The following is a 144179-nucleotide window of genomic DNA, read 5'->3' on the forward strand; positions in this document are numbered from 1 at the left end:
TTTTACACTTTCTGCATGCTTCAATAGTCTCCATAGGAGACTAGAAGCAGCAGTTGTCTGATAGCTTCTACTACATACAGGCGATAAGCAGATCGCTTGTATGCAGCAGAAATGCTCACTTGCTATGAGCGCCGACCACTAGGTGGCGCTCATAGCAATTGAGACATGACAACCACAGGGGTCTGCTGCAGACCCTGGGTTGTCATGCCCACCCATTGGTGACCCGCGATCACGTGACGGGGTCACCGATGGGCGGGGCTTAAGACGCACTTCCCGGAAGCGCGAGTTAAATGCCGCTGTCAGAGATTGACAGCGGCATTTGACTGGTTAACAGCCGCGGGTGGATCGCGATTCGACCCGTGGCTGTTGCGGGCACATGTCAGCTGTACAAATCAGCTGACATGTGCCCGGTTCAGTGCGGGCCCAGCGCCGGAGCCCCCGCTGAACCGGCCTTTCCGAGCTGGTGCATAATATTACTGACCAGGTCGGAAATGGGTTAAAATATGAAAAAATGAATAAAAAAAGCATAAAAGTTGGAATCACCTCCTTTATCCCCCAGTGAATAATAAAGAAAATAAAAATATACATCTGTGGTATCGCTACATCCATAAGTGTCCAGTCAAAGCATAAAAATAATTAACCCGTTTGGAAACATCATAAACAGAAAAAAATTCAAAATGATAAAAAATGTGTTTTTTTGTGTGCAGCAACACTGTAAAAAAATGTTGTAAGTAATAAAAATGTCATATCTGTCAATAAATTATATTGATAAAAACTTTGTCTCACCCCGCAAAAAATAAGTCCTCACACAGCTCTATAGTCCCAAAAATGAAAACATTATTAGTTTTGGGAAATGGAGACACAATCCCCCCCAATTATTTTTTTTTCAAAAATCTGTTTTTGTTTTCACCACTAAAATAATGAAAAAACTACTAGTTTGGTATCGCCGTAATCATACTGATGAGGAGAATCACATTGGCAGGTCATTTCTTACCACACAATGTTTGCCATAAATATAATTCCCAATATACAGTACAGACCAAAAGTTTGGACACACCTTCTCATTTAAAGATTTTTCTGTATTTTCATGACTGTGAAAATTGTACATTCACACTGAAGGCATCAAAACTATGAATTAACACATGTGGAATTATATACTTAACAAAAAAGTGTGAAACAACTGAAAATATGTCTTATATTCTAGGTTCTTCAAAGTAGCCACCTTTTGCTTTGATGACTGCTTTGCACACTCTTGGCATTCTCTTGATGGGCTTCAAGAGGTAGTCACCGGAAATGGTTTTCACTTCACAGGTGTGCCCTGTCAGGTTTAATAAGTAGGATTTCTTGCCTTATAAATAGGGTTGGGACCATCAGTTGTGTTGTGCAGAAGTCAGGTGGATACACAGCTGATAGTCCTACTGAATAGACTGTTAGAATTTGTATTATGGCAAGAAAAAAGCAGCTAAGTAAAGAAAAACCAATGGCCATCATTACTTTAAGAAATGAAGGTCAGTCAGTGCGAAAAATTGGGAAAGTGTCCCCAAGTGCAGTTGCAAAAACCATCAAGCGCTTCAAAGAAACTGGCTCACATGAGGACCGCCCCAGGAAATGAAGACCAAGAGTCACCTCTGCTTCTGAGGATAAGTTTATCCGAGTCACCAGCCCCAGAAATCGCAGGTTAACAGCAGCTCAGATTAGAGACCAGGTCAATGCCACACAGAGTTCTAGCAGCAGACACATCTCTACAACAAGTATTAAGAGGAGACTTTGTGCAGCAGGCCTTCATGGTAAAATAGCTGCTAGGAAACCACTGCTAAGGACAGGCAACAAGCAAAAGAGACTTGTTTGGGCTAAAGAACATAAGAAATGGACATTAGACCAGTGGAAATCTGTGCTTTGGTCTGATGAGTCCAAATTTGAGATCTTTGGTTCCAACCACCGTGTCTTTGTGCGACGCAGAAAAGGTGAACGGATGGACTCTACGTGCCTGGTTCCCACCGTGAAGCATGGAGGAGGAGATGTGATGGTGTGGGGGTGCTTTGCTGGTGACACTGTTGGGGATTTATTCAAAATTGAAGGCATACTGAACCAGCATGGCTACCACAGCGTCTTGCAGCGGCATGCTATTCCATCTGGTTTGCCTTTAGTTGGACCATCATTTATTTTTCAACAGGACAATGACCCCAAACACACCTCCAGGCTGTGTAAGGGCTATTTGACCAAGAAGGAGAGTGATGGGGTGCTACGCCAGATGACCTGGCCTCCACAGTCACCAGACCTGAACCCAATCGAGATGGTTTGGGGTGAGCTGGACCGCAAAGTGAAGGCAAAAGGGCCAACAAGTGCTAAGCATCTCTGGGAACTCCTTCAAGATTGTTGGAAGACCATTTCCGGTGACAACCTCTTGATTCTCATCAAGAGAATGACAAGAGTGTGCAAAGCAGTCATCAAAGCAAAAGGAGGCTACTTTGAAGAACCTAGAATATAAGACATATTTTCAGCTGTTTCACACTTTTTTGTTAAGTATATAATTCCACATGTGTTAATTCATAGTTTTGATGCCTTCAGTGTGAATGTACAATTTTCGTAGACATGAAAATACAGAAAAATCTTTAAATGAGAAGGTGTGTCCAAACTTTTAGTCTGTACTGTAAGTTAGAATTGCTTTTTTTATGCTAAGTAAAGTACACACATGGCTATACTGGGGCTGTGACACTGATTAAAACGATACCTGTGGTGCAGAAATCTGTTTTGTGGATTTTGTGTTTGAAGCGGTGGAAGTTTTTTTCTAATCATAGCTTTGTGCGTCGGGGCGGGACAGTGAGATGGAACTGTGGGTAGGGTCTTCGGCTCTGCCACAGCCCCTCCGCTGCTCTTGTTGTCTTTATCGTCCTCCTGGTTTAGACTTCGCGTCGGTGCTGTCCTAGCCACAAGTGGTGCTGGTGCACATTGATCTCTTTGCAGTTTTTAGGAAAATGGCGCTGGTGGTATCACATGCGCAAAATTGACCTCCCGGTGGTCTTCAGTAAAATGGCGCCAGTGGTGGCACATGCGCAGATTAAGATCTTGGCTAGTCATTGAGCCGAGATCTAAATCTGCCAGTGAGCCACCACCGGGACCATTTCCCTGAAGACTGGCAGGAGATCAATGTGCACAAGTGACGCTCGCGGCTAGGACAGCACTGGCGCAAAGTCTAAACCAAAAGGACAATAAAGACAACAGGAGCAGCGGAGGGGCCGTGGCAGAGCCGAAGACCCTACTCCCAGTCCTGCCCCGATGCACAAAAAAAACTTCAAACCCTTTATGCGGAAAATCCACAAAACTGATTTCTTCACCACAGGTATCGTTTCAATCAGTATCACAGCGCCAATATGGCCATGTGTGTATTTTATTTAGCAAAATCCTGCTGACAGGTTCTTTTTAAGAGTATGTTCATACTGAGTCTTTTTCCTCAGTCCTTGGAGGGGAAACAGCAGAAATTCCTAGTTTTTGAGGAGTTGTGAATTTTTGAAGAGGATTTTGAAATTTCTGTTCCAAAAACTCAGTAAAAAAAAATCAATGTGAACACTCCCTAAAGCTAAACATTGGTTACATCACGGAGAGTATGTGCTCATAAATATTTTTTTAGGTTTTTTTTTTCAAGCAGATCTCCAAAATTCACCTCAAAAATTATTCCAGAAACTCTTGGAAAACAATTCCAGTTCATTTCTATGGAAAATCCACTTTGAACGCTTCAGGAAAAAAACCTCTTCCAAAACCTCTTAAAAATCAGGTATATAAGATGTGCAGTCAGAAATATACAGTAGTAAAGAATCATCTATATCATTATGTCATCATTTGCTCAGTAAATCTCTGCTCTTACATGATCAGGGTGGTGGTCTTCTCCTGATCATCATTTTCGGTGATCTCATATCTACAGTACATAAAACATCTCATGTAAATGTGCAGGTAACGGTGCGGATTAGGGTCAATATTCACAGTGAAAATATACCAATAAAATCATACTTTATAAGATATGCACTAAAAAGAGCAATACTTAAAACCAACACAGTACTCAAACAAGAAATGCTCCAGGGGCCGGGTGGTGATCCCTAATGGAAAACTACAAGTGTAACATCTGACGATGTGGGGTCCCAAACTGACCCTATTATATATCCTACCTAACCACGGGGATTGGCACCCTAGAAAACGCAAATGGCGCTCCTGCTCAAAGACTGGCCCCAATAATCCCTAATGGCCCAAAGGGGAACAGGTCACAGTTGTTAAGTCAAAATACAGAAGGGTGATATCAGGATACAGGTATATTACCCACACAGGCAGACAGATATGCTGATAGCTGCAAACTAACATGGAGTCACATCCTCATTAAATATAAAGGTGAACTAGATTGATTTGTGCAAATCCAAACAGAATAGAGCAAGTTCTCATATATGGCATTAAAAATTATTGTAGCCTAAATGACAAAGCCCCAATCAGCACTAAACATATTGTAACCAAATCACTCAACGCGTTTCCCCTCCAGCATCAGAGGATCTTCAGGAGAGAACACAGAAACAGATCTGCAGCAAAAATAGGTAGAGATATAAAGGCCAAAGGACTTCACTTATTTCAATGGATTTCAGTAACCACAGGTCCAATGGAGAGTGGGCTCCTCATAGAAGCACATATCAAAGAATATATCCTCCGAAGGTGAATGGCCCCATAGGAAGTGTGTGCCACAACTGTGGAGCTCTGTTCCTTAAGTGTGTCCAGGACCGGATGTGGTGAGCCCCCCCCTTACCCTGGAGAAGGGGGTCTCTCCCTCATATCTCATAGAGGGAGACTGGATACCATACAACAGGGGTCTCAAACACGTGGCCCGCGGGCTGCATGCTGCCCCTCCGGCTGCTTCTTGTGGCCCGCAGGCACAGACTCCGTAACTATCGCGGCTCTCTCCAGCTGCCGCCGACATCAGCGCTGTAATGCAGTGTATTGCCGCTCAGAGTCCGGCTCTCTGCACAGCAATACCAGTGCCAGCCATATTGCAGACATGGTCCCCCATCCAGATCCCCCATATTGCAGACATGGTCCCCCATCCAGGTCCCCCATATTGCAGACATGGTCCCCCATCCAGGTCCCCCATATTGCAGACATGGTCCCCAATCCAGGTCCCCCATATTTCAGACATGGTCCCCCATCCAGGTCCCCCATATTGCAGACATGGTCAGTTGTCTGTTCTCCTTTACTACACATAGGCGATCATCAGATCAACTGTGTGTAGCAGAATTGCTCACTGGCTATGAGCGCCGACTGCTGGGTGGCACTCATAGCAATCTGGCAATGACAACCGCAGGGGTCTCCTGCAGACCCCGGTTTGTCATGCCAAACCATCGGCGACCCGCAGTCATGTGATGGGATCACCGATGGGCGGAGCCAACCTTGCGTTTCCGATAAGTGCGAGTTAACAGGTAAACAGCCGCGGGTGGATCGAGATTCCACCCGTGGCTGTTGCGGGCATATGTCAGCTGTATAGATCAGCTGACATGTGCCCGGAAAGGTGCGGGCTCAGCACCAGAGCCCGCGCTAAACAGGGGGTTGTGATGTGTGTTGTACTATTACGGCAGACGTCATAAAGGGGTTAAACCCGTACAGCACACTGATGGTACACTAACTCCATCCATGAGCTGTACGTGTTTATCACGGACCCATAGACTTGTATTGGCCATTGTCATCCGTGCTGCCAGAAAAAACAGACCTGTCTCCATGTGTTTTGCAAGGACACCCGGTTAGGTTATAACGGGTACCGCATTTACTCTTCCGGGGTGGTGCCGTGTATACACCAATTGTCTCTGTTGATACATTTTGTAATATCACAAGGTAGTTTTCTGTCCACAGCATGGATGTCTATACCTGAGGGACTGTCGGGGCCTATTCCCTCACACATACTACCAGGACGATCCTTTTCAAAAACAAGAACAACCATGTAATGAAAGAGAGTAGTAATTATACTGAGGATTCATTCCAAGCCTGTGTTTTATGGTCGGGGTACATAATGCATTTTCCGGACTGGCTGCGAGTCTCCTCACCCGAACCCAACAGCTTCATATGTGCCTGAGGATGTGGAGTGTGGGGTCCGGAGATTCACAGTCGGACTGGAAATCACGGTCCATATAGCCTTAGGGCCGTTTCACACTGCGTTCTTCACCACGTTCACTCGGGGCTTGAGTCCGAACCCCCCGCAAAACAGGATTCGTGTGTAGCACCCTGAGGATTCGGCTGCTACAGGGGTATTGCACCTCAACCCAGAGGTGTGGTATTCCACTCCCGGGTAAGGATGGAGTGTGGAACTGAGCTCAGAAAGCTGCATGCACTACACACATCCCATTTCCGAGGAACAGACCAACGGTACTCCCACTTAGAAATGTGCAGGTACGACCGAGTCTGTTCCTGGCTGGAGTGGGAGGGGGGTGGTACATCCCAGTAGTGTAGGGGCAGATAGGGGGAGCAGCCTGGGTAAAGTTAGGAGCTCATTGGGTGCTGGTCACCTGAGCTCACACATAGAGGGAGTATATAAGGTGGACACCAACTAAGATCAGGGTCAGTCTGTCAGAGTGTAACCTGAAGGGAGCAGAAGAGCAGAGCAGCCCCAGCCCAAGAGTGAGAGAGGAGAGAAAGAAAGACCCAGAGGGGGAGACAGAAGGGACTCTGAGAACCCAAATACAATCACAGGGTGAAGAGTTGGCAACAGGGTACCGGATCCCAAACTGGTGGGGGCTAAAGCATACCTCAGCCAGAGACCGGAGGCCGTGGGCAGGATCTGCCACGGCCACTCACCATATCCACCCTGAAGGCAAACCACGTGTAGGGTCAGGGAACCCAAGGCCAAGGGTCTCCCAACAGAAGGCCCGAGGGAGCTGGACCTAGGTGGATCCCTGGTGGGGACGGCCAGAAGAAAGGACAAGAAGGAGGGCTCAGGGACACGCTCCGGACTTGCTTGGGGGTTGGCTGAATCCAGGACCTGGTGGACGCAGCACGGCTCGGGTGGTCACTCAAGGCCGGAGTGACCGGAATATCTGCAGTAAGTAAACACCCTGAACTGCACAACCCGACTCTGTCTTTAATTATCATCTACGCTGCACCACCACAACCCCCATCCTCTGCACCTGACCCCCCTGAGGCCATACCCCTCCCGTTGGGGGTTATACTATCTAAAGCTGCACCAACACCATCAGCCTCAGCGGACCCTGCTGCAGCGGCGGCCGTAGTGACCGCAATCCAACGGGTGGCGTAGTCGACATAACGAACTTTGTAACATCTGTAGGACTGCCACATACTCTGAGCTTGACACCCTGGGCACGGACCGGGTCACAGCCACTCGGAGACTACAACCCCCATCTGATCCGGCTCCGGGTATTCCCCTAAAGAATATGGCCCAGGGGGCGCGTCAACTTTGGCGTAGTCGGCAGGATTACGTGCCCGCAACACCCGGGTACTGCGTGCCTGAAGAAAAGAACAAGTTTACCTCAAAAAGAAGTCTCCCGCCGGTTCCGGAGGGTCCCCGCCATCGGACTCCATCACAGATCGATTCCCGCCGGTTGTCCGCCATTAACAGCTTTTTCCCGCCATCTGCAGAGTTTCCCGCCACTGGGAGACGATTCCCGCCATTTCCAAAGGTTTCCCGCCTTGTCAGAGCGGACGCCATTATGGGCGTGCCAGAGGATGGCAAGAGGCCGCCTCCCATCGTGGGCCAGGACCGAAAATGGCGCCAAAAGTGGAAACCGCCCCCACCAACGGAGACTGTGATGCTAGAGGTGTCTGTCAGCGTGAAAGAACTGCCTCTGGAGCTGACAATCACCAAGTGGCCCCGGGACCGCCCTCGGAGTGGGAGGACTGAGAAGAAGAGAGCAAAGATGGGTGTCGCCTGGAGCAGTCTGGAGAGAGCGCACCCGGAGACAAGAAGCCTAGAGCTGAGTCCAGAAGAAGCTTACCCGGAGATGGAAGAAGAGCAGAGCAGCACCGGCCCGCTGGCCAGGAGCCTGCTGGAGACAACGGAAGGAGAGCAGAGCAGCACCGACCCGTTGGTCAGGAGCCTGCTGGAAGCAACGACCCCACTAGGCTTAGTGGAGGTCCTGGCACAGCTCCCCCGAGATCGGGAGTGTGCACAGACTGCGCTGGAGGGCCTCGCACGGAGGATGGCCCGGGTGCAGCGAGAGACGTTAGCGGAGTGGAGCCGAGAGATGGCCCAGCAGACAAGAACTAGTCAGCGGAGCACGCCACCCGAGACGAGGAGACAGACCGCCTCTGAGGATGGCGCAGGAGGACTGAAGGCCGGAGACGGCGCCGAGAAGGGAGCCGAACGAAAGGAGGCAGGTAAAGGGGACGTCTCTACCCCAAACCGGGAAACCGCGTACCTGCCCCAGCTCCCCGTCGCAGAGCCCGAAGTACCCCCTGCCGTGCCCGTAACCGCAACGTCACCGCCACAGACTAGGCCTCAACCGGAAGCCGCGGCCGCGACCCCTGTGACGTCACACGCCTCGACCCCGAGCGTGACCAAGCAGGAAGTACCACCAGCCTGGTCGCAAGGCCTAGTACCCCCGGGCGCCGCAATACCAACAGCGCCCCCTACCTCCGCGGAGCCACCGGCCTGGTCGCAGGGCCAAGTAGCCCAGGGCGCCGCCGTCCTTACGGTGCCCTTCACTTTCCAGGTGCCCCAGGCCTGGCCGCAAGGCCTGGGCAACCCGGGCGCCACCACCACCGCGCCCATAAAACCAAAAGTGCCGCATCTGGGAGAAGATCTGTTCGCCCAACATACGTGCCCGGATGGGCAGCCCTTTATATGGCCACCGGAGTTTCACCATCCCCGACTCCGGAAAGAGAGACCCCTAGACGAACCCCTGATTCCGGCTCCGAAGCCCGTAAAAAGGATCTCGCCCCCGCTAGAAGAGACCCAGTTTGAGTGGGACCCCACCGGAGAAGATCTCATGGGGTTCACTCAGGAGACTCGGGCAGCCGCAGCGGAGCGTGCAGAGTGCTGCCGGCAACAGCTCGAGGTCTTTGAGAGGGAGCGGAGAGAGAGGCGGGTCCGGGAACAACAAGCCCAAATAAAGAGCGTGGAGCAGAAGAGCCGGGCCAGGAGGAATCCCCGTGCAGCTCATGGTCCCCCTTCCACCGGGACTGTGATCAAGTTCAATCTGCAGCATGGGTGGGGCTTCATCCGAGATCACCGCACCCCAGGCGACGTCTTCGTGACAAGAAGAGACGTTGAGTCCCACCTACCGGAGGGACACAGAGGTCGTGACCTTTATATAGGGGACGAGGTCACCTTCACCCGGCACAAGTGTGCCAAAGGACCCTACGCCCTCCATGTGCATCGCCTGACGGAGGAGGAGCTGCGGTGTGAGGAGGAGCAAGAGGACCCGGACGGGTCTGAAGCTAAAGTGAATCACAAAGAAAGAGCAGGAGGACGTCGTCGTTGAGTACAGCAAAGTAGAAGCTGTATATAGTTGCCCGTCGGGGCACAGTGAACCGTTGCTGCTATTATAGTCCCCGTTGGGACCAGAGAATTGAACTGTTACCCGTATTTCACTTAATCCCTCTGACCGAGGACTGAGAGCGGTCATCCCTTTCCTAAATACCTGGCCGAGGACTGAGAGCGGCCATATCCCCTTGTATATAGTTGCGCTTCCTAAAGCGCCCCCTACCGGTTTTATAGGAAAACCATTTTTCTAGAGAAACTGTTGCACTTTTCCCGGGCACACGTTGCACAGTGTCCGGAGGAGGAGCTAGAAGCAAGAGAAGTCTACGAGAATGTTATTTATGAAAAAAAGTTTTATTGCTGATATATATGTTTTATATGTTTTTATTATGTTGTTTATGCAAAAATTGTATGTTTTGGTGTTTTTATATCTTACAGCCCGAGGACGTGCTGTGATTTACCAGGGGGGAATGTAGCACCCTGAGGATTCGGCTGCTACAGGGGTATTGCACCTCAACCCAGAGGTGTGGTATTCCACTCCCGGGTAAGGATGGAGTGTGGAACGGAGCTCAGAAAGCTGCATGCACTACACACATCCCATTTCCGAGGAACAGACCAACGGTACTCCCACTTAGAAATGTGCAGGTACGACCGAGTCTGTTCCTGGCTGGAGTGGGAGGGGGGTGGTACATCCCAGTAGTGTAGGGGCAGATAGGGGGAGCAGCCTGGGTAAAGTTAGGAGCTCATTGGGTGCTGGTCACCTGAGCTCACACATAGAGGGAGTATATAAGGTGGGCACCAACTAAGATCAGGGTCAGTCTGTCAGAGTGTAACCTGAAGGGAGCAGAAGAGCAGAGCAGCCCCAGCCCAAGAGTGAGAGAGGAGAGAAAGAAAGACCCAGAGGGGGAGACAGAAAGGACTCTGAGAACCCAAATACAATCACAGGGTGAAGAGTTGGCAACAGGGTACCGGATCCCAAACTGGTGGGGGCTAAAGCATACCTCAGCCAGAGACCGGAGGCCGTGGGCAGGATCTGCCACGGCCACTCACCACATCCACCCTGAAGGCAAACCACGTGTAGGGTCAGGGAACCCAAGGCCAAGGGTCTCCCAACAGAAGGCCCGAGGGAGCTGGACCTAGGTGGATCCCTGGTGGGGACGGCCAGAAGAAAGGACAAGAAGGAGGGCTCAGGGACACGCTCCGGACTTGCTTGGGGGTTGGCTGAATCCAGGACCTGGTGGACGCAGCACGGCTCGGGTGGTCACTCAAGGCCGGAGTGACCGGAATATCTGCAGTAAGTAAACACCCTGAACTGCACAACCCGACTCTGTCTTTAATTATCATCTACGCTGCACCACCACAACCCCCATCCTCTGCACCTGACCCCCCTGAGGCCATACCCCTCCCGTTGGGGGTTATACTATCTAAAGCTGCACCAACACCATCAGCCTCAGCGGACCCTGCTGCAGCGGCGGCCGTAGTGACCGCAATCCAACGGGTGGCGTAGTCGACATAACGAACTTTGTAACATCTGTAGGACTGCCAAATACTCTGAGCTTGACACCCTGGGCACGGACCGGGTCACAGCCACTCGGAGACTACAACCCCCATCTGATCCGGCTCCGGGTATTCCCCTAAAGAATATGGCCCAGGGGGCGCGTCACGTGCATATGCGCCGACAGGGCCATTTACTATAATGGTGCAGATAGGACCATTGACTCTACCTTCACCATTATAGTCAATGTCACTGTCAGCGCATAAGACCCAATCCTGCTTTGAATTTATTAAGCCTGTGAATTAATATTCAACAGATGGGAGAAAAGCAGCACGAGCCTATAATACTGTGCGGATGGGGCCACGGTGGGATTTGAACCCACAACCCAGAGCCGCGCCCGTCACTAAGCTCTGAGCCACCAAACCTGTAGGAAAAAATTGTGCTTTGGCTGAGACCACTTCATGTCTTGGAGTCCCTGGCAATGTCCTGCCAGCTGCATATGTGGTGGGCAAGCCACATAGGAGAACTCTCCGATCTGCCGCCTATCTATCCTATCTATCTTCTGATAGATATCTGGCTCGCTGGCAGATGCTTTCTTTATAACACTACCATGATCTCTGCACTGCACCTGATTATACAGGTAAACCTCAGCTCTATTTATGTGCCCGTGATGGCAGAAACTTTTAACTTAGGGAGACTTAAAAAAAAATATATCTAAAGTGACCTGCTGACAGTGACCCCGCCCCTGCTGACAGTGACCCCGCCCCTGCCGGCAAAATGTCCCGCCCCTGCTGAATATTTAGGGCAAATTTGTTGAAAAGTTGTTGGTTTTGCCACCAGCTCATTTGCATATGTTGGTGAGCGAGCGCTCTGATTGGCTGGCTGTGGAATGCTGCATCTGCAGCCATGTGATAGACCGGAACATCACCCTGACAGGACAGGTCGCTGCACGAGGGATACGGGGTCACAGATTAAGGAAATGGGGCGTAACACAAGGCTGTATTTACCCCATGGCACCTTAGAGCGGGTGTCTAGGTTGGCAGACTGCAGGGGGCGACGTCAGCATGACTGAATAAACAAACATGTATTTCCGCTGCTTCACCGCTGGACCGAGCGTCAGTATTGCCGATGATATTTGGTGGGGATATCAATCCATCATCTACCACATCCTATACATAATCTAGGGCAGGGGTCTCAAACACACGGCCCCCTCCGGCTGCTTCTTGCGGCCCGCAGGCACATAGACCCCGTAACTATCGCGGCTCTCTCCAGCAGCCACCGACATCAGCGCTGTAATGCAGTGTATTGCCGCGTAGAGACCATCTCTCTGCACAGCAATACCAGTGCCAGCCGCCGGCCTATCAGAGGCCAGCAGCTGACATTGGCGTCCCAGCACAGCGGAGTATGACGTCACTGCCATGCGCAGATGTCAGCGGCTGGCCTCTGATAGGCCGGCGGCTGGCACTGCTATTGCTGTGCAGAGAGATGGTCTCTGCGCGGCAATACACTACATTACAGCGCTGATGTCGGCGGCTGCTGGAGAAAGCCAAGATCGTTATGGGGTCTGTGCCTGCGGGCCACAGGTGAAGAAAGGACGCTGAGGGAACGGAGGACAGGTGAGAATCTTTTTTTTTTTTTTCTCTGTCGTGTGAAATACACCACAGGGGACCTGTGCTCAGTATGGGGGGGGACACTGTGCGCAGTATGGGGGGGGACACTGTGCGCAGTATGGGGGGACAGGGACCCTGAGCGCAGTATGGGGGGACGGGGACCCTGAGGGCAGTATGGGGGGACGAGGACCCTGAGCGCAGTATGGTGGGGGACGGACCCTGAGCGCAGTATGGGGGGACGAGGACCCTGAGCGCAGTATGGGGGGACAGGGACCCTGAGCGCTGTATGGTGGGACGGGGACCCTGAGCTCAGTATGGGGGGACGAGGACCCTGAGCGCAGTATGGGGGGCGACGGACCCTGAGCGCAGTATGGGGGGGGGCGGGGACCCTGAGCGCAGTATGGTGGGGGACGGGCACCCTGAGCGCAGTATGGGGGGGCGATGGGGACCCTGAGCGCAGTATGGGGGGGCGACGGGGACCCTGAGCGCAGTATGGGGGGGCGACGGGGACCCTGAGCGCAGTATGGGGGGGCGACGGGGACCCTGAGCGCAGTATGGGGGGGCGATGGGGACCCTGAGTTCAGTATGCTGGGGACGGGAGACCCTGAGCGCAGTATGGGGGGGGACGGGCACCCTGAGCGCAGTATGGTGGGGGACGGGCACCCTGACCGCAGTGGGGGGGGGCGGGGACCCTGTGCGCAGTAGGGGGGGCAGCCCTGTGTGCACTATGGGGGGAGGGGGACCTAGATGGGGGACATGTCTGCAACATGGGGACCTGGATGGGGGACATGTCTGTGATATAAGGATCAGGATGGGGGACCATGTCTGCAATATGGGGGACCTGGATGGGGGACCATGTCTGCAATATGGGGGACCTGGATGGGGGACCATGTCTGCAATATGGGGGACCTGGATGGGGGACAATGTCTGCTATATGGGGGATCTGGATGGGGGACCATGTCTGCAATATGGGGGACCTGGATGGGGGACCATGTCTGCAATATGGGGGACCTGGATGGGAGACCATGTCTGCAATATTGGGGACCTGGATGGGAGACCATGTCTGCAATATGGGGGACCTGGATGGGAGACCATGTCTGCAATATTAGGGACCTGGATGGGAGACCATGTCTGCAATATTAGGGACCTGGATGGGAGACCATGTCTGCAATATGGGGGACCAGGATGGGAGACCATGTCTGCAATATGGGGGACCTGGAGGGGAGACCATGTCTGCAAGATGAAGGACCTGGAGGGGAGACCATGCCTGCAAGATGGGGGACCTAGAGGGGAGATCATGTCTACAAGATGGGGGGCCTGGAGGGGAGACCATGTCTGCAAGATGGGGGACCTGAAGGGGAGACCATGTCTGCAAGATGGGGGCCTGGAGGGGAGACAATGTCTGCAAGATGGGGGGCCTGGAGGGGAGACCATGTCTGCAATATTGGGGACATGGATGGGAGAGCATGTCTGCAATATGGGGGACCTGGATGGGAGACCATGTCTGCAATATGGGGGACCTGGATGGGAGACCATGTCTGCAATATTGGGGACCTGGATGGGAGACCATGTCTGCAATATGGGGGACCAGGATGGGAGACCATGTCTGCAATATGGGGGACCTGGAGGGGAGACCATGTCTGCAAGATGAAGGACCTGGAGGGGAGACCATGCCTGCAAGATGGGGGACCTGGAGGGAAGACCATGTCTGCAAGATGGGGGGCCTGGAGGGGAGACCATGTCTTCAAAATGGGGGACCTGGAGGGGAAACCATGTCTGCAAAATGGGGGCCTGGAGGGGAGACAATGTCTGCAAGATGACCAGTTCAAAAGGCGTATAGAAAATAAAATGGTATCACTAAAAATGTCACTTTGTCATGCAAATAATGCGGCCCCCCAAATTAAATGTTTTTCCGTGTGACCAGCTGAGTGTGAGACCCCTGATCTAGGGTATATAATATACACAGGGGCAGACATATCATTGGTGATCACAGGGGCCACTTCCACCGATAAAAGCACAGGGGCCCGTGTGTGTATAGACTTCTCGAATGGCACCAGTCCCGTTAATTCACGTCCGTGTTTAAACTCTGATGTGTGAAGGAGGCCTTAGGCAATAATATATATATATATATATATATATATATATATATATATATATTGGCGCTAGACCCCCTTCACACATCAGTGTTTAAATACGTACGTGAAATAACTGGACTGGTGCCATCCGTGTTATTCATCCGTGTCTCCGTTTTTACCATCATTGTAGTCATCAGTGTTTTTCCAGTATGGATAAAGAAATGACAAAGCTTCTCCTATACTTCACAATGTTATCCCCTTACTGACCGGGCCATTTTCCGATTTCGCGTTTTTTCGTTCCCCTTCTTCCCAGAGCCAAACTTATTTTGTTTTTTTGGTCAATATGGCCGTATGAGGGCTTATTTTTTGAGGGACGAGTTGTACTTTTGAATGACACCATTGGTTTTACCATATCGTGTACTTTAAAACGGGAAAAAAATTCCAAGTGCGGTGAAATTGCAAAAAAAGTGCAATTCCACAGTTGTTTTTTTGGGTTATTTTTTCCATGTTCACTAAATGCTAAAACTGACCTGCCATTATAATTCTCCAGGTCATTAGTTCGTAGACACCAAACATATATAGGTTATTTTTTATGTAATTGGTGAAAAAAAATCCAAAGTTTGTTAACAGAAAAATGGCGCCATTTTCCGAGACGCGTAGCGTCTCCATTTTTCAGGATCTGGGGCAGAGTGAGCTTAGTTTTTTCCCACCGAGCTGACGTTTTTATTGATACTATTTTGGGGTAGATCCGATGTTTTGATCGCCCGTTATTGCATTTCATTTAAATGTTGCGGTGACCAAAAAAACTTAATTCTGGGGTTTTTAATTTTTTTCTTGTTACGCCGTTTACCGATCGGATTAATTCTTTTTTACATTGATAGATCGGGCAGTTCTGAACGCGACAATAACAAATATGTGTATATGTAGCACCCCGAGGGCTCGGCTGCTACAGGGGTATTGCACCTCAAACCAGAGGTGTGATATTCCACTCCCGGGTAAGGATGGAGTGTGGACCAGGGCTCAGTTAGCTGCATGCACCACACACACCCCATTTCCGCGGGACAGCTCAACGGTGCTCCCACAGAAGTGCAGGCACGACAGCATCTGTCCCTGGCTGGAGTGGGGAGGGGAAAGTACACCCAGTGATGTAGGAGCAGATAGGGGTTGGGTCTCTGGGCATAGGTAGGAGCCCATTGGTTGCTAGACACCTGGGCTCACACATAGAGGGAAGTATATAAGGTGGGCACCATCTTAGAACGGAGTTCTGTTCAGACAGACAGTCAGAGGAGAGAAGGAGTTCAGCCAGAGAGGGCTGACAGGGAGCTGTGGATCAGTCTGGGCCCAGCTCCACGAGGCAGGCCTAGGGTGAAGGCCGGAGCCAGAGAGAGAGAGAACGGGAACAGAAAGGAACAGAAAGGAAAGAAGAAAAGGAACTTTAAGAGAGGCCCAGAGACACGAGAGAAGAAGGAACCCCATAGGCCCAGGAGATTGCGGGTGACGGGTTGGCAGAACAGGGTACCGGAACCCAAATTGGTGGAGGCAATAAATTCCTCAGCCAAAGACCGGAGGTTGTGACCACAACTTGGTGCGACCCCTCACTACATCTGACGCACCCCTGGGCCTGTGTCGCGCAGCGTTGCGCACGCGGGAGCTTACCCGGAGCCGGATCTGTTGAGGGTTGTAGTCTCGTGGCGGTGACCCGGTCCGTGCCCAGGGAGTCAGACTAAGTGGCGCTGTATTAGCGGTAGATGTTGGACGACTACGCCACCCGTTGAATGCAGCTATGGAGCTGCCGCTGCAGGGCAGACCGCTGAGGCCGGTGGAAGGATGGTGCAGCGTGGATGGTATAACCCCCAACGGGAGGGGTATGGCCTCAGGGCAGCCCACGTGGATGATGGGGGTAGCAGGAACCACTCAGAGACGATGCGGTGTTGTTCAGGGTCTTTACTGGTGACAAAGATAGACCCTCCCGGAGTACTGGCTAGCGGTTGGGGCCTGGTCAGTCCTTGAGCAGATGGGATCTCCCCTGGCCAGGCGGAGTTGTAGGCCTCCCAAACTAACGATACTCTTCTGGCTACCTTGCTAGAAGCGAGTATAAGTAGCCCACGTCCCTGAGTGTACCGTGTGGTGCTCACCCGTATGGCCGGTGACTCGGGGCCTTCTAGTAGCTTCCGCTCCACGACGGCGGTGCTGGTCCCATGCGTGTGACCGTGCCTTCGGGTTTCTTGGCCAGAGGACCTGAAATCCCCTGCCTGACGGATTCTGCTGCTGGGTAGGAGTTAGTCCCCACAGCCTCGGACTCCGGGTCCGGTAAGAAATCTTCTCAGTCAGGGCGAGCTCTGCAGCTGCCAGCCCCTGACTCTTTGTAACACTGCTCCCACAGAGCTCCTGTTGTTTCTTCCTATATCTGCTTCTCTTCTCTACTCCTGGCATGGCCCAGGAGCTGGGCCCAGCCGGAGCCACAGCTCCCTGTCAGCCCTCCTGGCTGAACTCTCCCTCTGAACTCTCTAACCCTGCCTCAGCCCCAGGTTTATACAGGGGAAGTTCTTCCCCTCCCAGGACTGGGCAGGAGGTGTGGCATGCATAGGATTCCTGACCAAGAGACCTCCCACCTGCTCTCAGACATAACATTGCTGTTACTGTGGAAACCAGACCCCTGGGGTGCCACACATCCACCATGAAAGCATACCACATAGGGTCAGGGAAACCGGAGATAAGTTTTGCCAAGAGAAGGCCCGAGGAAGCTGGACAAAGGTGAGTCACTGGTGGGGATGGCCAGAGAAAGGAAGAGAAGGGAGCCCTGTGCCATGCTCTGGAATTGCCTGGGAGTTGGTCGAGCCCCTTGCCTGGTGGACGCAGCACGGCTTGGGCAGTCACCGCCGGTACCGAGGTGACTAGGACCAGTAAAGAACTGTGAGTAAAGCATTGGAAACTGCAACCACACGTCTTTGTGTTTCATCGCCGCACCAGCACCATCAGTACTGGGACGCTCACACCATCACTCTCATCATCCACACTAGCTGCCCTGAGGCAATACTTCTCCCGTGGGGAGTCATCCCATACTTGGCTGCGCATACAGCATCAGCCTCAGCGGTCTGCAGCGCAGCGGCGGTCCCCACTGACCGCCATCCACGGGTGGCGTAGTCGGACACTTGTTATTACACTAAGACTGCCACTGAATTGACCACCCTGGGCACGGACCGGGTCAGCGCCACGGAGACTACAACCCCCAGCGATCCGGCTCCGGGTATTCCCTGCACAACACAGGCCCAGGGGGGCGCGTCATATATTTGTTTTTTTTATTGTTTTATTTTGAATGGGGTGAAATTCAAAATTTAAACTTTTATACTTTTTTTTCAATAACATTTTTTTTTACCTTTTGCATGATTCAATGTCTCCATGGGAGACTAGAAGCTGCAGTTGTCTGTTCTCCTTTACTACACACAGGCGATCATCAGATCAACTGTGTGTAGCAGAATTGCTCACTGGCTATGAGCGCCGACTGCTGGGTGGCACTCATAGCAATCTGGCAATGACAACCGCAGGGGTCTCCTGCAGACCCCGGTTTGTCATGCCAAACCATCGGAGATCCGCAGTCATGTGATGAGGTCACCGATGGGCGGAGCCAACGTTTCGTTTCCAATAAGTGCGAGTTAAATCCGCTGTCAGAGATTGACAGCGGCATTTAACAAGTTAACAGCCGCGGGTGGATCGAGATTCAACCGGGGCTGTTGCGGGCATATGTCAGCTGTATAGATCAGCTGACATGTGCCCAGAAAGGTGCGGGCTCAGCACCAGAGCCCGCGCTAAACAGGGGGTTGTGATGTGTGTTGTACTATTACGGCAGACGTCATAAAGGGGTTAAACCCGTACAGCACACTGATGGTACACTAACTCCATCCATGAGCTGTACGTGTTTATCACGGACCCATAGACTTGTATTGGCCATTGTCATCCGTGCTGCCAGAAAAAACAGACCTGTCTCCATGTGTTTTGCAAGGACACCCGGTTAGGTTATAACGGGTACCGCATTTACTCTTCCGGGGTGGTGCCGTGTATACACCAATTGTCTCTGTTGATACATTTTGTAATATCACAAGGTAGTTTTCTGTCCACAGCATGGATGTCTATACCTGAGGGACTGTCGGGGCCTATTCCCTCACACATACTACCAGGACGATCCTTTTCAAAAACAAGAACAACCATGTAATGAAAGAGAGTAGTAATTATACTGAGGATTCATTCCAAGCCTGTGTTTTATGGTCGGGGTACATAATGCATTTTCCGGACTGGCTGCGAGTCTCCTCACCCGAACCCAACAGCTTCATATGTGCCTGAGGATGTGGAGTGTGGGGTCCGGAGATTCACAGTCGGACTGGAAATCACGGTCCATATAGCCTTAGGGCCGTTTCACACTGCGTTCTTCACCACGTTCACTCGGGGCTTGAGTCCGAACCCCCCGCAAAACAGGATTCGTGCATATGCGCCGACAGGGCCATTTACTATAATGGTGCAGATAGGACCATTGACTCTACCTTCACCATTATAGTCAATGTCACTGTCAGCGCATATGACCGAATCCTGCTTTGAATTTATTAAGCCTGTGAATTAATATTCAACAGATGGGAGAAAAGCAGCACGAGCCTATAATACTGTGTGGATGGGGCCACGGTGGGATTTGAACCCACAACCCAGAGCTGCGCCGTCACTAAGCTCTGAGCCACCAAACCTGTAGGAAAAAATTGTGCTTTGGCTGAGACCACTTCATGTCTTGGAGTCCCTGGCAATGTCCTGCCAGCTACATATGTGGTGGGCAAGCCACATAGGAGAGCTCTCCGATCTGCTGCCTATCTATCCTATCTATCTTCTGACAGATATCTGGCTCGCTGGCAGATGCTTTCTTTATGACACTACCATGATCTCTGCACTGCACCCGATTATACAGGTAAACCTCAGCTCTATTTATGTGCCCGTGATGGCAGAAACTTTTAACTTAGGGAGACTTAAAAAAATATATATCTAAAGTGACCTGCTGACAGTGACCCCGCCCCTGCTGACAGTGACCCCGCCCCTGCCGGCAAAATGTCCCGCCCCTGCTGAATATTTAGGGCAAATTTGTTGAAAAGTTGTTGGTTTTGCCACCAGCTCATTTGCATATGTTGGTGAGCGAGCGCTCTGATTGGCTGGCTGTGGAATGCTGCATCTGCAGCCATGTGATAGACCGGAACATCATCCTGACAGGACAGGTCGCTGCACGAGGGATACGGGGTCACAGATTAAGGAAATGGGGCGTAACACAAGGCTGTATTTACCCCATGGCGCCTTAGAGCGGGTGTCTAGGTCGGCAGACTGCAGGGGGCGACGTCAGCATGATTGAATAAACAAACATGTATTTCCGCTGCTTCACCGCTGGACCGAGCGTCAGTATTGCCGATGATATTTGGTGGGATATCAATCCATCATCTACCACATCCTATACATAATCTAGGGCAGGGGTCTCAAACACACGGCCCCCTCCGGCTGCTTCTTGCGGCCCGCAGGCACAGACCCCGTAACTATCGCGGCTCTCTCCAGCAGCCACCGACATCAGCGCTGTAATGCAGTGTATTGCCGCGCAGAGACCATCTCTCTGCACAGCAATACCAGTGCCAGCCGCCGGCCTATCAGAGGCCAGCAGCTGACATTGGCGTCCCAGCACAGCGGCGTATGACATCACTGCCATGCGCAGATGTCAGCTGCTGGCCTCTGATAGGCCGGCGGCTGGCACTGCTATTGCTGTGCAGAGACCCGGTCTCTGCGCGGCAATACACTACATTACAGCGCTGATGTCGGCGGCTGCTGGAGAAAGCCAAGATCATTATGGGGTCTGTGCCTGCGGGCCACAGGTGAAGAAAGGACGCCGAGGGAACGGAGGACAGGTGAGAATCTTTTTTTTTTTTTCTCTGTCGTGTGAAATACACCACAGGGGACCTGTGCTCAGTATGGGGGGGGACACTGTGCGCAGTATGGGGGGGACGGACCCTGAGCGCAGTATGGGGGGACGAGCACCCTGAGCGCAGTATGGGGGGGACGGACCCTGAGCGCAGTATGGGGGGGGACGGGGACCCTGAGCGCAGTATGGGGGGGGGACACTGAGCGCAGTATGGGGGGGGACGGGGACCCTGAGCGCAGTATGGGGGACTGGACGGGGACCCTGAGCGCAGTATGGGGGGGGGCGGGGACCCTGAGCGCAGTATGGGGGGGGGGTCGGGGACCCTGAGCGCAGTATGGGGGGGACGGGGACCCTGAGCGCAGTATGGGGGGGACGGGGACCCTGAGCACAGTATGGGGGGGCGGGGACCCTGAACGCAGTATGGGGGAGATGAGGACCCTGAGCGCAGTATGGGGGGGGGGCGGGGACCCTGAGCGCAGTATGGGGGGGCGACGGGGACCCTGAGCGCAGTATGGGGGGGCGACGGGGACCCTGAGCGCAGTATGGGGGGGCGACGGGGACCCTGAGCGCAGTATGGGGGGGCGACGGGGACCCTGAGCGCAGTATGGGGGGGCGATGGGGACCCTGAGCGCAGTATGGGGAGGACTGGAGACCCTGAGCGCAGTATGGTGGGGGATGGGCACCCTGAGCGCAGTATGGGGGCGGGGGGACCCTGTGCGCAGTATGGGGGGGGACGGGGACCCTGTGCGCAGTATGGGGGGGGACGGGGACCCTGTGTGCAGTAGGGGGGGCAGCCCTGTGCGCACTATGGGGGGGACCTAGATGGGGGACATGTCTGCAACATGAGGACCTGGATGGGGGACATGTCTGTGAGATAAGGATCAGGATGGGGGACCATGTCTGCAATATGGGGGACCTGGATGGGGGACCATGTCTGCAATATGGGGGACCTGGATGGGAGACCATGTCTGCAATATTGGGGACCTGGATGGGAGACCATGTCTGCAATATGGGGGACCTGGATGGGAGACCATGTCTGCAATATGGGGGACCTGGATGGGAGACCATGTCTGCAATATTGGGGACCTGGATGGGAGACCATGTCTGCAAGATGAAGGACCTGGAGGGGAGACCATGCCTGCAAGATGAAGGACCTGGAGGGGAGACCATGCCTGCAAGATGGGGGACCTGGAGGGGAGACCATGTCTGCAAGATGAAGGACCTGGAGGGGAGACCATGCCTGCAAGATGGGGGACCTGGAGGGGAGACCATGTCTGCAAGATGGGGGGCCTGGAAGGGAGACCATGTCTGCAAGATGGGGGACCTGGAGGGGAGACCATGTCTGCAAGATTGGGGCCTGGAGGGGAGACAATGTCTGCAAGATGACCAGTTCAAAAGGCGTATAGAAAATAAAATGGTATCACTAAAAATGTCACTTTGTCATGCAAATAATGCGGCCCCCCAAATTAAATGTTTTTCCGTGTGACCAGCTGAGTTTGAGACCCCTGATCTAGGGTATATAATATACACAGGGGCAGACATATCATTGGTGATCACAGGGGCCACTTCCACCGATAAAAGCACAGGGGCCCGTGTGTGTATAGACTTCTCGAATGACACCAGTCCCGTTAATTCACGTCCGTGTTTAAACTCTGATGTGTGAAGGAGGCCTTAGGCAATAATAATATATTTATATATATATATATATATATATATATATATATTGGCGCTAGACCCCCTTCACACATCAGTGTTTAAACACGTACGTGAAATAACTGGACTGGTGCCATCCGTGTTATTCATCCGTGTCTCCGTTTTTACCATCATTGTAGTCATCAGTGTTTTTCCAGTATGGATAAAGAAATGACAAAGCTTCTCCTATACTTCACAATGTTATCCCCTTACTGACCAGGCCATTTTCCGATTTCGCATTTTTTCGTTTTTTTGCTCCCCTTCTTCCCAGAGCCAAACTTATTTTGTTTTTCGGTCAATATGGCCGTATGAGGGCTTATTTTTTGAGGGACTAGTTGTACTTTTGAATGACACCATTGGTTTTACCATATCGTGTACTTTAAAACGGGAAAAAATTCCAAGTGCAGTGAAATTGCAAAAAAAAGTGGAATTCCACAGTTGTTTTTTTGGGTTATTTTTTCCATGTTCACTAAATGCTAAAACTGACCTGCCATTATAATTCTCCAGGTCATTAGTTCGTAGACACCAAACATATATAGGTTATTTTTTATGTAAGTGGTGAAAAAAAATCCAAAGTTTGTTAACAGAAAAATGGCGCCATTTTCCGAGACGCGTAGCGTCTCCATTTTTCAGGATCTGGGGCAGAGTGAGCTTAGTTTTTTCCCACCGAGCTGAAGTTTTTATTGATACTATTTTGGGGTAGATCCGATGTTTTGATCGCCCGTTATTGCATTTCATTTAAATGTTGCGGTGACCAAAAAAACCTTAATTCTGGGGTTTTTAATTTTTTTCTTGTTACGCCGTTTACCGATCGGATTAATTCTTTTTTTACATTGATAGATCGGGCGGTTCTGAACGCGGCAATAACAAATATGTGTATATGTAGCACCCCGAGGGCTCGGCTGCTACAGGGGTATTGCACCTCAAACCAGAGGTGTGATATTCCACTCCCGGGTAAGGATGGAGTGTGGACCAGGACTCGGTAGGCTGCATGCACCACACACACCCCATTTCCGAGGGACAGCTCAACGGTGCTCCCACAGAAGTGCAGGCACGACAGCATCTGTCCCTGGCTGGAGTGGGGAGGGGAAAGTACACCCAGTGATGTAGGAGCAGATAGGGGTTGGGTCTCTGGGCATAGGTAGGAGCCCATTGGTTGCTAGTCACCTGGGCTCACACATAGAGGGAAGTATATAAGGTGGGCACCATCTTAGAACGGGGTTCTGTTCAGACAGACAGTCAGAGGAGAGAAGGAGTTCAGCCAGAGAGGGCTGACAGGGAGCTGTGGCTCAGTCTGGGCCCAGCTCCACGAGGCAGGCCTAGGGTGAAGGCCGGAGCCAGAGAGAGAGAGAACGGGAACAGAAAGGAACAGAAAGGAAAGAAGAAAAGGAACTTTAAGAGAGGCCCAGAGACACGAGAGAAGAAGGAACCCCATAGGCCCAGGAGATTGCGGGTGACGGGTTGGCAGAACAGGGTACCGGAACCCAAATTGGTGGAGGCAATAAATTACTCAGCCAAAGACCGGAGGTTGTGACCACAACTTGGTGCGACCCCTCACTACATCCACCAGGAAAGCATACCACATAGGGTCAGGGAAACCGGAGATAAGTTTTGCCAAGAGAAGGCCCGAGGAAGCTGGACAAAGGTGGGTCACTGGTGGGGATGGCCAGAGAAAGGAAGAGAAGGGAGCCCTGTGCCACGCTCTGGAATTGCCTGGGAGTTGGTCGAGCCCCTTGCCTGGTGGACGCAGCACGGCTTGGGCAGTCACCGCCGATACCGAGGTGACTAGGACCAGTAAAGAACTGTGAGTAAAGCATTGGAAACTGCAACCACACGTCTTTGTGTTTCATCGCCGCACCAGCACCATCAGTACTGGGTCGCTCACACCATCACTCTCATCATCCACACTAGCTGCCCTGAGGCAATACTTCTCCCGTGGGGAGTCATCCCATACTTGGCTGCGCATACAGCATCAGCCTCAGCGGTCTGCAGCGCAGCGGCGGTCCCCACTGACCGCCATCCACGGGTGGCGTAGTCGGACACTTGTTATTACACTAAGACTGCCACTGAATTGACCACCCTGGGCACGGACCGGGTCAGCGCCACGGAGACTACAACCCCCAGCGATCCGGCTCCGGGTACTCCCTGCACAACACAGGCCCAGGGGGGCGCGTCATATATTTGTTTTTTTTATTGTTTTATTTTGAATGGGGTGAAATTCAAAATTTAAACTTTTATACTTTTTTTTCAATAACATTTTTTTTTACCTTTTGCATGATTCAATGTCTCCATGGGAGACTAGAAGCTGCAGTTGTCTGTTCTCCTTTACTACACACAGGCGATCATCAGATCAACTGTGTGCAGCAGAATTGCTCACTGGCTATGAGCGCCGACTGCTGGGTGGCACTCATAGCATTCTGGCAATGACAACCGCAGGGGTCTCCTGCAGACCCCGGTTTGTCATGCCAAACCATCGGCGATCCGCAGTCATGTGATGGGGTCACCGATGGGCGGAGCCAACGTTGCGTTTCCAATAAGTGCGAGTTAAATCCGTTGTCAGAGATTGACAGCGGCATTTAACAAGTTAACAGCCGCGGGTGGATCGAGATTCAACCGGGGCCGTTGCGGGCATATGTCAGCTGTATAGATCAGCTAACATGTGCCCGGAAAGGTGCGGGCTCAGCACCAGAGCCCGCGCTAAACAGGGGGTTGTGATGTGTGTTGTACTATTACGGCAGACGTCATAAAGGGGTTAAACCCGTACAGCACACTGATGGTACACTAACTCCATCCATGAGCTGTACGTGTTTATCACGGACCCATAGACTTGTATTGGCCATTGTCATCCTTGCTGCCAGAAAAAACAGACCTGTCTCCATGTGTTTTGCAAGGACACCCGGTTAGGTTATAACGGGTACCGCATTTACTCTTCCGGGGTGGTGCCGTGTATACACCAATTGTCTCTGTTGATACATTTTGTAATATCACAAGGTAGTTTTCTGTCCACAGCATGGATGTCTATACCTGAGGGACTGTCGGGGCCTATTCCCTCACACATACTACCAGGACAATCCTTTTCAAAAACAAGAACAACCATGTAATGAAAGAGAGTAGTAATTATACTGAGGATTCATTCCAAGCCTGTGTTTTATGGTCGGGGTACATAATGCATTTTCCGGACTGGCTGCGAGTCTCCTCACCCGAACCCAACAGCTTCATATGTGCCTGAGGATGTGGAGTGTGGGGTCCGGAGATTCACAGTCGGACTGGAAATCACGGTCCATATAGCCTTAGGGCCGTTTCACACTGCGTTCTTCACCACGTTCACTCGGGGCTTGAGTCCGAACCCCCCGCAAAACAGGATTCGTGCATATGCGCCGACAGGGCCATTTACTATAATGGTGCAGATAGGACCATTGACTCTACCTTCACCATTATAGTCAATGTCACTGTCAGCGCATATGACCGAATCCTGCTTTGAATTTATTAAGCCTGTGAATTAATATTCAACAGATGAGAGAAAAGCAGCACGAGCCTATAATACTGTGTGGATGGGGCCACGGTGGGATTTGAACCCACAACCCAGAGCTGCGCTGTCACTAAGCTCTGAGCCACCAAACCTGTAGGAAAAAATTGTGCTTTGGCCGAGACCACTTCATGCCACATAGGAGAGCTCTCCGATCTGCCGCCTATCTATCCTATCTATCTTCTGATAGATATCTGGCTTGCTGGCAGATGCTTTCTTTATGACACTACCATGATCTCTGCACTGCACCCGATTATACAGGTAAACCTCAGCTCTATTTATGTGCCCGTGATGGCAGAAACTTTTAACTTAGGGAGACTTAAAAAAAAATATATCTAAAGTGACCTGCTGACAGTGACCCCGCCCCTGCTGACAGTGACCCCGCCCCTGCCGGCAAAATGTCCCGCCCCTGCTGAATATTTAGGGCAAATTTGTTGAAAAGTTGTTGGTTTTGCCACCAGCTCATTTGCATATGTCGGTGAGCGAGCGCTCTGATTGGCTGGCTGTGGAATGCTGCATCTGCAGCCATGTGATAGACCGGAACATCATCCTGACAGGACAGGTCGCTGCACGAGGGATACGGGGTCACAGATTAAGGAAATGGGGCGTAACACAAGGCTGTATTTACCCCATGGCACCTTAGAGCGGGTGTCTAGGTCGGCAGACTGCAGGGGGCGACGTCAGCATGATTGAATAAACAAACATGTATTTCCGCTGCTTCACCGCTGGACCGAGCGTCAGTATTGCCGATGATATTTGGTGGGATATCAATCCATCATCTACCACATCCTATACATAATCTAGGGCAGGGGTCTCAAACACACGGCCCCCTCCGGCTGCTTCTTGCGGCCCGCAGGCACATAGACCCCGTAACTATCGCGGCTCTCTCCAGCAGCCACCGACATCAGCGCTATAATGTAGTGTATTGCCGCGCAGAGACCATCTCTCTGCACAGCAATACCAGTGCCAGCCGCCGGCCTATCAGAGGCCAGCAGCTGACATTGGCGTCCCAGCACAGCGGCGTATGACGTCACTGCCATGCGCAGATGTCAGCTGCTGGCCTCTGATAGGCCGGCGGCTGGCACTGCTATTGCTGTGCAGAGAGATGGTCTCTGCGCGGCAATACACTGCATTACAGCGCTGATGTCGGCGGCTGCTGGAGAAATCCAAGATCGTTATGGGGTCTGTGCCTGCAGGCCACAGGTGAAGAAAGGACGCTGAGGGAACGGAGGACAGGTGAGAATCTTTTTTTTTTTCTCTCTGTCGTGTGAAATACACCACAGGGGACCTGTGCTCAGTATGGGGCACTGTGCGCAGTATGGGGGGACAGGGACCCTGAGCGCAGTATGGGGGGACGAGCACCCTGAGCGCAGTATGGGGGGGACGGACCCTGAGCGCAGTATGGGGGGGGACGGGGACCCTGAGCGCAGTATGGGGGGGGGACACTGAGCGCAGTATGGGGGGGGACGGGGACCCTGAGCGCAGTATGGGGGACTGGACGGGGACCCTGAGCGCAGTATGGGGGACTGGACGGGGACCCTGAGCGCAGTATGGGGGAGGACGGGGACCCTGAGCGCAGTATGGGGGGGGACGGGGACCCTGAGCGCAGTATGGGGCGGGGTCGGGGACCCTGAGCGCAGTATGGGGGGGACGGGGACCCTGAGCACAGTATGGGGGGGACGGGGACCCTGAGCGCAGTATGGGGGAGATGAGGACCCTGAGCGCAGTATGGGGGGGGACGGGGACCCTGAGCGCAGTATAGGGGGGCGACGGGGACCCTGAGCGCAGTATGGGGGGGCGACGGGGACCCTGAGCGCAGTATGGGGGGGCGACGGGGACCCTGAGCGCAGTATGGGGGGGCGACGGGGACCCTGAGCGCAGTATGGGGGGGCGATGGGGACCCTGAGCGCAGTATGGGGAGGACGGGAGACCCTGAGCGCAGTATGGTGGGGGATGGGCACCCTGAGCGCAGTATGGGGGGGGGGACGGGGACCCTGTGCGCAGTATGGGGGGGGACGGGGACCCTGTGCGCAGTAGGGGGGGCAGCCCTGTGCGCACTATGGGGGGGGACCTAGATGGGGGACATGTCTGCAACATGAGGACCTGGATGGGGGACATGTCTGTGAGATAAGGATCAGGATGGGGGACCATGTCTGCAATATGGGGGACCTGGATGGGGGACCATGTCTGCAATATGGGGGACCTGGATGAGGGACCATGTCTGCAATATGGGGGACCTGGATGGGGGACCATGTCAGCAATATGGGGGATCTGGATGGGGGACCATGTCTGCAATATGGGGGACCTGGATGGGAGACCATGTCTGCAATATGGGGGACCTGGATGGGAGACCATGTCTGCAATATTGGGGACCTGGATGGGAGACCATGTCTGCAATATGGGGGACCTGGATGGGAGACCATGTCTGCAATATTGGGGACCTGGATGGGAGACCATGTCTGCAATATGGAGGACCAGGATGGGAGACCATGTCTGCAATATGGGGGACCTGGAGGGGAGGCCATGTCTGCAATATCGGGGACCTGGAGGGGAGACCATTTCTGCAATATGGGGGACCTGGATGAGGGACCATGTCTGCAATATGGGGGACCTGGATGGGGGACCATGTCTGCAATATGGGGGACCTGGAGGGGAGACCATGTCTGCAAGATGAGGACCAGTTCAAAAGGTGTATAGAAAATAAAATGGTATCACTAAAAATGTCAGTTTGTCATGCAAATTAAATGTTTTTCCGTGTGCGGCCCATATGCCCAGCTGAGTTTGAGACCCCTGCCATACAAAATACTATTTCATGCTCACTGCGCCTTAGAGTGACGTAATATAAGATGGCTACGCAGTCCACTCGGGAATGCATCTGGTTACTGCACTTGCGCAACCGGAAGTGATGTCATCAATATGACCCTCCACAACAGTGAACGGTCTCTCATGTGGACCCTCGGGGAATGTAACTGTCCACCCCTGGGATAAAGGAATCTAAACGATTGATGTAGAAGAGTATATATCCCATGTGAATGCCATATCCAGGTATCTCTACCCACAGCTGGAAGTGTTTTTTACAATGCAGGCCCTTTAATATAAATCCTGAGAAAGCAGGTATGCTATTATTAAGATGAGACACTAGTCAGCCAGGTGGATCGCCTGTGGTGGTAAAACAACTACTGGATAACTAGGGAGTAATAGAAAGCACTGGACCAGCGGGTGCGAGAAATAGATAGCAGGATCACTACAAGTACTGTACTCCACCAGGGGGTCAAGCGGAAACGCAACCTTGTATAATATATCAGACTGGTCATATAGTATATTTTCAGAAATAATATACGTACGGGATGTTTTCAAGAGATGAATTCTCCATACTATATTCGTATGCAGACGTCCTGATCAGTCTTGCATTTGCGATTTTGTGGAACTTTCTGTTGTAAAAGAAAAGTAATGACAAAGATTTAACAGCAGCAAATGTATGACAGCGACCTCAGAGCCACAATGATCCGACAAAGGTGACATATCGGAGAGATCGCACCACTCAGGGTGTAGTGTGACTGCAGGGGGCGCCACTATCTAACAGCAGCTTCCTTTCCCTACAGCTTCTTTCATCAGCTCAGGATGATGGGGGGTTAAGTAATGTGTTTTTTTACTGGACCCTTTAATTTTTTATAGTCTAAGACCCGAATTTATCCAAGTAATTTAACCAGAATTCTGGGATAAATTGCTAAATTTTAGCACAACTTGGAGTTGCACAAATATTTTTCAGCACTTTGAAAGACAGAAAAGGTGATGTGTTATGAGGGCACTTAGTCTTCTATGACAGTAGAATACCCCCGTATATGCCCCACAGTATAAAACCTTCACAGTATGACACCCCCACGATGCCCCTCCATATAGTATGATAGCCCAGAGATGTATTCCCACCCATAGGATAATACCCCTAACACACACATTACTATGCACCTACACATAATGCCCCAAAAAGTTGCACCACCACACAGTATGTTGCCCCAAGGCATCCCCCTCGCTCTATGATGCCCCCACAGTATAATGCCCCAAGGTGCTCCTTCACACTCAGTACAATGTCTCAAAATGCCCTCCCCAGTGCCCACCCCACGGCACGCAGAATAGTGCAATGGCTAAAAAACCCTCACAAAGTCTTGTTCCCATGATAAGTATGAATCTACAGGCTTGCTCTATTCTATGTCGTGTGGCTGGACGCTGCAGACATGATCTAGTGACATCATTATGTCTTCTGCACCAAACCTTATACAGTGCGGAGAGCATAGACTGTGTGGTGGTGCAGGGAGCTGACGGCTCCCTGCTCCACTACTATATACAACCATATCTATGAGGATACAGACTGGACATGTGCCGACCTCCTGAGACAGCTTCCCCAATCCAACACCCTAGACAGGAGGTATGCTATAGAAAGTATACATACTTCTAATTATTACTCGTGTCTTTCTAAAGGAGCCATAGAAAAATGCTGGGTCATGAATAGAATAGAACTATAAGCGTAGACAGATATATATAATATGTGTCGACAGGTTTTATATAATTTCTACCTGAAAAAAAAAAGTACTTACAAAGTTTTCTCCATTGTCTTCATCTCTTCCTCTTCTTTTTCCAATCTCTCTTGTAAGATTTGTTTGATTTCTTTCCTGTTGTAGATGGAACATATATCATCATCTCATATGTAAATGTATAAATATCAGCAATTTGAAGATGAGTAGTGAACACATTCCACCCCTTGGCCTCCATCCCAAATACATTCCCAACATTTTCCATCTACATTACACAAATGATACAATTTTGTCTACATGGAGCGATCACTAGAGGGCGCTCACTGTGTAGGGACGGAAGAAACCTAGAAGGCTGGCGGCATAAAAAGACCTCATGGTTGTTATATACTTTTGATATATGTCTATCCCAGACTTATTTAAAGCTTTAATAACTGGGAAAATTTCCATTTTGGAATCTTCATTTGCACCGTTTGCCTTCTATAGCTTCTGTGTTGCAATATCTATTGCTGGCTGCATGACGAGTTAACCGAAAATCTGTCAGTGAACTTGTTCTAATGGTCCAATGATAGAGTTTGTAACTTTATCTGTCTTTTTTAGTTCCTCTCAGCCAATTTATAATCACAGACCACATCAAAGTTGAATGTGGAGGGAAACAAAGCGCCTGTGAAAGGCAAATGGTGCAAAATTTGTAATGAAATCAAAATGCTAAAATGTTTTGTCACCTACTGTATCTACTGGAATAATCCATTATCGCCTGTATTTTATACCATATTTTATCCAGGATGGAATAAATGTTAAATCTTATGGGATCTGCTTTGCTGGACTGAAATTTTGGATTGAAAAGTCTGTGTCTCCTGGCAGATGTTACTGTGATCTGGGAGTCCTCAACACTCCAGCGGTGAGATGACTTTATCTATAGGTTTAACATCTATAATATCTGATATATTTCTACAGAAGCCATATCAAGATATTGCCTCATTTTTCTTTTCTTCTCACAATTCAAGTAACAATTCCACTAATATTTGTATCCCATAAAAAACACTGCCATCTTTCTACAATAAAATATGAGAAATGAGCCACACCCAGTAAATGGCAACTACTGTATCTGTGTATCAGGCTTATCCCCAGGAAGAAGCACATCACGAAACGCGCGTCGGGGCTAGTGATTCATCTCTCAGGTCATATACGCTACTCCTATTTATTTATCTCTCACTACCAGCACTTTATGCTTATCTACCTCTTAACCCTTTATACCTGCCTACTTGATCTGCATATTTTCTGCGTGTTTGCACTATTTTAAGCACTTTCTGCTACTATGTGATCCTAATTCTATCTAATATACACCTACACTATGTTAGGCCTTTTGGCCACTACGTGATTTGGATTTTCTATGATTTGAATTGGTAATATAATCACTTTGAGGTGGACTGCTACATGTTTTAATTATCATCTTCATATCTGACTTTAACACCGGAGTTAGACCTGTGAGGGGTATATTTTTCTTCCTCTTTGTACCTATTAAGCACAAGTTCACTTTACTTGCTTGACCTAGATACAAATTATTTTTGTCATTAATTGTCTTTCAAACATCTAAAGGCCCTTCATGGGGATGTAGACCTTGTGGGTCATGTGTGGCCTGCCCAAATATCTGCTCAAAGAAGACATTTACTAATGCGGAAAAATCTAGGGAGTATACCATCACGCATACCATCACGTGTACAACAATAGGGGTTATCTATAGTGCCAGATGCCCCTGTGATAAGATGTACATTGGCATGACTACCAGGGAGCTTCGTCGACGAACAAGGGAACATGTTTTGGACATTATAGCAGCCAAAGAATCTACTAATCTAGATGAATTGAAAACCTTACCCCGCCATTTTAAAAAATATCATGAGTGTGATGCCTCCCTTCTCAAGGTTAGTGGAATAGATCGGGTTTACGTGGGGATTCGAGGCGGGAATTGGAAAAAGGCCTTGGCCCAAAAAGAAGTGAAATGGATTTTTACTCTTAATACCATGGTACCCCAAGGCCTTAACGAATCTAATAGCTTTGTCCCCTTTCTCTAAATCATTTTCTCTTTCTCTCTTTTTTTGTTGCTGTCTCTTGGTAACATTTTTTCTGCTCATCACCTATTTTATTGGTCACTGAACATATATATTTTTAGTGTTTTTATGATGTTTTTATTGCCTGTTTTTTATTCATTGTTCTTTTTTCTGCTTCTTAGTTCTTTCGCCCACCTATGTATTTCTTGAGGTGTTTCCTTCTGACCATGAGTTGACGAGAGGATCATAGACCATGATGCTGTACCTCGAATTACGCTTTGGGACGGACTGAATATGTGTCACGATATGGATATAAAGCATTTACCATGGACACTTTCACCAATATATATATTTTTTCTTCACTATATTTATTTCCGAGACTTTCTTTACAGACTTGAGTATCATCACAATTTCATTTTGTGGGTGTACACTTCACCATATGTTTTTTGTTCATTTATTTATTTATGTATTTATTTCCTTGTATTATTGGTATACGTATTTACGTGCACATTTGCACATTTCTTCTATCACTCATTATTACCACATCTTTTTGAGTTTTTTATTTTTTATTTTTTTTATTTTATTTTATTTTATTTTTATTTTTCACTATTCTATTTCTTTTCTTACTTTCGTTATTCACCTTTTCTGTTTTGTCCACGTTCTTTTCCTTTCTCTATACACATTCTTTCTTTTTTACTTACCTGTTTCACTGTTTCCTTGCGTTCCATGGTGGCACGCATGAGTTTTCTGTAGTTACTCCCTCCTCCCCCTTTTTGTCATCACCATCTCGGAGATTCTCATTACCCCGCTTCCGGTTTTGCGTTCCATATGCACTCCGGATGTATCGCTTACGTCATTTCCGGGCGCCTTTGCGTTCCAACGTGACACGCACGCCAGCACCGATGCTGTGGATAGCCTGCGCTCTCACGAGACGCGGCCTTCCAACAGATCGCTGCTTGGCGTTCTTCCCGCATAGCGCTATGCCTATATTTTTAGAGCTGTCTCCTCATTGGTCTACTGCCCTATATATACCTCCCCCTTATCCTCTTTCCCTCCATCCTGGTAAAAGCCTACGGCGAAACGCGCGTCGGACCTGTGTGGACTCTGAGGGACGTTCAGGTAGTCTATTGGACTCATTCATGTTATTTCTCCAGTACCTCTGACCTTTACAGCTGCCTTCTTATCTTTTGACTCACTTATCTTTTTTTCAGCAGTCTTAGCATTTACCCATTTGGGACATTATCGTTGCACTTTTTGCACTTTACTTGAATGACTGTTTTAATATATGTCCTTACTTAGGCTGTTTTTGGTCATTGTGTGCTTTTTGTACATGATTTTATATGTCCGTCTACGTTCCTACCTACCCTCAGTTGCCCATTTTTTCTGATTACATTTTTCTTCTTTTGTATTATTATTCCCTATGTGTTTTTATGAATTTCTTCAATAAATGTCTATTTTATATCGACCATGATTCACATTTATAGGTTCTTTTCCTATTAAGCACAAGTTCACTTTACTTGCTTGACCTAGATACAAATTATTTTTGTCATTAATTGTCTTTCAAACTTGCTGAATTTGATATATCATGATGAGAGTTTACATCTATCACTATGAAATGGAGTGTGAGCTCCCTCTTGTGGAGGAACCTGGTATGACCACTGAATGAATTTATTTCTGCTAGTATTTTTCACCATTTTTTACTTGCTTTTAAAGAAATAATTTTTGACAATAAAGATTGATGTTTTTCTGGTATGATTGCTTTGACTTCCCATTCTTTGTAGGTGGTTATTATTTATATGGAAGTGCCATAGGATCTATTTGGCTATATTTAGGTTGACTTTACTGTATCTGTGTAGTAGATATACGGTGTATCATGTGCAGACAGGTTTTATATCATCTGTACCTGGAGACAATGAGTCACACATTCGAGATAAGGAAACATCTATATCATTGGGATCTATAAGGTTTGCTTCTATTACATCAGTAATTCTCTGCACTTACATAGTAATGATCCTCTTCTTGATCAATTTTATTTTCTTCTTTCCCTCTTTCTTAGGGGTGTCCTTACTATTGTACAAGGAAGATCCATCAATTTATGTTAAATGGTCACAAACCCAATAGTACGAGCAAATGTAAGAAGCTTTGTAATATAGGTTATCAGAGAAATATGCTTCCTTCCCCACTTATGAGCCACTTCTACTCCCACCAGCGTCTTGAACTCACCATCCAAAAAAATAATTAAAAAAACAGTTTAAGGTGAACCTGTCAGGTCCTATAATGCTGTTACCTGCAGATATTGGGTTAATCTGCAGGTTACTAGCGTTATGAAGGTGCCGGGCGGCTGCACTGAAAGTGCCGCACCTGGGAGAAAATGTCATTTCTTCTGGGAGCTGCCGGCTTTCAATCGTTCAGGCGTGCCCGGAGGAATTACAGTCACGGCTCACAGCACTGAGAGCGGCGGATGTAACCACACCCCGACACTGACTGACAAGGAGCTCAGAAGTGCATCAGTGCAGAGCCGGCTGTCAGTCAGTGGCGGGGTCCGGTTACAGCCGCCCTAACTGTGTACTGAGTGGTGACTGAAGCTGTGCCGGACACTCCTCTATGACTGAAAGCTGGTGGCTGCTCAATTGCCGGCATTTGCAATAATCACACTGCACTTGGATGACATCCGAGTGCAGTCCGATGTTTTGCACCCATAGACTTGTATGGGTGATTGGAATCCGATTCCCGAATGCATTCACAGCTTGCTGCTGTTATTTTCTCATGCTGAATCGGCACGAGATTTTAATCTGCGCATTTGCCGCCTCTAGCGGCCATTTTCCCCAAACTCATCGCAGTGAAAAGGATGGATAGTGCAGGGACTCTGCCGATATTTTAGGAACGCCCCGTGCTCGCAGCAAACCCTCACACCAGCGAAAGCTCCCTCCTCCCAACCCGGGGCCCACAGCATCGCCCCACTCCTGACACCGCAGCCAGCTTCCTGCAGCAGCGACCCTGCTTCTTCTAGGACCCTGCTCCACTGTAAGATATATTCAGATTAAAAGGCACACCCCCATTTTCCCCCCGAAATATAGGGGGAAAAAAGTGCGTTGTATAATCTGAAAAATTCGGTACGTATTTGATGGCTCGGCACCAGCAAAGCCATCTCTTATTCAGGACTGTAACAGAAAACAGTTTTCATCCATGAGGCCTCGTATCACGACTCATTCATTATACACTAGATTACAATACATACATCTGATGTAAAGGGAAACTGTCACCAGGTTTTTTACTCTAAATCCAGTGATGTGTCACTTACTGGGCTGCTTGCTGTTTTATCAGCAGTAGATTATCAGTAGAGGATTAGTAATCCTGCTGCCATTTAGTCCTCCATACTCATAATCTCTGTATAATCCCACCCCCACTACTGATCGGCAGCTTTCTGCCTATGCACAGTGTACACAGAAAACTGCCAGTGGTGGGGACAGGGTTATTCTGAGCTCAGTATTCAGAGAATTGGTAGATCTGCAGCAGATAAAACAGTGACTTTATCAAAACTGCTGCAAATAACCCAGTAAGTGATACATCTCAGGAATCAGGATCTCTGCCCCTACATTTGCTGCTCTGAGATGGGGCAGCTATAACCTGGTGGCAGATTCACTTTTAATGTGTTTACATCTAGGCATTCACCAGTCCTGTGTGTGTCTTATAACCACCTTATAACTGGGTAATATTAATATTCATTATTATATAATTTTACTCTAGGACCAAATCTGGGGACGTCTCCGCTTTCTAACCTGGTGGGGGTCCGACTACCAGTGCTACAGATCCTGAGAGTGAAGGGTCTGCAGTGCTGGTTAGTGCCGCGTCCCCTCTGTTATTCCATGTACCGCTGTGCTCTCAGCCATGTCTGTATTAGGTGCAGCGCTGCCCCCATCACCTCCATAGAGCTGTGCTGTGGCTCCTGCATAGTAGGTGGATTTTCATTGAATCTTGCTGGTAACTATTGTGTCACCCGGTCACATTCTCATAGTTTCCATGTAACTTAGTGTGGTGCTTAGTTAAACTTTACACTAAGTTACAGTGTGGGGGGGTAGAGGAAAACCTGTAAGGCTATGTTCACACGTTCTGTTTTTGCTGTGTTTTTACACGAATTTATGCAAAATGTAAGCTGTGTTTTACAGTACCAGCAAAAGCTATGAGATTTCAGAAATCTCATGTACACACATTGTTTTTTTTCCTGACTGAATTGGAAAACTGCAGCATGTCACTTCTTTCAGCGTTTTTTCACCCATAGAAAGCAATGAGTGAGTGCAAAAATGCAGCAAAACGCAGGTATCAGGTTTTGCTGCATTTTTGTGAAAAAAGCAGGTACAGCAGGATGTGAAACCCATCTATTTTTGTGATTTTTCCCAAGTTTAAACCATAATATCTTGGTCACGGGGGTTGGACACGATGACCCTGGAGGTCCCTTCAAACGCTAAGATTCTATGATTCATCACCTGATAATGCCAGTTTAGGATTAGTGCAGTTTAATTAAATTAGTGATATGTAGAAAGTAAAAATTGGCTGACCAAGGTGTGAAATTGAACAATACTTGGTCAACTCAAAGGCTGAGCAAAGTGTGAACGTAAACAATATCCTACAAACTCAACAATCTGCCAATGTCTTAGGTAAACTATTCCCGACCAATTCACCCCACTGTTACATTTGTAATTGTGTAATTTTTCATTAACTTCTTTCTTCAGAATAGTCACTATTTTTTGAGGCATAAAAATCTTTTTCCACTAAATATTTTGATCAAATTGCCCTTTTTCCCAAAAATGGTTTTATGGTTTCACCTATGTCTTGAATTGGTGACCTGTGTTAATGCTTCTTTGGTGGAAACAAAGCTGAACTTTGGGATCCTGAAAAACGCAGCAAAACCTGCTATTTGTAAGCAGCTTCTTTACTGCCAAGAGAGCAGGTTTGGCTGCAGAGAAAAAAACGCAGCAAAAATGCAACATGTGAACATAGCCTTAGAATATAAATCATTATGTTATTTATAACGTTAGATTTTATTATCTCAATAAATCTCAGCACTTACAGAGTCAGGCTAATGTTCTTCAGGGCCATGTTCTCTTCTTCAATTTTCATTTCTAGAAGCTGTATGCTCCTCTTCCTATTGTACATGGAAAATATATCTCATATTGAAATATACAAATGCCATTATTTATTACGATATACACTAGTGACCAGGTACTTTCATTGCCAACATTTTACACTGACTACATTCCACAGTTAAAGGGAATCCGTCAGCAGGTTTTTACTATTTAATCTGAGAACAGCATGATGTAGGGGCGGACACCTTGATTCCATCAAGATGTCAATTACTGGGCTGCTTGCTGTAGGTTCAATAAAATCGGTGATTTATCAGCAGGAGATGATCACTAGAGGACTAGTTCTCTCCTGCTCTGTATAACCTCGTCCCCACCACTGATCAGCAGCTTTCTGTCAATGTACAATTTCCCCAATCAGTGGTGTGGGCGGTCAGGGCTAGATTTAGCGCTCATGCTGCTCTAGGCACTGTGATTTTTAATGCACTCTAGTTTTTTTTTACATCTCTGTTATCCAGGTAAGCAAGACAAAAAAAATCTCCAAGCTTCTCTTACCCAGTGAACAAAAAAAAAAAAAAAAAAGGATCTGGGGGCGGGGTGTCCAGGGGGCGGAGTGTCCAGGGGGCGGAGTGTCCAGGGGGCGGAGTGTCCAGGGGGCGGAGTGTCCAGGGGGCGGAGTAACAGACCTGCTCATCCCTGAACCGATGTACTTACACTGTCCTGATGCAGGATGATCTGATGGCGCAGCCGGGGATCAGTCTTCCCTATGCACAGTGTCCTTGGATGTAATCTGTCTTCTGATTGGTGGAGCATCGCACAGCAGCCCCTGCTGACTTCCGTTCCACCAATCAGCACTGAGCGTTCTATTTTTCACTACATTATTCTGCTGCTTTCTGTCTGCCCTCGTCTCCGCAAAAAAACACACCCCTTCCCTCCCCCCTCAGAAAAACACCAAAATAACTTACAAGTCTGGAAGGAGAAAAAGGGGAGTGGGGAAAAAATCACCACTAGGTGGCACCACCCCCTACAATATGCCGCCCTAGGCACCAGCCCTCCAGTGCCTAATGATAATTATGGCCCTATGAGTGGTGCTATACAGAGCTCAGCATTCAGAGCTCAGCTAGATCTACAGCAGAGAAAACAGTGATTTTATTAAACTACAGCAAGCAGCCCAGTAAGTGACACATTGCTGGAATCGGTGCTTTTAGATGGGAAACCTGGTGACAGATTTCCATTAAGTCCAGGGTCAGACAACCGTAGATTCTCTCATCCAAGAGAATTAGGTCCATTATGTTAATGACAATCTGATCAGAGTTTGCTCAGGGTGTCGGCATAGTGTGATCCGTGAGTAGAAGATGGAGAACAAAATTTCTCCCTTTTTTCAATTTTGTGAGTCCGTGGAAATTGGACTGCACTTAGTTGTCACCGAGTGCAGTCTGATGTTTTCCACGCACCCATAGGCTTGAATGGGTGAGTGGTATCTGATTTCAGAATGAATCGCAGCATGCTGTGATTTTTTTCACTGCCAGATCCTGCAATCAGTCATCACCACTGCCCTATTCAATAACATTGGTATGAATGCTATGCAATAAAAAAATCGGATAGAGCTCGTCCAATGTATACGATGGTGCCGCCCTAATTACTAAAATTCTGTCTGCCAGTTGCTGCCAGGACCTAGAAGATAATTGGCAGAAAAAGACTCCGTGGTCCATCTTGTCCATATTATTTCCCTTTTTTAAATTTACAATAGATGATTATGTGGCACCCCAGGGGTCTGGTTGCCACAGTAATAGGAATATTACGTCTGAGGGCAAGTGGGAGGTTTCTCTGGTCAGGAGCCCTTAAGCATGCAACATCTCCTGCCCAGACCTGGGAGGGGAGGAATCTGCCCTTATAAACTGGGTCTGGGGCAGGATCAGAGAGTCAGAGCCTGGAGAGGGAAAGTTACAGCAGGAGCTCTGTAGGAGCTAGGAGCAGAAGACCAGGGGCTGGAAGCTAAGCAGAGATATAGCTCGCCCTGGCAGAAGAATCTGATAACCGGACACCAGAGTCCGAGGCTGTGGGGACTGATATCCACCCAGCAGCAGAAACCAGCCGGCAGGGGATTCCAGGTCTTCTGGCCTTAGAAGGCCGGAGGCTCAGTCACAAGGAAGGGACCAGCACCGCCATCCAGGAGCGGAGGCTAACAGAAGGCCCCAAGTCACCAGCCATACGGGTGAGGACCACACGGTATACTCAGGGACGTGGGCTACTTCTACCCGCTTACAGCAAGGTAGCCAGAAAGAGTGCAGATAGAAGGGGAGGCCTACAACTCCACTTGGCCAGGGGAACTCCTGTTTGCTCGCAGACTGACCAGGCCCCTTATGCTAGCCAGCACTCCCGGGAGGGTCTGCCTTAATATCACCAGTAAAGACCCTAAACTGCACTGCTAAGACTCTGAGTCGTTCCTGCTTCATCGCCGCACCAGCACTATTAGTGCTGGGACTCCCGTGCACTATCACCCTCACCATCAACTACACTGCCCTGGGGCCGCACTCTTCCCGTGGGGAGTCACACTACCTAAGCTGCATACACCATCAGCCCCAGCGGTCAGCCTTGCAGCGGCGGTCCGCACTGACCGCAATCCACGGGTGGCGTAGTCGGACATTAAACCACAAAAACCCCATAAAAGACCACCATCAGCCTGACCACCCTGAGCCACGGGTCCGGGTCGCCGCCACGGAGACTACAACCCCCAGAGACCCGGCTCCGGGTAACCCACACGCGTCCACACTAGGCCCAGGGGGCGAGTCAATTATACCAGACATATTTAATTTACTGGTGATTTCCTAACTATGCCCCACAAAGTGAATATTGTAAATATTAATCGCAAAAAATAGCAATATTGCAGTTGTTTTGCATTTTGTCTTCTGCAGCCTCCATACATTCTAATACATTTAAGGCTGCTCAATCCTGTTCACTGTCAGATGAGCTTGTATACAGTTCACTGCAGTATACGTCCTTTCTTTCTAAAGAAGTCATACTACAATAGTGGCTTGTGTGTGTTTTCTCCTGGTTTCCATTATCCTTAGTGACTGAGTCAATTTTGACTTTAAGGCTATGTGCCCACTTAGCAGATTTGATGCAGAGCGTTTTTGCCTCTCCCTGGCAGAAAAAACGCATGCAGATTTACATGAATTTTTTCTGCCAGAGAGAAGCGTTTTTTCAGTGTTATTACATGCGTTTTCGCATGCATTTTTTCAAGCACTTTTCCAAGAGATTTTGGCTATGTGCCCACGATGCAGAAATGAAGCAGAAAATTTCTGCAGCATTTCTGCATCTCCCTGGCAGAAAAAACGCATGCAGATTGTGCATGCGTTTTTCCTGCAGAATACATGTGTTTCCGCATGCAGATTGACAAGCACTTTCCAGGCGATAGCATCACTTGGAAAGTGCTTGACAACTAGGTCACACATGCAAACAGCATGGATTTATACAGTGTGAACCGTAAAAATTAAAACAAATAAAGCTATACTCACCCCCGAGGCCCCGGCGTGGCTGCAGCGCTGGTTCCCGGCTGCCGGCATATCGCGAGACAGAGCGGTGAAGGGCCTGCGGTCACATGACTGTGACGTCACCGCAGGTCCTTCAGCGCTGCTGGTGACGCGCCCCCTGGGACATATTCCTTTTTGAGGGGAATACCCGGCACCGGATCAGATGGGGGGTTGTAGTCTCCGAGCGGCTGTGACCCGGTCCCGTGCCCAGGGCGTCAAGCTAAGTGTTATGTGGCAGTTCTTACTGATGTTATAAGAGTTCTTTTGTGTCGACTACGCCACCCGTTGTAATGCGGTCACTGTGGCCGCCGCTGCAGCAGGGTCCGCTGAGGCTGATGGTGGATGTGCAGCTTGGTGGGATAACCCCCAACGGGAGGGGTATAGCCTCAGAGGGGACAGGCGCAGAGGATGGGGGTTGTGGTGGTGCGGTGCAGCCGGCAATCAAGACAGACTCGGGTTGTGCAGTTAAGGGAGTTTACTTACTGCTGATGTTTCGGTCACTCCAGCTGTTAGTGACCACCCGAGCCGTGCTGCGTCCACCAGGTCCTGGATCCGGCCAACCCCCAAACAAGTCCGGAGCGTGGCCCTGAGCTCTCCCTCTGTCCTTTCTTCAGCCGTCCCCACCAGTGATCCACCTAGGTCCAGCTCCCTCGGGCCTTCTGTTGGGCAACCCTTGGCCTTAGGTTCCCTGACCCTCCATGTGGTATGCCTTCAGGGTGGATGTAGTGGGTGGCCGTGGCAGATGCTGCCCACAGCCTCCGGTCTCTGGCTAGGGATGTTTTTGCCCCCACCAGCTTGGGTTCCGGTACCCTTGTGCTGACTCCTCACCCGGTGCTCTAATTTGGGTTCTTGGGTCCCTTCAGTCTTCCCCCTCTGGGTCTTTCTCTTTCTTTCTCCTCTCTCTCTCTCCAGGGCTGCTGTTTCCTTCTCTCTCCTCTCCAACTGACTTGTTCTCAGCGTCTGACCCTGATCTAAGCTGGTGCCCTCCTTATATATCCCTCTATGTGTGAGCTCAGGTGACCAGCACCCAATGAGCTCCTATCACTACCCAGACTGCTCCCCCTATCTGCCCCTACACTACATGGGATGTACCACCCCCCTCCCACTCCAGCCAGGAACAGGCTCGGTTGTACCTGCACATTTCTAAGTGGGAGTACCGTCGGCCTGCTCCTCTGGAATGGGATGTATGTAGTGCATGCAGTCTATCTGAGCTCAGTTCCACACTCCTTCCTTACCCGGGAGTGGAATATCACACCTCTGGGTTGAGGTGCAATACCCCTGTAGCAGCCGAATCCTCAGGGTGCTACATTCCCCCCTGGTAAATCACAGCACGTCCTCGGGCTGTAAAGACATAAAACACCAAAACATACAAAATTTTCATATGAACCTATAAAACATATAAACATTATATATATATAAAACTTTTTATATAAACATTCTCGTAGACTTCTCTTGTCTCTGGTTCCTCCTCCGGACACTGTGCAACGTGTGTCCGGGAAAAGTGCGACAGTCTTTCTAGAAAAATGGTTTCTCCTATAAAACCGGTAGGGGGCGCTTTAGGAAGCGCAACTATATACAGGGGAATTTGGCCGTTCTCAGTCCCCGGCCAAGTAAAGGGAAAGGGATGGCTGCTCACAGTCCTCAGCCTGGTTTGGGTAGGGGACACACGGGTTAAACTGTTCACTGGTCCCAACGGGGACTAAACTTTAAAGCAGCTACGGTTACTTGGGTACCCCGACAGGTAACTATATACAGTCCTTTGTACTATCTCAGTCATAGTACCTTCTAGCCTTGAACCCGTCCGGGTCTTCTGGCTCCTCCTCCCTACACCGCAACTCCTCCTCTGTCAGGCGATGCACGTGGAGGGCGTAAGGTCCCTTGGCACACTTGTGCCGGGTGAACGTTACCTCGTCACCGACGTAGAGGTCACGGCCTTTGTGACCCTCTGGCAGGTGGGACTCGACGTCCCGTCGGGTAACGAAGACGTCACCCATGGTGTTCCGGTCCTTTATGAAGCCCCACCCATGCTGCGCATTAAACTTTATTACCGTCCCGATGGTACGGGGACGATTTGCTGCATAGGGGCCCCTTCTGGTCCGACTCTTTTGCTCCGCGCTGCGGGTCTGGGCCCATTGCTCTCTGACCCGCCTCTCCTCCCGTTCTCTCTGAAACTCTGCCAGCTGTTGACGGCAACACTCTGTGCGTTCAGCTGCAGCTGCCCGAGTCTCTCCGGTGAACCCCATCAAATCTTCTCCCGTGGGGTCCCACACGAATTGGGCTTCTTCTAGTGGAGGCGAGACCCGAGTCACGGGCTTTGGAGCCGGGATCAGGGGCTCACACAGGGGACCTAACTTCTTTTGTCGCTCCAGTTCCAAGAATTCTTCGGGCCAGATGAAAGGCCGCCCGTCCGGCCACGCCAGCTGGCTGAAGGGGTCCTCTCCCAGATATGGCACCCTTGGTGTTTCGGGTGCGGGCGTGATGGTGGGGGCGCCCAGGTTACCCAGGCCTTGCGGCCAGGCCGGGGGCATCTGGAAGGTAAATGGAACTGTTAACACGGCGGCGCCCTGGGCTACCTGGCCTTGCGACCAGGCCGGAGGCTCCGCGGAGGTAGATGGCTCTGCTGGGGATGCGGCGCCCGGAAACGCTAGGCCCTGCGACCAGGCCGGAGGCTCCTCTTCCTTCGCCACGCTCCGGGTCACGACGCGTGACGTCACCGGGGTCGCGACGGCGGCTTCCGGTCGGGGCCTAGTCGGTGGCGGTGTCATGGCGGTCTCGGGTACGGCCGGGGGACCTTCGGGCTCTGCGACGGGGAGCTGGGGCAGATAAGCGGTCTTCCGGTATGGGGTATAGGCGTCCCCCTTACCTGCTGCCATGCGTCTCGCTCCCTCTTCTGCGCCGTCTCCGGCCTTGGGTCCTCCCGCGTCATCCGCAGAGGCAGTCGGTGTCTTCTTCCAAGGGAGCGGGTTCCGTGGACGGGTTCCAGCTTGCTGGGCCATCTCCCGGCCCCACTCCGCCAGGATCTCCCTCTGCACTCGGGCCATCCTTCCCGCGAGGCCCTCCAGGGCACTCCGCGTGCACTCCCGATCTCGGGGAAGCTGCGCCAGGATCTCCGCTAGACCTAGCGGGGTTGTGGACTCTAGCAGGCTCCTGACCATCGGGTCGGTGCTGCTCTGCTCTGCTTCCGGCAGGCTCCTGGCCAGCGGGCCGGTGCTGCTCTGCCCTCCTTCCTCGGTCTCTAGCAGACTCCTGGCCAGCGGGCCGGTGCTGTTCTGCTCTCTTTCCATCTCCGGGTGAGCTTTTCTGCTGCTCCTTTCTAGGCTTCCTGCCTCCGGGTGCGCTCGCTCCAGACTGCTCCAAGCGACACCCATCTTTTCTCTTCTCTTTCGTCTCCTCCCACTTAGAGGGCGGTCCCGGGGCAACTCGGTGACTGTCAGCTCCAGGGGGAGTTCTTTCACGCTGACAGACACCTCCAGCATCACAGTCTCCGTTGGTGGGGGCGGTTTCCACTTTTGGCGCCATTTTCTGTCCTGGCCCACGATGGGAGGTGGCCTCCTGCCCTCCTTTGGCACGCCCATAATGGCGTCCGCTGCTCTTCCAAGGCGGGAAATCTTCGGATTTGGCGGGAAGCGTCGCCCAGTGGCGGGAAACTCTGCAGATGGCGGGAACAAGCTGGAAATGGCGGACAATCGGCGGGAAACGACCTGTGATGGGGTCCGATGGCGTGGACCCTCCGGAACCGGCGGGAGACTTCTTTCTGAGGTAAACTTGCACTTTTCTTCAGGCACGCAGTACCCGGGTGTTGCGGGCACGTAATCCTGCCGACTACGCCAAAGTTGACGCGCCCCCTGGGACATATTCCTTTTTGAGGGGAATACCCGGCACCGGATCAGATGGGGGGTTGTAGTCTCCGAGCGGCTGTGACCCGGTCCCGTGCCCAGGGCGTCAAGCTAAGTGTTATGTGGCAGTTCTTACTGATGTTATAAGAGTTCTTTTGTGTCGACTACGCCACCCGTTGTAATGCGGTCACTGTGGCCGCCGCTGCAGCAGGGTCCGCTGAGGCTGATGGTGGATGTGCAGCTTGGTGGGATAACCCCCAACGGGAGGGGTATAGCCTCAGAGGGGACAGGCGCAGAGGATGGGGGTTGTGGTGGTGCGGTGCAGCCGGCAATCAAGACAGACTCGGGTTGTGCAGTTAAGGGAGTTTACTTACTGCTGATGTTTCGGTCACTCCAGCTGTTAGTGACCACCCGAGCCGTGCTGCGTCCACCAGGTCCTGGATCCGGCCAACCCCCAAACAAGTCCGGAGCGTGGCCCTGAGCTCTCCCTCTGTCCTTTCTTCAGCCGTCCCCACCAGTGATCCACCTAGGTCCAGCTCCCTCGGGCCTTCTGTTGGGCAACCCTTGGCCTTAGGTTCCCTGACCCTCCATGTGGTATGCCTTCAGGGTGGATGTAGTGGGTGGCCGTGGCAGATGCTGCCCACAGCCTCCGGTCTCTGGCTAGGGATGTTTTTGCCCCCACCAGCTTGGGTTCCGGTACCCTTGTGCTGACTCCTCACCCGGTGCTCTAATTTGGGTTCTTGGGTCCCTTCAGTCTTCCCCCTCTGGGTCTTTCTCTTTCTTTCTCCTCTCTCTCTCTCCAGGGCTGCTGTTTCCTTCTCTCTCCTCTCCAACTGACTTGTTCTCAGCGTCTGACCCTGATCTAAGCTGGTGCCCTCCTTATATATCCCTCTATGTGTGAGCTCAGGTGACCAGCACCCAATGAGCTCCTATCACTACCCAGACTGCTCCCCCTATCTGCCCCTACACTACATGGGATGTACCACCCCCCTCCCACTCCAGCCAGGAACAGGCTCGGTTGTACCTGCACATTTCTAAGTGGGAGTACCGTCGGCCTGCTCCTCTGGAATGGGATGTATGTAGTGCATGCAGTCTATCTGAGCTCAGTTCCACACTCCTTCCTTACCCGGGAGTGGAATATCACACCTCTGGGTTGAGGTGCAATACCCCTGTAGCAGCCGAATCCTCAGGGTGCTACACTGGCATTCAGAGAGAAGCCGCCGGACAGGTGAATATAAACTTTATTTGTTATTTTATTCTTTTTTTACAGGTACAATGGTACCCAGGTCTGGAGGAGAGTCTCGTCTCCTCCAGAACTGGGTACCATCCGCACATAGAGACGCATAGAAGCCGCTTGTAAAAATGTACAGTCGCGGTTTCTGTGCGTCTCAATGCAAGTCAATGGCGGGAGTTCCGCTGCGCTTCCGCAAAATTAAATGACATGCTGCGGATTTTTGTACGCAGCATAAACGCTGCGGAAAAATCCACAGCATGTGCATAGAACATGCGGAATCCCCTTGGGGACCATGGGGTGCGGATTACCTAGCGTTTTACAAGCGTTTATGCTGCGGAAATTCCGCAGCATAAACGCTTGAAAAACGCTACGTGGGCACACAGCCTGAGAGCATCACTTGGAAAAGTGCTTGATAAGTTGATCACACAATATAAATCCATGCAACCGGCATGGATTTATAATGTGTGAACAACTTAGATGCTTTAAATGCAGCATCTATAGTAAAAAAAAAAGAATTAAAAAGTTAAAAAAAAAACCTGTATACTCGCCTCTCCGGCGGCCCCCGGTCTGCTCTCCGGTCTCCTCCGGTCTGCTCCCGGCCGCATCTTCTCTCTTCAGCATCCCGCAGTGTAGTGTCAGGACCTGCGGTGACGTCATTTAGTCAGCTGATAGTCACGCGACCATCACCTGACCGCCGACGTCAGCGGTCGCATGACCATCAGGTGACTAAATGACGTCACCGTAGGTCCTGACAGTACACTGCGGGACGCTGAAGAGAGAAGACGTGGCCGGGAGCAGACCGGAGGAGACCGGGGGCCGCCGGAGAGGTGAATATATAGGTTTTGTTTATTTTTAACTTTTTATTTCTTTTTTTCACCGCGTGGTAGCCGGGATGAAGAGGAATTATAGTCTCGTCTTCATCCCAGGTACCACACGCACCGTGATTACGCTGCAGCGTAATCGCAGTAGAAATGGTCATGCTGCGTTTTGCAAAGCAATGCGAATTCGGCGCGCAAATTAGCACATCATGTGCACAGCACATCCGAATTCACATTGCTTTGCATGGCAGACTGTTTTACAAGCGTTTTCGTGGCCGTAAAAACGCCGCAAAACGCTACAAAAATGCTACAAAATCGCTACGTGGGCACATAGCTTAATGACCAGGACACATTTTTGAAATCTGACCAGTGTCACTTTGTGGTAATAACTCTGGAACGCTTCAATGTATCCTAGTGATTCTGAGACGTTTTTTTTCGTGACATGTTGTACATTGTGGTAAATTAAGGTCAATAATTTTTTCCTTTTATTTGTAAAAATATCTGAATTTCGGTAAAGACGTAGAGAAATTCACTTTTTTCAAATTTTCCATTTTGGTATCCTTACACCAATTAGTCATGCGGCACAAAATAATTAATAAAAAACACTTCACATATGTCTACTTTACATCTGCATAATTTTTAAAACATCATTTGATTTTGTTTGGGTGTTAGAAGGGTTAAAAGTTTAGCAGCAAATTTTCATTTTTTGCAAGAAATTAACAAAACCAGTTTCTATAGGGACCTATTCAGATTTGAATGGACTTTGAGGTTTTTATATTTTGGAAACTCACCAAAAGTGATACCATATTAAAAACTGCACAATTCAAATACTTCAAAACAGCTGTCAAGATTTTTTTTTAACCCTTCAGGTGCTACACAGGAATTAATGCAAAGTGGAATGTAAAAAAACTTTTAATTTTTCCCCTTTAGACCCAATTTTTTCACTTTTACAACTGATAATACAAGAAAATGGACCTCACAACTTTGTTACCCAGTTTCTTCTGAGGGGGCTGATACCCACGTGTGGTCAGAAACCTTAGTTTGGACAAATGTCAGGCCAGGAAGGGTAGAAGCACCATTTGAATTTTGAAACACAAATTTGGATGAAATAGATTGCAGGCACCATGTCACATTTGCAGGGCCCCTGAGGTGCTTAAACAGCAGAAAACTCCCACAAGTGACCCCATTTTTGGAAACTACAGCCCTCAAAGATATTATCCAGAGGTATCTGGAGCGTTTTGAACCCAAAGGTACTGCACAGATATAGATAACATTAGATTGTCATTTTGAAAACTTACATTTTTTTCATAATGTTCTTTTTGCCCCCAATTTTTCACTCTTGCAAGAGGTAACATGAAATAGTGGACACAGCAATTTACCAACTATCTTCTGAGTGTGCTGACACCCCACATGTAGTCAAAAGTTCTGTTTGGACGGAACGGAAGTAGCGACATTTGGCTGGAATAGATCGCAGACACCATGTCTCATTTGCAGGGCCCCTGGGGTATCAAAACAGCAGAAATCCCCACAAGTGACCCCATTTTTGGAAATTATCTCATCAAAAAATTCTGTGTTCTGTGTTGACCATGTTGAACTCATAGGTTCTTCACAAAACTTTTTAAAATGTGGATGTGAAAATGAAAATGATGTTTCCTTCTGCTAAAATGTTGTTTTAGCCCCAAATTTTTAATTTTCACAATGGTTTACATGTAACTTCTCTACCTAAATAAAAGAATCAGTCGTCTGAGATAAGGAAACATCTATATCACTATATAATCTATAAGGTTTACTTGTATTAAATTGTTACATTTTTCACTTACGTTGTTGTGAACTTCTTTTTAATGTCTTTACTGAGATCCTGAACAATTTTTTTCAGGGGGTCCACCCTATAGTACGAGGAAAACATATCAATGTGCTTAATATCAGCATGACTACATGTGCACATGCGGATATTAAGCGATTCAATGTGCGGATGGTACCCGGGTCTGGAGAAGAGGAGACTCTCCTCCAGACCCGGGTACCATAGTACCTGTAAAAAAATAGAATTAAAATACAAAATATACATTATACTCACCTTCTGATGCCCCCAGTCTCCATAGCGATGCGTCCTGGCTCCCCGGCTGCTCGCAATGGTCTAAAAGGACCGGCCATGACGTCATTTAGTCATGTGACGGGTCACGCGACCGTTGATGTCGGCTGCCGCTTGACCCGTCACATGACTAAATTACGTCATGGCAGATCATTTTACACAACCGCGAGACACCGGGAAGACCGGATGCATCGGATAAGGAGACCGGGGGCCATCGGAAGGTGAGTATAAAGTTTTTTTTTTTTTTTTTTAACATTTTTATTCTTTTTTTTAACAAACTTGGTCACACTATATAAAATTCATGCCGGTTGCATGGATTTATATAGTGTGACCAAGTTGTCAAGCACTTTCCAAGTGATGCTAAAATCACTTGGAAAGCGCTTGATAACCCACATGCGAAATTGCATGATCAAAACGCTTCACTTACGCTTGTCCCTGGCAGGAAAAACGCATGTAAAATCCGCATGTACAATCCGCATGCGTTTTTTCTGCCAGGGAGATGCAGAAACGCTCAGGAAAAATCCGGAGCATTTCTGCATCGTGGGCACATAGCCTTACACTGGTAATTGATTTGAACTATTAAAAAAGATGTCCCAGCTTATTTCTCCCCTCTCCACAGTACAGGGAATAAGCTGCTGATTGCTGCGATCCATCTGCCGGACCCTCCAGCTCTGAGATGCCCTTGTAGGATGGAGCCGCGGTGACGCCTGCGCACCCCACCACTATACAATGAGAAGAAAGACTCTTACCTGTAAATCAGGTCTGTGGCTGAAAGACAAACAACAGGTTAGAATTAGATTTACTGAATTATATAATAAAAGTCACTCAGCTGCAGTAAATGACTTATTTTTAGGCCGTATTCACACTTCATTTTATTGTCATCTGCATGAAACCAAAACAACTAGTTGTCACTATTATACTGCATCCGAGTTTCATCTTTTTTTTTGGGGTCCGTGCCCATTTTTACCATCAGTATGTCATCCATTTCTCTTATATGCAAAAAAAGGAAAAAAGCTGCTGGAAGTTTTTCTTAGTAGTCAGTCAATGGGTGAGTGTGATCCACAATTCTCCCCAGAGCTGACATGTTACTAGCTCCATAGAATATAAGGGCCAGTGAAAACTGCAGACCATACACCTGGTACAGACACAACCATGTGAATGAGCCCTTCCTCTCCATCATTATTGTACAGAGACTTCCTTACACAATATCGGATCTGATCTGGCATTCAGGTTTCGGCTGTACTGTAACTACTGTAGTGCAGGGGTGTTACATCCATAGCGGCAGACCACACGGCCGTGAGTCCTGGGGAGCGCTGGCTCTGTACCCCCATCACCCAACCGTCATCACTATATTACTGCTCATGTTCCACCATTCAGCCTGCACCTGTGCGTCTGAGACTCAGCTCAGCAGGCGCGATTACGTCATTGGATGGCGCCTGCTGTGCAAAGCCTCAGTCCCCACACTGTACAGACCGGAGCAGGGCGCTGGGAAACACGGCGAGGTATAAATGCTATAATTGTGTGAGAATGTCAGTACTTACATCTCATGTTGGAAATTGCCGTCTGTAATAGTAAAACAGAGAAATATATAAAGTCCATGAAATATTTCAGCTTCTTACATTGTACATCACATACTCATGGTTTCCTATTACACTGGATAATCAATGGGTTTTTAAGTTATCGCACAAGATAGATTTATTAATACTAGCGCAGTCTATGAGCAGAGAGCCAGTCCGTGCCCCATGCAGCATTCATATAGTCCATAAACCGCACGCCCGGTAAGTGACCCCGGAATCTGCTGACAACTCAGTGACATCTGACTTTATTGTCCACTTATTCAAGTATAAAATATGTGGAATATATTGTGACAGTGGCAGAATACTGGAGGGAGGGGAGATATGTTTCACTGAGGCTATTAGCTTCAGTGATGTAAAACATGGAAGTTGCTTCTGCATATTAGGTGCAGAGAGGGTTAATGAGTCAGGTTTACAAGGGCATGTTTTATTGGTGGATTGCTAAGTGCAAGGTGGGAGGCCATCCACCATACCTCCAATCCAGGGAGTCTTCTGGGCTTTAAATAGCCAGCCTTTTGACTCAGGTGTTGTTCAGTATCTGGAGAGACTTGCTCCAGAGAGCGGCTGGCAGGGATTGTGCTGAACCCTGTGTGATTAACCCTGAGTGGCCAGACCTCGGCCGATATATGGACTGTGCTTCACTTTGTATTTTGTTTTGCGATTTTTTGCCAAATGGGCTGTGTTTACTTTATGGACTCCAGGTTAGTTTATGACGCTTAATAAACTAACCCCAAATTTTAAAGAGACAGTGTCTTGTGTCTACCTCCGTGTACAGCCAAGCAAGCAGCTTTGCCACAATATCTATAAATGAGCTGTGTGTTATGAGTCTCTGAAGCTGTGTCTATTTTTCCACATTTGTGTTAATAGATGGGGTCAGACTGGCAGAGCTGCATTGGTAAATCTGCATGAATGTAAGAGTTATGTGTATTCCGGGTGCTGTATACTACATAGATTAACCCTTTAATGCCCCATGAGAAATATATTCCTCATGGAGCGTGTCAGGGACTTTGGAGCGGTCTCAGAAGCAGAGTCCACTCCACACTGGGCAGATGTCGCTATATTATATAGACAGCATCATCCTCTAAAAGCAGCAATTGGCGTGACCCCTGACTGCTGCTGTTAACCTGTTTAATGCCGCTGTCAGTTTCTGACGTGACGTGATCGCAGGGGGCGGATGGGTTGCTGTGACAGTCAGGGGCTGGCTAAACTCCCCTGTGCCTGGTATGTGATCTCTCCTGTGATGTCCATCCTGTGGTTGAGCGTCAGAGAACACAGTGATTTTTACTATATACCGCAATACTGCTGTATTACTGTATGTTGCACAAGTGATCAGATAATCGCAGGTTCAAGTCCTGTAATGGACCTAACAAATAAAGTAAACAGTAAAGACATTTTTTTAAAAAAATGTAATCGAATTACCCAGTTAAATTTAAAGGAAAAAATAAATAAAAAAATACACATATTTGGTTTCAATGTGTTCAGAAAAGTCCAATCTATGAAAATATAAAAGTAATTGACCCAATCTGTAAAAACTGTAAAGTAAAAAAAAAATCAAAATGCCAAAATTGCGGGTTTTTGGATGCTACAACTAAAAAAAATGAATTAAGAAGCGATCAAAGCTTCATAACTATCCCAAAATAGTATCAATAAAAACATCAGGTCACCATGCAAAAAAAGAAGCCCTCACACAGCTCCATCCACCCAAAAATTTAAATATTACTGGTATTCAAAAATGACGACTCAAGTTAATTCTTGTTTTCTTTTGTTTTTTTACAAAATTCATATTTTTTTATTTACCATTTAAAGGGAATCTGTCAGCAGTTTTTTTTCTACCTCATCTGAGAGCAGCCTGATGTAGGCAAAGAGAAGCTGAATCCAACTGTGTATCACGTAGATTACTGGGTGCAGCAGTTCTCACACCAATCAAAGTTTTTAGATTTAGCAACGAAGCAGAGCTGAGAAAGCTAACCCCGCCCACACCACAGCTATCCCCGCCCACACCAGGCTCTGTATGTACAATGTCAATAGATAGTGAGCTGCCTGTCACAGGAAGGGGCGTGTTGGACCAGGGCTCATGGGACTAGGTAGTCACAATCCTTGTAAGCAAACAACATGGGGCTTGATAAGAGAGGCATCGCTGAAATCTGTGTTTACCCCTACAGCATGCACTTTTCAGTTTACATAGCAAAAACCAGCTGACAGATTTCCTTTAAATTAAAAAAAACAATGCAAGTTTGGTATCGTTGTAATCGTACTGATCTGATTGGTCCAGGCATTTGGCCGTGAATAAAGAATGGACATCAGACAACAGAAATTAATTTTTATATATCCGTATAGAGACATCATTACATTCACTATTCTGAATTACATGACTTTTCTTATTTCAGACTTACAAAAATCTTTGTCCAGTGTGCGCTCGACATTTTTCAAAAATAAATAATCACAGAAACCTGAATTGGATAAAGAGAGAGGTTTCCTTATAAATAACCTAATGTTAAATACCAATTGTATCAATTGTACATATTGCCATAACGAGCTAATTAACAAATATAAGGTTTTCTAATGAAAAATGTCTGGGATATGAGAATTGGGAAGTAGAGGAAGCTTGTCATAAGAAATCAGAAACATATCTATAGGAAATGGGAAATAATAAGGATAGGACAGGAGTGTAAGAGACAGATACTCACTGTAAATCTCCTACTATAACCCTCAACGGAATTCTGGGTGAGCAGTTGCTTATATAGTCCTCATGATATCATAATGTCCAGGCAGAGGTGACCATGGTGCCCATCCTGTGATGTCATAACATTCTAGAACAAGCCCTGCAGCCAATGAGATCCAATATAACTATATATAATAATAAAGTCTATGGAGGGTTTATAATTGTATGTAAATAATCTGACACAGTAAATGGTTACAAATGATAAGAAACAGCAACACATCACATACAGACCCATGAACACATATACGCAGAAGGGTCTTATAATCAAATTGTTTTCTTCTACAGTATTGTTACTATACATATACACCATAGGGACATAAGTATAGGGATACAGAATTTTATGACATCCCATTCTGAATTCATAGGCAATAATTTAGAGTTGGTCTCTTTGTACAAGATTTTGGAGGCGTCTGTGGGAATTTTAGCCCCTTCATTCAGAAGAGTGTTTCGTCCTGGCTAGCAATCTCCATTCTAGTTCATCTCAAAGGTGTTGGATGGGGTTAAAGTCCGGACTCGGTGCGGCCCGTCAGGTTCTTCCACACCAATCTCCCCCAACCTTGCCACATTTCTACTGCTCTGCAGTATGACAGATATAAAGTGATAATCCTGAAAAGACATTTTAAGAAAAATGGAGAATAATTTCGGTATTCAAGCTGATAAGAAAGTTCATGTCTTTGACAAAGAACTCAAGTCTAACACCTGAATTTATTACTCACTACATGGGCCATGTCACACCTCCACCAGGCTGACTCCAGATCACTACACTCCTAAGCCATCACTGCCATCATCCAGAGGCATATCTAGGAGAAGGGCAGCCGGGGCATGTTCCCTGGACGCAGCCAGCATGGGGGCGCAGTCGGGCCGCCTAATGCGGTGGTCCGAAGTGTCTCCCCCGGCGGCTGCATTCTGCCGCCCCCTGGACTGGAAGTCGGCAGTTCTTTGAGCCGGCTGTCAAGCTAACATCCGGCTCACAGAAGCTGCAGCGCACCCGCTCCCTGTGATCAATTGTACTCGTGTCTTTAAGATGCAAGAACAATGGAAGCTCTGACTGCCAGGTTAGAGTGTCGTCAGCAGCACGATCAAGTCATGTTATCACGCTGCTGACGTCACTTGCTGGCACAGAGAGCATTGATGGTAAGTGACGCACCCCTGGGCCTTCTGTGCCGTGCGGCATCGCGTACACGGGGGCTTACCCGGAGCCGGATCAGATGGGGGTAGTAGTCTTGTGGCGGTGACCCGGTCCGTGCCCAGGGAGTCAGACTAAGTGGCGGTAAAATAGCAGTGGATGTTGGATGACTACGCCACCCGTTGAATGCAGCTTTGGAGCTGCCGCTGCAGGGCAGACCGCTGAGGCCGGTGGAAGGATGGTGCAGCGGGGATGGTATAACCCCCAACGGGAGGGGTATGGCCTCAGGGCAGCCGACGTGGATGATGGGGGTAGCAGGAACCACTCAGAGACGATGCGTGTAGTTCAGGGTCTTTACTGGTGACAAAGATAGACCCTCCCGGAGTACTTGCTAGCGATCGGGGCCTGGTCAGTCCTTGAGCAGATGGGATCTCCCCTGGCCAGGCGGAGTTGTAGGCCTTCCCAGCTAACTGTACTCTTCTGGCTACCTTGCTAAAGGCGGGTAAAAGTAGCCCACGTCCCTGAGTGTACCGTGTGGTGCTCACCCGTATGGCCGGTGACTCGGGGCCTTCTAATGGCTTCCGCTCCACGATGGCGGTGCTGGTCCCACGCGTGTGACCGTGCCTTCGGGTTTCTGGGCCAGAGGACCTGCAATCCCCTGCCGGTCGGTTTCTGCTGCTGGGTAAGGATTAGTCCCCACAGCCTCGGACTCCGGGTCCGGTGATAACTTCTCAGTCAGGGCGAGCTCTGCAGCTGCCAGCCCCTGACTCCTTGTAGCACTGCTCCCACAGAGCTCCTGTTGTTTCTTCCTATGCTGCTTCTCTTCTCTACTCTTGTTCTCTCCTAACCCTGCCTCAGCCCCAGGTTTATATAGGGGAAGTTCTTCCCCTCCCAGGACTGGGCAGGAGGTGTGGCATGCATAAGATCCCTGACCAAGAGACCTCCCACCTGCTCTCAGACATAATATTGCTATTATTGTGGAGACCAGACCCCTGGGGTGCCACATTCCCCCCTAGTGAAATTTAGTACTCCGGGACTAAACATATTTTACAAAAACATAACAGGGTGTAACAACAACAATAAAATACAATAAGGAAACACATAAAGATGGTCACGGTGTGTCCGCAACCGGGTGCAGTCTTTGAAGAAAACAAAGGTGTCCATTTCACCAAAACAGGGAGACGTAACCAGGTAGGGGCCTGTCCTGCCCCGAGTCCTTAACAGTCTTTTAGTCCGTCCTGGGTTACGCTCCAACTATACACAAAGGATTCCCGGTAAATCCACCAAAGACTCCTGTAAATAACTAGAAACACAAAATTATACACAAGCAACAATAACAGATAAACATTAATAAAATAACTTAAACACTTAGATCCTCCACCGTACAGGCAATTGGCCTCTAGTGACCTTAGTGGACCTACGAAGCTGGTTGACTGGTCCTGAGCTACAGGGTATAGGAGCTGTCAAGGGTAAACTGGGCAGCCGTCTACGGACCCTTTGGCTCACTAGGGGTATGGCAGGCTCACTATAAGCAGAGGGTTGATCCTCCTGATCTGCTTGTGTGGAGTCTTCTGCCTCCTGGACCGGCTGTTCTTCCAGCTCTACCGGTTGCTCTGTAAGTACTTGGGATGCTGGTTGGAGGAACGTGAGGACGGGTACCACAACTGCACCATTGACTTGAGTCCAGGACCGAGGGAAGTCTCCGAGCACAGTACTAACCATATCTTTCCCTTCCTCTACGGGTCGAGGGTCTTCTTGTTCCTCTTCAGGGTTCCGTAGCTGTTCGGGACACTTCTTCAGGTGATCCCGGGATACAATGGTTGTGGTTTCCCCTCCGTCTTTGCTGATGGTACAGACCTTCGGGTTGTCGTGGCTCGAGGGCAGTACGGTGTACGGGTCCTTCTCCCACTGGTCGTCCAACTTATGGAGCCGTCTTTTCCTCTTCAAGACCTGCTCTCCGGGCACCAGGGGAACAGCGGGTGCATACTGGTTGTAAGTTTTCTCTTGTCTTTCCCTAGCTTGACAGAGACTACGCTCCACGCTCTCCTGTACTTTCCGGTACTGCTGCTGCCTCTCTGTGTCCCAGTCTGCTTCTGGTGAAGTGTCCTCGGGTGTCAGGACTCCCATCTCCAGGTCAACAGGTAGCTTACCAGGTCTTGCCCTCATCAGGTAAGCCGGGGTACAGTTAGTGGAACCTACCGGGATGTGGTTGTATAGGTCCACTAGGTCGGGCAGCCTCTCGGGCCACAGACTGCGTTCTTCCAGGGGCAATGTTTTTAGAAGATCTATCACCACCTGGTTAATTTTCTCACAAAGTCCATTAGTTTGCGGATGATAGGGTGTCGTCCTTATCTTCCGGCAACCATACAGAGTGCAGAATTCTTGGAAGACCTCCGCTTCAAAGGCAGGTCCCTGATCCGTCAACACTTGGTCCGGGTACCCGTGTGGACGGCAGAAATGCTGCTGGAAGGCTCTAGCTGCTGTTCGAGCTGTTAAGTCCTTGACGGGGACGACAACCAAGAACCGGGAGTAGTGATCCACGATGGTTAGTGCGTAGACGTAGCCACTTCTGCTTGGGGTCAGTTTTACATGATCCAAGGCTACCAGTTCCAACGGCTGCCGGGTGACGATGGACTGCAGGGGAGTCTTCTGGCTGGCACGGTCCTTCCTTCTTAAGTTGCACGGGCCACAGTCTCTGCACCACCTCTCGATGGTTCATCTCATGCCCACCCAATGGAACCGCCCGCGCAGCAGGAACTCCAGCTTCTTCCATCCGAAGTGCCCAGCTCCGTCGTGGTATGCCTCCATCACCATAGCTGCGTCTCTTCTTGGCACCACTACTTGCCAGATTAGTTCATGCGTCCGGGAGTTAACCATTCTGCGGCACAACTTCCCCTTGTAAAGGAACAGTCGACTCTTCTCAGCCCACAGTTGCTTGGCTTCCTCCGGAGCGTCTGGGTCAAGGCGTGCATCTGGCCAAGTCAGCATCTCCTTTACCAGTCGGACGGCAGGGTCACTGTCTTGCGTCTCCGCCCAGTTGTAATGAGGTAAAGGGTTGAACGTAGCGGATTTACTCCTTACACGGTGGGAATACTGGATAGTCCCATGACGGTGGAATGCGGGTAGTTCAACTTCTTCCAGTTCCTCTGAATCTTCCCCTACGTCCGGTAGGTTTGGCATCCTGGACAGGGCGTCTGCGTTGGTATTGGAGCGTCCTGCCCGGTATTTGATTGTAAACTCATAGTTGGACAAGCGGCCATCCATCTCTGCTCTAGGGCACCGAGTCTTGCTGTGTCCAGGTGTGTCAACGGGTTGTTATCCGTGTACACGGTGAACCGGGAAGAAGCGAGGTAGTGCTTAAAGCGTTCGGTGACTGCCCACACCACTGCCAGGAACTCTAGCTTAAATGAGCTGTAATTTTCAGGGTTTCTTTCGGTGGGTCGCAGTTTTCGGCTGGCGTAAGCAATTACCCGTTCTTTCCCCTGCTGAATCTGGGACAGTACGGCTCCTAGCCCGATGTTACTGGCGTCGGTGTAGAGGATAAAGGGCTGGCTATAATCAGGGTATGCCAGGATTTCATCCCCCGTGAGGGCCACCTTCAGCTGGCGGAAGGACTCTTCTTCCAGCTTCTCCCATCTGAAGGGTGGCTTCTGGTTCTTGGCCTTCCTGGACTGGCCTATCAGGAGGTCCTGCATAGGAGCTGCCTTTCTGGTGAAACCGGGAATAAACCTTCGGTAGTAGCCTACCAACCCGAGGAACTGCCTCACTTCCTTTACGCTGGAGGGGCTTGGCCATTCCTTAATTGCGGTGATCTTATCAGGGTCGGGAGCCACTCCGTCAGCACTCACCACGTGTCCCAGGTACTGCACCTTTGGCTTCAGGAGGTGACACTTAGAGGGTTTCACCTTCAGGCCATAACTTGCCAGGGCTTCGAACACTTCCGCCAGGTGTTTCAGGTGGTCCTCATAAGTCTTGGAATATACGATGACATCGTCCAGGTACAGCAGGACCGTCTCGAAGTTTCTGTGTCCCAGACAGCACTCCATTAATCGTTGGAAGGTTCCTGGTGCATTGCAGAGTCCGAACGGCATACAAGTAAACTCGCTAAGTCCCATCGGGGTAGTGAATGCGGTCTTCTCCCGGTCTGCCTCTGCTACAGGAACCTGCCAGTACCCGCTAGTGAGATCCAAGGTAGAGAAGAAGTTAGCAGATTTTAAAGCAGCCAAAGACTCCTCTATCCTTGGTAAGGGGTACGCATCCTTGTGTGTGATTCGGTTGATTTTCCGGTAATCTACACACATTCTCATGGTGTTGTCTTTCTTTTTGACTAAGACTAGTGGGGCTGCCCAGGGGCTACAGCTATCCTTGATTACCCCAGCCTCCTTCATGTCTCTAAGCATCCCCTTGGCGTGTTGGTAGTGTGCAGGGGGTACGGGTCGATACCTCTCTTTTATGGGAGGATGGTCTCCCGTGGGGATGTGGTGTTCCACCCCCTTGACTCGCCCGAAGTCTAACGGGTGTTTACTAAACACTCTCTCATACTCTTGAACCACCCGATAGACTCCCTGTTTCTGATGGGAGGGAGTGGAGTCAGTACCCAAATGTAGTTGCTGACACCAATCCTCCATTATTTTCTTAGAGCCGTTACCTTCCTCCGGGTGAGATGGAGGCAAGGGTTCCACAGACTGTATAGAATTTTGGTTGATGGTGTATAATTTGGCTAGCGTGGCATACCGGGGTAGGTACACTTCCCTCTTCCTGATATTTATTATGCGAACGGGCACCCTCCCATGGCGTACATCAACCACCCCCCGGGCTGTCAAAATGGTGGGCCTACTGTCCGAATAGGCTGGTTCTACCATTGCTTGGTAATCTCTACCTCTCAGACCAATAGCCGCCCGGCACCAAATCATCATTTCACTTTTTGGGGGCATGGCAATAGGGAAAGGGTCACACATTCTCACGCTACCAATCTCACCGCCGGAGAGTTCCACCTGTTGCCGTCGCATCAGTGCCCGGATCTCTTTCTGGAGCACTCGCTGCTGGCCGGAGCTGGCGTTCTTGGCAACCTGCTGTAAAATGAAAATCACCTCTGCAAGACAATTTTCAATCACATTAGTTCCTAGAGTTATCTTTGGGTGACTCTCATGCTTGTCAATGTCTACAATGATCAGTCCCTGTGCTGCCAGTTCGACTCTACCGATTTTAATGGTCATCTCTTTAAATCCGATCTGCGGCACGGGTTGACCATTGCTGGCGATGATACTCAAGTCGTCGTCAGGGTAGCGGGTTATATCCGAGTCATTCCAGTACTGCTTGAAGAGCACGTACGGGATGGTGGTGACCTGTGACCCGGTGTCAAGTAGGGCACTCATAGGAATGCCATCCAGTACCACAGGCAAGACTGGACGTCCTCCCACATATTTGTCGCGCCAGTTCGATGGGCCTGGTGATCTTTTTCCTGGGGGTTGGCCCTCTACCCCAGGTTGTGCCAGTTTAAATGACAGTACCTTGCCATATGTCCGGGTTGATTGCAGCGGCGGCAGATGGGTTGTCCGTTCTCGTTGTATCGGTCGCTGGGTCTTCCTCTGGCCGGTGGGGTCCTCCTTGGTCGGCGCCACGGGATGTCCTCCGGTCCGGATGCCAGCTGGATCTTCCCTGGAGTGGAAACCTGTAAAGACTGCACAGTACGGGTTAGCGCAGCAACGCTTTTAGCTAGCTCTTGGACCTGATGGTGCAGGTCTGGAGTCGGGTCATTGTTCAAAGCCTGCGCATCAGCCCCCACAGGCCCTGCCGACAAGGGCGCCGCCTCCTGGTGGTAAGTGATAGCTGGGCGCCTGTGGGTCACAACGCCACCCGGTGCCGGTTCTCGGAGCACCCGGATAGCTCTGTCCTTGAACTGTGCAAAGTCCAGATGAGGATCCTGTAAGGCTATGGCCCGCAACTGGGTTCGGTGGACATTGCAATATAGTCCCTCTATAAATTGTTCGGTTAACAGCCTCTCCTCGTTTCCCACGCTGTCAGGGTCGGTCTGCTTAATGGCTCTCAGGGCCTCTTGTAGGTTTAGTGCATAGTCCCTTATACTCTCATGTGCTCGCTGCTTGCACCCATAGAATTTAAGCTTAATCTCGGCTGAGGTGCGGGTATCAAAGGTGTCCCTCAGCCGGGTTAGTATCCCTGCGACAGTCCTCCTCCCAGGTGGCCAGGACTTTACCTCCCTTTGGGCTGCCCCGGTTAGTTGGGCCACCAGGATGCTCACTTTTTGCTCTTCTGTGAGGGGGTACACCTGGAAGAGGCTATCCAGCTTTTCTCTAAAGTCATTCAGGGTATGTGACTCCCCTGAGTATTGGGGTAGCCAGGCTGCTCCCGGGATATAGGGCATGGTAAAAGGCATGACTGCAGCAGCGCTGGCGCTGGCGGGGGTTGAGGCAGTGAAGCTCTCCTCCGTATCCGACATCTTCCTCCCCCCTAGTGGACCGTGGCCTACCTTGCGATGATCCTCTTCCGTAGGCCGCGGCTCCGCAGTGGATCGTCAGGGTTGAGGACCTTCCGTCGCGCTCCTGTGACGTCGGCGTCTGCTGGGCTCCTTCCAGGACCTTACGCAACGTCCGAACGTGAGGCGGGGCTTCAGTTCTCGCGCGCCTTCGGAGTCCACGCCCCTCTTCTTCCCGCGCGGCGTCTTCAAGATGGCGTCCAACGGCGGGAAAACTCCACGGATGGCGGGAAGAAGGCAAAAGATGGCGCCGGATGGCGGGAAACTTCACCACTGGTAAGTTTGAACAGTCTTTTTCAGGCACGCAGTACCCGGTGGTTGCGGGCACGAAATCCTGCCGACTACGCCAAAAGTTGTCGCACCCCTGGGCCTTCTGTGCCGTGCGGCATCGCGTACACGGGGGCTTACCCGGAGCCGGATCAGATAGGGGTAGTAGTCTTGTGGCGGTGACCCGGTCCGTGCCCAGGGAGTCAGACTAAGTGGCGGTAAAATAGCAGTGGATGTTGGATGACTACGCCACCCGTTGAATGCAGCTTTGGAGCTGCCGCTGCAGGGCAGACCGCTGAGGCCGGTGGAAGGATGGTGCAGCGGGGATGGTATAACCCCCAACGGGAGGGGTATGGCCTCAGGGCAGCCGACGTAGATGATGGGGGTAGCAGGAACCACTAAGAGACGATGCGTGTAGTTCAGGGTCTTTACTGGCGACAAAGATAGACCCTCTCGGAGTACTTGCTAGCGATCGGGGCCTGGTCAGTCCTTGAGCAGATGGGATCTCCCCTGGCCATGCGGACTTGTAGGCCTTCCCAGCTAACTGTACTCTTCTGGCTACCTTGCTAGAGGCGGGTAAAAGTAGCCCACGTCCCTGAGTGTACCGTGTGGTGCTCACCCGTATGGCCGGTGACTCGGGGCCTTCTAATGGCTTCCGCTCCACGATGGCGGTGCTGGTCCCACGCGTGTGACCGTGCCTTCGGGTTTCTGGGCCAGAGGACCTGCAATCCCCTGCCGGTCGGTTTCTGCTGCTGGGTAAGGATTAGTCCCCACAGCCTCGGACTCCGGGTCCGGTGATAACTTCTCAGTCAGGGCGAGCTCTGCAGCTGCCAGCCCCTGACTCCTTGTAGCACTGCTCCCACAGAGCTCCTGTTGTTTCTTCCTATGCTGCTTCTCTTCTCTACTCTTGTTCTCTCCTAACCCTGCCTCAGCCCCAGGTTTATATAGGGGAAGTTCTTCCCCTCCCAGGACTGGGCAGGAGGTGTGGCATGCATAAGATCCCTGACCAACAGACCTCCCACCTGCTCTCAGACATAATATTGCTATTATTGTGGAGACCAGACGCCTGGGGTGCCACATAAGTGCTCCACATTAATGGAGCTGAAGACACCGAAGATGGGGGGGATTTGGTGTAATGGGGCTGGGGTGTATTTACTGCTTGGGGGGTATTTACTTTCTGGGGGGGTATTTACTGCATGTGGGGTTATTTACTGTGGGGGGTATTTACTGTGTGTGTGAGAATATTTACTGTGTGGGGGGTGTATTTACTGTGTGTGTGGGTATTTACTGTGTGTGGGTATTTACTGTGTATGGGGGGTATTTACTGTGTGTGGGGTATTTACTGTGTGTGTGGGGTATTTACCAGGTGTGGGGGGTATTTACTGTGTGTCTGGGGAGAAATTTGAAGACACAATATGAGGAGGAAGGGGTGAGATGGGGGCATGTATGGGGAGATGGCTGCAAATACAGTATGGTGAGTGGGGGTATGGCTGCGGACAGTATGAGGAGCAAGGGAAAAATGTATAGGAAGGGGTGATGGGATGGGTGCGGACACTGTATGGGGGGGTCAGAGGGACTCCCTGTCCTGTGTGGAGAGGCAGTATGGAAAGTGAGAGGGTAAATGTATGAGGAGGGTGGGGGAAACGTGTGAGAAGACTATTTGGGGGAATAGTGCGAGGAGACAGTATGGGGGGGGAGTGTGACTGGGCACAGATTAGAGACTGAGTAGTGGGGGGTAGCATGGGGGAACAGTGTAAGGGCACAGCCAGGAGGGAACAGTATGCCAAGGAGGGGGAGTGTGATGAGGGGGCACAGTATAGAGAGTGGGCCCTATATGGGAGACCCAGTGTGAGAGAACAGTGTGAAGAGGGGGCCCAGAATGGAAAGGAGGGGGGCAGTGTAGGGAGCATGTACCATAGGAGGGACAGTGTGGGGGTTATATTTTGTTCTGGGAATATAGTGAGGGGCAATCATTTATTCAAGGGATCAGTGTATGGCAGATATTTTTATTCAGGAGCATTATAATGACACTGCTATCTTTAAGGGCATCGTGTCGGGATGTGCTGAAGAAGACCGGGGATGTAAGTGACTCGCCCCCCACGGCCGTGGGGTACTCGGCAGCCGGGCCTCTGGTTGCCAGGGTATATCACTGTGGCTGGCCCGGTCCGTGACCCAGGGCGGTCAGTGAAAAAGGGAACTTCTATATGGGGTTTTTGGGATTTTTCGTGATGCCACCTGTGGTGTCTGGTGAGGATCACCAGCGCTGCAACAGTCCACTGAGGCAGATGATAGGGCAGCTTGGGATGGAACGGCTCCCCACAGGTGGAGCAGGCCTCAGGGCAGTGTAGAATAGATTGAGGTGCGCTGGGCGTTGTGGTGCAGGGAGGGAAATGACAACGGTGAAATAAAGGAGCGAAGGCAGTTCAGGGCAGTCATCCAAGATTTACTCACAGTTCATAGACAGTCCACAGGTGCACTGTACTGGTGCAAACCTCCCGCGTCGCGCTGCGTTCATCAGGCAGGGGTTCAGTCCTTCCTCAGGCAGTTCGGGTGTACTGGCAGAACCCCACTTTCCTGTGTACCTTCCTAGACCGACTTCACGCTGGGTCTTTACTCCCTCCTGCCCTGCGCTTCCCACTGTGAATCCTGTTCGGGTGCTGCGAGGTCCCCCCTGTCCGTCGGAGTTGCACAGACCTGCTTGACCTTACTTTTGGATTGAAGTGAGAGTTTGGCTTCTGGGTATAAAAGCCAGAAGCCTCCGGTTTTTCCAGCCGAGGCTTGAAGCTGCACGACTGGGCCAGTGGCCGGTCCCCTTCTTGCGGCCTAGATCCTCCTGACACTTGGCAGGTTCGGGGTGTACGGGTGCCACCTGCACTCGCCGTACCCCCTAGGATCCCCTCTGAAGAATGGAGCCTACTCCCTGCTCCCCTCCTGGGCCTCAGTCCTTGGCCCGTGTAGTGGAGCAGAGCTCCTAAGGAGACTCTGCCCCCAGACTGTTCTCCAACCACTAGACTGCCACCCTAAGATGTCTTCCCTATTTTATATCTTTACTGTATGAGTGCTCCCATGAACTACTTCCTCCACCCACACCCACTACTGGTTCCCCCTAACTTTGGGTTCTCCCCACCCCAGCCAGGGTCAGGGCTCAGCAGAAAACTACATTGCGTCTTGCCCAGGAGCGGACACAGACTGTAGTGGGCCCCTGTGCAAGAATTTTTTTGGGGGGCCCCCCCCCCTGCCCTTCATAGGGGGCATGAAGGCCCCCCCCCCCGTGCATCTCTCATCCCCCTGTGCATCTCTGATTCCCCCCACTCCTAGTTAATTAATTGTATTTAAAAAAAATAAAACTTGTTATACTTACCCCCAGGGCCGGCTCCAGGTTTTTGTGGGCCCTGGGCGACAGAGTTTCAGTGGGCCCCTTTAACACATACCACGATTCATGATGCACAGATACCGCAGAGAAATATATATATATAGTACAAGGCCAAGGATTTCACTTACTACATTACATGAGCGATATCTATTGTAAATTCTACAATAGCTCAGAAACCGGCGAATCCTCACAGCGCACAGTGCAGACCGGACAGTATAGTCCTCCATACAGTATTATGGGCACCATATAATTCTCCATACAGGATACTGACCCCCTAAGGCTGCGTGCCCACGATGCGTTTTTCATGCGTTTCCGCTGCGGAATTTCCGCAACGGAAACGCATCAAAAACGCATTGGTAATCCGCACCCCATGGTCCCCAATGGCATTCCGCAATGTCAATGCACATGCTGCAGATTTTTCCGCAGCGTTTCTGCAGCGCTCATAAATCCACAGCATGTTCATTAATTTTGCGGAAGCGCAGCGGAATGGCCGCCATTGACTTGCATTGAGACGCACATAATCCGTGTCTGTACATTTGCGGATGGTACCCAGGTCTGGAGGAGAGGAGACTCTCATCCAGACCTGGGTACCATTGTACCTGTGAAAAAAAGAATAAAATAATAAAAAAGTTTATATTCATCTGTCCGGCGGCCCCTGCAGCGCTTCTCCTTCCAGGACCTGAGATGACGTCGCGGTCATGTGACCGCAGGCTGTCTCGCGATGTGCCGGCAACCCGGAAGAAGCCAGGACGAGTGCGACAGCACACGCGGCGAGGGATCGGGGGTAAGTATAGCTTTATTTTTTTATTTTTACGGTCACACTGTATAAATCCATGCCTTTTGCATGGATTTATATAGTGTGACCTAGTTGTCAAGCACTTTCCAAGTGATGCTATCGCCTGGAAAGTGCTTGTCAGTCCGCATACGGAAACACATGCGTTAACGCATGTGGATACGCATGTGAATCCGCATGTATTCTGCAGGAAAAACGCATGCACAATCTGCATGCGTTTTTTCTGCCAGGGAGATGCGGAAATGCTGCAGAAATTTTCTGCTTCATTTCTGCATCGTGGGCACATAGCCTTATACTGCTCCATACAGGATACTGGTCCCCATATAATGCTCCATACAGGATACTGGTCCCCATATAACGCTCCATACAGGATACTGGTCCCCATATAACACTGCATACAGAATACTGACCCCCATATAACGCTCCATACAGAATATTGGCCCCCATATAACGCTCCATGCAGGCTGTTCCCCCCTTATAATGCCCCATTACACGAGCGATATCTATTGTAAATTCTACAATAGCTCAGAAACCGGCGAAACCTCGCAGCGCACAGTGCAGACTGGACAGTATAGTCCTCCATACAGTATTATGGGCACCATATAATGCTCCGTACAGGATACTGACCCCCTTATAATGCGCCATACAGGATACTGGTCCCCATATAATGCTCCATACAGGATACTGGTCCCCATATAACGCTCCATACAGGATACTGGTCCCCATATAACACTGCATACAGAATACTGGCCCCCATATAACGCTCCATACAGAATACTGTCCCCCATATAACGCTCCATACAGAATACTGACCCCCATATAACACTCCATACAGAATATTGGCCCCCATGTAACGCTCCATGCAGGCTGTTTCCCCCTTATAATGCCCCATGCAGGATGACACCCCCTTTTAATGCCCTATGCAGGATGTCACCTCTCCCCCCCATATAATGCCCCTTGCAGGATGTCACTTCCCCCCTTTTCAATGCCCCATGCAGTATGTCAGACCACCCCCTCCCTTATAATGCCCCATGCAGGAGGTCACACCCCCCCTCCTTATAATGCCCCATGCAGTATGACACACACCCCCTCCCTTATAATGCCCCATGCAGGATGTCAATTCCCCCCTCGCCCTCTTATAATGCCCCATGCAGGATGTCACACCCCCTCCCTTATAATGCCCCATGCAGGATGTCACTTCCCCCCTCCCTCTCTTATAATGCCCCATGCAGGATGTCACACCCCCTCCCTTATAATGCTCCATGCAGGATGTCACCCCCCCTCCCTTATAATGCCCCATGCAGGATGTCACTTCCCCTCTTCCCCTCTTATAATGCCCCATGCAGTATGTCACTTCCCCCCTTCCTCTCTTCTAATGCCCCATGCAGGATGTCACTTCCCCCCTTCCCCTCTTCTAATGCCCCCATGCAGGATGTCACACCCCCTCCCACCCCCATATAATGCCCCATGCCCCCATACATAAAAAAAAAAATCAAATACTCACCTCACTTCTCACCTGATGCTGATCCGGACTCCAGCATCGCCCGCGTCTTCGCGCTGTGACAGCTCACGGGAGATCGCGCGCGGTGTAAACATATCACCGCGCCCTCTGACCTGAGACATCACAGTCAGAGGACGCGGAAGACGCTGTGGAGGCACGGGGAGGGTAAGTATTGTGCCGGCGCCGTCACATGACCGGAGATGTCCCTGCGCTCAGCATGGGGCCGGGGGCCCATGTCGAGCGCAGGGACATCTCCGGTCATGTGACGGAGGGGGGTCCTGCCGGGGGGCCCCATGAGGAGACGCACAAGAGGGGGGCTCCGAGGGGGCCCCGACCGGCCGGGCCCCATGCTGGAGTCAGGGCAGTCATGCCCTGATGGCGGCCCTGCTGACGGCTGGAGGGGCGCCCTCTCCTTCGGGGGCCCCGTTCAATGAACCGGCTGCACGGGCGGTAGGTCCGCCCCTTGTCTTGCCCCTCCTGCTGGCCTGGGGTAGTGTAGTGTTGGATGTAGGTGTTTGGGGTTCCGTGCAGCACTCCCTCCTTACCTGAGAGAAGAGAGACACCACACCTCTGGGTGAGGTGCAGTACCTCTGTGGCGACCGAACCCTCAGGGGCGCCACATAAGTCTGTAGAGATGAGCTGTGGATGAGAAAACTCATCATGGAGACTGGACAATATGAAGAAGAAAAGAAAGAGAACGACTCCAGAGATAATGTCATCTATAAGGTACCTGGATGTAAATGTTTTCTTTTGATACTGACTAATTCTCATATTTTTATTTATGTTCAGAGCATTAAAGGGGTTGTCCAAGTTTGTGATGAGTCTGCAGTCATTCTATGTGACTGCACGCTGTCAGGATTCTCTCGTGCCAGCAATTTGCATACATGTGGTCACGAGCCGACTAGACATGCGTGGCCTCACTCAATGAAAATGAATTGAGCGAGGCCGGACACATCTAGATGGAATGTGGCCAGAATTATACAAATCGCATACTTGTGTTGTGCAAGGGAGAATCCTAAAAGTGTATAGTGCATGCGCTGGGAGAATTCAGAAGCCTGCAGTCACATAGAGTGACTGCAGACTTTCATCTCAAGCCTGGACGAGCCCTTAATTATAAAATGAAGCCCTGTAGCCGATCCTAACAGCTCTGGTTCCAGCAGTCATCTCATGGCCACTTCACTCATATGTGATTTTCAGTGTTACGGTCACATGACGAGCTTCTCTTCCCGCTTCTCTTTTTTTCACTGAACATTGAGAGAACTACCGAGAGCAGCTTGTTGGCATGTGATTAAGGCTGGGGTCCCACCAGCGTATCACATTCGATGTGAGAGCATCGGATGCAATATGCTAATGACTTAGTCCATGAAAAATAGTAAAAACGTGGCGCTCACCGTCCTCTTAAAAAAATGCATATAATGTCCTTAAAATATTGCAGCGATGTCATCATTTGGATGCTGGACGGACGACGGCCGTTTTCTGCTAGCTGCGCATCAACGTCCAATGTTTTAGGGACATGAAATAAAGGTTTTTTAAGAGGACGGTGAGTGCCACCTTTTTTTTTATTTTTCATGGACTATGCTATTTGCACTTTTCTTCATGGTGAGCACCCAAGTTCCCAGAGCCATAGTGTGATCCACCTGTCCAGAGTAGGCTTGATTGTGTCAGCGTGAAGTGTTTTCTGGTGTTGGCATTTTTCTTTTTATCCTCCAGTGTTCGATATGCTAATGACACTCGGCTCCTGCTCTGCAGCGAGCGTGAGCCGAGTGTCAGTGCTCTGTGCTCCAATCCTCTAGCATGTGAGAATCACAGCACAGCTGCGGAGGAGACGTAGAAATTAATTTCTCTATCTCCCCTGTTGCTGGCATCAGAGGGAATCACACTGCACTCGGGTGACATCTGAGTGCAGTGCTATGTTTCACACTCACCCATTGACTTATATGGGTGCGTGCGATCCAAACTCCGCATGCAATTGCAGATTGCGTTTTTTTTTTCAGTCCGATCGTGATCCAATTCATAGATTAACATTGGACTGAATGCAATCTGATTTTTTATTCGATTGCATTTTTCCAATGTAATCGAAAGTGAGAGCGAGCCCTATGACTGTTCCTGGGAGTTCCTGGGATAAGCTCAGTGTGCTGTATATGGGTCTCTGTGCAAGCTCAGCTCAGTTTCAGATGATGAAATGAGTCCCTGGAGTTTTGGAGAGATGTATTTTTTTTATTTTTTCTATTACATGGCAATGTGTTTTGTCAAAGAGGTCACTGGGGTGGACTCAGTGGACAGTGGAATATGGGTCCCTGGGGATGAGCAGAGTGGACAGAGAAAGGAATCTTCATCATAGCCAGATTTCCCCCTGAGCTAAATCTGCTAAGGGTTCCCAGGGTGAGCTCACTGAACAGTGGGATACATCCCTGGGGATGAACCCAAAGGACAGTAATAGGATGAGAACAACGGACGGCATGTAATGACATTCAATTGGTCAAAATCCGCACTAAGACGCTATCTCCACTACAGAAATTGACATGCTGCAGCTTGTAAACCCACACCGCAGGTGAGTTTACGCAGCGTTAAACAGAAGCACAGTGGGCATGGGATTTCTATAAATCCCATCCACTGTGCTTGTAATGTAGAATGCATCGTTCTGGACGCACCGCAGATGGGCTGCGTCCAAAACTCTGCTCTTCCTGATCGTGGGCACGAAGCCTTAGCAAAAGACCATACAACCCCTTTAAATCCCAAGTATTGTAGTGCACCTCCCCTTCACTTCCCCAAAGTTGTGCATTGGTGAAGGTATTTTTCTCGGGCTGAGCCCCTCACCTGGGACTGCATGTAAGATTCCCTGTGGTGACGGCTCCACTGGGTCTAATATCTCCATCCACATAATGGGACTAGTGACTGGGAGAAAAATGGCTTAATTGTGGCCCCTGAGACAGTCCCCTGAGACAGTAACTAGAGTAATGGAATGATTGCTTTATCTGATTACCAATCTCTGTCTGGCCTTATGTATATGACTCGCCCCCTGGGCCGTGGGGCACTCGGAACCGGGCTTCAGGGCAATGCTGGGAGTAGTAGTGGCGACCCGGTTCCGTGGCTCAGGGTGGTAAGACCAGTGGTAGTCTGCTATGTGCTGTAAGTAATGTCCGACTACGCCACCCGTGGATTGCGGTCAGGGCTAACCGCCGCTGCAGTGCAGACCGCTGGGGCTAATATAAATGTGCAGCACTGAATAGTTCAACTCCCCACTGGAGGAGTATGGCCCCAGGGCAGAATATATAATGGATGATGGGGGGGATGATTCTGACCGCGATAGCCAGGAAACGGAGGCCTCTTAAACAGTTCAGGGTCTTTATTAGAACAGGTAATATGACCCAGAAAAAGGCCCGGCTAGGAGGGGGGCCTGGATGTCTGAGAACAAGTGGGAGGCTGGCCCTGGTCAGGGTGAGGGTGTAGGCCTACCGTGCTCTCTGTGCTCCTTCTGGCTATTTCCCTCCTTGTAGTGTAACAGCCCACGTTCCCGAGCTCACCGTGTCCTCTCGCCCGTATGGCTTGCAACTTGGGTCCCTTTCTACTCCCGGCCTGGTACGGCTTTGCTGGTCCCTTCCGCTGTGGCGGAGCCTCCAGGCTTCTTAGGCCAAGGAACATACAGTCCCCTGCGGACTGGTTATCTGCTGTAGGACGTGGAATCCTCACAGCCTCAGACACCAAAGTCTGGTAGATTAGTCTCTTCGTCTGCCAGGACAGGCGCACTTCGCCTCTTGTCCCTGGCTCATGGCTCTCCTACTGCCACACGTCCTCTTAGGCTGCAACACAACTGTCTCTCTCTGCTCTGGGACACCTCTCAATCCAGAGACAGGTCGTCCAGTTCTCCCTAACCCTGCCCCCAGCTCCAGCTTTTATAGGGGCAGCCTGCTCCCCCTACTGGTCTGGGACAGGAGGTGCTGCATGCTAATGATCCCTGACTAGAGGACCTCCCCCTTGCTCTCAGACACAGCTTTATTATATTTGTGGCATCCAGGCCAGGGTGACACATTCCCCCCTAGTGAAATTTAGTACTCCGGGACTAAACGAGAAACAAGAATAACATGCATGACCATAAAACATTAGTAGACAAACGACGCACAAGTTGAGTTCTTAAGGTCACAGTGTGGTCTGTGACCGGGTGTCCATATCACCAACACAACGGTGAGCCTTAACCAGGTGGGGGTCTGTCCTAGCCCCAAGTCCTTTACAGTCTTAGTTCATTCCTTGGTCAGGCTCCGAACGCAGTCCATACAAAGTCCCGGTTATTAAAAGTCCATAACCTTTGAGTCTGTACGGTAACTGCAAGAAACTGAAACACACAATTACCAATCATGCATGTAACTTTGCAAACATTTCAACACTTGGCAACAGGGTTATTTACAGTTTAGTGCACCCTATATTCTCCAGCGAGCGGGTATCTGCCCCTTTGTGCTCCTGGTTGACCTACTTAATCCACTGCCTGGTGGTGGACCGACCTGGCTTTCCCCACTAGCGTTCGGGGTACAGCTACCAGCTTGGTGTACAGGTAGGGCAGGCAGCTGTCTGCGGGTCCTTTGGCTTACCGCAGGCATGGCAGGCTCACTGTCAGCAGAGGGTTGATTCTCCTGGGCTGCTGGTACAGGCTCTTCTGCCTCTGGAACTGCTTGCTCTTCTTCACCTTCCGGCTCTGGTGTAGGTTGTTGCTGAGCCGGTTGCAGGAAATGCAGGACGGGTACCACTATGGCATCGTTTATTCGAGTCCAGGACTGAGAAAACTCTCCGAGAACGGTGCTGATCATTTCTTCCTTGTCCTCTGCGGGTTCAAGGTCACTTTGATCCTCTTCTGCACTACGGAGTTGCTCGGGGCACCTGTTTAGGTGGTCTCTGGAGACGGTACTAGTGGTTTCTCCTCCATCCTTGGTGATCACGCACACCTTTGAGTTGTCGTGGTCAGACTGCAGTACGGTGTAGGGTTCCCTTTCCCACTGGTCGTCCAACTTATGTAGCCTTCTCTTTCGCTTCAGGACCTGCTCACCAGGTTCTAGGGGACCAGCAGGGGCGTGTTGGTTGAAGAGTCTTTCTTGCCTTTCTCTCACCTGGGCCAGGCTCTTCTCCACACTCTCCTGTACCTTCTTGTACTGCAGTCGCCTTTCCGTATCCCAGTCCGCATCCAGGGAGGTGTCCTCAGGTGTTAGGACTCCCATCTCCAGGTCCATGGGCAGCTTACCTGGTCTGGCTCGCATCAGGTAAGCCGGGGTGCAGTTTGTAGCATTCACCGGGATATGGTTGTACAGGTCTATTAGGTCCGGCAGTTTTTCTGGCCACAGGCTGCGTTCCTCCAGGGGCAACGTCTTCTAGAGATCAATGACTATATTGTTCATTTTCTCACACATCCCGTTGGTTTGTGGGTGGTAAGGCGTTGTACGAATCTTCTTACAGCCATAGAGGTTGCAGAACTCTTGGAAGATTTCGGCTTCAAACGCTGGACCCTGGTCTGTCAGGACCTCTTCTGGATACCCGTGTGGACGGCAGAAGTATTGCTGGAAGGCTCTGGCCGCCGTTTGGGCTGTCAAGTCTTTCACCGGGACCACCACTAGAAAACGGGAATAGTGGTCCACGATTGTCAGGGCGTAGATGTATCCTGACCGGCTTGGAGCCAATTTGATGTGGCCAGAGCTACCAGCTCAAGAGGCTGCTGGGTGACGATGGGCTTCAAGGGTGTCTTCTGGCTGGTGCGGTCTTTTCTCCTTAAGTTACAAGGGCCACAGTCCCTGCACCACTTCTCTACAGCCCCTCTCATGCCGACCCAAAAGAACCGTCCTCTTAGCTGGAACTCCAGTTTCTTCCAACCAAAGTGCTCGCTCTGTCATGGTAAGCCCCCAGGACCATAGCTGCATCCCGCCTTGGGACCATGACTTGCCAGGTCAGCTCGTGTGTCCGGTGGTTGACAAGTCTTCTGCACAGCTTGCCTTCATAGAGGAACAGCTTGCTCTTCTCTTTCCATAGCTGCTTGGCTTCCTCTGGAGCATCCGGATCTAAGCGGGTCAGCAGATCTTTCACCAGGCGGATTGCAGGGTCACTATCTTGGGTCTCGGCCCAACTGTGGTGAGGTAGGGGATTGATCATAACAGTTGTTAAATCTTCCTCTTTCACGCGGTGGGAGTATTGAGCGGCCCCATACCGGTGGAACGCGGGGAGTTCTACCTCCTCCAGCTCTTCTGGGTCTTCGTCACCTTCAGGTAAGTGAGGCATTCTCGACAGGGCGTCAGCATTGGCATTGGTTTTGCCTGCCCGGTACTTGATCACGAAGTCATAATTGGAGAGACGGGCCATCCACCGCTGTTCCAGGGCACCAAGTCTTGCACTGTCTAGGTGTGTTAACGGGTTGTTGTCCGTGTACACAGTGAACTTTGCAGAGGCCAAGTAATGCTTGAAGCGTTCCGTTACGGCCCACACCACCGCCAAGAATTCTAGCTTGAAGGAGCTGTAATTCTCCGGGTTCCCCTCGGTGGGCCTCAGCTTCCGGCTGGCGTACGCGATCACCCTTTCTCTGCCCTGTTGGTTTTGTGACAGTACGGCTCCCAGTCCCACATTACTGGCGTCTGTGTGGAGAGTAAAAGGCTGGCCATAATCAGGGTAGGCCAGGATCTCATCCCCTGTGAGGGCCATCTTCAACTGGCGGAAGGACTCCTCTTCCGGTTTATCCCACTTGAAGGGTGGCTTTTGGCTTCTGGACTTAGACTGTCCTATCAGGAGGTCCTGCATAGGAGCTGCCATCTTAGTGAACCCGGGGATGAACCTTGGTAGTAGCCTACCAACCCTAGGAACGGCATCACTTCTTTGATGTTCGAGGGGCTTGGCCAGCTCTTGATTGCCGTGACCTTGTCAGGGTCGGGGGCTACTCCTTCCGCACTTACCACGTGCCCTAGGTACTGGACCTTCGGTTTCAACAGGTGACACTTCGATGGTTTCACCTTCAGGCCATAGCCTGCCAGGGCTCCAAACACCTCGGCCTGGTGCTTTAGATGGTCCTCGTAAGTCTTCGAATAGACGATCACGTCGTCCAGGTAAAGGAGGACCGTCTCGAAGTTTCGGTGCCCTAGACAGCATTCCATCAGCCTCTGGAAGGTCCCTGGTGCGTTGCAGAGCCCGAAGGGCATACAGTTGAACTCACTCAGTCCCATCGGGGTGGTGAAGGCGGTCTTCTCCTTGTCAGCCTCTGCCACAGGAACCTGCCAGTACCCGCTAGTAAGGTCCAAAGTAGAAAAGAAGTTAGCTGATTTTAGTGCGGCTAAAGACTCCTCTATTCTAGGCAGCGGATATGCGTCTTTGTGGGTGATACGGTTGATTGTCTATAGTCCACGCACATTCTCATGGTGCCGTCTTTCTTTTTTACCAGAACCAGGGGGGCTGCCCAGGGGCTACAGCTATCTCTAATGACCCCAGCTTCTTTCATTTCTCTTAGCATGCCCTTGGCGTTCTGATAATGTGCAGGGGGTACAGGCCTGTGTCTCTCTTTTATTGGTGGGTGGCTCCCCGTGGGCATATGGATCTATCCCTTTTACTCTGCCGAAGTCTAGCGGGTGCTTACTAAAAATTCTCTGGTACTCCTGGACCACCCGGTAGACTCCTTGTTTTTGGTGCAGGGGAGTGGAGTCAGCACCCACATGGAGTTTCTGGCACCAGTCCTCCTTTTGTTTCTGGGAGCCATTACCCTCCGCCTGTGGAGATGGAGGCAAAGGCTCCACGGCCCTGATAGCTTTGTGTTCGACAGCAAACAGTTTGGCAAGTGTATCGTACCTGGGTAAGTGTACCTCCCTCTCTCCGATGTTGAGAATGCGAACGGGCACCCTCCCATGATGGACATCAACCACCCCCTGGGCTGTCAAAATGGTGGGCCTGCTGTCTGAGTACACGGGTTCTACCATGGCTTGGTAGTCTCTACCTCTCAACCCGATTGCAGTCTGACACCAGATCATCATTTCACTTTTGGGAGGCATGGAAATAGGGAATAAGTCACTCATTCTTACGCTACGGATCTCACCACCAGACAGTTCTACCTGCTGCCGTCTCATCAGGGCTTTTATCTCTTTGTTGAGGACTCTCTGTTGGCTGGAACTAGCATTCACCGCCACCTGTTGTAGAATTACAATTACCTCTGAAAGACAATTTTCAATCACGTTAGTACCCACAGTTATTTTAGGGTGACTTTCACGACGGTCAATGTCCACAATAATCACTCCCTGTGCTGGCAGTTCAACTTTACCAATCTTAATGGTCATCTCTTTGAACCCCATCTGCGGCACGGGAAGCCATTACTGGCGATGATGCTCAAGTCACTGTCTGGATACCGTGTTATATCAGCATCAGTCCAATACTGCTTAAAAAGTACATAAGGGATAGTGGTTACTTGCGACCCGGTATCCAGCAAGGCGCTCATTGTTATGTTCTGCTACCAGAGCTAAGGAAAGAGAGGAGATCTGTCCCTACGATAGAACTCAGCTTAATCCCTACGATGTAACAGGGGACCTGATCCTGCGATCAGACCTGCTAAAGTCCTAAGCTAGTCTGTACGGAGACCTATAGATGTGGGGAAGGAATCCCTACAAGTACTAAGGACTGGGAGGAAAATGGGACACCTCCTAACAGAAATAGTAGCAGACAGACGAACAAACAAAATATATAGAACATAGAGGTCCGTAGACCAAGCAAACTAACAGAGTTAGATACAGAGCACAGGCTAGCTAGAAAGTAGTTAAACAATGAAGTCCAGCAAAGCCAGAAGGGCGGAGCAGGATTAAATAGGCCAACAAGGTCATGTGACCAGCAAAGGAAAAAACCTAAGAGCAAGGTTCTAACAGTACCCCCCCTTCTAAGAGGATCCTCCGGATCCCCTAGGACCAGGCTTATCAGGAAATCTCCTGTGAAACGCTCTGATAAGTCTGGACGCGGAAACATCATCCGACCTCACCCAAGAGTTATCCTCGGGTCCGAAACCTTTCCAGGCCACAAGATACTGCAAACTACCTCTATACCGTCTAGAGTTAAGGATGCGAGAAATTTCATATTCCCCGTCCTCCACCACCGGGGGAACAGAGGCAGAGGCGTCACAATCCGATACAACAGCTTTTTTCAACAGAGAGACATGAAATACCGGATTAATTCTCCAGGAGGTAGGAACCTTCAACCTAACAGCAGATTGGTTGACAACCTGAAGCACCTTAAAGGGCCCTACAAACTTGGGACCCAATTTCTTAGAAGGAATCCTCAACCGCAGATTCCTAGAGGACAACCAAACCATGTCACCAACAGCGAACATAACCTCCTGTCGTTTCCTATCAAAGTAGTCTTTAGATTTTCTGTTGGCCTCCTGAAGATTACCACGCACATCCGTCCAAACTCTCTCCAAATCACCGGAAAAATTCTCCTCCTCAGGCACGGCAGATCCCAACTTGGAGAACGACCCAAACGACGGATGTCTCCCAGAACAACAAAAAAAAGGCGAACAACCAGCAGAAGAAGATGTATGATTGTTCAGAGCAAATTCAGCAAGTGGCAGAAACTCAGACCACCCCTCTTGATTGTCTGCCACAAAACAACGCAAGAACTGCTCAACATCCTGGTTTTTCCTTTCTGTCTGGCCATTAGATTCAGGATGATATCCTGACGAGAACGACAAATGAACTCCCAACCTGTCACAAAAGGCACGCCAAAAACGAGCCACGAACTGAGGACCTCTATCAGAAACAATGTCAGTAGGAACGCCATGAAGTCTGACAATTTCCTTGACAAAGGCCTTAGCGAGAGTTTTAGCGCAGGGCAGTTTGACGAAGGGAACCAAGTGACACATCTTGCTAAAACGGTCCACGACCACCCAGATGACAGTAAAACCCTCAGAGGGGGGAAGGTCAGTTATAAAGTCCATAGCCAAATGTGTCCAAGGAGCACTGGGAACCTCCAAAGGACAAAGCAACCCCGCAGCAGGAGTATGTGAGGACTTAGATCTAGCACATATAGTACATTGGCGCACCCACTTAATGACTTCCTTCTGCCATCCAGGCCACCAAAAACTGCGACCCACCAGTCTCTTGGTCTCAGAGATTCCGGGATGACCTGCCAACCGAGATTCGTGACACTCAACAAACAAATCTCTCCTAAAGGTCCCAGGCACAAACAACCTCCCATGAGGAGTGTTAGATGGGGCATTCTCCTGTGCTTTAAGAATCTCATCTTCCAAAACGGAGTCCAAAGCAGCTATCACAACACCTTCTTGTAAAATGTTCTCCTCTTTCTCAGCACCGACTATGGGAGAAAAACTGCGAGACAAGGCATCCGCCTTAACATTCTTAGTACCAGGGATGTAAGTAACGGAGAAATTAAACCGCGAGAAAAACAGTGCCCACCTAGCCTGACGGGCATTCAGGCGCTTGGCAGCATCAAGATATATCAGATTTTTATGATCCGTAAGAACCTGAACGGGAAATTCCGCACCTTCCAAGAAGTGGCGCCAGTGTTCAAATGCGAGTTTAATAGCCAATAATTCCCGATTACCAATATCGTAATTCAGTTCAGTCTCCGAAAATTTTTTTGAAAAAAAGGCACAGGGATGTAATCCATCCCCGTTATCCTGAGACAATACTGCGCCAACCCCCACAGAGGAAGCATCAACCTCAACCAAAAACGGCTTAGTCACATCAGGCTGCATAAGGATGGGAGCAGAGGTGAACCTCTCCTTGAGATACACAAAAGCTTCAATGGCCTCAGAAGACCACTGAACCGCATCAGCACCTTTCCTGGTGAGATCGGTCAGAGGTTTGACAATACTAGAAAAAATTTTTATGAATTTTCTGTAATAATTGGCGAAACCCAAAAACCTCTGTATCGATTTCAAACCAATAGGCCTAGGCCATTCCTGTACAGCTTGAACTTTAACCGGGTCCATCTCAAAACCTTCGCTGGAGATAATGTAGCCCAAAAAACTAATTCTCTGTACAGCGAACTCACATTTCTCCAGTTTAGCAAAAAGCGAATTGTCCATCAATAACTGTAATACCTCACGTACGCTCCGCCAATGAGACTCCAGATCCGGCGAATAAATCAAAATGTCATCCAAATACACAACCACATTTTTGCCGATCAAAGGTCTAAGGATGTCATTAATAAGATTCTGAAAAAATGCAGGAGCATTAGTAAGACCAAAAGGCATAACCAGATTCTCAAAATGACCCACAGGAGTGTTAAAAGCAGTCTTCCATTCGTCACCCTCCTTCATGCGCAACAGATTGTATGCCCCCTTAAGGTCGATTTTAGAGAACCACTTGGCCCCCATTAACTGGTTAAACAGATCAGGAATCAATGGCAGTGGGTAAGGATTGCGTACAGTAATTTTGTTAATCTCACGAAAATCCAGACAAGGACGTAAACCGCCGTCCTTTTTTTTTACAAAAAAAAATCCAACCGCCACAGGAGACTTAGAGGGCCTAATGTGACCGGCGGCCAAGCTTGTCTGTATGTATTCCTCCAAAGCCTTCCTCTCAGGAATAGTAAGGTTAAATAAACGACTTTTAGGAAGAGTCGCTCCAGGGACAAATTCAATAGAACAATCATAGTCTCTATGGGGAGGCAAAACCTGCGATTCCTTCTCAGAAAAAACTCTCCAAAAATCCTGAATAGGAACAGGCAATTCTTCCCTATCCAAAGCTGCAATACGCCCGTTACAACACTTGTCATAACATTTATGGCTCCAGGATTTAATTTCACTGGTAGACCAATCCAGTACAGGATTGTGAAATTTTAACCAGGGCAATCCCAATATTACTGGAGAAGGCAAGTTATTCAACACTACCAAATCCAATTTCTCATGGTGAACACCATTAATAGTGGGAGGAAATTCACAGACCTTGAGAGTAATATTCTTCAAAGGGGAACCATCCACAGAAACCACAGCAATGGGGGATGATAAAGGTTCGGGTTTTAAATTGAGTCTTTCCAAGAATCCCCCATCAATAACATTCAGAGTAGACCCACAATCAACAAACACCCGAAATTCCATTAATTTTTCCTGAGCAATCGTGGAAGCAGCTAAAAATACACCCTTGGAATTTAAACAGGCAATACGGGCATGACTGACCATTTTTTTTTCTTTCTTGATACGAAGCTCACAGTCTTTAATTAAATGACCAGATTTTCCGCAATAGAAACACAAGCCTTCAGAAAATCTGCGATCTTTTTCTTGAGAGCGAGGTGCCATCGCTCCAATCTCCATCGATTCACCACTGTTGTTAGTACACACATTCTCATAACCAGAAACTGACATAGCAGAGGATTTGCTCTCATTAACCCTTGCACGCAGTCTCCTATCCACCCGTATAGCTAATTGCATAGCCTGTTGCAAATCTTCAGGTGTAGGATAAGCAATTAGCAGGTCTTTAACCCTTTCACTGAGCCCAGCAAGAAATAGACTTTTCAGAGCAGAATCGTTCCACCCTGTTTGAGTAGACCATCAACGGAAATGAGTACAATATTTTTCCACATTACCTGATCCCTGTTTCAAACGTCTCAACTCAGTCTCAGCTGATGCGACACGGTCAGGATCATCATATAATAGTCCCAAGGCAGAAAAAAACCTATCCACTGAACTGAAGCATGTATCACTAGGTTGCAAAGAAAAGGCCCACTCCTGAGGCTCTTTGCGCAAAAGTGACATTATAAACCCTATGCGCTGGGAATCATCCCCAGAGGACTTGGGTCTCAAACGAAAATACAATAAGCAAGCATTTTTAAATGAGAAAAATTCTCGGTGTTCAACAAAAAATAAATCCGGCAAACGTACCTTAGGCTCCAAGAAATGTGCTCCAGGACAGTTACTCACGTGTTGACGGAGCTCAGTCACCTCCAAAGAGAGTCCCTGCAGGTGTTTAGCCAAATCCAGAACCGACACCATGATGGAACAGAAAAAAATCTTTCCTTAGAGCATTTGCTGGGCTGGACTTACTGTTATGTTCTGCTACCAGAGCTAAGGAAAGAGAGGAGATCTGTCCCTACGATAGAACTCAGCTTAATCCCTACGATGTAACAGGGGACCTGATCCTGCGATCAGACCTGCTAAAGTCCTAAGCTAGTCTGTACGGAGACCTATAGATGTGGGGAAGGAATCCCTACAAGTACTAAGGACTGGTAGGAAAATGGGACACCTCCTAACAGAAATAGTAGCAGACAGACGAACAAACAAAATATATAGAACATAGAGGTCCGTAGACCAAGCAAACTAACAGAGTTAGATACAGAGCACAGGCTAGCTAGAAAGTAGTTAAACAATGAAGTCCAGCAAAGCCAGAAGGGCGGAGCAGGATTAAATAGGCCAACAAGGTCATGTGACCAGCAAAGGAAAAAACCTAAGAGCAAGGTTCTAACACTCATGGGGATACCGTCCAGCACCACGGGTAAAACCGGGCGCCCCCCAACGTACTTATTACGCCAATTGTAAGGGCCTGGTGATCTTATGCCTGGGGGTTGGCCCTCTGCCGCAGGTTGGACCCGTTTAAATTACAGTACCTGGAAATGTGTCCGGGCTGGTTGCATCAAGGCAAATGGGCTGTCCATCCTCTGCGTAGCGGTCTGTAGGCCTCCCTCGAAACGACAGGGTCCTCCTCTGTCGACGCCCCGGGACATCCTCCGGACTTGAAGCCAACTTGATGAGTCTTGACGGGTCCACTTGTAACGCCTGGACGGTCCTGGTCAACGCCGCGACGCTCCTGGTCAGCTCCTGGACTTGGTGATGCAGATCTTTCGACGGGGCTTGGTTCAGGGCCTGTGCATCGGCCCCCACAGAGTCCATAGAGGAGGGCGCCGCCTCCTGGTGGTAGGTGAGAGCAGGGCGCCGGGGGTTTATAGCGCCACTTGTTGCGGGTTCACGGAGCACCCTTATGGCCCTGTCCTTGAATTGGGCAAAGGTCAGATCAGGGTTCTGAAAGAACTTGAGGCGCAGCTGAGTCCTGTGGGCGCTAGACAGCAGACCTTCTATGAACTGTTCTGTTAGTAGCTTATCCGTATCCTGCATGCTGCCAGGGTCAGCTTGTTTGATGGCCCTCAAGGCTTCCTGCAAATTTAGGGCATAGTCTCTAATGCTGTCCTGTGCCCGCTGCTTACATCCATAGAACCGCATTTTAATTTCAGCGGAGGTACGGGTATCAAAGGTACCTCGCAGCCGGGCCACAATGTCCTTTACAGTCCTTTTCTCCTCAGCGGGCCATGACTTTACCTCCCGCTGGGCTGCGCCAGTTAGCTGCCCTGTCAGTATGCTAATCTTCTGTTCCTCTGTCAGGGGGTAAACTTGGAACAAACTGTACAGCCTTTCCTTAAAGTCAGTTAGGGCATGGGGCTCCCATGAATACTTGGGCAGCCAGGCCGCTCCAGGGATGTAAGGCAGGGAAAATGGCATCACCGCTGCTGCAGCGGCGCTGGTGGTAGAAGGTCCCTCCGCGTCCGTCATCTTCCTCCCCCCTAGTTAAGCGTGGCCTACCTTCCGACGATCCTCTTCTGTAGGCCGCGGCTCCGCTGGTGCTGCTCCGGACGAGGACCTTGCGTCGCGTCCTGGTGACGTCAGCGTCGCTCTCTCTCCCTTCCAGGACCTTGCGCAGCGTCGGTGCGTGGGGCGGAGCTTCGGGTCTCGCGTGGTTTGGACGTCCACGCCCCTCTTCTTCCCGCTCGGCGTCCTGAAGATGGCGTCCGATGGCGGGAAAACGGCTGAAGATGGCGGGAACCGATGGAAGATGGCGGGAAACGGCTCCGGATGGCGGGAAACCTCTTTTCAGGTGCGTGTACAGTCTTTTTCAGTCACGCAATACCCGTTTGTGGCGGGTTGGTTACTATCCTGCCGACTACGCACAAAACTGACTCGCCCCCTGGGCCGTGGGGCACTCGGAACCGGACTTCAGGGCAATGCTGGAAGTAGTAGTGGCGACCCGGTTCAGTGGCTCAGGGTGGTCAGACCAGTGGTAGTCTGCTATGTGCTGTAGGTAATGTCCGACTACGCCACCCGTGGATTGCGGTCAGGGCTAACCGCCGCTGCAGTGCAGACCGCTGGGGCTGATATAAATGTGCAGCACTGAATAGTTCAACTCCCCACGGGAGGAGTATGGCCCCAGGGCAGAATATATAATGGATGATGGGGGGGATGATTCCGACTGCGATAGCCAGGAAACGGAGGCCTCTTAAACAGTTCAGGGTCTTTATTAGAACAGGTAATATGACCCAGAAACAGGCCCGGCTAGGAGGGGGGCCTGGTGTCTGAGAACAAGTGGGAGGCTGGCCCTGGTCAGGGTGAGGGTGTAGGCCTACCGTGCTCTCTGTGCTCCTTCTGGCTATTTCCCTCCTTGTAGTGTAACAGCCCACGTTCCCGAGCTCACCGTGTCCTCTCGCCCGTATGGCTTGCAACTTGGGTCCCTTTCTACTCCCGGCCTGGTACGGCTTTGCTGGTCCCTTCTGCTGTGGCGGAGCCTCCGGGCTTCTTAGGCCAAGGAACATACAGTCCCCTGCGGACTGGTTATCTGCTGTAGGACGTGGAATCCTCACAGCCTCAGACACCAAAGTCTGGTAGAATAGTCTCTTCGTCTGCCAGGACAGGCGCACTTCGCCTCTTGTCCCTGGCTCGTGGCTCTCCTACTGCCACACGTCCTCTTAGGCTGCAACACAACTGTCTCTCTCTGCTCTGGAATACCTCTCAATCCAGAGACAGGTCATCCAGTTCTCCCTAACCCTGCCCCCAGCTCCAGCTTTTATAGGGGCAGCCTGCTCCCCCTACTGGTCTGGGACAGGAGGTGCTGCATGCTAATGATCCCTGACTAGAGGACCTCCCCCTTGCTCTCAGACACAGCTTTATTATATTTGTGGCATCCAGGCCAGGGTGACACATATACACAAAATCCAGCCCGCATGTCTTCCTCTGCTTACTGTCACCAAATGGAAATATTGATTCCTGAGGCTGAACACATTCCAGGAGAAATTTGTGCACCTTAAACTGACGAGCAAGCAAATCTCTAATAAAATGCAACAATATAATCGACGTAACCAGTTCTCCATGCTGGAAAAAGTCTACATCCGTTAGAGCAGTGGACTCCACTCTACGTCCATTGGTCCAATAGTCTTTAGTCCATGGCCAGCTCCTCACATCTTATATCACAACCAAAACAGACAATGATTCAATAATTTGCATCATATTTGAATTCATACCAAGAAGTACAACAATGACTACACTGATATGACTTCTTTATCCAATTTCTGGTCTCAATGGCCACATGATGACTATGCTACAATCGAGAATGCAGAATGTATGGGCTCCTGGTGGTATATATTACTGAAGATATCAGAATGTATGGGCTCCTGGTGGTATATATTAGTGACAACAACAGAAAGTATGGGATCCTGTTGGATATATATTAGTGTAGACATCAGAATGTATGGGGTCCTGGTGGTATATATTAGTGAAGACATCATAATGTATGGGGTCCTGGTGGTATATATTAGTGAGGACATCAGAATGTAAGGGCTCCTGGTGATATATATTAGTGAAGACATCAGAATGTATGAGGTCCTGGTGGTATATATTAGTGAAGACCTCAGAATGTATGGGGTCCTGGTAGCAATATATTAGTGAAGATATCAGAATATATGGGCTCCTGGTGGTATATATTAATGAAGACATCAGAATGTACGGGGTCCTGGCGATATATATTAGTGAGGACATCAGAATGTATGGGCTCCTGATGGCAGGGCCGGCATCAGCACCCGGCGTACCCGGGCAAGTGCTGGGGCCCTGGGCCATCAGGGGGGCCCACTCGCCGTCGGAGCCCGGGCCGCTTCCCCCGCATCTGTGCAGGGCTGCCGATCCTGTCCGAGCCCTGCTCTGCTTCATGCAGCAGTCAGTGTGCTGTCAGTGTGCTGCTGCTCCACCAATCAGGCCCAGTGCTGTCACTTTCCAGACATGGCCGCACGTGTGGCGCCCCTGAGGGTTCGACCGCCACAGGGATGCTGCACCTCTTTAATGGGGTGTAGTGTTCCTCCTTTGAGGTAAGAACAGTGCGATGGTCAGGACTCTACCTCCACATCCAACACCACACTTCTCCCACCAGAGGGGTCTAGTAGGCACCAGGTGCCGCCTCTGCTGGGAATCGGGAGACTGGGGAACCAAGAGATACGGGAACCAACTAGTGGGTGAGGGTGGAGGATTCACATTTTAGTGACACTTTAAATGTGATATTTAATACACAGCCATCTTGGTTCTGGGTTCTTGGATCGTGACCTCCCTCCCTGAGCGTGGATCCTGTGTGGACCTGCAGAGGATGGAGGCACGGCCCTCGTACCCTGGCCTTGGGTCGAGGGGCAGGTTGCAGATAATTTATGTCTCAGCCCGGTCAAGGACCATGACCAAGAAGGCCCAGAGCTTAGGAGTGTAGCTCCACCGCAAATGGATCCCAGGGGGATGCAGACGGAGGGGTATACGCCACCTGTCCTCGCAACCTGATCTATTCAGAAGGATTCCAGCTGCAAGAGGGGTACCGGCCCCTGACACTTGACCTTGCCACTCTACGTCCTGGTCAGGGAAGTCCGGTAGGCCCTGAGGATCCCACCGGGTAACGGAAGGAGCGGAGCTTCCACCCGCACCCTTTTTCTGAGTGAAGTTCAGAGGGAGACCCGGCCTATCTACACACACACAGACAGGAAAGGACCCGGTCTGAAGTCCAGGAACACTCTGGTGCGGGGTCCTGATTGAACACTGGACTTACTCGGAGGTTGTCGGACTCCCCCACCTCTGGTGACCGCAAAACTCCGCGATGAGCAGGGAGAAGCCTTTCAACTGCAATCTCCACCGTGAGTAAAAACCCTGGAAGTTAACCCCTATGGCCTCCAGACTCTTTATTCTGCATTACACCGCACTACGCAGCACCAGACCTCCTAGACTACAACCCCCTCCATCCTGGCTCTCTCTGCCCTGAGGCCCTGCTCCGCCTGTGGGGAGTAGTAACAATGACGGCTGCCATAACATCCTGCCTCAGCGGCCTGCAGCAGCGCTGGTGGCCTTCACCAGGTGCCACAGGTGGCGTAGTCGAGATCAGCCACTCAACCCGGATAAGCCCATACCACCCCTTTTTAGTGTGACGGCCCTGGGCACGGAGCTGGTCCGGGCCACGGCTGCACCCCATCTACAACACAGGACCCGGCTCCGAGTCCCCCATCTCCCAGGGTAGGGCTTCCAGCGTCACACACACGCAGTGCGCTGTGTGGCTGTGTCTGGTAGTAATGATGCGGCAGGGGAGACACACAAGCAAAATTAAAGGCGTAGTGTCACCCCTGCCGCATCATTACTACCAGACACAGGCGCACAGCGCGCGGCCATGTCTGGAAAGTGACAGCACTGGGCCTAATTGGTGGAGCAGCAGCACACTGACTGCTGCATGAAGCAGAGCAGGACCCTGTACACATGACGGGTAAGCGGCCCGGGCCCCGACGGTGAATGGGTCCCCCTGATGGTCCAGGGCATGTGACACGCCGGAGGTCCTGCACTGCCACATGACTGAGGAGCTGGACGGGACACATGCCAGGGGGCAGGTGAGCGAGGCTTCCCCAATCCTCATATAAAAAATATTTCTAATGTGTGTGTGCATGTATGATGTGAATGTCTGTGTATGTCAGTGTGTATGACTGTATATATATATTTATGTCTGTTTTATATGCTTTTAAGAATCTGTTAAAATATGTATGTGTATGTATCTGTGCGTGTCTGCGTATTGTATGTGTGTATATCTGTGTACCATGTGCATGTCTGCAAACCGTGTGTGTGTGCATGTCTGCCTACTGTGCATGTGTGCATGTCTGCATATGTGAAGGATGAGGGGACAGGCTGGGCCCCGTGTACTATAACTATATTTCTCCGCCGTATCTGTGCATCATGAATGGTGGTATGTGCTAAAGGAGCTCACTGAGCCTCATTCTCCGGGGCCCACGAAAACCTGGAGCCGGCCATGCCTGGTGGGTATATGTTAGTGACAACATCAGAATGTATGGAGTCCTGGTGGGTATATAATAATGAAGACATCAGAATGTATGGGGTCCTGGTGGTATATATTAGTGAGGACATTACAATGTATAGGGTCCTGGTGGTATATATTAGTGAGGACATCAGAATGTATGGGATCCTGTTGGATATATATTAGTGAAGACATCAGAATGTACGAGGTCCTGGTGATATATATTAATGAAGATATCAGAATGTATGGGCTCCTGGTAGGTATATATTAGAAAAGACATTAGAATGCATGGGCTCCTCGTAAGTATTTATGAGTTTGTATGAAGGTTTACTGTGTATACACATGTCTATATGTATGTATGTGCATTTATGTGTCTGTATGTATGTGCTCTGTGTATACATATAGGTGTGTGTGTGCTCAGTGTATACATGCGTACATGAGTGTGTGCACTATGAGTGTGATACATATAGCCATGGTCGAAAGTGTTGGCACCCTTGAAATTTTTTCAGAAAATGAAGTATTTCTGCCAGAAAATTATTGCAATTACACATGTTTTGTTACACACAAGTTTATTTCCTTTGTGTGTATTATAACAACACAAAAAAAACAGAGAAAAAATGGCAAATTGGACATCATTTTACACAAAATCCCAAAAATTGACCGGACAAAATTGTTGGCACCTTCAACTTAATATTTAGTTGCACACCCTTTGGAATAAATAACTGCAATCAATCGCTTCCATCAACATCAACCATCAACAAGCTTCCTACAACTCTCAACCGGAATTTTGAACCACTCTTCTTTTGCAAACTGCTCCAGGTCTCTCATATTTGAAGGCGCCTTCTCCCAACAGCAATTTTCAGATATCTCAAAAGGTATTCAATGAGATTTAGATCCGGACTCATTACTGCCACTTCAGAACTCTTCAGCGCTTTGTTTCCATCCATTTCTGGGTGCTTCTTGAAGTATGTTTGGAGTCATTTTCCAGCTGAAATACCCATAACCTAGGAAGCAAACCCAGCTTTCTGACACTGCGCACTACATTGCAACCCAAAATCCATAGGTAATGTTCAGATTTCATGATGCCTTGTTCACAGTCAAGGCACCTAGTGCCAAAGCCAACAAAACAAACCCAAAACATCTTGGCACCTCCTTTTTTATTTGCTAAGCAGTAGAATGATGTGCTTTACCAAAAAGCACAGATTTCATAATACTTTGCACAAAGTCAAGGCACCCAGTGCCAGAGGCAGCAAAACAACCCCAAAACATATTTGAACCTCCACCATATTTGACTGTTGGTACTGTGGTACAGCAGAATGATGTGCTTTATCAAACAGCTCATCTATCGAGAAGACACTTTTTAAGAAGGATTTTGGCTTACTAACATACAATTTGGCAAACTGCAGTCTATCTTTTTTATGTCTCCGTGTCAGCAGTGGGGTCCTCCTGGGTCTCCTACCATAGTGTTTCATTTTATTCAAATGTCGACAGATAGCTTGCGCTGACACTGATGCACTCTGAGCCTGCAGGACAGGTTGAATTTCTTTGGAAATTGATTGGGGCAGCTTATTCACCATCCAGGCCATCCTGCGTTGCAACCTTTCACCAATTTTTCTCTGCCGTCCATGTCCAGGGAGATTAGCTACAGTGCCATGAGTTGTAAACTTTTTCATTATGTTTCGCACTGTGGACAAAGGAACATCAAGATCTCTGGAGATGGACTTGTAAGCTTGAGATTGTTGATATTTTTCAACAATTTTGGTTCTCAAGTCTCCAGACAGTTCTCTTCTCCTCTCTCTGCTCTCCATGCTTAGTGTTGCACACAGACATAAAATGCAAAGATTGAGTCAATTTATCCCCTTTTTATCTGGTTTCAGGTGTGATTTTCATTTTGCCCTCAGCTGTTACTTGCCACAGGTGAGTTGTTTACTCACAATTTTGGAAAGGTGCCAGCAAATTCTGTTCAGCCCATTTATGGGTTTTGTGTGACATTATGTCCAATTTGCCTTTATTTCTCTGTTTTTTTTGTGTTGTTCCAATACTCACAAAGGAAATAAACGTGTATAATAAAACATGTGGAGTTGCAATAATTTCCTGGGAGAAATACTTCATTTTCTGGAACAATTTCAAGGCTGCTAACACTCTTGGCCATGACTGTATGTATGTGTGTAACATACAGTGTATAAGAAGATGGAAGTATTGCCAACATTTCCCCTTGAAGACACGTGTATTGTTGCATTGTATTTTATGTGTGACCTGTTGGGACTTGTCTACCATTAGTCTGCTGGAAGTCAAGGAGTGAGCAGTACCGTGTAGTGACTGAACGAAAGTCCATTATGGTAGAAGTAGGCCTCACGTGCAGCGTACAGTCGGGTGGTGAAAGAGGATGTGGCCGGCTGTGGCAGTTGATGGAATTGGTGGAGCAGAGATGGGAGGATAACACAATGGAGGGGGTGGTCGCCCACTTAAAGGGAAGAATGGTAGGATCGCACGGGGAACATAATCGCGGGCCGTGTCAGCCTCTTTCACAGACTGCGATGGAGGAAGAAGAACCCGAGGCCTGCAGCCTGAGGGTGCGCTAAGGCCGGGTGGTCTAAACGGAGAAGACCACTGGGTCCCCTGAGGAAAAATCAGATGCGGGACTGGCGTTGGAGGTCTCGCATCTGATTTTTGGACAGTATATACTTCTCCCTACGTTATTGTCCAGTAAAAGACAGTTTATGTTTGAGTGGTGCTCTCATTAAAAGACTCTACAACATCTGGTCCTGGCCAACATGTTTGCAATCTCCCAACGAACGATCAAAATGCCGCTCATTCATTGGGTGATTGGATTGTTTATGCTGGAATAGAAAACATTGTTCTCAGCAGCACATCGCCCAGTGAAAACTGTAGATGTGCTGCTGATAATGACGCGCCCCTGGGCCTGTGTTGCGCTGCGTTGCGCACGCGGGAGCTTACCCGGAGCCGGATCTGTTTAGGGTTGTAGTCTCGTGGCGGTGACCCGGTCCGTGCCCAGGGAGTCAAACTGGACGGCAGTCTGTTAGCGGTAGAAAATGGTTGATGACTACGCCACCCGTTGAATGCAGCCAGGGGGCTGCTGCTGCAGGGCAGACCGCTGAGGCCGGTGGAAGGATGGTGCAGCGTGATAGTATAACCCCCAACGGGAGGGGTATGGCCTCAGGGCAGCCGACGTGGATGATGGGGGTAGCAGGAACCACTCAGAGACGGTATGGTAGCGTTCAGGGTCTTTACTGGTAACAACGATAGACCCTCCCGGAGTACTTGCTAGCGAACGGGGCCTGGTCAGTCCTTGAGCAGATGGGATCTCCCCTGGCCAGGCGTAGTTGTAGGCCTCCCAAGCTGACTGTACTCTTCTGGCTACCTTGCTAGAAGCTGATGTAAGTAGCCCACGTCCCTGAGTGTACCGTGTGGTGCTCACCCGTATGGCCGGTGACTCGGGGCCTTCTAATGGCTTCCGCTCCACGATGGCGGTGCTGGTCCCACGCGTGTGACCGGGCCTTCGGGCTTCTGGGCCAGGGGACCTGAAATCCCCTGCCTGACGGATTCTGCTGCTGGGTAGAAGTTAGTCCCCACAGCCTCGGACTCCGGGTCCGGTAAAGAATCTTCTTAGTCAGGGCGAGCTCTTTAGCTGCCAGCCCCTGACTCCTTGTGACTCTGCTGCTTCCTATGCTGCTCTTGTCTCTACTCTTCCTGGACTCCCTAACCCTGCCTCAGCCCCGGGTTTATACAGGGGAAGTTCTTCCCCTCCCAAGGCTGGGCAGGAGGTGTGGCATGCACAGGATCCCTGACCAAAGGACCTCCCACCTGCTCTCAGACGTAATATCTCTATCACTGTGACAACCAGACCCCTGGGGTGTCACACTCCCCCCTAGTAAAATTTAGTACTCCGGGACTAAACACATTTAGAAAACATAACAAGGCAAAACATTAATAATACAATAAGAAAACACATAAAGATGGTTACGGCGTGTCCGCAACCGGGTGCAGTCTCTGAAGAAAGCAAGGTGTCCATTTCACCAACACAGGGAGACGTAACCAGGTAGGGGTCTGTTCTACCCCGAGTCCTTGACAGTCTTTAGTCCATCCTGGGTTACGCTCCAACTATATACAAGGATTCCCGGTAAATCCACCAAGGATTCCTAAAAACAACTAGAAATACAAAATTACACACAAGCAACTATAGACAGGTAAACATTATAAAATAGCTTAAACATTTAGATCCTCCAACGTGCGGGTAACTGGCCTCTAGTGGCCCTAGTGGACCTACGGAGCTGACTGTCTGGCCCTGAACTACAGGGTGTAGGAGCTGTCAAGGGTAAACTGGGCAGCTGTCTACCGGCTCTTTGTCTCACTAGGGGTACGGCAGGCTCACTATAAGCAGAGGGTGGATTCTCCTGTTCCGCTTGGGTGGAGTCTTCTGCCTCCTGGACCGGCTGCTCTTCCAGCTCTACCCGTTGCTCCGTAGGTTCTTGGGATGATGGTTGGAGGAAGGTGAGTACGGGTACCACAACTGCACCATTGACTTGAGTCCAAGACCGAGGGAAGTCCCCGAGCACGGTACTAACCATATCTTCCCTTTCTTCCACGGGTCGATGGTCTTCCTGTTCCTCCTCAGGGTTCCTCAGTTGTTCGGGGCACTTCTTCAGGTGGTCCCGGGATACAATGGCTGTGGTTTCCCCTCCGTCTTTACTGATGGTACAGACCTTCGGGTTCTCGTGGCTTGAGGGCAGTACGGTGTACGGGTCCTTCTCCCACTGGTCGTCCAACTTGTGGAGCCGTCTCTTCCTCTTCAAGACCTGCTCTCCGGGTACCAGGGGAACAGCGGGAGCATACTGGTTGTAAGTCTTCTCTTGTCTTTCCCTAGCCTGACAGAGACTTCGCTCCACGCTCTCCTGTACTTTCCGGTACTGCTGCTGCCTCTCTGTGTCCCAGTCCGTTTCTGGTGAAGTGTCCTCGGGCGTCAGGACTCCCATTTCCAGGTCAACAGGTAACTTACCAGGTCTTGCCCTCATTAGGTAAGCCGGGGTACAGTTGGTGGAACCTACCGGGATGTGGTTGTATAGGTCCACCAGATCGGGCAACTTCTCAGGCCACAGACTGCGTTCTTCCAGGGGCAACGTTTTTAGAAGATCCATTACCACCTGGTTCATTTTCTCACAAAGTCCATTAGTTTGCGGATGGTAGGGTGTCGTCCTTATCTTCCGGCAGCCATACAGATTGCAGAATTCCTGGAAGACCTCCGCTTCAAAGGCAGGTCCCTGGTCCGTCAGCACTTGGTCCGGGTACCCGTGTGGACGGCAAAAGTGCTGCTGGAAGGCTCTAGCTGCTGTTCGAGCCGTTAAGTCCTTGACGGGGACGACAACCAGAAACCGGGAGTAATGATCCACGATGGTTAACGCGTAGACGTAGCCACTTCTGCTGGGGGTCAGTTTTACATGATCCAAGGCTACCAGTTCCAACGGTTGCCGGGTGACGATGGACTGCAGGGGAGTCTTCTGGCTGGCCCGGTCCTTCCTTCTCAGATTGCACGGGCCACAGTCTCTGCACCACTTCTCGATGGTTCCCCTCATGCCTACCCAGTGGAACCGCTCGCGCAGCAGGAACTCCAGCTTTTTCCACCCGAAGTGTCCAGCTCCGTCGTGGTATGCCTCCATCACCATGGCTGCGTCTCTTCGTGGCACCACTACTTGCCAGAGTAGTTCATGCGTCCTGGAGTTAACCATTCTGCGGCACAACTTCCCCTTGTAAAGGAACAGTCGACTCTTCTCTGCCCATAGTTGTTTGGCTTCCTCTGGAGCGTCTGATTCCAGGCTAGCCTCCGGGCGAGTCAGCATCTCCTTCACCAGTCGGACGGCAGGGTCGCTGTCTTGCGTTTCCGCCCAGTTGTAGTGAGGTAAGGGGTTCAACGTAGCAGCCTGCTTACTCCTTACCCGGTGGGAATACTGGATAGTCCCATGACGGTGGAACGCAGGGAGTTCAACTTCTTCCAGTCCCTCCGGATCTTCTCCTCCGTCCGGCAGGTTGGGCATCCTGGACAGGGCGTCCGCGTTGGTATTGGAGCGCCCTGCCCGGTATTTAATTGTGAACTCGTAGCTGGACAGACGGGCCATCCACCTCTGCTCCAGGGCACCGAGTCTTGCCGTGTCCAGGTGTGTCAGCGGGTTGTTATCCGTGTATACGGTGAACCGGGAAGAAGCGAGGTAATGCCTAAAGCGCTCGGTGACTGCCCATACCACGGCCAGGAACTCTAGCTTAAATGAGCTGTAATTTTCGGGGTTCCTTTCGGTGGGTCGCAGTTTTCGGCTGGCATAGGAGATTACTCGTTCTCTCCCCTGCTGAATCTGGGACAGTACGGCTCCTAGCCCGATGTTACTGGCGTCGGTGTAGAGGATGAAGGGCTGGCTATAGTCCGGGTACGCCAAGATTTCATCCCCCGTGAGGGCCATCTTCAGCTGGCGGAAGGACTCTTCTTCTAGCTTTTCCCATTTAAAGGGCGGCTTCTGGTTCTTGGCCTTCCGGGACTGGCCTATCAGGAGGTCCTGCATAGGTGCTGCCTTTTTGGTGAAACCGGGAATAAACCTTCGGTAGTAGCCTACCAACCCTAGGAACTGCCGCACTTCTTTTACGCTGGAGGGGCTTGGCCATCCCTTAATTGCGGTGATCTTATCGGGGTCGGGAGCCACTCCGTCAGCGCTCACCACGTGTCCCAGGTATTGCACCTTTGGTTTCAGGAGGTGACACTTGGAGGGTTTCACCTTTAGGCCGTAACTCGCCAGAGCTTCGAACACCTCCGCCAGGTGTTTCAGGTGGTCCTCATAAGTTTTGGAGTATACGATGACATCGTCCAGGTACAACAGGACCGTCTCGAAGTTTCTGTGGCCCAGACAGCACTCCATTAATCGTTGGAAGGTTCCTGGGGCGTTGCAGAGTCCGAACGGCATGCAGGTGAACTCGCTAAGTCCCATCGGGGTGGTGAATGCGGTCTTCTCCCGGTCCGCCTCTGCTACAGGAACCTGCCAGTACCCGCTAGTGAGATCCAAGGTAGAGAAGAAGTTAGCAGATCTTAAAGCAGCCAATGACTCCTCTATCCTTGGTAAGGGGTACGCATCCTTGTGTGTGATACGGTTGATTTTCCGGTAATCTACACACATCCTCATGGTGTTGTCTTTCTTTTTGACTAAAACTAGTGGGGCTGCCCAGGGGCTACAGCTATCCCGGATTACCCCAGCCTCCTTCATGTCTCTAAGCATCCCCTTGGCGTGTTGGTAATGTGCAGGGGGTACGGGTCGATACCTCTCTTTTATGGGAGGATGATCTCCCGTGGGGATGCGGTGTTCTACCCCCTTGACTCGCCCGAAGTCTAACGGGTGTTTACTAAACACTCTCTCATACTCTTGAACCACCCGATAGACTCCTTGTTTCTGGTGTGAGGGAGTGGAGTCAGTACCCAGATGTAGTTGCTGACACCAGTCCTCCATGTCTTTCTTAGAGCCGTTACCTTCCTCCGGGTGAGATGGAGGCAAGGGTTCCACAGATTGTATAGAATTTTGATTAGTGGTATATAATTTGGCTAGCGTGGCATACCGGGGCAGGTACACTTCCCTCTCCCCGATATTTATTATGCGAACGGGCACCCTCCCATGGCGTACATTGACCACCCCCCGTGCTGTCAAAATGGTGGGCCTACTGTCTGAGTAAACTGGTTCTACCATTGCCTGGTAATCTCTACCTCTCAGACCAATAGCTGCCCGGCACCAAATCATCATTTCACTTTTTGGGGGCATGGCAATAGGAAAAGGGTCACACATTCTTACGCTACCAATCTCACCGCCGGAGAGTTCCACTTGTTGCCGTTGCATCAGTGCCCGGATCTCTTTCTGGAGCACCCGCTGCTCGCCGGAGCTGGCATTCTTGGCAACCTGCTGTAAAAGGAAAATCACCTCTGCAAGACAATTTTCAATTACATTAGTTCCTAGAGTTATTTTTGGGTGACTCTCATGTTTGTCAATATCTACAATGATCAGTCCCTGTGCGGCCAGTTCGACTCTACCAATTTTGATGGTCACCTCTTTAAATCCGATCTGTGGCACGGGCTGACCATTGCTGGCGATGATACTCAAGTCGTCGTCAGGGTAGCGGGTAATATCCGAGTCATTCCAGTACTGCTTGAAGAGCACGTACGGGATGGTGGTGACCTGTGACCCGGTGTCCAGTAGGGCACTCATGGGAATGCCATCCAGTACCACAGGCAAGACTGGACGTCCTCCCACATATCTGTCGCGCCAGTTCGATGGGCCTGGTGATCTTTTTCCTGGGGGTTGGCCCTCTACCCCAGGTTGTGCCCGTTTAAAGAACAGTACCTTTCCATATGTCCGGGTTGATTGCAGCGGCGGCAGATGGGTCGTCCGTCCTCGCTGTATCGGTCACTGGGTCTTCCTCTGGCCGGTGGGGTCCTCCTTGGTCGACGCCACGGGATGTCCTCCGGTCCGGATGCCAGCTGGATCTTCCCTGGAGTGGAAACCTGTAAAGACTGCACAGTTCGGGTTAGCGCAGCAACGCTTTTAGCTAGCTCTTGGACCTGATGGTGTAGGTCTGGAGCCGGGTCATTGTCCAAAGCCTGCGCATCAGCTCCCACAGGCCCTGCTGACAAGGGCGCCGCCTCCTGGTAGTAAGTGGTAGTGGGGCGTCTGTGGGTCACAACGCCACCTGGTGCCGGTTCTCGGAGCACCCGGATGGCTCTGTCCTTGAACTGTGCAAATTCTAGATGAGGGTCCTGTAAGGCCATTGCCCGCAACTGGGTGCGGTGGGCATTGCAATATAAACCCTCTATAAATTGTTCGGTCAACAGCCTGTCCTCGTTTCCCACTCCATTAGGGTCGGTCTGCTTAATGGCCCTCAGGGCCTCTTGTAGGTTGAGTGCATAGTCCCTTATACTCTCATGCGCTCGCTGCTTGCACCCGTAGAATCTAAGTTTAATCTCGGCTGAGGTGCGGGTATCAAAGGTGTCCTTCAGCCGGGTTAGTATCCCTGCGACAGTCTTCCTCCCAGGTGGCCAGGATTTTACTTCCCTTTTGGCTGCCCCAGTTAGTTGGGCCACCAGGATGCTCACTTTTTGCTCTTCTGTGAGGGGGTACACCTGGAAGAGGCTATCCAGCTTTTCTCTAAAGTCATGCAGGGTATGTGACTCCCCTGAGTACTGGGGTAGCCAAGCTGCTCCCGGGATATAGGGCATGGTGAAGGGCATAACTGCAACAGCGGTAGCGCTGGCGGGGGTTGAGGCAGTGGAGCTCTCCTCCGTATCCGACATCTTCCTCCCCCCTAGTGGACCGTGGCCTACCTTGCGATGATCCTGTTCCGTAGGCCGCGGCTCCGCAGTGGATCGTCAGGGTTGAGGACCTTCCGTCGCGCTCCTGTGACGTCGGCGTCTGCTGGGCTCCTTCCAGGACCTTACGCAACGTCCGGACGTGAGGCGGGGCTTCAGTTCTCGCGCGCTTTCGGAGTCCACGCCCCTCTTCTTCCCGCGCGGCGTCCTCAAGATGGCGTCCAATGGCGGGAAAACTCCACGGATGGCGGGAAGAAGGCTGAAGATGGCGCCGGATGGCGGGAAACTTCACCGATGGCGGGAAGAAGGCTGAAGATGGCGCCGGATGGCGGGAATCTTCACCGATGGCGGGAATCTTCACCACTGGTAAGTTTGAACAGTCTTTGCTTTTCAGGCACGCAGTACCCGGTGGTTGCGGGCACGTGATCCTGCCGACTACGCCAAAGTTGACGCGCCCCTGGGCCTGTGTTGCGCTGCGTTGCGCACGCGGGAGCTTACCCGGAGCCGGATCTGTTTAGGGTTGTAGTCTCGTGGCGGTGACCCGGTCCGTGCCCAGGGAGTCAAACTGGACGGCAGTCTGTTAGCGGTAGAAAATGGTTGATGACTACGCCACCCGTTGAATGCAGCCAGGGGGCTGCTGCTGCAGGGCAGACCGCTGAGGCCGGTGGAAGGATGGTGCAGCGTGATAGTATAACCCCCAACGGGAGGGGTATGGCCTCAGGGCAGCCGACGTGGATGATGGGGGTAGCAGGAACCACTCAGAGACGGTATGGTAGCGTTCAGGGTCTTTACTGGTAACAACGATAGACCCTCCCGGAGTACTTGCTAGCGAACGGGGCCTGGTCAGTCCTTGAGCAGATGGGATCTCCCCTGGCCAGGCGTAGTTGTAGGCCTCCCAAGCTGACTGTACTCTTCTGGCTACCTTGCTAGAAGCTGATGTAAGTAGCCCACGTCCCTGAGTGTACCGTGTGGTGCTCACCCGTATGGCCGGTGACTCGGGGCCTTCTAATGGCTTCCGCTCCACGATGGCGGTGCTGGTCCCACGCGTGTGACCGGGCCTTCGGGCTTCTGGGCCAGGGGACCTGAAATCCCCTGCCTGACGGATTCTGCTGCTGGGTAGAAGTTAGTCCCCACAGCCTCGGACTCCGGGTCCGGTAAAGAATCTTCTTAGTCAGGGCGAGCTCTTTAGCTGCCAGCCCCTGACTCCTTGTGACTCTGCTGCTTCCTATGCTGCTCTTGTCTCTACTCTTCCTGGACTCCCTAACCCTGCCTCAGCCCCGGGTTTATACAGGGGAAGTTCTTCCCCTCCCAAGGCTGGGCAGGAGGTGTGGCATGCACAGGATCCCTGACCAAAGGACCTCCCACCTGCTCTCAGACGTAATATCTCTATCACTGTGACAACCAGACCCCTGGGGTGTCACAATAACACGATACTGTATAGGGACAGATTGATCTATCAGGGACCATTCTGTTCCCATCATTCTTCATAAACCTGTGTAAAGTGGCCGGGAAAGAAGCGCTGACTGACTTCAATATTGTCATTCACGCTCATTTAACGGCCTAAACTCAGCCCATGTAATTGCAACCTTAATAATTGAGTGTGATGGTGCAATCTGTTAGCATTTAGGGCCCCGGTTAGGTTTGTCTAAAACTGGTCCTGGGTTTAGGTTAATAATAAATAACATTGGTAACCAAGGACACAGTAGCACCGGGACACAGGAGAATTCTCCGGTGGGCCCGCGTCCTTGGCGGGCCCCTGAGCAGCACTCATGGGGCCCGCTGGTTAACATGGCCGCTGGTGCTCCTGCACCGGGGCCCGAAGGTGGAGGGGGGGCCCTTGCAGTGCGGTTGATGAGGGCAATCTGGCCTGCTTCGTGGACCCCCAGGCCTCATAGTGTGCGGCAGGCAGGGAGCGATGTGATCCCTCCCGCTCCGTTGTTGACGGGAGGAAAATAACAGCGGAGCGGAGGGATCCGTCCTGTGCTTCCTGCCTGCCACTTTCTCCCTGACACAGACTCGCGCTGCTTGATGACATCACCATGCAGCGCGAGCCTGTGTCAGGGAGAAAGATGGCGGGCAGGAAGCCGAGGATGATGCTGCGGGGGAACGAGCAGAGAGGGTAAGTGTTTTTTTTTTTTTTACTAATACAGTGATGATGGAGGAGGTGGAGGGGAGATGAGGGAGAGCAACAATTATGGAGGGAGATGAGGTAGAGCAATGGTGATGGAGGAGGTGTGGGGGAGATATGGGAATGGTGATGGAGGAGGTGGGGGGAGATATGTATGGCATTGTGATGGAGGAGGTGGGGAGATATGGCAATTATGATGGAGGAAGTGGGGGAGATATGGCAATGATGGATAAGGTGGAGGAGATATGGCAATGATGATGGAGGAGGTGGGGGAGATATGGCAATGATGGATAAGGTGGGGGAGATATGGCAATGATGATGGAGGAGGTGGGGGAGATATGGCAATGATAGAGGAGGTGGGGGGGATGTGGCAATGATGGAGGATGTGTGGGGGAGATATGGCAATGATGGAGGAGGTGTGGGGGAGAAATGGCAATGATGGAGGAGGTGTGGGGGAGATATGGCAATGATGATGGAGGAGGTGGGGGAGATATGGCAATGATGATGGAGGAGATGGGGGAGATATGGCAATGATGATGGAGGAGGTGGGGGAGATATGGCAACGATGAATGAGGTGGGGGAAGATATGGCAATGATGATTGATAGGTGCGGGGAGATATGGCAATGATGATGCAGGAGGTGGGGGAGATATGGCTATGATGATGGAGGAGGTGGGGGAGATATGGCAATGATGGTGGAGGAGGTGGGGGAGATATGGCAATGATGGAGGAGGTGTGGGGGAGATATGGCAATGATGATGGAGGAAGTGTGGGGGAGATATGGCCATGATGGAGGAGGTGTGGAGGAGATATGGCAATGATGATGGAGGAGGTGGGGGAGATATGGCAATGATGGAGGAGGTGGGGGAGATATGGCAATGATGATGAAGGAGGTGGGGGAGATATGGCAATGATGATGGAGGAGGTGGGGGAGATGTGGCAATGATGATGGAGGAGGTGGGGGAGATATGGTAATGATGGAGGAGGTGTGGGGGAGAAATGGCAATGATGGAGGAGGTGTGGGGGAGATATAGCAATGATGATGGAGGAGGTGGGGGAGATATGCCAATGATGATGGAGGAGATGGGGAGATATGGCAATGATGATGGAGGAGGTGGGGGAGATATGGCAACGATGAATGAGGTGGGGGAAGATATGGCAATGATGATTGATAGGTGCGGGGAGATATGGCAATGATGATGGAGGAGGTGGGGAAGATATGGCAATGATGATGGAGGAGGTGGGGGAGATATAGCATGGCAATTATAATGGAGGAGGTGGGGGAGCTATGGCAATGATGGAGGAGGTGTGGGGGAGATATGGCAATGTTGATGGAGGAGGTGAGGAGATATGGCAATGATGGAGGAGGTGTGGGGGAGAAATGGCAATGATGGAGGAGGTGTGGGGGAGATATGGCAATGATGATGGAGGAGGTGGGGGAGATATGGCAATGATGATGGAGGAGATGGGGGAGATATGTCAATGATGATGGAGGAGGTGGGGGAGATATGGCAATGTTGATGGAGGAGGTGGGGAAGATATGGCAACGATGATTGAGGTGGGGGAAGATATGGCAATGATTGAGGAGGTGCGGGGAGATATGGCAATGATGATGGAGGAGGTGGGGGAGATATGGCAATGATGGAGGAGGTGGGGGGGAGATATGGCATTGATGGAGGAGGTGGGGAGGATATGACAATGATGATGGGGAGATATGGCAATGATGATGGAGGAGGTGGAGGAGATATGAAAATGATGGAGGAGGTGGGGGAGAACAATGATGGAGGAGGTGGGGAGAGCAATCATGGGGATGGGGGAGAGCAATGATGGGGATAGGGGAGAGCAATGATGGGGGATTATTTGGACGCTATATACTGTTAATATGTGGTCTGGTCATGGTGTGGTGGTATTTCTCCCTTGTATGTGTAGCACCCTGAGGATTCGGCTGCTACAGGAGTATTGCACCTCAACCCAGAGGTGTGATATTCCACTCCCGGGCAAGGATGGAGAGTGGAACTGAGCTCAGTCAGCTGCATGCACTACACACATCCCATTTCCGAGGAACAGGCCGACGGTACTCCCACTTAGAAATGTGCAGGTACGACCGAGTCTGTTCCTGGCTGGAGTGGGAGGGGGGTGGTACATCCCAAGTAGTGTAGGGGCAGATAGGGGGAGCAGCCTGGGTAAAGTTAGGAGCTCATTGGGTGCTGGTCACCTGAGCTCACACATAGAGGGTGTATATAAGGTGGGCACCAACTAAGATCAGGGTCAGATGCAGAGAACAAGACAGCTGCAGAGGAGCAGACAGCAAGACAGCTGCAGAGGAGCAGACAGCAAGCAGAGAGGAAGTCAGCCTGCAGCAAGAGAGAGACCCTGAGTGAGAGAGGAGCAGAGAAGGAGTACCCAGAGGGGAAAACAGAGAGGACCCAAGAACCCAAATTAAAGCACTGGGTGAGGAGTCGGCACAGGGTACCGGATCCCAAGCTGGTGGGGGCAGAAAACACACCCCAGCCAGAGACCGGAGACCGTGGGCAGCGTTTGTCACGGTCACCCATCACATCCACCCCGAAGGCACACCACATGAAGGGTCAGGGAACCCAAGGCCAAGGGTGTCCCAACAGAAGGCCCGAGGGAGCTGGACCTAGGTGGATCACTGGTGGGGACGGCCAGAGAACGGGACAGAAGGAGAGCTCAGGGCCACGCTCCGGACTTGTTTGGGGGTTGGCTGGATCCAGGACCTGGTGGACGCAGCACGGCTCGGGTGGTCACTCGGAGCTGGAGTGACCAGTACAACATCTGCAGTAAGTAAACACCCTTAACTGCACAACCCGACTCTGTCTTCATTGCCGTCTGCACTGCACCACCACAACCCCCATCCTCTGCACCTGTCCTCCCTGAGGCTATACCCCACCCGTTGGGGGTTATACCATCACAAGCTGCACCTACACCATCAGCCTCAGCGGACCCTGCTGCAGCGGCGGCCATAGTGACCGCAACACAACGGGTGGCGTAGTCGACATTAAGAACTTAATAACATCTGTAGGACTGCCACATACAACTGAGCTTGACGCCCTGGGCACGGGGCCGGGTCACAGCCGCTCGGAGACTACAACCCCCCCCATCTGATCCGGTGCCGGGTATTCCCCTCAAAAAGGAATATGTCCCAGGGGGCGCGTCATATGTAGTATTATTTGGTCACTATGTGGTGGTAATATGTTGTCTGGCCACGGGGTTACTGTATTTCTCCCTTGTATGTAGTATTATTCGGTCACTATGTGGTGGTAATATGTGGTCTGGTCACGGTGTGGCAGTATTTCTCCCTTGTACGTGGTACTATTGGTGTTGGTATAGTGGATTGTGTTGTGTATGGCGGTCATTTGTTCTCTCTGATATTAATTAGAAGATTCTTTATTTCCATTAGTGATTAAATACTTGGAACAAGATGCACTCACAGGGGTTCTCCAGGGAAAACAAGTAATCACCTCTCCACAGGATAAGTGATAAATTAGTGACTAGTGGGGGTCTGACTGCTGGGACCCACACCGATTGGTAGAATGTGGAGTTTTTATCCCATTAGACTGGAGCTCATGTGCGACTTGACCACTGATCCATTCATTCCCTCAGTGGCTGTTCTTGTCTTTTTCTGGAAGCCACAAAGAGAATGAATATCCTGTCAGGGATAAAATGTCCCCATTCTTCCGATCAGTGCGTTTTCCAATGTTTGAACACAAACAATCAATAAGTTGTCACTAATCCTGTGGAGCCCATGGATCGATGATAACTTGTTTTAACCAAAGAACCCCTTTAATGCAAACTATCGTAATTGTACATCCCAGTTATGGTGGCGCACAGTAGTTGTGCAGGAGCCGCCTGTGATTTACAGTCGACACTCCACTATAACGGGGATAACAGCTAACGGGTATTTGCATATAGCTGTAGGGTGGGCCCTTAGGATCAATTCCTCCTGTGGACCCCAGACACCACAGTCCGACATTGTTGGTAACCTAATGGGTCATATACCCGATAAGGTGCTCAACTATTTTTTAGGGATAGTGGTTTAACCTCTTAACTCCGAACACCAGCATTCTTTAACACCTCCTAATAATACTATGTTAAATATTATTTGTATTCCAAAGTTATGAGCTTTAAAATGTGGAGATTAAAAAAAAAATTGCCATGTCAGAAAGCACCAACCCAGGCAGACGTTTGACAGGTGAAGTGTTATTTTTTTGGGGATAGTAGGAAAAACAATAAAATATAAACGTAGATTGACAACGGATTACAATAATGTATTATTTCTCAGAATTCATTGCCATTAAAAGGGAGAATCTGTCTGACTCCCAAAGTTTACAAATTTTCTCAGTAATCGTGATGAGATAAAATTCTCACAAGGTGACAACACTGAACCCGCTTATTCTCACGTGATCTAAGATTGCCAGACTCATAGAGATGACAAAACGGGAATCGGCCACTTCCCTGCATGTCTCAGAAGTGGCTGTTTGTATAAATGAGACCTAATTCCACAGGAATATTGCTTTCTTTAAGGCAAAAGACGTAAAATTTATTAAAGTGAATCTGTCACCAGGTTTTTGTTACCTCATCTGAGAGCAGCATAATGTGGAAAAATAGACCCTGATTCCAATGATGTATCACTTAGTTTCCTGGGTGCAGCAGTTGTGACACAATCAGAGTTCTTAGATGTAGAATGTAGCAGAGCTTAGAAAGCTAACCCCGCCCACACCAGGCTCTGTATGTACCTAGTCTATTGACAGTGAGCTGATTATCACAGGAGGGGGGCGTGGTCAGACTAGCAGTTGTGTGAGACCTAGTCTAGCAGTGATAATATCCTGGTGATAGAACCTTCATTGTAAATAAACAACAGTACACAAGCTGATAATTGACACATTGCTTAATTCAGTGTTTTAACACCTACATTATGCTATCCTCACATTACATAGCAAAAAAAACTGCTGACAGGTTCTCTTTAAGTGTGACATTTTATCACAATTTAAATATTATTGGGAACATCTACTTTTCTCTGTTGGTTTTCCACAGATATATTGCTGAAGTTACAATCACATAATAGCAGGGGTTATCCAGAAAGAGTTTTTCAAAAATACTCTAAGCTCTTAGTGGCAGAACATAGTATAAATGGTGAATTTCTGTATTATTATTATTATTATTATTATTATTATTATTATTAACCATACACTGACACCTAGTGGTCACAGAGTTAACTGTTGTTAGGGTGAGAGAAAATATACTGTACCAGACAATCTTCATATCAGTGATATTGAGTTGTGTGTTTCATTTATAATTCAAGTAATAAATTTTTTTTTTCATAGAAAATATTTTTTTTCTTTTACATAGGAAACAATATTTAATTAGTATACTAGAATACTGGCTCCTATGTATAAGAATGTAGATGGGCTATTTCTGATACCAAAAATGTTTGAATGATTAAAATTTTTATATTTATTTAACGGTTTTCTACTTTTACTTTATTTTTTAGTCCCCTTAAGAGACTTGAAGCTGCATTTGTTTGATCACTTATACTTTAAAACATCAGGGCTGGTGCATATACATCACTGGAGACACTGGGCTGGGTTATATACATCACTGGAGACACTGGGCTGAGGCATATACATTACTGGAGACACTGGGCTGGTGCATATACATCACTGGAGACACTGGGCTGGGGCATACACATTACTGGAGACACTGGGCTGGGGCATATACATTACTGGAGAGACTTGACTGAGGCATATATCTCACTAAAGATGCTGGGTTAGAGCATATATTTCACTGGAGAGACATGGCTGAGGCATATACATCACTGGAGACACTGGGCTGGGGCATATACATCACTGGAGACACTGGGCTGGGGCATATACATTACTGGAGACACTGGGCTGGTGCATATACATCACTGGAGACACTGGGCTGGGGCATACACATTACTGGAGACACTGGGCTGGGGCATATACATTACTGGAGAGACTTGACTGAGGCATATATATCACTAAAGATGCTGGGTTAGAGCATATATTTCACTGGAGACACTGGGCTGGGGCATATTCATTACTGGAGACACTGGGCTGAGGCATATACATCACTGGAGACACTGGGCTGAGGCATATACATCACTGGAGAGACTTGACTGAGGCATATATATCACTAAAGATGCTGGGTTAGAGCATATATTTCACTGGAGAGACTTGGCTGAGGCATATACATTACTGGAGACACTGGGCTGGGGCATATACATCACTGGAGACACTGGGCTGAGGCATATACATTACTGGAGAGACTTGACTGAGGCATATACATTACTGGGGACACTGGGCTGGGGCATACACATTACTGGAGACACTGGGCTGGTGCATATACATTACTGGAGACACTGGGCTGGGGCATATACATTACTGGAGACCCTGGGCTGGGGAATATACATTACTGGAGAGACTTGACTGAGGCATATATCTCACTAAAGATGCTGGGTTAGAGCATATATTTCACTGGAGAGACATGGCTGAGGCATATACATCACTGGAGACACTGGGCTGGGGCATATACATTACTGGAGACACTGGGCTGGTGCATATACATTACTGGAGACACTGGGCTGGGGCATATACATTACTGGAGACCCTGGGCTGGGGCATATACATTACTGGAGAGACTTGACTGAGGCATATATGTCACTAAAGATTCTGGGTTAGAGCATATATTTCACTGGAGACACTGGGCTGGGGCATATACATTACTGGAGACACTGGGCTGAGGCATATATATCACTGGAGACACTGGGCTGAGGTATATATGACGCGCCCCTGGGCCTGTGTCGTGCTGCGTTGAGCACGCGGGAGCTTACCCGGAGCCGGATCTCTTGAGGGTTGTAGTCTCGTGGCGGTGATCCGGTCCGTGCCCAGGGAGTCAGACTAAGTGGCGTTGTATTAGCGGTAGATGTTGGACGACTACGCCACCCATTGAGTACAGCTAAGGAGCTGCTGCTGCAGGGCAGACCGCTGAGGCGGGTGGTAGGATTGTGCAGCGTGATAGTATAACCCCCAACGGGAGGGGTATGGCCTCAGGGCAGCCGATGTGGATGATGGGGGTAGCAGGAACCACTCAGAGACGGTACGGTGTAGTTCAGGGTCTTTACTGGTGACAACGATAGACCCTCCCGGAGTACTGGCTAGCGATTGGGGCCTGGTCAGTCCTTGAGCAGATGGGATCTCCCCTGGCCAGGCGGAGTTGTAGGCCTCCCAAACTAACGATACTCTTCTGGCTACCTTGCTCGAAGCGGGTATAAGTAGCCCACGTCCCTGAGTGTACCGTGTGGTGCTCACCCGTATGGCCGGTGACTCGGGGCCTTCTAGTAGCTTCCGCTCCACGACGGCGGTGCTGGTCCCATGCGTGTGACCGTGCCTTCGGGTTTCTTGGCCAGAGGACCTGAAATCCCCTGCCTGACGGATTCTGCTGCTGGGTAGGAGTTAGTCCCCACAGCCTCGGACTCCGGGTCCGGTAAGAAATCTTCTCAGTCAGGGCGAGCTCTGCAGCTGCCAGCCCCTGACTCCTTGTAACACTGCTCCCACAGAGCTCCTGTTGTTTCTTCCCATAGCTGCTTCTCTTCTCTGTCTCTACTTCTGGCATGGCCCAGGAGCTGGGCCCAGCCGGAGCCACAGCTCCCTGTCAGCCCTCCTGACTGAACTCTCCCTCTGAACTCTCTAACCCTGCCTCAGCCCCAGGTTTATATAGGGGAAGTTCTTCCCCTCCCAGGACTGGGCAGGAGGTGTGGCATGCATAGGATTCCTGACCAAGAGACCTCCCACCTGCTCTCAGACATAACATTGCATTACTGTGGAAACCAGACCCCTGGGGTGCCACATTCCCCCCTAGTGAAATTTAGTACTCCGGGACTAAACATATTTTTAGAAAAACATAACAGGGTATAACAATAATAATACAATAAGAAAAACACATAAAGGTGGTCACGGCATGTCCGCAACTGGGTGCAGTCTTTGAAGGAAACAAAGGTGTCCATTTCACCAAAACAGGGAGACGTAACCAGGTAGGGGTCTGTCCTGCCCCGAGTCCTTAACAGTCTTTTAGTCCATCCTGGGTTACGCTCCACTAACTGTACAAAGGATTCCCGGTAAATCCACCAAGGACTCCTATAAATTACTAGAAACACATAATTATTTACAGGATATGGCCGCTCTCAGTCCTCGGCCAGTGGGGATAAGGATTGGCTGCTCACAGTCCTCAGCCTGGTAAGGGATAGGGGATGGCTGCTCACAGTCCTCAGCCTGGTAAGGGATAGGGACACACGGGGAACAATTCACTAATCCCAACGGGGACCATATTTTAATTAGCAGCAGTCCTTGTACCCTAACGGGTAACTATGTACAGCTCTTTATTCACACTACTTCCCTTCAGTAGCTATGTCCTCTTTGTGCTCCCTCCTGAGGGTAGTCCTCAGACCCGTCCGGGTCCTCTTGGCTTTCCTCGTATTGGTAGTACTGCAGCTCCTCCTCGGTTAGCTGGGTTAGTATCTCTGCGACAGTCCTCCTCCCACGTGGCCAGGACTTTACCTCCCTTTGGGCTGCCCCGGTTAATTGGGCCACCAGGATGCTCACTTTTTGCTCCTCTGTGAGGGGGTACACCTGGAAGAGGCTATCCAGCTTTTCTCTAAAGTCATGCAGGGTATGTGACTCCCCTGAGTACTGGGGTAGCCAGGCTGCCCCCGGGATATAGGGCATGGTGAAAGGCATGACCGCAACAGCGGTGGCGCTGGCGGGGGTTGAAGCGGTGAAGCTCTCCTCCGTATCCGGCATCCTTCTCCCCCCTAGTGGACCGTGGCCTACCTTGCGATGATCCTCTTCCGTAGGCCGCGGCTCCGCAGTGGATCGTCAGGGTTGAGGACCTTCCGTCGCGCTCCTGTGACGTCAGCGTCTGCTGGGCTCCTTCCAGGACCTTACGCGACGTCTGAACGTGAGGCGGGGCTTCAGTTCTCGCGCGCTTTCGGAGTCCACGCCCCTCTTCTTCCCGCGCGGCATCCTCAAGATGGCGTCCAATGGCGGGAAAACTCCACGTATGGCGGGAAGAAGGCCGAAGATGGCGCCAGATGGCGGGAAAACTCCACCGATGGCAGGAAGGAAGCGGAAGATGGCGCCGGATGGCGGGAATCTTCACCACAGGTAAGTTTGAACAGTCTTTTTCAGGCACGCAGTACCCGGTGGTTGCGGGCACGAGATCCTGCCGACTACGCCAAAAGTTGATGCGCCCCTGGGCCTGTGTCGCGCTGCGTTGCGCACGCGGGAGCTTACCCGGAGCCGGATCTCTTGAGGGTTGTAGTCTCGTGGCGGTGATCCGGTCCGTGCCCAGGGAGTCAGACTAAGTGGCGTTGTATTAGCGGTAGATGTTGGACGACTACGCCACCCGTTGAGTACAGCTAAGGAGCTGCTGCTGCAGGGCAGACCGCTGAGGCCGGTGGTAGGATTGTGCAGCGTGATAGTATAACCCCCAACGGGAGGGGTATGGCCTCAGGGCAGCCGATGTGGATGATGGGGGTAGCAGGAACCACTCAGAGACGGTACGGTGTAGTTCAGGGTCTTTACTGGTGACAACGATAGACCCTCCCGGAGTACTGGCTAGCGATTGGGGCCTGGTCAGTCCTTGAGCAGATGGGATCTCCCCTGGCCAGGCGGAGTTGTAGGCCTCCCAAACTAACGATACTCTTCTGGCTACCTTGCTCGAAGCGGGTATAAGTAGCCCACGTCCCTGAGTGTACCGTGTGGTGCTCACCCGTATGGCCGGTGACTCGGGGCCTTCTAGTAGCTTCCGCTCCATGACGGCGGTGCTGGTCCCATGCGTGTGACCGTGCCTTCGGGTTTCTTGGCCAGAGGACCTGAAATCCCCTGCCTGACGGATTCTGCTGCTGGGTAGGAGTTAGTCCCCACAGCCTCGGACTCCGGGTCCGGTAAGAAATCTTCTCAGTCAGGGCGAGCTCTGCAGCTGCCAGCCCCTGACTCCTTGTAACACTGCTCCCACAGAGCTCCTGTTGTTTCTTCCCATAGCTGCTTCTCTTCTCTGTCTCTACTTCTGGCATGGCCCAGGAGCTGGGCCCAGCCGGAGCCACAGCTCCCTGTCAGCCCTCCTGACTGAACTCTCCCTCTGAACTCTCTAACCCTGCCTCAGCCCCAGGTTTATATAGGGGAAGTTCTTCCCCTCCCAGGACTGGGCAGGAGGTGTGGCATGCATAGGATTCCTGACCAAGAGACCTCCCACCTGCTCTCAGACATAACATTGCATTACTGTGGAAACCAGACCCCTGGGGTGCCACATATACATCACTGGAGAGACTTGACTGAGGCATATATATCACTAAAGATGCTGGGTTAGAGCATATATTTCACTGGAGAGACTTGGCTGAGGCATATACATTACTGGAGACGCTAGGCTGGGGCATATACATTACTGGAGACACTGGGCTGGTGCATATACATCACTGGAGACACTGGGCTGGGGCATATACATTACTGGAGACACTGGGCTGGTGCATATACATTACTGGAGACACTGGGCTGGGGCATATACATTACTGGAGACACTGGGCTGGGGCATATACATTACTGGAGACGCTGGGCTGGGGTATATACATTACTGAAGACACTGGGCTGGGGCATATACATTACTGGAGACACAGGGCTGGGGCATATACAGGTGCATCTCACTAAATTAAAATATCATCAAAAAGTTAATTTATTTCAGTTCTTCAATATAAAAAGTGAAACTCATATATTATATGGAGTCTTTACAAACAGAGTGATCTATTTCAAGTGTTTATTTCTGTTAATGTTGATGATTATGGCTTACAGCCAATGAAAACACAAAAGTCATTATCTCAGTAAATTAGAATACTTTATAACAACAGCTTGAAAAATGTTTTTAAAATCCGAAATGTTCGCCTACTGAAATGTATGTTCAGTAAATGCACTCAATACTTGGTCGGGGCTCCTATTGCATCAATTACTGCATCAATGCGGCGTGGCATGGAGGCGATCAGCCTGTGGCACTGCTGAGGTGTTATGGAAGCCCAGGTTGCTTTGATAGCAGCCTTCAGCTCGTCTGCATTGTTGGATCTGGTGTCTCTCATCTTCCTCTTGACAATACCCCATAGATTCTCTATGGGGTTAAGTTCAGGCGAGTTTGCTGGCCAATCAAGCACAGTGATACTGTTGTTTGTAAACCAAGTATTGGTACTTTTGGCAGTGTGGACAGGCGCCAAGTCCTGCTGGAGAATGAAATTTCCATCTCCAAAAAGCTTGTCGGCAGAGGGAAGCATGAAGTGCTCTAAAATTTCCTGGTAGATGGCTGCGCTGACTTTGGTCTTGATAAAACACAGTGGACCTACACCAGCAGATGCCATGGCTCCCCAAACCATCACTGATTGTGGAAACTTCACACTAGACCTCAAGCAGCTTAGATTGTGTCCTCTCCACTCTTCCTCCAGACTCTGGGGCCTTGATTTCCAAATGAATATTGGAACTCTGAGACCTTGTGGAGTGTGTCAATGACTGCCTTCTGGACATCTGTCAAGTCAGCAGTCTTCCCCATGATTGTGGAGCCTACTGAAACAGACTAAGGGACCTTTTTATACGCTTAGGAAGCCTTTGCAGGTGTTCTTTGGTAATTATTGTATTTTACTGAGATAATGACTTTTGTGTTTTCATTGGCTGTAAGCCATAATCATCAACATTAACAGACATAGACACTTGAAATAGATCACTCCGTTTGTAATGACTATATAATATGAGTTTCACTTTTTGGTTTGAAGAACTGAAAGAAATTACATTTTTGATGATATTCTAATTTTGTGAGCTGCACCTGTACATCATTTGAGACGCTGGGCTGGGGCATATAGATCACTGGAGACACTGGGCCGGGTCACCACCCCGCGCACCCAGGCAAGTGCCAGGGCCCTGAGAAAGCGGGGGGCCCACTCGCCACCGGGAACTCTATCACGCTATGGGGCCCTTGAGTTGGGGGAGCCCAGTGCCAGCACCCCCGAGTGGGCCCCCCCGCTTGCTTAGGGTCCCAGCCCTTGCAATAACTACTTCTCCCTGTTCCACCGCAGCTCCGGTGTCTTCCATGTCTTCTGACTCTGTGATGTCTTAGGGATGTAAGTAATAAAAGAAAACTAAAAAAATACATTGGTGTCTTGAATTTTAGTCCTTGTGAGGTTGGCTCAGTTAAACCTTGCATCAGAGGAGACTTGATACAGACATCTATAACAGCTGTTATTCAGAGTTCATATACATGGCTGATATTTCAGTCATTTTAGACAAAGCAATCATGACTTATAATTGATGTCACCATTCTGTAAGCATGTTCCTATTAAGGGCAAGGCCAGTGTTGTAACATAGGCGGCTTTCTGTTGTCATTAATTTTTGGTGTAATAATAATATATATGTCCATAAGTAAAGTACATCTGCGAGCGGCGTTATCGAGTATTTTCATAGCAATAACTACTATATACCACTTTCACGTACAAACAAGAACTCTTCTTTGGTAATGCTCAACTGCATTGTTATGACCATGTTCACACTCTAACACAGGTAACGGTTGAAAAAAAGGAAAGAGAGACGCTGTACCTGCACCCAACTGGTCCCTGTACAGACTAGAAAAATCATTAACCACATAACTCAAAAACACTTCCTGGCTCCCTAAAAGGCTGTTGAGGGGTTTCTTGTACCTCCTAAGGAACCCGATGGGAGGCCGCAACACAAATGCTGCAAAAGGGAAAGGCAGGGAGACAGAAGAACTCAGGGTAAGAAACTAAACACGTTCACACAGGATAGACAGGGATATATATCTAGAAGCAAAAAAATAAATGGGCTAAGCGAAAAACCTCCCAATCCCCCAAACATAAAAGAAAGGGAAGGGTACGGGAAGGAGAACTCACAGTCAGACCGCAGGAAAAGCAGCTGGGCTTTATCAAGCAAGATAATCCTTAGTTGAGGAGCTGGAACGCCTAACACCATCTAAGATCTCATTCCCACGTCCGTGTCTCCAGTACGTGTGAACGCAGTATAGGCCGCAAAATGTCCCGCACACGTGCACACTGATGACATCCGTGTGTCATCAGTGTGACACTTACCGGACACTGCAGTTTGCGCTGTTCCCCGGCGCCAGGTGCTGAATGCAGCTCACATAATTGTCGTCTGCTCTCCCTGTGATCAGGCGACAATGATGGAAGTTGTATTCAGTACCCGCAGTGTACTTTGTGTGTAAAATCAAGAATTAAATTTTAAAAAATCGTGGGCTCCCATCGATTATTCATAACCATAAGAGGAAAATCGCCCGCTGGGGGAATAATGGGCCCCACATAGTTCTCCATAGAGTATAATGTGCCTACATATCCTCCATACAGAATAATGAGCCCCACATAGTCCTCCATACAGTATAATGGCCCCACATAGTCCTCCATACAGTATAATGGGCCCCACATAGTCCTCCATACAGTATAATGGGCCCCACATAGTCCTCCATACAGTGTAATGGGCGCCACATAGTCCTCCATACAGTATAATGGCCCCACATAGTCCTCCATACAGTATAATGGGCCCCACATAGTCGTCCATACAGTGTAATGGGCCCCACATAGACCTCCATACAGTGTAATGGGCGCCACATAGTCCTCCATACAGAATAATGGGCCCCACATAGTCCTCCTTACAGAATAATGGGCCCCACATAGTCCTCCATGCAGAATTATGGCCCACATAGCCCTCCATACAGTATAATGGGCCCCACATAGTCCTCCATACAGTATAATGGGCCCCACATAGTCCTCCATACAGAATAATGGGCCCCACATAGTCCTCCATACAGAATAAAGGCCCCACATAATCCTCCATACAGAATAATGGGTCCCACATAGTTCTCCATACAGAATAATGGCCCCACATAGTCCTCCTTACAGAATAATGGCCCCACATAGTCCTCCATACAGAATAATGGGCCCCACATAGTCCTCCATACAGAATAATGGGCCACACATAGTCCTCCATACAGTATAATGGGGCCCACATAGTCCTCCATACGGAATAATGGCCCCACATAATCCTCCATACAGAATAATGGGCCTCACATAGTCCTCCATACAGTATAATGGGCCCCACATAGTCCTCCATACAGAATAATGGGCCCCACATATTCCTCCATACAGAATAATGGGCCTCACATAGTCCTCCATACAGTATAATGGGCCCCACATAGTCCTCCATACAGAATAATGGGCCCCACATATTCCTCCATACCGTATAATATGCCCCACATAGTCCTCCATACAGAATAAGGAAGTCAAGAGGCCAATGAAAAACAAAAAAAGGGCTTTCGGTAAACTTAAACAAGAAGGCAGCGAGGAAGCGCTAATATCTTATAGGGAAAAAAACAAAATCTGTAAGAAACAAATAAGAATAGCAAAAGAGGAGACAGAGAGACTAATTGCCAAGGAAAGTAAAACGAATCCCAAACTGTTCTTTAACTATATAAACAGTAAAAGGATTAAAACTGATGGAGTTGGCCCATTGAAAAATAACCTGGGTAAAATCATGGAGGGCGATGAGGGTAAAGCAAACCTACTCAATAGCTTCTTCTCCACTGTTTTCACAAAAGAAAACAATTTATCGGAGGAAATGCAGAGTGATAAAGTAAACCCTCCGCTAAATATCACCCACCTAACCCAGGAGGAAGTTCAGAAACGCCTAAATAATATCAAAATAGACAAGTCACCAGGCCCAGATGGCATACACCCCCGGGTACTAAAAGAATTAAGTAATGTGATAGACAGACCGCTGTATCTTATATTCAAGCACTCTTTATGGACAGGGACTGTCCCACTAGACTGGCGCCAAGCAAATGTGGTACCAATATTCAAAAAGGGGTCTAAAAGTGACCCTGGGAACTATAGACCAGTCAGCTTAACGTCTGTTGTGGGTAAATTGTTTGAAGGATTTTTTAGAGATGCTATTGTAGAATATCTTAATGATAATAACTGTCTAACTCCATATCAACATGGATTCATGAGGGATCGCTCCTGCCAAACAAACCTGATCGCCTTCTACGAGGAGGTGAGCTCACAGCTGGACCGGGGAGAGTCAGTGGATGTTGTATACCTTGACTTCTCCAAAGCGTTTGATACCGTGCCACACAAAAGGTTGGTATATAAAATGAGAATGCTTGGTCTGGGGGATAATGTGTGCAAGTGGGTAAATAGCTGGCTGAGTGATAGAAAGCAGAGGGTGGTTATCAATGGAGTAAGCTCAGGGTGTGTCAGGGTTACTAGCGGGGTGCCTCAAGGGTCTGTCTTGGGCCCTATATTATTTAATATATTTATTAATGATCTAGTGGAAGGGTTGCATAGTAAAATAGCAATATTTGCAGATGATACTAAACTTTGTAAAGTAGTTAATACAGATGAGGATAGGGCACAGCTACAGGAGGATTTAGATAAATTGGGGAGTTGGGCCAAAAAATGGCAAATGGGGTTCAATGCCGATAAATGTAAGGTCATGCACATGGGAAAGAAAAACAGCAGTCACTCATACATATTAAATAGGAAACCGTTGGGGAAATCTGACATGGAGAAGGACCTGGGCGTCTTGGTTAATAGCAAATTAAATTGGAGTGCCCAGTGTCAGGCAGCAGCTGCGAAGGCAAATAGAGTCATGGCATGCATCAGAAGAGGAATAGGGGCATATGATGAGAACATTGTTCTTCCTCTGTATAAAGCGCTGGTAAGGCCGCACTTAGAATATTGTGCACAGTTCTGGGCTCCGGTGCTCAGGAAAGACATATTGGAGCTAGAGAGGGTACAAAGGAGGGCGACTAAGGTAATAAAGGGAATGGAGGGACTAGAATACCCAGAGAGGTTGTCAAAATTAGGCCTATTTACTTTGGAAAAGAGAAGGCTTAGGGGAGACCTCATAAACATGTATAAATACATCAGGGGGCAATACAGAGATCTCTCCCATGACCTGTTTATACCAAGGATGGTGACAAAGACGAGGGGGCACACTATGCGTCTGGAGGAAAGGAGGTTCCTGCACCAGCATAGAAGGGGATTCTTTACGGTCAGAGCCGTGAGACTCTGGAACTCTCTGGGAGAGGAAGTGGTGATGTCCAACTCACTTAATGAGTTCAAGAGAGGCCTGGACGCTTTTCTTGAGAACAATAAAATTACATTTTATGCTTAGTTAATTAATCCAGGGATTTAATCTGACTGCCAGATTGGTGTCGGGAAGTGAATTTTTCCTCAATGATGTAAATTGGCCTATACCGCATGGTTTTTTGTTGCCTTCCCCTGGATCAATGCTGCGGAATAGCTGCAGTGCACAAGAAATAGGCTGAACTGGATGGACGCTTGTCTTTTTTCGGCCTTATAAACTATGTAACTATGTAAAAACTATGAATAATGGCCCCACATAATCCTCCATACAGAATAATGGCCCCACATAGGGGTGGCTGTTCTGGTGTCGCGGGCCAAATAAAACCACCCTGCGGGCCAGATTTTCTCCATGGGCCAGAGTTTGACATGTATGCTTTAAAGTGGCTCTGTCAGAAAAAAAAAATTATTTAAAATATATGAAAAAAAACAAAACATGAAAGTTAAAAATAAAGATAATAAAAAAAGTAAAAGAAATAAGCATATGTGGCATCGCCGTGTTCAGAAAAGCCCAATCTATCAAAATATGAAAATTATTAGCCAGATTTGCAAACATTGTAAACAGAAATTTTTTTAAAAACGACAAAATTATATTGTTTGGCTGCTGCAATATCACAAAAAATGCTGTAACAAGCGATCAAAAATCTTGTAAACAGCAGAAAGTTTGTAAATTTTACTAATAAACCTAATTTGCAATGAGTTTGAATACTTTTCATAACAACTAATTTAGTAGGTGTTATTTATAGTCTTAAGAGTATGAACACATGGCATTTTTTAGACACCAGCGTCAAGTTAAATATTTCAGGAAAATGCTGGCGCAGTTTCTCCTGAAGCATCTTTCTTGCCATTGTTATTTGCGGCAGGGGCGCCATCAGGTCATTACTGCCCTTACTGCTGTATGGGGCCAGGTGAACAGCTGTAAAGAGCAGGGGCCGGGGCCCCCCTCTTGTGCTTCTGGTCACCGGGCCCCGGGTTATCACGTGCTGGTGCTGAGAGCATATGATGGACTGGGACTGGGGGGTAGGGAGAGCATATGATGGACTGGGACTGGGGAGTGGGCAGAGCATATGATGAACTGGGACTGGGGAGTGGGCAGAGCATATGATGAACTGGGACTGGGGAGTGGGCAGAGCATATGATGAACTGGGACTGGGGAGTGGGCAGAGCATATGATGAACTGGGAGTGGGGGGTGGGGAGAGCACATGATGGACTGGGGAGTGGGTAGAGCATATTATGGACTGGGGAGTGGGCAGAGCATATGATGGACTGGGGAGTGGGCAGAGCATATGATGAACTGGGAGTGGGGAGAGCTAATGATGAATTAGGAGTGGGGGAGCAAATAAAGAATGGGGGTAGGGAGAGCAAATTATGAATTGGGTGTGGGGGTGGGGAAAGCAAATTAATTGGGAGTGGGGATGGGGCTAGCAAATAATGAATTGAGGGTGGGGTAGCTCAAATAATGATGAATTGAGCGTGGGGGTGGGGAGAGCAAATTATAATGAATTGAGGGTGGGGGAGAATAAATGATGATGCAGTGGGGGTAGGAGAGAGAGGACATGAAAAAATGAATTGGGGCGGAGAGGGGCATGTAAATATAATTAATTGGGAGAGGGGGCATTGAGGGTGACAGAGTGTGACTAGTAATGAATTGGGGGAAAGAGTACAGGTTCTAATTAATTGATATATTTATTAGGTGGGGAAAGTGGCTATTTACAGTCAGTGGGGGCAAAGTGGTGGATTACAATTTATATTTGGAATGGTGGGTTACATAATAGCTACTTATATATTAATGGTGGGTGCATGTCTGTATTCAGCTGCGTAGTGTAGAAGTTGGGGAATGTGCTTTAGATAACTGTGATATTTTATGCAGAGAAGAGTCCTGGCTGGAAGAAGTGATGGCAGTCTGCGCTGGATGGAGGACTTCAACTAGTCAGTGAAATCTTTCGCATTGTACTGCATCTATATTTTTTATCCGTGCATCATGAATCGTGGTATGTGTTAAAGGGGCCCACTGAGACTCTTTCGCCTGAGGCTCACGAAAATCTGGAGTCGGCCCTGATAGCAACAGTTAACAGCCTCCAGCCAATCAGAGGCTAGCAGCTGACATCGGCACGCACATCGCCGGCAACGACGTCACTGCCATGCGCCAGCGTGTCCGCGCCTCAAATGGATGAGGAAGAGGACGCCGCTGTACCGCCAGGTAAGGAGAAATTTTTTTTGTTTTTTTGTATGGGGCCAGGATGGGAGATCATATGGGGCCTGGGGGCAGGATGGGAGAACATATATGGCCTGGGGCCGGGATGGGACATCATATGCAGCCTGGGGGCAGCATGGAGACACATGGAGACACATGGGGCCTGGATGGGAAAACATATGGGGCCAGAAATGAGACACAATGGGGGCCAGGAATGAGACACAATGGGGGCCAGGAATGAGACACAATGGGGGCCAGGAATGAGACACGTCATTACAGGAAGGGCCAGGATGTGAAACATTATTACGGCTGTGATGTATTTTATTTTTGAGGATACGGTTTTCAGTGAGGGGGGTCCTGTTACGATGCAGGCCGGCACTATGTCGCCTTTTTCTTCATCTGGCGTAGTGTACAAGTTAGGGAAAAATTGAGGAATGTTCTCTAGATAACTGTTATTTTCTGCAGAGACGAGTCCTGGCTGGAAGAAGTGATGGCGGTCTGTGCTGGATGAAGAAGAGAAGCGAAGATGAAGGACTTCAACTAGAGACGTCACTGGTGAGTCAGTGTGTTACCTGTACACTTACACTATATACTATATACAGGGCTCAGGGCCGGCGTCAGCACCCGGTGCACCCAGGCAAGTGCCGGGGCCCTGAGCAGGAGGAGGGCCCACTCGCGGTCAGGCACCCCGCCGGGCTATGGGCGGAGGAGAGCGGTGCCAGCACCTGCCCTTCTCCCCCGCTTGCTCAGGGCCCCGGCAGCCGGATACTTACCTCTCCCCGTGCCACTGCAGATCCGCTGTCTTCCTGCTGTGCGTTCCCTGTGACGTCTCAGGTCAGAGGGTGCGGTGACGTCTTTCCACCACGCCCTCTCCTGAGCCTTCACAGGCAGAGCAGAGCGGGAAGACGCCGGCAACGCTGGAGTCAGGACCTGAACAGTGGCAGCAGGTGAGGAGGAGTGAGGTGAGTATTTTTTTTTTTTTAATGTATGGAGGCATGGAGCATTATATGAGGGGGTGACATCCTGCATGGGGCATTATATGGGGGGGGGTGACATCCTGCGTGGGGCATTATATGGGGGGGTGACATCCTGCATGGAGCATTATATGAGGGGGTGACATCCTGCATGGGACATTATATGGGGAGGGGGGTGACATCCTGCATGGGACAGTATATGTGGGGTGACATCCTGCATGGGGCATTATATGGGGGGGAGAAGTGATATCCTGCATGGCGCATTATATGAGGGGAGTGACATCCCGCATGGGGCAATATATGGGGGAAGTGACATCCCACATGGGGCATTATATGGGGGGGTGACATCCTGCATGGGGCATTATATGGGGGGTGACATCCTGCATGGGGAATTATAAGGGGGGGACAGTCTGCATAGGGCATTATGTGGGGGGAAGAACCTGCATGGAGCATTATATGGGGACCAGTATCCTGTACGGAGCGTTTTATGGGGGCCAGTATTCTGTATGGAGCGTTATATGAGGGCCAGTATCTTGTACAGAGCGTTTTATGGGGGTCAGTATTCTGTATGGAGCGTTATATGGGGGCCAGTATACTGTGTGGAGCAATTTGCTGGTTTCTGAGCTATTATGGAATTTACAATAGATATCGCTCATGTAATGTAAGAAGTGAAATCTTTGCATTGTACTGCATATATATATTTCTCTGCGGTATCTGTGCATCATGAATCGTGGTATGTGTTAAAGGGGCCCACTGAGACTCTTTCGCCCGGGGCCCAGAAAAACCTGGAGCCGGCCCTGACAGGGCTCCTGTGTATAAAGTCACTGGTGATCTCTGTATTACCTGTACACTATATACTATATACAGAGCTCCTGTGTATAATGTCACTGGTGATCACTGTATTACCTGCAGGGGTGGATTAGGAGTAGCCAGGGTCCAGGCAGTTTAAAAGGTGTGGGTTCCCCCAGGTACCTGATGTATCACGTGACATGCCACATGATCCCCTTTGATAGATCATGTGATAGGTCATGTGAGTAAAACGCAGGTGCTCTGGTGCAGATCTGAGGATGGAAAACGGCAGAGATAGCGGCACGCAAATTTATCTCTTACATACAGCACTATACATAACATAGCGATATACATAATAGAGCAGGGGTGGGAGAATAATTTTCATGAGGGGCCACATGAGAGACCGTGACTGTTGTGGACGCCGAACCATTATGCTGAAATTAACTTTGGTAATTCTGATCAATATTAATATTAACATATTGATTAGAATTATTTTTTATATTAATTGTATCACTTAATATTGAGCAGAATTAAGTATGCTCCCACCACCTTATCTACAGTATGAGTCCCCACAGAGCCCCCTACATGCAATATGAGCCCCCAAATAGCCCCCTCAATCAACAAACAAAGCCATCAACCTATGGGGCTCTTATACATGTAAACCATAGCAAAAAAAGACACCTTAAAAATTCTCCCTTTCATTATTTCTTTTAAAAACCCATTACATAAAAACATAAATGCACATACATTTGCACAGAAAAACAGGGATTTAAAAAAAAGAGCAGAAATGAGGGGATATAGGGACTAGTTTTACCTTTTACAATTCCCTTCCTGACAGTGGAGGTTGGCACACTAACTTGAAACGGTATGGCGCCCCCACTCCTCGTTGACTACCCCTATGTGGCCTTACCAATACTCTAACTGATCAGGCATCCTCAATCAGATAATATGTAATGAACATGTATATATATATATATAAAATATAGATACTAGTGGGCTGAGGGATCGATCATCAATACTGTTCAACAATCTGGCCAGAAAAACCCTAACAAAGTCTAAAAGAAACACATATGATGTCCTTGTCAAACAAACAATAACCCTTCAGATCATAAATGGCCAGTCAATTAGCAGTGCAATTAAACCACAAAACATCCATATACCTCATATCACGTTTCTATGGACATGGACTAACTGTGTATATATATATATATATATACACTGCTCAAAAAAATAAAGGGAACACTTAACAGAATATAACTCCAAGTAAATCAAACTTCTGTGAAATCAAACTGTCCACTTAGGAAGCAACACTGATTGACAATCAATTTGACATGCTGTTGTGCAAATGGAGTAGACAATAGATGGAAATTATTGGCAATTATCAAGACACCCTCAATAAAAGAGTGGTTCTTCAGATGGGGACCACAGACCACATCTCAGTACCAATGCTTTCTGGCTGTTGTTTTGGTCACTTTTGAATGTTGGTTGTGCTTTCACACTCATGGTAGCATGAGACGGACTCTACAACCCACAGAAGTTGCTCAGGTAGTGCAGCTCATCCAGGATGGCACATCAATGCGAGCTGTGGCAAGAAGGTTTGCTGTGTCTGTCAGTGTAGTGTCCAGAGGCTGGAGGTGCTACCAGGAGACAGGCCAATACACCAGGAGACGTGGAGGGGGCCGTAGGAGGGCAACAACCCAGCAGCAGGACCGCTACCTCCACCTTTGTGCAAGGAGGAACAGGAGGAGCACTGCCAGAGCCCTGCAAAATGACCTCCAGCAGGCCACAAATGTGCATGTGTCTGCACAAACGGTTAGAAACCGACTCTATGAGGGTGGTATGAGGGCCTGATGTCCACAGATGGGGGTTGTGTTCACAGCCCAACACCGTGCAGGACACTTGGCATTTGCCACAGAACACCAGGATTGGCAAAGTCGCCACTGGCGCCCTGTGCTCTTCACAGATGAAAGCAGGTTCACACTGAGCACATGTGACAGACGTGACAGAGTCGGGAGACGCGTGCAGAGCGATCTGCTGCCTGCAACTTCCTTCAGCATGACCGGTTTGGCAGTGGGTCAGTAATAGTGTGGGGTGGCATTTCTTTGGAGGGCCGCACAGCCCTCCATGTGCTCGCCAGAGGTACCGAGATGAGATCCTCAGACCCCTTGTGAGACCATATGCTGGTGCGGTTGGCCCTGGGTTCCTCCTAATGCAGGACAATGCCAGACCTCATGTGGCTGGAGTGTGTCAGCCGTTCCTGCAAGATGAAGGCATTGAAGCTATGGACTGGCCCGCCCGTTCGCCAGACCTGAATCCGATTGAGCACATCTGGGACATCATGTCTCGCTCCATCCACCAACGTGACGTTGCACCACAGACTGTCCAGGAGTTGGCGGATGCTTTAGTCCAGGTAGGTCTGGGAGGAGATCCCACAGGAGACCATCCGCAACCTCATCAGTAGCATGCCCAGGCGTTGTAGGGAGGTCATACAGGCACGTGGAGGCCACACACAATACTGAGCCTCATTATGACTTGTTTTAAGGACATTACATCAAAGTTGGATCAGCCTGTAGTGTGTTTTCCACTTTTTTTTTGAGCAGTGTATATATATATATATATATATATATATATATATATATATATATATATATATATACTGTATACAGTATATATATACCCTATATGGCTGAACAGTTGTGCACTTAGCTTAATGGCATCTTCTTCTGACACATTTCCCTCCTCTTTTAGTAATTCAGGGGTTCATCAGGCAATTCCTTCAATCAGGACAAGAAAAAGAGACCATCAGCCGTACTGCAATGAGGATAACAGCTCACAGGCCTAGACACTATGCCCCCACATAGCCCCTTACATACAATATAAGCCCTCACACAACCCCCTATATAGAGCATGAGTCCTCACATAGTCCCCAATATACAGTATGAGCCCCCACATAGCTTACAGCCTGTAATTACGCCCTGGCACTTTGATTGACAGCTCCCAGTGCAGTGCATCATTGACCGAAAGCCAATGGTTCCTGGGATGAATAAAGTCAATTTTTTCCCCATGAGCTGCACTTTCAGTACAGCGGTCAGGCACCTTTCTAACGCTTGTAAGGAAGCTAACGGACACATAGTTGATGGGAGGTATGTATAACCGAGATGGTTGCCATCTGTGATGTAATCCTGAAGTGTTGCTCTAGTGCACATAGCGCTAAGAGGTTTGTTTGGTGCGTCCGGGCCCAGATTTTACGGGTAGCTGGAGAGATGGGTGGATTTGGCTACCCACATACCTCACCTCTGGGTGTGGTTAACAAGGTAAAATGGAGTCTGTTATTTGACACATTGTTATTGGACACTGTGTGTGGAGGGAAAAGGCCTCCAGTGTGATATCAAGACGGAGGCAGGGTACTAGATGCTCTCCAGCCTGTGTGCTCACAGAACTGGCTAACCAGAGACTTTGGCTAAAGGACTGTTTTCTTTATTTTGCCTGCATTGAAGGCTGTTTGTTTTCCTTTTGCTTGTGGATGATTTGAAGCAATAAACCGACATGGACATTTAAACAGAAACGCTTCTTTTTTTGCCTCCCGACGCACCCAAGTGAATAGAAATCCCACAATTGGTGTTAGAAGTGCAGGCAGCGTTACCAGCAAATACAGTACGTGTGACTGCTACAAGACGTACTGCATGTCCTGGGCGAAGTTTGCCATAAGCCAGCAAGTGACACCAGACAAAATGGAGGACATTCTTAAACATCTCGTGCAAGCACAGCAGGCACTGCACCAGCAGCATCTGCAATTGTTACAGCAGCACAGGGAGCAGCAGCAACAAATGGCGCAACTGGAGACAAGTAAACTGCTTATGCAGCAGCAGCGACAGGACCAGCACCGTCAATAGCAGCAGCAAATTGATTTGCTCGCAGAGGCGATTCGTGGCATGGCGACAGCTCCGACAAGGTCAGTGGATGATTTTTCCATCCGGGAGGCTGTAAGCAGAGCCCTGCAGAAAATGACCTCAGGGGATGATACAGAGGCCTTTTTGCCTGTTTTTGAAAGGGTCTCCAAGAGGGGGTAACTTCCGCCAGAGCAGCCTCAGAGGTGCTGGCGCCATACTTGACGGGGGAGCCCCAGAAGACTTACTGTGACTTGGCTTTGCAAGACGCCAAGGAATATGGCAAGCTAAAAACTGAAATTTTGGCGTGCTTGGGGGTAACGATGACTGTCAAGGCGCAGCAGGTCCACCGCTGGGCGTATCATCGTGACAAACCCCCTCACTCCCAATTGTTTGACCTACTGCACCTGGTCCAAAAATGGTTGCAGCCGGATCCTCTTCCCCTGCGCAGATGGTAGAGCGAGTGATGATGGACCGGTTTGTGCACTCCCTTCTGAGGCCAATACAGATTTGGGTTGCCCAGGGTGATCTCTGGAACGCTGATGAACTGATCGGATTTTTCGAGAGGTATCAGGGGGTTGAGGGTTCCTTGGGAAGGCAGCCCACCTCATACTGGGGTTCCCAAAAGGGGCGGAGGCCCAAAAAAGGGTGGGGCGTCCAAGGTCATGCCAAAGGTCCCTGCTGGCTATATTATATGCTGGAGATGGCACGGCCCAGGTCATATAGCCGCCCGTTGTCCCCTGACCTCCAAGCAAATGGATGTAGCATCCAGGCTTCGTCCAGGACTTATTGCACCCCATTACTATAGAGCGGGACTTTTGTTTGTTTTGGGATCTGTGGGGGAAGAGATCAAGGCTTAGTTGCTCGAATAAAAAGCCGGTTGGACCTAAAGAAGTATCACCACACCCAGAATCTGACAGGTTTCCCTTCTGTGTCCTTGTGGGGGATGAGGAGGTAGTGTCCCCTGGGACTGACTTCCTGAGTTAGGGGTGACCAGCGAAAATTTTGTGTCCACTCAACATAGGGACCTAACTCTAAGGAAAGCATTGAACAATGTAACAGTCATAAATGTTATTGCGCCGGTGGCTGACACGAGATTTCCCTATTTTATGTTGAGTGGGGAGTTATTGTACCAGGTTACGAAAATGAGGGAGGAACTTGTGGAACAGTTATTGGTACCAGGAGCCTATAGATGGAGGATGTTGGACATGACACATTTAATGTCTTGGGTGGCCATTTGGGAGTGGAAAAAAACTCAGAAATGGATCATGCAGCGGTTCTATTGGCCCGGATGTCACCGGGAAATCTTAAAGTATTGCAGGTGATGTCCTACGTACCAGTTAACAGCCCCCACCTCTCACTTTCGAAGTCCCCTCATGCCATTGCCCATCATTGAAGTGCCGTTTGAGAGAATTGCCATGGTCTTGGTCGGTCCCCTGGTTAAATCTGCTCGTGAGCAGCACTATATATTGGTAATCCTGGACTATGCCACACACTATCCTGAAGAGGATCCCCAGAGAAACTCCTCGGCAAAAAGTATAGCTTGCGAATTAGTCCACTTTTTTTCCCGGATAGGATTACCAAGGGAGGTCCTGACTGACCAAGGAACACCCTTTAGGAGTAAGGTGATGAGGGAAATGTGTAAGGTGTGTAAGGGCCTGCAAATCACCCAACTAAAGACATCAGTATATCATCCTCAGACAGATGGCCTTGTGGAAAGATTCAATAAAACTCTGAAGATTATGCTGAGGAAGACCATAGAAAAGGACGATAGAGACTGGGACTGTCTCCTGCCGTACCTGTTGTTCTCTATCCGAGAGGTTCCACAGGCCTCTACTGGGCTCTCGCCATTTGAACTTCTGTATGGCCGACATCCGCGGGGTCGCCCATCTCTATATACTACTAACATCAGCAGTTGTGTGAGCAGTATATAATTACAACATAAGTGTTACCATATTATCATTGATGCAATTAAGGTATTTTTTTGTATTATATGCAGAATACGTGTGAACTGGCACAGAATAGAAATGAATTCTTGTTATAATGACACATGGGGAGATTGATATTCTTGCACTGTATACTTGTGCACTATCCTTTCCTGATGTATATTAATCACTGATTATGGCGTGTTACCTATATATACCTTGTTTCTGCACTGTGAATGTTCATGGTTTGAGATAAACTCACAGTTAGAAGGGCCGAAACGTCGCCCGTACATGGGGAATAAAGGCCACAGTTTCTTTTACTATCAAGTCTGGAGTGCTGACATTTTTTGCCGTATATCACTATAAATAAATATGTATCTGTATCAATCTCTAATCATGTGGTTACTTTTTTATATGTAAAGCAATAACTGCACAGATGTCCTCCTGTATATGAAATGTATAATCTACAGACTCGAGCCAATCGATCACAGGATCTATTGTAGTGGGACCAAGGTCCCACAAACGTCTTTGGCTGGTATTGGGACCCCGGCATCCTGGATGTATGTGGCATTTACAAGGGCGCACTATTTCCTGACCGGCCTAATTATTTTGCATGACCCTGACCTGATAACCATGGAGTCCTGTGGATCTTTTTATTCAGCTCTACAGTACACTGTATTATATATTGATGATGGCTTACACAGTGATTTTGGCCATGGCACAGTTTGTGCAGCACAAAATCATTGCAATCTCCTGCTACATTACATAGCAGCAGAAATAAAGTGAATAGGGTCACATTACATCCTCTAGGTACCACAACAAGCAACTGAAAAAAAATCATAACTTGTCACATCACCGCAGAGGTCGCAATGTGACCCTACTCACGAGCGTCATACAGAGTCTGATGGGCAGAGGGCAGTGCTGGACACTTAGGCCGGGCAGTGCGAGCTCTGGCTGTGAGTTTAGAAAAAAGCACAGGGAGTTTCCCAGTCTGGAGAGCAGCATGTAAACAAACCAGGTGCAGGCAATGTAGTGAAATTCAGGAGGAACGAAAGTTAGAAACCACAAAATTTATAGGGGAGTTATAAATTATAATAGAGCACAGATTATCTTAAAAGTTTTATTTTTCGGTCTGACAACCTTCTTAAATTGGTGCCAGATGGAATTGGCTGCTTCTGGTGGTGGTGGTCGCCAGGTGGAATTGGCTGCTGGTGGTGGTGGTGGTGGTTGCTAGGTGGAATTAGCTGCTTCAGGTGGTGGTGGTGGTCGCCAGGTGGAATTGGCTGCTGCTGGTGGTCGCTAGGTGAAATTGGCTGCTGCCGGTGGTGGTGGTCGCCAGGTGGAATTGGCTTCTGGTGGTAGTGGTGGTCGCCAGGTGGAATTGGCTGCTGCAGGTGGTGGTGGTCGCCAGGTTGAATTGGCTGCTGCTGGTGGTGGGGGTGGTTGCCAGGTGGAATTGGCTGCTGCTGGTGGTGGTGGTCGCCAGGTGGAATTGGCTGGTGGTTGCTGTTGCTAGACGGATGTTTCTTTGCTATATAGAGTGGAGATATAAGAAATAATGTTAAAGTGCATTCAATTCACAAGATAAAACCATTTTTTTACACTTTCTACATGCTTCAATAGTCTCCATAGGAGACTAGAAGCAGCAGTTGTCTGATAGCTTCTACTACATACAGGCGATAAGCAGATCGCTTGTATGCAGCAGAAATGCTCACTTGCTATGAGCGCCGACCACTAGGTGGCGCTCATAGCAATTGAGACATGACAACCACAGGGGTCTGCTGCAGACCCTGAGTTGTCATGCCCACCCATTGGTGACCCGTGATCACGTGACGGGGTCACCGATGGGCGGGGCTTAAGACGCACTTCCCGGAAGCGCGAGTTAAATGCCGCTGTCAGAGATTGACAGCGGCATTTGACTGGTTAACAGCCGCGGGTGGATCGCGATTCGACCCGTGGCTGTTGCGGGCACATGTCAGCTGTACAAATCAGCTGACATGTGCATGGTTCAGTGCGGGCTCAGCGCCGGAGCCCCCGCTGAACCGGCCTTTCCGAGCTGGTGCATAATATTACTGACCAGGTCGGAAATGGGTTAAAATATGAAAAAATGAATAAAAAAAGCATAAAAGTTGGAATCACCTCCTTTATCCCCCAGTGAATAATAAAGAAAATAAAAATATACATCTGTGGTATCGCTACATCCATAAGTGTCCAGTCAAAGCATAAAAATAATTAACCCGGTTGGAAACATCATAAACAGAAAAAAATTCAAAATGATAAAAAATGTGTTTTTTTGTGTGCAGCAACACTGTAAAAAAATGTTGTAAGTAATAAAAATGTCATATCTGTCAATAAATTATATTGATAAAAACTTTGTCTCACCCCGCAAAAAATAAGTCCTCACACAGCTCTATAGTCCCAAAAATGAAAACATTATTAGTTTTGGGAAATGGAAACACAATCCCCCCCAATTATTTTTTTTTCAAAAATCTGTTTTTGTTTTCACCACTAAAATAATGAAAAAACTACTAGTTTGGTATCGCCGTAATCATACTGATGAGGAGAATCACATTGGCAGGTCATTTCTTACCACACAATGTTTGCCATAAATATAATTCCCAATATACAGTACAGACCAAAAGTTTGGATACACCTTCTCATTTAAAGATTTTTCTGTATTTTCATGACTGTGAATATTGTACATTCACACTGAAGGCATCAAAACTATGAATTAACACATGTGGAATTATATACTTAACAAAAAAGTGTGAAACAACTGAAAATATGTCTTATATTCTAGGTTCTTCAAAGTAGCCACCTTTTGCTTTGATGACTGCTTTGCACACTCTTGGCATTCTCTTGATGGGCTTCAAGAGGTAGTCACCGGAAATGGTTTTCACTTCACAGCTGTGCCCTGTCAGGTTTAATAAGTAGGATTTCTTGCCTTATAAATAGGGTTGGGACCATCAGTTGTGTTGTGCAGAAGTCAGGTGGATACACAGCTGATAGTCCTACTGAATAGACTGTTAGAATTTGTATTATGGCAAGAAAAAAGCAGCTAAGTAAAGAAAAACCAATGGCCATCATTACTTTAAGAAATGAAGGTCAGTCAGTGCGAAAAATTGGGAAAGTGTCCCCAAGTGCAGTTGCAAAAACCATCAAGCGCTTCAAAGAAACTGGCTCACATGAGGACCGCCCCAGGAAATGAAGACCAAGAGTCACCTCTGCTTCTGAGGATAAGTTTATCCGAGTCACCAGCCTCAGAAATCGCAGGTTAACAGCAGCTCAGATTAGAGACCAGGTCAATGCCACACAGAGTTCTAGCTGCAGACACATCTCTACAACAAGTGTTAAGAGGAGACTTTGTGCAGCAGGCCTTCATGGTAAAATAGCTGCTAGGAAACCACTGCTAAGGACAGGCAACAAGCAAAAGAGACTTGTTTGGGCTAAAGAACATAAGAAATGGACATTAGACCAGTGGAAATCTGTGCTTTGGTCTGATGAGTCCAAATTTGAGATCTTTGGTTCCAACCACCGTGTCTTTGTGCGACGCAGAAAAGGTGAACGGATGGACTCTACGTGCCTGGTTCCCACCGTGAAGCATGGAGGAGGAGATGTGATGGTGTGGGGGTGCTTTGCTGGTGACACTGTTGGGGATTTATTCAAAATTGAAGGCATACTGAACCAGCATGGCTACCACAGCGTCTTGCAGCGGCATGCTATTCCATCTGGTTTGCCTTTAGTTGGACCATCATTTATTTTTCAACAGGACAATGACCCCAAACACACCTCCAGGCTGTGTAAGGGCTATTTGACCAAGAAGGAGAGTGATGGGGTGCTACGCCAGATGACCTGGCCTCCACAGTCACCAGACCTGAACCCAATCGAGATGGTTTGGGGTGAGCTGGACCGCAAAGTGAAGGCAAAAGGGCCAACAAGTGCTAAGCATCTCTGGGAACTCCTTCAAGATTGTTGGAAGACCATTTCCGGTGACAACCTCTTGATTCTCATCAAGAGAATGACAAGAGTGTGCAAAGCAGTCATCAAAGCAAAAGGAGGCTACTTTGAAGAACCTAGAATATAAGACATATTTTCAGCTGTTTCACACTTTTTTGTTAAGTATATAATTCCACATGTGTTAATTCATAGTTTTGATGCCTTCAGTGTGAATGTACAATTTTCGTAGACATGAAAATACAGAAAAATCTTTAAATGAGAAGGTGTGTCCAAACTTTTAGTCTGTACTGTAAGTTAGAATTGCTTTTTTTATGCTAAGTAAAGTACACACATGGCTATACTGGGGCTGTGACACTGATTAAAACGATACCTGTGGTGCAGAAATCTGTTTTGTGGATTTTGTGTTTGAAGCGGTGGAAGTTTTTTTCTAATCATAGCTTTGTGCGTCGGGGCGGGACAGTGAGATGGAACTGTGGGTAGGGTCTTCGGCTCTGCCACAGCCCCTCCGCTGCTCTTGTTGTCTTTATCGTCCTCCTGGTTTAGACTTCGCGTCGGTGCTGTCCTAGCCACAAGTGGTGCTGGTGCACATTGATCTCTTTGCAGTTTTTAGGAAAATGGCGCTGGTGGTATCACATGCGCAAAATTGACCTCCCGGTGGTCTTCAGTAAAATGGCGCCAGTGGTGGCACATGCGCAGATTAAGATCTTGGCTAGTCATTGAGCCGAGATCTAAATCTGCCAGTGAGCCACCACCGGGACCATTTCCCTGAAGACTGGCAGGAGATCAATGTGCACAAGTGACGCCCGCGGCTAGGACAGCACTGGCGCAAAGTCTAAACCAAAAGGACAATAAAGACAACAGGAGCAGCGGAGGGGCCGTGGCAGAGCCGAAGACCCTACTCCCAGTCCTGCCCCGATGCACAAAAAAAACTTCAAACCCTTTATGCGGAAAATCCACAAAACTGATTTCTTCACCACAGGTATCGTTTCAATCAGTATCACAGCGCCAATATGGCCATGTGTGTATTTTATTTAGCAAAATCCTGCTGACAGGTTCTTTTTAAGAGTATGTTCATACTGAGTCTTTTTCCTCAGTCCTTGGAGGGGAAACAGCAGAAATTCCTAGTTTTTGAGGAGTTGTGAATTTTTGAAGAGGATTTTGAAATTTCTGTTCCAAAAACTCAGTAAAAAAAAATCAATGTGAACACTCCCTAAAGCTAAACATTGGTTACATCACGGAGAGTATGTGCTCATAAATATTTTTTTAGGTTTTTTTTTTCAAGCAGATCTTCTCCAAAATTCACCTCAAAAATTATTCCAGAAACTCTTGGAAAACAATTCCAGTTCATTTCTATGGAAAATCCACTTTGAACGCTTCAGGAAAAAAAACTCTTCCAAAACCTCTTAAAAATCAGGTATATAAGATGTGCAGTCAGAAATATACAGTAGTAAAGAATCATCTATATCATTATGTCATCATTTGCTCAGTAAATCTCTGCTCTTACATGTGTGGCACCCCAGGGGTCTGGTTTCCACAGTAATGTAATGTTATGTCTGAGAGCAGGTGGGAGGTCCTTTGGTCAGGGATCCTGTGCATGCCACACCTCCTGCCCAGTCTTGGGAGGGGAAGGACTTCCCCTATATAAACCCGGGGCTGAAGCAGGGTTAGTCAGTCAAGGAGAGTAGAGACAAGAAACAGTCATAGGAAGAAACAGCAGAAGCTCAGTGGGAGCAAGACTACTACGAGTCAGGGGCTGGCAGCTGCAGAGCTCGCCCTGACTGAGAAGCTTTCTTTCCGGACCCGGCGTCCGAGGCTGTGGGGACTAACTCTTACCCAGCAGCAGAAGCCGACCGGCAGGGGATTTCAGGTCCTCAGGCCCAGAAACCCGAAGGCACGGTCACACGCGTGGGACCAGCACCGCCATCGTGGAGCGGAAGCCATTAGAAGGCCCCGAGTCACCGGCCATACGGGTGAGCACCACACGGTACACTCAGGGACGTGGGCTACTTATATCCGCTTCTAGCAAGGTAGCCAGAAGAGTACAGTTAATTTGGGAGGCCTACAACTCCGCCTGGCCAGGGGAGATCCCATCTGCTCAAGGACTGACCAGGCCCCGTTCGCTAGCAAGTACTCCGGGAGGGTCTATCGTTGTTACCAGTAAAGACCCTGAATTACACCGCACCGTCTCTGAGTGGTTCCTGTTACCCCCATCTTCCACGTCGGCTGCCCTGAGGCCATACCCCTCCCGTTGGGGGTTATACTATCACGCTGCACAATTCTACACCGGCCTCAGCAGTCTGCCCTGCAGCGGCAGCTCCATAGCTGCAAATCAACGGGTGGCGTAGTCGACACTCAAATAACATCTATCAAGACTGCCACACACTGAGTTTGACTCCCTGGGCACGGACCGGGTCCCCGCCACTCGGAGACTACAACCCTCATCTGATCCGGTTCCGGGTAAGCCCCCGTGCGCGAGACGCTGCGCCACACAGCAGGCCCAGGGGCGCGTCACATGATCAGGGTGGTGGTCTTCTCCTGATCATCATTTTCGGTGATCTCATATCTACAGTACATAAAACATCTCATGTAAATGTGCAGGTAACGGTGCGGATTAGGGTCAATATTCACAGTGAAAATATACCAATAAAATCATACTTTATAAGATATGCACTAAAAAGAGCAATACTTAAAACCAACACAGTACTCAAACAAGAAATGCTCCAGGGGCCGGGTGGTGATCCCTAATGGAAAACTACAAGTGTAACATCTGACGATGTGGGGTCCCAAACTGACCCTATTATATATCCTACCTAACCAAGGGGGTTGGCACCCTAGAAAACGCAAATGGCGCTCCTGCTCAAAGACTGGCCCCAATAATCCCTAATGGCCCAAAGGGGAACAGGTCACAGTTGTTAAGTCAAAATACAGAAGGGTGATATCAGGATACAGGTATATTACCCACACAGGCAGACAGATATGCTGATAGCTGCAAACTAACATGGAGTCACATCCTCATTAAATATAAAGGTGAACTAGATTGATTTGTGCAAATCCAAACAGTATAGAGCAAGTTCTCATATATGGCATTAAAAATTATTGTAGCCTAAATGACAAAGCCCCAATCAGCACTAAACATATTGTAACCAAATCACTCAACGCGTTTCCCCTCCAGCATCAGAGGATCTTCAGGAGAGAACACAGAAACAGATCTGCAGCAAAAATAGGTAGAGATATAAAGGCCAAAGGACTTCACTTATTTCAATGGATTTCAGTAACCACAGGTCCAATGGAGAGTGGGCTCCTCATAGAAGCACATATCAAAGAATATATCCACCGAAGGTGAATGGCCCCATAGGAAGTGTGTGCCACAACTGTGGAGCTCTGTTCCTTAAGTGTGTCCAGGACCGGATGTGGTGAGCCCCCTTACCCTGGAGAAGGGGGTCTCTCCCTCATATCTCATAGAGGGAGACTGGATACCATACAACAGGGGGCTCAAACAAGCGGCCCGCGGGCTGCATGCTGCCCCTCCGGCTGCTTCTTGTGGCCCGCAGGCACAGAATCCGTAACTATCGCGGCTCTCTCCAGCTGCCGCCGACATAAGCGCTGTAATGCAGTGTATTGCCGCGCAGAGACCGGCTCTCTGCACAGCAATACCAGTGCCAGCCATATTGCAGACATGGTCCCCCATCCAGATCCCCCATATTGCAGACATGGTCCCCCATCCAGGTCCCCCATATTGCAGACATGGTCCCCCATCCAGGTCCCCCATATTGCAGACATGGTCAGTTGTCTGTTCTCCTTTACTACACACAGGCGATCATCAGATCAACTGTGTGTAGCAGAATTGCTCACTGGCTATGAGCGCCGACTGCTGGGTGGCACTCATAGCAATCTGGCAATGACAACCGCAGGGGTCTCCTGCAGACCCCGGTTTGTCATGCCAAACCATCGGCGACCCGCAGTCATGTGATGGGATCACCGATGGTCGGAGCCAACCTTGCGTTTCCGATAAGTGCGAGTTAACAGGTAAACAGCCGCGGGTGGATCGAGATTCCACCCGTGGCTGTTGCGGGCATATGTCAGCTGTATAGATCAGCTGACATGTGCCCGGAAAGGTGCGGGCTCAGCACCAGAGCCCGCGCTAAACAGGGGGTTGTGATGTGTGTTGTACTATTACGGCAGACGTCATAAAGGGGTTAAACCCGTACAGCACACTGATGGTACACTAACTCCATCCATGAGCTGTACGTGTTTATCACGGACCCATAGACTTGTATTGGCCATTGTCATCCGTGCTGCCAGAAAAAACAGACCTGTCTCCATGTGTTTTGCAAGGACACCCGGTTAGGTTATAACGGGTACCGCATTTACTCTTCCGGGGTGGTGCCGTGTATACACCAATTGTCTCTGTTGATACATTTTGTAATATCACAAGGTAGTTTTCTGTCCACAGCATGGATGTCTATACCTGAGGGACTGTCGGGGCCTATTCCCTCACACATACTACCAGGACGATCCTTTTCAAAAACAAGAACAACCATGTAATGAAAGAGAGTAGTAATTATACTGAGGATTCATTCCAAGCCTGTGTTTTATGGTCGGGGTACATAATGCATTTTCCGGACTGGCTGCGAGTCTCCTCACCCGAACCCAACAGCTTCATATGTGCCTGAGGATGTGGAGTGTGGGGTCCGGAGATTCACAGTCGGACTGGAAATCACGGTCCATATAGCCTTAGGGCCGTTTCACACTGCGTTCTTCACCACGTTCACTCGGGGCTTGAGTCCGAACCCCCCGCAAAACAGGATTCGTGCATATGCGCCGACAGGGCCATTTACTATAATGGTGCAGATAGGACCATTGACTCTACCTTCACCATTATAGTCAATGTCACTGTCAGCGCATATGACAGAATCCTGCTTTGAATTTATTAAGCCTGTGAATTAATATTCAACAGATGGGAGAAAAGCAGCACGCGCCTATAATACTGTGTGGATGGGGCCACGGTGGGATTTGAACCCACAACCCAGAGCCGCGCCGTCACTAAGCTCTGAGCCACCAAACCTGTAGGAAAAAATTGTGCTTCGGCCGAGACCACTTCATGTCTTGGAGTCCCTGGCAGGGTCCTGCCAGCTACATATGTGGTGGGCAAGCCACATAGGAGAACTCTCCGATCTGCTGCCTATCTATCCTATCTATCTTCTGATAGATATCTGGCTCGCTGGCAGATGCTTTCTTTATGACACTACCATGATCTCTGCACTGCACCCGATTATACAGGTAAACCTCAGCTCTATTTATGTGCCCGTGATGGCAGAAACTTTTAACTTAGGGAGACTTAAAAAAAAATATATCTAAAGTGACCTGCTGACAGTGACCCCGCCCCTGCTGACAGTGACCCCGCCCCTGCCGGCAAAATGTCCCGCCCCTGCTGAATATTTAGGGCAAATTTGTTGAAAAGTTGTTGGTTTTGCCACCAGCTCATTTGCATATGTTGGTGAGCGAGCGCTCTGATTGGCTGGCTGTGGAATGCTGCATCTGCAGCCATGTGATAGACCGGAACATCATCCTGACAGGACAGGTCGCTGCACGAGGGATACGGGGTCACAGATTAAGGAAATGGGGCGTAACACAAGGCTGTATTTACCCCATGGCACCTTAGAGCGGGTGTCTAGGTCGGCAGACTGCAGGGGGCGACGTCAGCATGATTGAATAAACAAACATGTATTTCCGATGCTTCACTGCTGGACCGAGCGTCAGTATTGCCGATGATATTTGGTGGGATATCAATCCATCATCTACCACATCCTATACATAATCTAGGGCAGGGGTCTCAAACACACGGCCCCCTCCGGCTGCTTCTTGCGGCCCGCAGGCACAGACCCCGTAACTATCGCGGCTCTCTCCAGCAGCCACCGACATCAGCGCTGTAATGCAGTGTATTGCCGCGCAGAGACCATCTCTCTGCACAGCAATACCAGTGCCAGCCGCCGGCCTATCAGAGGCCAGCAGCTGACATTGGCGTCCCAGCACAGCGGCGTATGACGTCACTGCCATGCGCAGATGTCAGCGGCTGGCCTCTGATAGGCCGGCGGCTGGCACTGCTATTGCTGTGCAGAGAGATGGTCTCTGCGCGGCAATACACTGCATTACAGCGCTGATGTCGGCGGCTGCTGGAGAAAGCCAAGATCATTATGGGGTCTGTGCCTGCGGGCCACAGGTGAAGAAAGGACGCAGAGGGAACGGAGGACAGGTGAGAATCTTTTTTTTTTTTTCTCTATCGTGTGAAATACACCACAGGGGACCTGTGCTCAGTATGGGGGGGGGACACTGTGCGCAGTATGGGGGGACAGGGACCCTGAGCGCAGTATGGGGGGACAGGGACCCTGAGCGCAGTATGGTGGGATGGGGACCCAATGCGCAGTATGGGGGGACGAGGACCCTGAGCGCAGTATGGGGGGGACGGGGACCCTGAGTGCAGTATGGGGGGGGACGGGGACCCTGAGTGCAGTATGGGGAGGCGATGGGAACCCTGAGCATAGTGTAGGGGGGCGACGGGGACCCTGAGTGCTGTATGGGGGGGCGACGGGGACCCTGAGCGCAGTATGGGGGGTCGACGGGGACCCTGAGCGCAGTATGGGGGGGCGATGGGGACCCTGAGCGCAGTATGGGGGGGGGATGGGGACCCTGAGCGCAGTATGGGGGGGGCGGGGACCCCGAGCGCAGAATGGGGGAACGGGAGACCCTGAGCGCAGTATGGTGGGGGACGGGCACCCTGAGCGCAGTATGGTGGGGGACGGGCACCCTGAGCGCAGTATATGGGGGGGACGGGGACCCTGTGCGCAGTATGGGGGGACGGGGACCCTGAGCGCAGTATGGGGGGGGGACCCCGAGCGCAGTATGGGGGTGACGGGCACCCTGAGCGCAGTATGGGACGGGGATGGGGACCCCGTGCGAAGTATGGGGGGGACGGGGACCCTGTGCGCAGTATGGGGGGACGGGGACCCTGTGCGCAGTATGGGGGGCGGCCCTGTGCGCACTATGGGGGAGGGACCTAGATGGGGGACATGTCTGCAACATGGGGACCTGGATGGGGGACATGTCTGTAAGATAAGGACCAGGATGGGGGACCATGTCTGCAATATGGGGGACCTGGATGGGGGACCATGTCTGCAATATGGGGGACCTGGATGAGGGACCATGTCTGCAATATGGGGGACCTGGATGGGAGACCATGTCTGCAATATGGAGGACCTGGAGGGGAGACCATGTCTGCAATATGGATGACCAGGATGGGAGACCATGTCTGCAATATGGGGGACCTGGAGGGGGGACCATGTCTGCAATATGGGGGACCTGGAGGGGAGACCATGTCTGCAAGATGAGGACCAGTTCAAAAGGTGTATAGAAAATAAAATGGTATCACTAAAAATGTCAGTTTGTCATGCAAATTAAATGTTTTTCCGTGTGCGGCCCATATGCCCAGCTGAGTTTGAGACCCCTGCCATACAAAATACTATTTCATGCTCACTGCGCCTTAGAGTGACGTAATATAAGATGGCTACGCAGTCCACTCGGGAATGCATCTGGTTACTGCACTTGCGCAACCGGAAGTGATGTCATCAATATGACCCTCCACAACAGTGAACGGTCTCTCATGTGGACCCTCGGGGAATGTAACTGTCCACCCCTGGGATAAAGGAATCTAAACGATTGATGTAGAAGAGTATATATCCCATGTGAATGCCATATCCAGGTATCTCTACCCACAGCTGGAAGTGTTTTTTACAATGCAGGCCCTTTAATATAAATCCTGAGAAAGCAGGTATGCTATTATTAAGATGAGACACTAGTCAGCCAGGTGGATCGCCTGTGGTGGTAAAACATCTACTGGATAACTAGGGAGTAAAAGAAAGCACTGGACCAGCGGGTGCGAGAAATAGATAGCAGGATCACTACAAGTACTGTACTCCACCAGGGGGTCAAGCGGAAACGCAACCTTGTATAATATATCAGACTGGTCATATAGTATATTTTCAGAAATAATATACGTACGGGATGTTTTCAAGAGATGAATTCTCCATACTATATTCGTATGCAGACGTCCAGATCAGTCTTGCATTTGCGATTTTGTGGAACTTTCTGTTGTAAAAGAAAAGTAATGACAAAGATTTAACAGCAGCAAATGTATGACAGCGACCTCAGAGCCACAATGATCCGACAAAGGTGACATATCGGAGAGATCGCACCACTCAGGGTGTAGTGTGACTGCAGGGGGCGCCACTATCTAACAGCAGCTTCCTTTCCCTACAGCTTCTTTCATCAGCTCAGGATGATGGGGGGTTAAGTAATGTGTTTTTTTACTGGACCCTTTAATTTTTTATAGTCTAAGACCCGAATTTATCCAAGTAATTTAACCAGAATTCTGGGATAAATTGCTAAATTTTAGCACAACTTGGAGTTGCACAAATATTTTTCAGCACTTTGAAAGACAGAAAAGGTGATGTGTTATGAGGGCACTTAGTCTTCTATGACAGTAGAATACCCCCGTATATGCCCCACAGTATAAAACCTTCACAGTATGACACCCCCACGATGCCCCTCCATATAGTATGATAGCCCAGAGATGTATTCCCACCCATAGGATAATACCCCTAACACACACATTACTATGCACCTACACATAATGCCCCAAAAAGTTGCACCACCACACAGTATGTTGCCCCAAGGCATCCCCCTCGCTCTATGATGCCCCCACAGTATAATGCCCCAAGGTGCTCCTTCACACTCAGTACAATGTCTCAAAATGCCCTCCCCAGTGCCCACCCCACGGCACGCAGAATAGTGCAATGGCTAAAAAAACCTCACAAAGTCTTGTTCCCATGATAAGTATGAATCTACAGGCTTGCTCTATTCTATGTCGTGTGGCTGGACGCTGCAGACATGATCTAGTGACATCATTATGTCTTCTGCACCAAACCTTATACAGTGCGGAGAGCATAGACTGTGTGGTGGTGCAGGGAGCTGACGGCTCCCTGCTCCACTACTATATACAACCATATCTATGAGGATACAGACTGGACATGTGCTGACCTCCTGAGACAGCTTCCCCAATCCAGCACCCTAGACAGGAGGTATGCTATAGAAAGTATACATACTTCTAATTATTACTCGTGTCTTTCTAAAGGAGCCATAGAAAAATGCTGGGTCATGAATAGAATAGAACTATAAGCGTAGACAGATATATATAATATGTGTCGACAGGTTTTATATAATTTCTACCTGAAAAAAAAAAGTACTTACAAAGTTTTCTCCATTGTCTTCATCTCTTCCTCTTCTTTTTCCAATCTCTCTTGTAAGATTTGTTTGATTTCTTTCCTGTTGTAGATGGAACATATATCATCATCTCATATGTAAATGTATAAATATCAGCAATTTGAAGATGAGTAGTGAACACATTCCACCCCTTGGCCTCCATCCCAAATACATTCCCAACATTTTCCATCTACATTACACAAATGATACAATTTTGTCTACATGGAGCGATCACTAGAGGGCGCTCACTGTGTAGGGACGGAAGAAACCTAGAAGGCTGGCGGCATAAAAAGACCTCATGGTTGTTATATACTTTTGATATATGTCTATCCCAGACTTATTTAAAGCTTTAATAACTGGGAAATTTTCCATTTTGGAATCTTCATTTGCACCGTTTGCCTTCTATAGCTTCTGTGTTGCAATATCTATTGCTGGCTGCATGACGAGTTAACCGAAAATCTGTCAGTGAACTTGTTCTAATGGTCCAATGATAGAGTTTGTAACTTTATCTGTCTTTTTTAGTTCCTCTCAGCCAATTTATAATCACAGACCACATCAAAGTTGAATGTGGAGGGAAACAAAGCGCCTGTGAAAGGCAAATGGTGCAAAATTTGTAATGAAATCAAAATGCTAAAATGTTTTGTCACCTACTGTATCTACTGGAATAATCCATTATCGCCTGTATTTTATACCATATTTTATCCAGGATGGAATAAATGTTAAATCTTATGGGATCTGCTTTGCTGGACTGAAATTTTGGATTGAAAAGTCTGTGTCTCCTGGCAGATGTTACTGTGATCTGGGAGTCCTCAACACTCCAGCGGTGAGATGACTTTATCTATAGGTTTAACATCTATAATATCTGATATATTTCTACAGAAGCCATATCAAGATATTGCCTCATTTTTCTTTTCTTCTCACAATTCAAGTAACAATTCCACTAATATTTGTATCCCATAAAAAACACTGCCATCTTTCTACAATAAAATATGAGAAATGAGCCACACCCAGTAAATGGCAACTACTGTATCTGTGTATCAGGCTTATCCCCAGGAAGAAGCACATCACGAAACGCGCGTCGGGGCTAGTGATTCATCTCTCAGGTCATATACGCTACTCCTATTTATTTATCTCTCACTACCAGCACTTTATGCTTATCTACCTCTTAACCCTTTATACCTGCCTACTTGATCTGCATATTTTCTGCGTGTTTGCACTATTTTAAGCACTTTCTGCTACTATGTGATCCTAATTCTATCTAATATACACCTACACTATGTTAGGCCTTTTGGCCACTACGTGATTTGGATTTTCTATGATTTGAATTGGTAATATAATCACTTTGAGGTGGACTGCTACATGTTTTAATTATCATCTTCATATCTGACATTAACACCGGAGTTAGACCTGTGAGGGGTATATTTTTCTTCCTCTTTGTACCTATTAAGCACAAGTTCACTTTACTTGCTTGACCTAGATACAAATTATTTTTGTCATTAATTGTCTTTCAAACTTGCTGAATTTGATATATCATGATGAGAGTTTACATCTATCACTATGAAATGGAGTGTGAGCTCCCTCTTGTGGAGGAACCTGGTATGACCACTGAATGAATTTATTTCTGCTAGTATTTTTCACCATTTTTTACTTGCTTTTAAAGAAATAATTTTTGACAATAAAGATTGATGTTTTTCTGGTATGATTGCTTTGACTTCCCATTCTTTGTAGGTGGTTATTATTTATATGGAAGTGCCATAGGATCTATTTGGCTATATTTAGGTTGACTTTACTGTATCTGTGTAGTAGATATACGGTGTATCATGTGCAGACAGGTTTTATATCATCTGTACCTGGAGACAATGAGTCACACATTGGAGATAAGGAAACATCTATATCATTGGGATCTATAAGGTTTGCTTCTATTACATCAGTAATTCTCTGCACTTACATAGTAATGATCCTCTTCTTGATCAATTTTATTTTCTTCTTTCCCTCTTTCTTAGGGGTGTCCTTACTATTGTACAAGGAAGATCCATCAATTTATGTTAAATGGTCACAAACCCAATAGTACGAGCAAATGTAAGAAGCTTTGTAATATAGGTTATCAGAGAAATATGCTTCCTTCCCCACTTATGAGCCACTTCTACTCCCACCAGCGTCTTGAACTCACCATCCAAAAAAATAATTAAATAAACAGTTTAAGGTGAACCTGTCAGGTCCTATAATGCTGTTACCTGCAGATATTGGGTTAATCTGCAGGTTACTAGCGTTATGAAGGTGCCGGGCGGCTGCACTGAAAGTGCCGCACCTGGGAGAAAATGTCATTTCTTCTGGGAGCTGCCGGCTTTCAATCGTTCAGGCGTGCCCGGAGGAATTACAGTCACGGCTCACAGCACTGAGAGCGGCGGATGTAACCACACCCCGACACTGACTGGTCGCTCAGAAGTGCATCAGTGCAGAGCCGGCTGTCAGTCAGTGGTGGGTCCGGTTACAGCCGCCCTAACTGTGTACTGAGTGGTGACTGAAGCTGTGCCGGACACTCCTCTATGACTGAAAGCTGGTGGCTGCTCAATTGCCGGCATTTGCAATAATCACACTGCACTTGGATGACATCCGAGTGCAGTCCGATGTTTTGCACCCATAGACTTGTATGGGTGATTGGAATCCGATTCCCGAATGCATTCACAGCTTGCTGCTGTTATTTTCTCATGCTGAATCGGCACGAGATTTTAATCTGCTCATTTGCCGCCTCTAGCGGCCATTTTCCCCAAACTCATCGCAGTGAAAAGGATGGATAGTGCAGGGACTCCGCCGATATTTTAGGAACGCCCCGTGCTCGCAGCAAACCCTCACACCAGCGAAAGCTCCCTCCTCCCAACCCGGGGCCCACAGCATCGCCCCACTCCTGACACCGCAGCCAGCTTCCTGCAGCAGCGACCCTGCTTCTTCTAGGACCCTGCTCCACTGTAAGCTATATTCAGATTAAAAGGCACACCCCCATTTTCCCCCCGAAATATAGGGGGAAAAAAGTGCGTTGTATAATCTGAAAAATTCGGTACGTATTTGATGGCTCGGCACCAGCAAAGCCATCTCTTATTCAGGACTGTAACAGAAAACAGTTTTCATCCATGAGGCCTCGTATCACGACTCATTCATTATACACTAGATTACAATACATACATCTGATGTAAAGGGAAACTGTCACCAGGTTTTTTACTCTAAATCCAGTGATGTGTCACTTACTGGGCTGCTTGCTGTTTTATCAGCAGTAGATTATCAGTAGAGGATTAGTAATCCTGCTGCCATTTAGTCCTCCATACTCATAATCTCTGTATAATCCCACCCCCACTACTGATCGGCAGCTTTCTGCCTATGCACAGTGTACACAGAAAACTGCCAGTGGTGGGGACAGGGTTATTCTGAGCTCAGTATTCAGAGAATTGGTAGATCTGCAGCAGATAAAACAGTGACTTTATCAAAACTGCTGCAAATAACCCAGTAAGTGATACATCTCAGGAATCAGGATCTCTGCCCCTACATTTGCTGCTCTGAGATGGGGCAGCTATAACCTGGTGGCAGATTCACTTTTAATGTGTTTACATCTAGGCATTCACCAGTCCTGTGTGTGTCTTATAACCACCTTATAACTGGGTAATATTAATATTCATTATTATATAATTTTACTCTAGGACCAAATCTGGGGACGTCTCCGCTTTCTAACCTGGTGGGGGTCCGACTACCAGTGCTACAGATCCTGAGAGTGAAGGGTCCGCAGTGCTGGTTAGTGTCGCTTCCCCTCTGTTATTCCATGTACCGCTGTGCTCTCAGCCATGTCTGTATTAGGTGCAGCGCTGCCCCCATCACCTCCATAGAGCTGTGCTGTGGCTCCTGCACAGTAGGTGGATTTTCATTGAATCTTGCTGGTAACTATTGTGTCACCCGGTCACATTCTCATAGTTTCCATGTAACTTAGTGTGGTGCTTAGTTAAACTTTACACTAAGTTACAGTGTGGGGGGGTAGAGGAAAACCTGTAAGGCTATGTTCACACGTTCTGTTTTTGCTGTGTTTTTACACGAATTTATGCAAAATGTAAGCTGTGTTTTACAGTACCAGCAAAAGCTATGAGATTTCAGAAATCTCATGTACACACATTGTTTTTTTTCCTGACTGAATTGGAAAACTGCAGCATGTCACTTCTTTCAGCGTTTTTTCACCCATAGAAAGCAATGAGTGAGTGCAAAAATGCAGCAAAACGCAGGTATCAGGTTTTGCTGCATTTTTGTGAAAAAAGCAGGTACAGCAGGATGTGAAACCCATCTATTTTTGTGATTTTCCCAAGTTTAAACCATAATATCTTGGTCACGGGGGTTGGACACGATGACCCTGGAGGTCCCTTCAAACGCTAACATTCTATGATTCATCACCTGATAATGCCAGTTTAGGATTAGTGCAGTTTAATTAAATTAGTGATATGTAGAAAGTAAAAATTGGCTGACCAAGGTGTGAAATTGAACAATACTTGGTCAACTCAAAGGCTGAGCAAAGTGTGAACGTAAACAATATCCTACAAACTCAACAATCTGCCAATGTCTTAGGTAAACTATTCCCGACCAATTCACCCCACTGTTACATTTGTAATTGTGTAATTTTTCATTAACTTCTTTCTTCAGAATAGTCACTATTTTTTGAGGCATAAAAATCTTTTTCCACTAAATATTTTGATCAAATTGCCCTTTTTCCCAAAAATGGTTTTATGGTTTCACCTATGTCTTGAATTGGTGACCTGTGTTAATGCTTCTTTGGTGGAAACAAAGCTGAACTTTGGGATCCTGAAAAACGCAGCAAAACCTGCTATTTGTAAGCAGCTTCTTTACTGCCAAGAGAGCAGGTTTGGCTGCAGAGAAAAAAACGCAGCAAAAATGCAACATGTGAACATAGCCTTAGAATATAAATCATTATGTTATTTATAACGTTAGATTTTATTAGCTCAATAAATCTCAGCACTTACAGAGTCAGGCTAATGTTCTTCAGGGCCATGTTCTCTTCTTCAATTTTCATTTCTAGAAGCTGTATGTTCCTCTTCCTATTGTACATGGAAAATATATCTCATATTGAAATATACAAATGCCATTATTTATTACGATATACACTAGTGACCAGGTACTTTCATTGCCAACATTTTACACTGACTACATTCCACAGTTAAAGGGAATCCGTCAGCAGGTTTTTACTATTTAATCTGAGAACAGCATGATGTAGGGGCGGACACCTTGATTCCATCAAGATGTCAATTACTGGGCTGCTTGCTGTAGGTTCAATAAAATCAGTGATTTATCAGCAGGAGATGATCACTAGAGGACTAGTTCTCTCCTGCTCTGTATAACCTCGTCCCCACCACTGATCAGCAGCTTTCTGTCAATGTACAATTTCCCCAATCAGTGGTGTGGGTGGTCAGGGCTAGATTTAGCGCTCATGCTGCTCTAGGCACTGTGATTTTTAATGCACTCTAGTTTTTTTTACATATCTGTTATCCAGGTAAGCAAGACAAAAAAAATCTCCAAGCTTCTCTTACCCAGTGAACAAAAAAAAAAAAAGGATCTGGGGGCGGAGTGTCCAGGGGGCGGAGCGTCCGGGGGCGGAGCGTCCAGGGGGTGGAGTGTCCAGGGGGCGGAGTTTCTGGGGCGGAGTAACAGACCTGCTCATCCCTGAACCGATGTACTTACACTGTCCTGATGCAGGATGATCTGATGGCGCAGCCGGGGATCAGTCTTCCCTATGCACAGTGTCCTTGGATGTAATCTGTCTTCTGATTGGTGGAGCATCGCACAGCAGCCCCTGCTGACTTCCGTTCCACCAATCAGCGCTGAGCGTTCTATTTTTCACTACATTATTCTGCTGCTTTGTGTCTGCCCTCGTCTCCGCAAAAAAACACACTCCTTCCCTCCCCCCTCAGAAAAACACCAAAATAACTTACAAGTCTGGAAGGAGAAAAAGGGGAGTGGGGAAAAAATCACCACTAGGTGGCACCACCCCCTACAATGTGCCGCCCTAGGCACCTGCCCTCCAGTGCCTAATGATAATTATGGCCCTATGAGTGGTGCTATACAGAGCTCAGCATTCAGAGCTCAGCTAGATCTACAGCAGAGAAAACAGTGATTTTATTAAACTACAGCAAGCAGCCCAGTAAGTGACACATTGCTGGAATCGGTGCTTTTAGATGGGAAACCTGGTGACATATTTCCATTAAGTCCAGGGTCAGACAACCGTAGATTCTCTCATCCAAGAGAATTAGGTCCATTATGTTAATGACAATCTGATCAGAGTTTGCTCAGGGTGTCGGCATAGTGTGATCCGTGAGTAGAAGATGGAGAACAAAATTTCTCCCTTTTTTCAATTTTGTGAGTCCGTGGAAATTGGACTGCACTTAGTTGTCACCGAGTGCAGTCTGATGTTTTCCACGCACCCATAGGCTTGAATGGGTGAGTGGCATCTGATTTCAGAATGAATCGCAGCATGCTGTGATTTTTTTCACTGCCAGATCCTGCAATCAGTCATCACCACTGCCCTATTCAATAACATTGGTATGAATGCTATGCAATAAAAAAATCGGATGGAGCTCGTCCAATATATACGATGGTGCCGCCCTTATTACTAAAATTCTGTCTGCCAGTTGCTGCCAGGACCTAGAAGATAATTGGCAGAAAAAGACTCCGTGGTCCATCTTGTCCATATTACTTCCCTTTTTTAAATTTACAATAGATGATTATGTGGCACCCCAGGGGTCTGGTTGCCACAGTAATAGGAATATTACGTTTGAGAGCAAGTGGGAGGTTTCTCTGGTCAGGAGCCCTTAAGCATGCAACATCTCCTGCCCAGACCTGGGAGGGGAGGAATCTGCCCTTATAAACTGGGTCTGGGGCGGGATCAGAGAGTCAGAGCCTGGAGAGGGAAAGTTACAGCAGGAGCTCTGTAGGAGCTAGGAGCAGAAGACCAGGGGCTGGAAGCTAAGCAGAGATATAGCTCGCCCTGGCAGAAGAATCTGATAACCGGACACCGGAGTCCGAGGCTGTGGGGACTGATATCCACCCAGCAGCAGAAACCAGCCGGCAGGGGATTCCAGGTCCTCTGGCCTTAGAAGCCCGGAGGCTCAGTCACAAGGAAGGGACCAGCACCGCCATCCAGGAGCGGAGGCTAACAGAAGGCCCCAAGTCACCAGCCATACGGGTGAGCACCACACAGTATACTCAGGGACGTAGGCTACTTCTACCCGCTTACAGCAAGGTAAAAAAAGAAAGAGTGCAGATAGAAGGGGAGGCCTACAACTCCACCTGGCCAGGGGAACTCCTGTTTGCTCGCAGACTGACCAGGCCCCTTATGCTAGCCAGTACTCCCAGGAGGGTCTGCCTTAATATCACCAGTAAAGACCCTAAACTGCACTGCAAAGACTCTGAGTCGTTCCTGCTTCATCGCCGCACCAACACTACTAGTGCTGGGACTCCCGTGCACTATCACCCTCACCATCAACTACACTGCCCTGGGGCCGCACTCTTCCCGTGGGGAGTCACACTACCTAAGCTGCATACACCATCAGCCCCAGCGGTCAGCCTTGCAG

The sequence above is a fragment of the Phyllobates terribilis genome, unplaced genomic scaffold (assembly GCF_046119375.1).
Source record: "Phyllobates terribilis strain yellow unplaced genomic scaffold, ASM4611937v1 Scaffold_5__5_contigs__length_657084704, whole genome shotgun sequence".
NCBI lineage: Eukaryota > Metazoa > Chordata > Amphibia > Anura > Dendrobatidae > Phyllobates > Phyllobates terribilis.